The sequence below is a fragment of the Ziziphus jujuba genome, chromosome 4, assembly GCF_031755915.1.
Source record: "Ziziphus jujuba cultivar Dongzao chromosome 4, ASM3175591v1".
NCBI lineage: Eukaryota > Viridiplantae > Streptophyta > Magnoliopsida > Rosales > Rhamnaceae > Ziziphus > Ziziphus jujuba.
Genome location: NC_083382.1, coordinates 4,300,175 through 4,413,322, shown reverse-complemented (window position 1 = coordinate 4,413,322; position 113,148 = coordinate 4,300,175). Strand labels below are relative to the sequence as shown.

Below are 113,148 nucleotides of genomic sequence, written 5' to 3'. Positions count from 1 at the left end.
AAAATATGTTATTGATATATGGCGACGCATAAATACTATTATGCGTCGCCTATTATTGTGAATTTTTTTTTTGGTTTTTTTCTAAGTATTAAACAGTTGATTTCTTTCAACTTTAAATAACAAGTGAAAATGTATAGATATGTCAGAAAATATTTTATTGATATAAGGTGACGTATACACACTGTTATGCGTCGCCTATTAGGGTAATAAATTTTTTTTTTTGTTGCGTTTTTTGTAAGTATGTAACAGTTGATTAAATAACAAGTGAAAATGTGAAAGCAGCATCATAGTGCTTTTTTTTTTTTGTTTTTTCAAAAAATTTGTTGGAAAACATTATAATGATATAAGGCGACCCATAAACACAGTCATACACAATATTATGCGTCGCCTATTAAGGTAATAATTTTTTTTTTTTTTGCATTTTTTGTAAGTATGTAACAGTTGATTTTCTTTCAACTTTAAATAACAAGTGAAAATGTTTAAATATTTCGGAAAATATTTTATTGATTTAAGGCGACGTAAACATACTATTATGCGTAGCCTATTAGGGTAATAAAATTTATTTTTTGGTCTTTTTTGTAAGTATCAAACTGTTGATTTTCTTTAAACTTTAAATAACAAGTGAAAATGTTTAAGCATCATCACAGTGCTTTTTTTATTGTTTTTTTCCAACAAAATTTTGGAAGACATATTAATGATATCAGGCGACACAGAAGAATTATGCGTCGCCTATTAGTGTATTATTTTATTTTTTTTGGGATTTTTAGTAAGTATTAAACAATTGATTTCTTTCAAATTTAAATAACAAGTGAAAATGTTTAAGCTGCTCAAAGTGCTTTTTTTTTTGTTTTTTGAAATAAATTGTTTGGATAATATTTTATTGATATAAGGCGACTCATACACACGTTTATGCGTCGCCTATTAGTGTAATATTTTTTTTTTGGTATTTTTTTCTAAGTATTAAACAGTTGATGTTCTTTCAACTTTAAATAACAAGTGAAAATGTTTAAGCAGCATCATAGTTCTTTTATTTATTATTTTTTTTTTTTACAAAAAAATTTTTTAGATGACGTATTATTTATATCAGGCGACACAGAAGAATTATGCGTCGCCTATTAGTGTAATATTATATTTTTTTTTGGAATTTTTAGTAAGTATTAAACAGTTGATTTCTTTTAACTTTAAATAACAAGTGAAAATGTTTAAGCTGCTTCACAGTAATTTTTTTGTTTTTGTTTTTTCAAATAAAATTTTTGGAAAATATTTGTCAGGACCCGTCCAGAATTCCTTCCCCGGAACCCTAGACAAGCCCTGATCCCAGGGAAACCCTACCAGACCCTCCAATGGAAAATCCGGCAGAGCCTCCCCTAAGGGATTTACTTACCACAAATTACCTGCACTGAAAACACACTTCTAAAAACATCCCCTTATTCCTCCCACAATACTACAAATTGTTCTATAAATTTCAGCACTTCTCAAAAGCAACAACAGTCTAGTGCATAATTAAACAGAAGTATCCCAATAGTATACAGAGCTTTAAGAAGTGCTAAACAACAGAAATACAACAAGGCTGAAAGAAATAATACACTGAAATGAAAGAGTACAGAAGTACTTCTCGAAACACAACAGCAGCGGAAAACTTGGTTCGCTCCGGAAGAACGTCTACCACCACTTGCACCTAAGGGAACGGAATTTAAGAGTGTGAGATGCTAATCATCTCAGTGAGTGACCCTAACTACTGAACACTTTTAATAATAAAAATAATAATAATAGCAATTAAGGAGTAGAACAAATACCAACAATTAATAAATAAATAATAATAACTGTTGGAAAATAATAATTTCCCTCAAAACTCTCACCAATCGCTCCGTTTGAAATGTTCCCTTTTTAAAACCTTTTCGCAAAACCCAATGTACATACCTCCCAAAAACCAAGGGATTAAACCATTTGATACACAATAAATAAATGAAAACATACCCCAATATATATAATAAAAATATAATAAATTATAGTAAATAATTTTGAACACCTTTGGGGTTTAAACCATTATTTGCAATTTACACCGACGGACCACACCATATACCGGTGATGCCCTCCGATACCCAGCGTCCCGAGCACCGACTGGCGGGGGGGTTAAAGAGAGAAACCTGCAACGGTCACTTCGGCGTCCCGACAGTACCGCTGCTAAAACCATCAACCCGGCCAAGGAGGGGGGGCGGCTGTGCGCAACAATAACCTTGCCTGCCCACGGTCCAATGGCAACTAACGGGTGAAGTAATAACCGCACGCTAAACCACATAATAACCGCGTGCTACCACGTGTCCATACACCATACACCAGAACACCAATACTGTATGAGTGCGTCTAAAAATAAACATTAATAACCAACCGTACCGTTTTTCCAAAAACCACCGTGGGAAGTATACCAAATTTTCACAAAACACCATCCCACATATTTTTATTCAACAACCCGGTACGAAATAGCGATAATCAACAAACCACAATTTTCTCGAAGTACGAGATGCAACCATAAAAATACAGCGGGCATAATTTATAAAATTCAAACCAATATTTTTGTAAAATATTTAACCCAATTATGCCCGGAAAATCAAATTTAAAACCACGTACAAATACTACCAAAATACACCTTGCTCATGCATAATAAATTAAACCACAATATAATTCATAAATAAATCACACCACATGAGCATAATTTAAATACCAAATTAAATACCAATTAAATATAATTAATTGCCCAAAATAATTTTTGAAGTGGGTCACTCACCTTGAGCACACAAATCAACTAAGATCCTCCTCGGGATCATCTCCGCCACTCGTACACGCACCTAAACAACCACAGTGCACAAACCAAAAATATTAATATTTTATTCGGGTAATTCCCAAATAGGTACCCGGGGAGCGAACACCAAACGATATCTAAGGGTTACGAGTTATATACCGAATCGAAGCTCGCGTGATGAGGATCACGGATTCGGTCTTACTTTCCGGTGATCGGACCCGACGGGGTCGGAATCTCGCCGGAAAGCTTTTCGAGTTTCGGCTCCGCAATTCTCCCAAACCGTCGCGAATTGGCGGAAACGGAAGCCGGATTCGGGTTCAAGAGGTTGAACACAGCGGACTGGAGCTGGCCGGAAAACTGGGTACTCGCCGGAACAGTACTTTCCGGCGAGCCGCCGCAGTCACCTGCAACTGTCACCGGCGGCGGCGCGTGCGGTGGCCGTTGGTCGTGAAATTTTGCAGACTTGTAGATCGTGAGGAGAGCAATCCAACGGGACCGGCGGTGAGCAAAACGGAGGCCGGACGGCAAAGAAATCACCGTTTGAAGTTTTCCGGCTCCTCGCCGGAAAACGCTCCGATCCTGGTGCGTCGGTGGTCCGATGGCCGTGATTTTTGGTGGGTCGGCCGGATTTGAGGAGAGGATCAAGGGTGTATGGTGCGTGTGGCCGGAAAATGGCCGGAAGTGGGTCGATTTGCGGTGGCCGGCGGTGGAGGGGAAAAAATCACCGCCGATCTTCGGACGTCCGATCCGGGCGCGTCCGGCGGCCGTTCGCCGTGAAATTTGGAGGTTTTGCCGGAAATGGGGAGGGGAAACTTTCTGGCCGGCGTGTGTACTGTAGATCAGCCGGAACAGTGGAAAAAATTCCGGCGGCTGGCGGACTCTCTCTCTCTTTCTCTCTCCTCTCTCTCTTTCTCTCTCTTCCCCGAGAATTTTATCAAATAAAAACCCCTGTGTGGCACTGTTCATGCCACGTGGACCAATAAGAAGCTGACACGTGGTGTTTCACTGTTCACCAACCCAAAAATATTAAAATATTACGGTATCCGGTAAACTTCAAATGTCCATAACTTTTTAACCGGATGTCCGTTTTGAGCGTGCCGCTAGTCTGTGAACTCGTATCGACGAGCACTTCACAACCATGCATGAGTCAAAGCTCATTTTCCCATAAATAAAAAGTCAACTCCGGCACCCCTTGGACAGTTTGGATCGCAACTTGTTTTACTCATAACTTCCAAACCGTAGCTCCGTTTTCGACGTGCTACCAGTCTACGAACTCGGGGCATCGTGCACTTCGCCACGGTACCCTGGTCAACTCGAAATATCCACCGAGTCAAAAAGTCAACTTTTGACCCCCTTCGGTCAATGGTCAACGGTCAACCTCGGTCAACATGCACGGATTCCGGTGCGATTTGGAACGGGGTGTTACAATATTTTATTGATATACGGCGATGCATAAATACTATGATGCGTCACCTAGTAGTGTGAATTTTTTTTTTTTTTTGTTTTTTTCTAAGTATTAAACAGTTGATTTTTTTTCAACTTGAAATAACAAGTAAAAATGTTTAATCAAAATCATAGTGCTTGTTTTTTTTTGTTTTTTTGCAAAAAATTTTTTGGAAGACATATTATTCTTATAAAGCGACCCATAATCATTATACGTCGCCTATTAGTGTATTATTATTTTTGTTTTTGGCATTTATTAAGTATTAAACAGTTGATTTTCTTTCAACTTTAAATAACAAGTGAAAATGTTTAAACTGCTTCACAGTGATTTTTTTTTTGTTTTTTCAAATAAATTTTTTGGAAAACATTTTATTTATATAAGGCGACTCAGAAACTCTATTATGCGTCACCTATTAGTTTAACGATATTTTTTTTTTGTTTTTTTCTAAGTATTAAACAGGTGATTTTCTTTCAACTTTAAATAACAAGTGAAAATGTTTAAGCAGCATCACAGAGCTTTTTTTTTGTTTTTTTTTTTCTTATTTCCCTCAGGCAACCCTCAAGCTTTTTGTGCATCGCCTATTTACTTTTTATTTAAATATTTTTTTCCTTTGGTTTTGTGAAAATATTTATCAATCTGTTTTACTTTTGGCATCAAATAATCTATTAAAATATTGAAGCACATAACTGTGATGGTTTTTTTTTTTTTTGCATTATTTGTATCAGGCGACTCTGAAGCATATTGTGCGTCGCCTGTTCATCGTTTATTTTAATTATTTTTAATATTGTTTGAAATTTTGTAAAATTGGTATGTTTGAAACCAAAGTTCATGCAAAACAAATACTACCTTATGAGCGATTTTCACAAATTTGTCTATGATATTTTATATGTACAAACAAAAGCTATTAACAAAAGCTAGCTATTTCACTACCATGCATATATATTCATTGGTTTGAGATACTTGTGATCATCGCTGTTGCCCATTCATCTCTAAATTCATTGACATTTTCAGCTTGTAACCAAGTGACACCTTCGTACTGAACATGAGAAACTTATGTTAATACATATAAAAATAATCATAAATATTAATTATTACATAATAGAAATATGATGAAATCATTAAATTAATAATAATTTACCATTCCTCTTAAGTCCTGGAGAGGAACTTTGCGCCTAATGATATCTCGCATTATCATCATCACATAGTAACCGCATTCCATATTCCCGGGCTGCATCGGTGTCTAAATTTGCAAACAGTAAATTATGTGTAATATTAGATACGAATATATACAAGTATTTAAATTAACTAACAACTAATAATGCTAAGTTTTTATATATAATAATTACCTTAGTATTTTGCCACCGAAGTTTCTTTTCAAATGTCTTTCCTTAGTTCCATGCAACGAAGGAACTATATAGAAATATAAATATTGTATAAGATTATACAATAGCTTCAAAAGTACAAATCCAATATAAGAACAATTAAGTAAAAATATTAGAGTTATTAATTAACTTACTCGTCGATCAAAGATTTTAGATCCTTATCAATTATATTCTTATGAGTCTTCAAAGAATCAAAAAATCATGCTACTGCTTTGTATAAATCAACAACACATAGCATCCAATGATTCCTAAAAACACCAATAAATATTTTAGTTAATATGATGTTTCTCGAAATGAATATTTTCATAACATAATTCAATAAAACTAACACAATATTACCTTGCACAGTAGGGAAATAACCATAGTTGATTATTTCTTGCATCTTGCCATCTACTCAATATATTTAATATCCGTTCATGAGGGTTTTGATGACCAACCGAAGCAATAATATCCGGATGAACAAAGCAATATTTCCCTTCGAAGGAGCCCGTCAATCCCTCACACAAATGCCTACATAATCCGATTACAAATAATTATAGTGTTTAATTAATTAAATTAAAGAATTAGTTATAAAGACATCCAAATTTAGTTTACCTTATGTAGAATGAGATGCATTCGGAAGATAATTCTTGCATGTAACAAAAGTCGTTTATATTGCTACTCGCTATGCCCAACTGTTGTTCTTCCCCAAAGATCTCTTTTTTCATATTAAAAAACCATAAATGATCGCTATCGACGTCCTTGATCCGACGTAGCAACTCTCGGATCGTTGGGGTAACGATTAAGGGATCAACATTATCATCTTCATCATTCTCAACATTTGACCTGTTCGAGCTTCCCTACAAAATATCAACAAACAAATTTAAAATAGAACAAAAATGAAATTATTTTAAACTTCATTAATATATATAGCTGCATCGAACAATACCTCCTCAGATGGCAAGATAACAAGATCTCTTGGCCATGCAACAAATGCACCTTCAACATCACCGACACGTATGATGTCAAATGACGGAATAGGCAAAGGTGCAAATCCATCAGTAACGTCATCAACAGTTACCTTATAATTTGTTGCACCTAGCTTCACACCATGGCACATATCCGTTGGCAGCGAAGGTACCAAAGTGCCACGTGCTACTATATGGCCAACATTGCCTTGTGCAAGATTGCATTTTACACCCTGCAAAGTTTAAAAAAAAAAAAAAAGATTAATATATGTTCACATGACAATATTCCTTCAACTTAAAGACTCGATCCCATGACCTCATGGCGGTAGGTAAGACCCTTCAACCATGGGAGCTATATAGATAGTAATAACCCACTTAAACATACATACATACATATATATATATATATATATATAAATAAAAATATGAAATAAGCACCTCAGGATAGATCCGAGGAGCATCAATCCAAGATGTAGATTGGGTCCCATGAGCAGCAACATCATCAAATTGGGTGCCCGAAGCATCAACATCATCGGCTGGGGGGGTCCCATGAGCAGCAACATCATCGACTTGGGTCCCACGAGCATTAACATCATTGGCTGGAGGGGTCCCTAGACCAGCAACATCATCGACTTGGGTCCCAGGAGCAGCAACAGTATCGGCTAGATGAGCGAGTGACGGAATCTGAATACCACATGCCGATATGAGTGCATCAACTTGGGCAGCGCTACTGCTGCTTGAATTTCTGACGATTGCCATCAAACCTTTGAGCAGCGTCTCATAGATTGAATTGTTTCCACTTCCCTCCGACTTGGTCTTTTTTTGTGAACTCGGCTTAGGAGTATGGAAAAAGTTATTCACTGTGTATCCTTTGCCTCGACCCCTAAGCCTACCTCCATACTCCTCTTTTCCCAAAGCTTGTGTTAGGATATCCACAGGAGGTGAAGGCCGAATTTCTCCTTCTGTTGCCTTCTTCTTAAGTCATTCTACAATATATTGTTTAAATGATTGAATATATCAGTTTATATAATAATGAACTAAATAATAATATATGCAACAAATATTCATATAAAATACAATACTCACAATTTTTTCCGCTACATGTTCAGTTTCTTCATTTGCATATTTTCCATCCTTCCCCATACGTGCCCGTATCCACAGGTCATCTCGGTCTACATAATCTTCAGTGCCTCTTTCAAGTTGCTTCAAAATTACAAATAAATTAATTTTAATAATGCATGCAACTGATCAAGTAACAATGACAAAATTAATATGGTTAAATGTAAATAAAAATAAATTGCATACAATGGCTCTTTCTAATCTCGCGTAGCCCATTGCACCCATCCTATGCGGATACTTGTTTAATTGCCGTTTTTCCGAATATTTTTGACTTAATGCCTACAAAAGTTATAAACAAAAATATTAGAAAACCCAAATAACATAAGTCACCATAACAAATTTTAATTTTTATATAAATAATGGCAGCGCAATTTAATACAACAGTACCGTGCGTTAAATAAAACTATACCTGGAATTTATCCGACAACCTTTGTTGTACAAAATCATCCCACACCTCTTGGCTTATGAATTCATAAATTGAGGGTCGATGCTTCAACTTTTCGGGTGTGTCAATATATGGTCGAACAAAAGATCTATACAAGTAATTCTTGAATTTTCTCCATTTGTCACAACAATCTTTTAAAGTTGCCTTCCTAAAACTATCATCCTTACCCGTATATTTCTGCAAAATTAAAATATATATATATATATATATAGTAACATTGATTGACAAGTAAATGCGGTAAGTTAGAAATGCAAGTAAAATGCATATATACAAGCTGCAAATGCAAAAAAAGAATTATAAAATCTCCATCAATTAAATATTATTTATAATAAACAATATCTAACAATAATGCACTCCGTACCTTTATTGATGCCCATAGGTTATCTTTTAACCTATCGGACACATCTCTCCAATTAGGTATATTAATTGGTATTGTGCTCCTAGCCAACGAGCCCTCCAAATTGTTTAGTCGAACGGCCTCAGAGTTAATAGCAACTCCAACCTCATTATATTGAGGTTCCAAGCTTTTGTTTCCCGCCAAATGCTTCCTAAGGCCTTTCATTGTTGTGGCCCCTCGTTTTCTACGCCTTGGGGATGATGTATTCGGCCTTTCCATATCACTGGATGGTGATCCAGCGCCATCCCCATCCGAGAGGACATGTTCATTAAAAGGATCCATAATTCTACATACAAAAAACATAAACACAAATTAATATTACTAACAATATGAACATAGGGTGTAGTATAATGAATAAACCATTAATAACAATAATAAACGATAAATTCATGTAATTTATTTACCAAGTGATGCAGTAATAGTATCTTCTCTTAACATCTATCCTCTTTAACAGTCATTAACATTTTCAAACTTTGCATCCGGCGACTAAATCACTAATGGATTTTGAGTCGCACAAATGACGTCGTTTTAAGACCCAAAACAAAGCACCACCTCTGACATTTCCCACGCAAATTTAACCATATAAACACATAATACAAATAATAGCATATAATTTTGCTTTACATACAATCGAACCCCACTTAATAAATATAGCTATTTTTCCAACCAAAATTTAGCTAACCCATTGTCGACAACAAGCCATGATTTTGACAGCATAAAACCCCACCAAAATTACAGTAACGAACAAATATTTAAAAAAAAAAACAAAAACACCAGCAAACAGAATTTTTTTTCCAGCAAACACATACACCACCGAACCCCAAAAGGGATGAAAAACAGCACACAAAAACAGCACACCTTTACAAATCTAGCAATCAAGAGGAACTTCAAGCTACCACAGCAGCGACGGCGACGACACGGCAGAAACCCAGCAACCAAATCCCGGCGACGAGACGGCAAAAACCCCAGCCACCCAGTGCGACGGCGACGGCGACGGCAAGAAGGTGAAGTTCTTCCAACCCAACCACCGGCAAGAAGGAAGAAGCAGAGGAAGAAGGAACTTTGGGTATTTAGGAAAGAAACCCACAAAATCCTTCAAACCCTTGAAAGAAACAAGAATGCATAATGAGAGTGATCCTTCAAAATCTTCTCATACCCCCTAGATTGCTTCCAACTCTCAAGTTTCCGTACTAATGGTTAATGGTTGAAAAGAAAGCCCATAGATTAACATGCCATTTTATTTATAATATTTCATGAATATTGGGGAATAAAAAATGGTTATTAAAAACATTTTAGGGGCAAATAAAAATATTTAAAGACACTTACAAACGAAAAAATGGAAATACAAAAAAAAAAAAAGAAATAAGAAAAAGCGACGTATAAAGAATAAAATACGTCGCCTATAAAAATTAAAAAGCATATAAATTTTAAGTGTTTTGAAACGTTAAATAAAAAATAAATATACTTGAAAGAAAATCAGACTGATTAAAAAATATAAAAAAAAACTCATTCACGTTGTTAAAATATTTTAACTAGTTATTTGATGCTGAGATAAATTCAGATTGATTAAAAAAATAAAAAAACAAAACTCATTTATGTTGTTTAAATATTTTCACTGGTTATTTGATGCTGGAAGAAAATCAAATTGTTAAAAAGCATGGTTTTTTTGAAAAAAAAAATGGGGTATTAGACGACGCATAATACTGCTTATGCGTCGCCTATTACTATAATTAAAAAAAAAAAAACTCTCTTTATATTGTTTAAATATTTTCACTGGTTATTTGATGCTCCTAGAAAATCAAATTCTTAAAAAAGATGGTTTTTTTTGGGGGGCAAAAAAAAAATGGGTATTAGGCGACGCATAAGCATCCTTATGCGTCGCCTATTACTATAATTAACAAAAAAAAAAACTCTTTTTATATTGTTTAAATATTTTCACTGTTTATTTGATGCTCCTAGAAAATCAAATTCTTAAAAAAGATGGTTTTTTTTTGGGGGGGGGGGGGGGGAAATGGGTATTAGGCGACGCATAAGGATGCTTATGCGTCGACTATTACTATAATTTAAAAAAAAAAAAAACTCTCTTTATCTTGTTTAAATATCTTCACTGGTTATTTCATGCTGGAAGAAAATCAATTGTTAAAAATGAAGCTTTAAAAAAAAAAAAAACTTTGGGTTATAGGCGACGCATAAGACTGCTTATGCGTCGCCTATTACTACAATTTAAAAACAAAAAAAAAAAAAAAAAACCTTCTTAACTTGTTTAAATATTTTCACTGGTTATTTGATGCTCCAACAAAATCAAATTGTTAAAAAGGAAGGTTTTAAAAAAATATAAAAAAAAAAATGGGTATTAGGCGACGCATAAAATAGTTTATGCGTCGCCTATTACTGTAATTTAAAAAAAAAAATCCTGTTTATCATCTTTAAATATTTTCACTAGTCATTTGATGCTGGAAGAAAATCAAATTGTTAAACAGGAAGATTTGAAAAAAAAAAAAACCTTCTCTAACTAGTTTAAATATTTTAACTGGTTATTTGATGCTCCAAGAAAATCAAATTGTTAAAAAAGATGGTTTTTTTTGGGGGGGGGAAAAAAAAAGGTATTAGGCGACGCATAAGGATGCTTATGCGTCGCCTATTACTATAATTTAAAAAAAAAAAAAAAAATCTCTTTATCTTGTTTAAATATCTTCACTGGTTATTTCATGCTGGAAGAAAATCAATTGTTAAAATGAAGCTTAAAAAAAAAAAAAAAACTTTGGGTTATAGGCGACGCATAAGACTGCTTTTGCGTCGCCTATTACTACAATTTAAAAACAAAAAAAAAAAACCTTCTTAACTTGTGTAAATATTTTTACTGGTTATTTGATGCTCCAAGAAAATCAAATTGTTAAAAATGATGGTTTTTTTTTGAAAACAAAAAAAGAGGGATATGAGGCGACGCATAAGGCTGTTTATGCGTCGCCTATTACTATAATTTAAAAAAAAATAAAAAAACTTCTTTAACTTGTTTAAATATTTTCACTGGTTATTTGATGCTCCAAGAAAATCAAATTGTTAAAAAGGATGGTTTTTTTTTAAATAAAAAAAAAATTGGGTATTAGGCGACGCTAATACTGATTATGCGTCGCCTATTACTGCAATTTAAAAAAAAAACAAAACTCTCTTTATATTATTTAAATATTTTTACTGGTTATTTGATGCTCAACTAAAATCAAATTGTTAAAAATGAAGGTTTTTTTTTTTTAAAAAAAAAACTTTGGTTTATAGGCGACGCATGGACTTTTTATGCGTCGCCTATTACTATAATTTAAAAAAAGCAAAAAAAACTCTCTTTATATTGTTTAAATATTTTCACTGGTTATTTGATGCTCCAAGAAAATCAAATTGTTAAAAAGGATGGTTTTGTTTTTGGGAAAAAAAAAAACTTGGTTAATAGGCGACGCATAAACAGCCTTATGCGTCGCCTAATACCATAATTTAAAAAAAAAAAAACTCTCTTTATCTTATTTAAATATTTTTACTGGTTATTTAATGCTGGAAGAAAATCAAATTGTTAAACAGGAAGATTTGAAAAAAAAAAAAAAAAAAACCTTCTCTGACTAGTTTAATTATTTTCACTTTTTATTTGATGCTCCAAGAAAATCAAATTGTTAAAAAGGATGGTTTTTTTGAAAAAAAATAAAAATGGGGTATTAGGCGACGCATAAGGCTGTTTATGCGTCGCCTATTACTATAATTTAAAAAAAAAAAAACTTTCTTTATCTTGTTTAAATATTTTCACTGGTTATTTGATGCTCAAAGAAAATCAAATTGTTAAAAAGGAAGGTTTTTTTTTTATAAAAAATAACTTTTGGTATTAGGCGACTCATAATTTTGTTTATGCGTCGCCGATTACTATGATTAAAAAAAATAATAATAACTTTCTTTATGTTATTTTAATATTTTCATTGGTTATTTGATGCTGAAATAATATCAGATTGATTAAACAGAAAGATCATAAACCCAAAAAAACAAATTATTTGCTCATAAGCGACTCATAAATATTTTAATGCGTCGTTTTTTATTTGAAATGTCCTTCCCAAATGTAATCTATTAGTTTATTTGGATTCATATAAACTATTACTGATAGCCGAAAACATGAAAGTGCAACTCGTTGAACATACTTACTTCGAGCAATTGGACTATGGGTCCTTGCTTTAGACCAATTTACAATTGTTATATCCTATCTCAAATTATGTCGTGAGATGTGTTTTTGTGTTTGTGTATACTCATCATATATGAGAATAATTGAAAAGAGCATTGATAGAACTGTTTTATATTTTTAGATTAATTGACTTGGTGTTCATTGGAATGCTATGTGAAAATTTTTTTTGAATGTAATTTTAAAAAAAGTGACACAAATTAAAAAATAAATTTTAATTACTATTGGATAAGGCGACCCTTTTATACGTAAATGCGTCGCCTGTTTCTATCAATGAGTCGCTAGATCATCTACCTTTTTAAATGTAAAATTACCATTTTAGAATTATTGCCAAAAGTTTAAGAAGGAAATAAACAGTACTTGGAGAAACTTATTTGTTTTAAAAGAATTAAAAAAAGAGCGTCTATGAAACTGTTTATCCTTTAGCGACACAGTTTATCTGAATACGTCGCCTGTTTATCCAATTTCTTAAAATTTTTGGCGCGTTTTCAAAATTTACGCGGGATTTTGAATACCATTTCTTTTCACAAAATATGTGTTAGTACACTTCATAATAGGTGTTAGAATTGGAAGCAATCTAAAAGAGACTTGAAGAGTGGGATATTTCGTGTTTAATTTTCCATTTGCTTGCATTGCTATCTGGAAGTTGGATTTCTTTCTTCGTGGATTCTTCTTTCTTCATCAACCTCGTGGTTAGCTTGGATTCTTCTTTCTTCGTCTCCCTCGTGGTTAGCTTGGATTCTTCTTTCTTCGTCTCCATGGTTTCGGTGAGTTTCTTTTCGCTTTATGATTGGCAGTGATATGTGATGGATTGGGTTATTTTTTATTTATTTATTCATTATACCCGAAGGTTAGGTTTGCTGGGTTTTCTTAATCTTGTTTTTGTGGATAATTTGTTTTCGATGGGTTTTCTTAATCTTGCTTTTGTCGATAATTTGTTTGCGATGGGTTTTCTTAATCTCGCTTTTGTGGATAATTTGTTTGCGATGGGTTTTCTTAATCTTGCTTCGATGGGTTTCTTAATCTTGCTTTTGTCGATAATTTGTTTGAGATGGGTTTTCTTAATCTTGCTTTTGTCGATAATTTGTTTGCAATGGGTTTTCTTAATCTTGCTTCGATGGGTTTCTTAATCTTGCTTTTGTCGATAATTTGTTTGCGATGGGTTTTCTTAATCTTGCTTTTGTCTCAAATTTTTTTTATGATATTGTTTGATATTGTTCTATTTAAATTGGTAGGGAAATGGATAAATCGTGGATAACGAAGGATAGAACCTTAAGCGATTTTGCTAAGGGGGTGAGTGAATTTTTGAAATTTAGCATGGAGAATGCCAATGATTGTAATGCCATACGGTGTCCTTGCATGCAATGCGGGAATATGAAAATCCATACTATTAGGGATATTAAAGGCCATATATATTGGAATGGGTTTGATGTCAACTATCGGCGATGGATTTGGCATGGTGAGTCATGTGCTGATGGTATTAGACCATCTTCTCATTTTGGGAATATTAATGTAGAATATAATGAAAATGATAGTAGTAGTAAGGAAGATGTGGCTTTCAATAGCTTAGACATGACCCGTGCTGCATTAAAAACTTTTGATAATGATCCTAATGAATTTGCTACCTTATTGGAGGATGCGGATAAACCTTTGTACCTAGGTTGTACCAAATTTACCAAGTTGTCGGCTTTGGTTAAATTATACAACTTAAAGGTAAGATATGGATATTCTGATAAGAGCTTTGATGTACTGTTGCAATTGTTATCCCAGATGTTGCCAAATGACAATGTGTTGCCAACCTCCATGTACAATGTTAAGAATACTTTGAGTGCTTTAGGAATGGAGTACATCAAGATTCATGCATGTCCTAAAAAGTTGTATTCTGTTTAGGAAGGAATATGTGGACCTTAATGAATGTCCTAAATGTGGATCTGCTAGATGGAAAATTGATAAGAATGGAGTTGCTAGTAATATTCCAAATAAAGTTTTATGGTACTTTCCTATTATTCCGCGTTTTAAACGAATGTTTCGTAGTGTTGAAACAGCTAAGAATTTGACATGGCATGCCAATGGGAGAAAGGTTAAGACAGGGAAAATGCAACACCCTGCGGATTCTCCATCTTGGAAGTTGGTTGATCGTTTATGGCCAAACTTTGCATCCGAAGATAGGAATTTGAGACTTGGGATCGCAGCCGATGGAGTTAATCCACATAATATGTTGAGTAGTAGGTATAGTTGTTGGCCTGTGATGACGGTTATGTATAATCTTCCTCCTTGGTTGTGTATGAAGCGGAAATTTATGATGTTAAGTCTTCTAATTTCTGGACCGAAGCAACCAGGAAATCAAATTGATGTATACATGGAGCCGTTAGTTGAAGACCTGCAGCGGTTGTGGAATGAGGATGTTACGGTCTTCGATGCTTACCGTCAGGAGAAATTCACGTTGAAGGCAGTATTGCTATGGACAATAAATGATTTCCCAGCTTATGGTAACTTGTCCGGTCATGCGGTGAAGGGATATTATGCTTGTCCAATTTGCAGTGAAAATACTTTTGCTACAAGGCTAAAGCATGGAAAAAAAATGAGTTTTACCGGGCATAGAATATTTCTTCCTCCAAATCATCAATATAGAAGGCAAAAGAAGGCTTTCAATGGATTTCAAGAATTTAGAGTGCCTCCAAAACCGTTGACTGGAGAAGAAATCTTAGATAAGCTTAATGCAATGAGATTTGATAACTCACTCAAGAGGAAAAGGACTGTTGATTCTGAAGAATGTTGGAAGAGGAAGTCCATTTTTTTTGAATTGGAATATTGGAAATTTCTCCATGTGCGACATAATTTAGATGTCATGCATATTGAGAAAAATGTTTGTGAGAGCATATATGGTACATTGCTCAATATTCCCGGTAAGACAAAGGACGGAGTTAATGCTCGGTTAGATTTACAAGAAATGGGTTTGCGGAAAGACTTGGCCCCTAAGCCTCAAGGAAATCGAACTTTCCTACCACCAGCCTGCTATACATTATCAAAGCATGAGAAGAAATTGTTTTGTAAGTGTTTAGCGGACTTAAAGGTTCCAGATGGTTATTCTTCAAACTTTAGGAATCTTGTTTCAATGGAGGACTTAAAAATGGTAGGATTGAAATCTCATGATTGTCATACATTGATGCAACAACTCTTGCCTCTTGCAATTCGTGCAATCCTTCCTAAACATGTGAGACATGCAATTGCAAGACTTTGTTTTTTCTTCAATGCAATTTGCAAGAAGTCTATCATTGTTGCTAAATTGGAAAATATTCAAAATGATCTTGTCACAACTTTTTGCCTTTTAGAGAAATTCTTTCCACCATCATTTTTTGATGTAATGGTTCATCTAACTGTACATTTGGTTCGAGAGGTAAGATTGTGTGGACCAGTACATTTCAGGTGGATGTACCCGTTTGAGAGGTACATGAAAGTATTAAAAAGTTATGTTCGAAACAAAAATCGGCCAAAAGGTTGTATTGCCGAGGGTTACATATATGAAGAAGTGATTGAGTTTTGTAGTGAATTTCAGAGAGGATTAGATGCAGTTGGAAACCCAATTGGTAGATATCAAAAGTTAAATGATAAGGATGATGTTGGTGCCCCATTTAAAGGTGGAAAAAATCAATCAATTGATCAACAACTTTGGGAGCAAGTTCATAGATATATACTTTTGAATACACCAGAAGTGGAACCGTATGTCAGGTGCGTATATACATGTTAATGTATAAATTATTTTTAATATATATATATATATATATATATATCAACATGTATAATTTAGTTGATATTTTGAATATATTAATAGGCATCGATAAGTTGATATGTTGGATATTTTTATTAATTACAACAACTTTTATTTGTTTTAGTATTCATTTTGAAGTCTTGAAGTCAAGCAAAAAAAATCGAGGAAAAAAAGCAAAATGGTTTCAAGACGAACACAAACGTACATTTACGTACTGGTTACGTGATAAGGTATGGGAAAGTTAAATATTCAATATATAATATCATTGTTTTAGCTTTAATTTTTCATATTTTTCTATTGACTAGATTGCACAAGAGCGAAGTCAACCTAATCACACAGTGTCTGAAACATTACGATGGTTAGCCCATGGTCCGCAATGGGTGGTAACGAAACATGAAGGATATGTCATTAGAGGGGTTAGATTCAACACTATAAATATGAATAATAAGAGGGTCAACCAGAATAGTGGTGTCAAAGTTATTGCCAAAAGTGAGCATTTTGGTAGTGCTAAGGATAATAACCCAATTTTAGCCGAGATGACATACTATGGGATCATAAGAGAGATTTAGGACGTCGATTACACTATGTTTCGAATTCCAGTGTTCAAGTGTGATTGGGTTGACAGCAGTGGTGTGAAAGTTGATGAGATGGGGTTTACATGTGTTAACTTTAGTAAAATTGGATATAAATCTAACCCATTCATCATGGCTTCACAAGTTCAACAAATATTTTATGTTGAAGATCAACTTGACTCGAGATGGTCTGTTGTTTTAACTCCACCACGACATTATACTTTGGTTGAAGAAGAATTGGTTGAAGAAGATATTCTTGGCGATACTACAATGGCTCACAATCCATTTGCCATACAATTGCCAAGTGTTGATGAAAATGATAATGAGGATGAATGTGAGAGTGGCTATGTTCGTAATGACTGTGAGGGGATATGGATAAACAATATCTTCTAAATAAATTGGTACGTATATTTATTAACTTATAATTGTATTTTAAGTAATATTTATTTATTCATTGTGTGTTTTTTTCTTATGTGTTTTCCACTTTAATTAGGAGAATATGTGCCACGCCAAACCTTAAGAAGGTAAATATTCATTAAATTTTCATTTGCCAAATTACAATTTAATTTATTAATTATGATTAAGTTTTTATTAATTTATTTTGCGTCAGTGCTAACAAATTTTTTTATTTTTCCATATGCAGTATGAGGGCGTAATATCGTCAACACGAGTACATCAACTTCCATCTCAATAAGTATGCATATGTAAAAATATATCAATGAGATGATATTTAATTATATTGATTATTATTTTGTTATGAACAAGTATTTATTTTAAATTTTTATATTCTAATTATTTTGGACGAAGTTAGTTTGGGTTTTTTGCTATTATAATTAATTTTATATTTTAATAAATTTTTATGAAGATAAATCTAAAAAAATATAAAAGAAATGACAGTTTATGAAGATAACTAAAAGTCGCCTAAAATATATAACGACATATAATAAGATCAATTTCGCGACTCTACACAAAACGTCGCTTAAAGAATTATTCAATTTTTAGCGACATAAATATATTGTTGTATATGTCGCTAAATAGGTAAAAGAGTCGCTAAAAATTCATAAATATGCGACTCTCATAATTTGTCGCTAAAACATGAACGGTCGCTGATATGGCGACACTAAAAACTCCTCGCTAATTGTTACGGGTCGTTAAAAAACCGATCCACACAAATTGTCGCTAAAAATAATACGTCGCTAAAAATTCATGAGATGCTAATTTAGAGACACTAAAAAATAGTCGCTAAAAATATATGGTCGTTAAAAGAGAGACACACATAATTCGTCGCAAAAAATAACGCGTCGCTAAATAGACGACAAAAAAATGTGTCGCTAAAAATGAATGAGTCGCTATTCAGGAAGCATTTTTAGCGACATAATTATTTGGCGACGAATCACGTAAGTGTCGCTAAAAATTTATTAGCGACTTTATTATAAAGAGTCGCTATTTTATAAGTCTCTATAAGTACATCACTGTATGAGTCGCTAAAAATTAAATGTGCGTCGCTAAAATTTTTTATTAGGCGACTGTTATTATACGTCGCCTGTTATCTTATATATTTCGCGACAAGACATTTGGCGACTCCGTCAAATGCGTCGCTGTTTATTTAGTGCGACGCAGTACTTGCGTCGTGTATCAGCTCGATTCTAGTAGTGAAGCTAAGTTGATATGAGAAAGACGAAAATTCAATTAGACACAAACAATGATAATTTCAATACGTGTCGATTCACTTACGAATGTCAAGAATTGGAAGAGAAAAGAATAATCTCTGAAATTTTTATTCATCAAAAGCTATCTTTTACAATCTTAGAACAAAACTTATACAGTAGAGACTAAAATGAAACCCTAAAATATTTGCCCAAAATTACATTAAATATGAAATATGCTAAAAAAATGAAAATTTCATGAATTTACGATCATAGAACCTAAATCATCAATCCCCCAATTAAAAAGTTGTTGGCCGAGATATCAACGGTTCAAAAATTCCATGGAACCCTATATTTGTCAAAAGCATCAAATTAAGTTAAGAAATTGCGAAAATTTGACACATTTTAAGAAAGCCCTCAAATGTAATGATGTATGAATTATGCTAAATACATTGTACCATAAATGTTATATCATTCAGCAAGCACCATGTGGCAATGTGGCTTGTACTGCCATGTGGCAGCTGCTCTATGGTGTCAGCTTAACCTTGAATTTCACAAGTTGGGTTTTAAAGAACCTTTTCCTTTTCTTTTAATTATTGTGTGTTGTTGTATTAATCCTTAACCTGACCTTTTTACAAAATTTATATCAAACTTGTAAATGTAAAATACATGCTTGCAGGCAATTAAGGCAAGGAAAAGGATATTTCAAAAGAGATCCTCAGAAAACATTGAATCAAATTGACTTGGTGAATTAAGATCACATCTCCTGTAATTGGATTGTCTTGAAATTGGAGGAATATTAGAGCTCTTAAGATTAAATTGTTGAAAAAAAATATAAATTAAATATGAATAAGTGAGCTATATATTAAATGAATAACTAAAACCACATACAAATCAATAAAATGTTATCATATAATTTGCAACATCAATGGATAAAGAAAGTTGGTACTTTAGAATCGTTTTGTAAAATCTTATGGAAGAAGAGATTTAGAAATTCATATTCATATATTGTGCATTTAGAAACAATCTAAATAAATAAATAAAAATGTAAATGAATAATAGAAAAAAATAAGGTTGAAATGCTTCAGTATCTTGTAGACATATATATATATATATATAGTTGCTGCCACGTAGCTGTTAGTTGTATTCCCTTTCTCTGAAATTAAAAAATAGGACAAAAAAATTAATAGGTTCTTATTGGAAAAAGTACATTCTTAGATAACAAAGAATCAATTTGAACTCATAAATCTTTTTAACAACCATGGCTTCAAATAGAAAACTAATCATATAAGCCTCCAGACAAATGAGAAAAGAAATCGTTTCTCATGGATCAAGGAAAAATTGCAAATTAAGTACTTGAGAGAAACAGAGTAAGGTAGAACGTACGGTTGTTAGAGATATTTTTAACGTCAAAATTAAGATATTTTTACAAATTAAGTTATTACTAATTATTCTCATAAAGAATAAGAATAATATAATTTTAGAAACTCAACAAACAGAATAAGAATAATATGATTTTAGAAACTCAATAAAATTTAGTGGTATCCCATTTTTTTTCACAATTAAATTTTACTCTTGTGGACAAAAAATTATATTTATCCACAGGTGTCCCTCAATTGACAACCCTTTTATGTATGAAAATCTTGGTCCAACTAAAATGTAAAATAATTACTTTTTCTAAAAAATAAAAATAAAATAAAACCACAAAAAGATCATTAGCCAAAAAGCTTTAACAATAAGTATCTTTTAATTTTTAATTTTGGAAGTGGTCACGAAAGTAGGTAAAAATTATGAGGATTATAGGTATAGAAACTATGAATTTTTTTATCCACAAAAGGATATGAAAGTTTTGACTTGAAAAGAAAGGAGGTTTTGACACCACTCTAAAAGTTGCTCTAACAAGTGGTCCTATTTAAAGAATAAAAATATTGATATACAAGTACCCCTTCTACTTACTCTAAACAATTAAATATCCATTTTCCTTTTTCTTTGGTAATAAAATATCCATTTTCATTTCTATTTATACTCACCTTTACACCTTATGTGATCAAAATACTCTCAAGAAATACTACTTCTTCAGCTTCATCAATAATTTACATACATTCTCCATAATCGATCAGAAAGCCCAAGACAGAAAACAAATGGGTGCTTTTCATCTCTTTTCTGCGACAACATTTTGCAGAGTCTTTCTCTTCTCTTTCATATCAATTTTTCTCACTTCTCAGCCTGCTTTTGCTGCCACAGTGAGGCACTACAAGTTTGATGTATGTGCCATATAGTATATACCCCCTTGAATCAAATTCTCTGACTGCTTTCTCTGTTTCTTCTAATTTAAATTTTATATATATATATATATATATATATATAGATCAAACTGCCAAAATGTGACCAGATCACTTTGTCAGACAAAGTGAGCATTGTGACAGTAAAATGGACAGTTTCACGGGCCTCGCATTGTAGCAAGAGAAGGCAATAGTTTGCTTATTAAAGTGGTTAACCATGTACCAAAGAACATCTCCATCCATTGGTAATTTCTTTTTTTCTTTTTTTTGTTTTTTTTTAATTTAATAGATTATAAATCATTTTAATCTTATAATCAATATATTTGATAATTCATTTTTTCAATTGAAAAACAGGCATAGAATTTGACTGCTTCAAACAGGGTAGGTTGATGGACCTGCATATGTGACCCAATGCCCCACAAGCTGGTTACAATTATGGCCCAAAGATCAGGATCCTTTCTGGCATATGCCCATATCTCATGGCTAATAATTTTGTGGGATGCCATCAATTCTTCGTTCGTTTTGAGCTTTGGTTTTCGAAAATTATTTTAGTTACAAATTTTTTTTTTCTTTTTTTGTTTTGTTGATATGCAGATGAGAAAATTAAGGAAAAGATTTAAGAATTTTTTGGTATACTCAAATATACATGATTGTCAGGACTCAGGAGAGCGCAATGATATTGTCAAAAGTCCATATATGTTCTTGTACTCAATTTCGCGGTTGCAAGCACGTGTGTATGTATAATGTGTGTTTGTGTACACAAAATTTAAAGGAATTATTTCTTATTCATGCTAATTTTATGCATCGTTTTAGTGTGCTTTACAATTACAATTTTTGGTTAATTGCATTTTAATACTATATCTTAGAGAATGGTATATTGAATCTTTGAGTTAAAATGTTTTATATTGGATCCTTAATTTATAATCGTTGAATCTATATTATTCTAATTTCTATATTGATTTCCAAATTAACTAACAGAAACTTTAAAAGTTTAAAAATTGATTACTTTTCTTATTAATTTATTAATCATTTTTTTTTCTGTCATCTTATTTGTAAACTAAAAAAGACTAATTAATTTATTTATAATTTTTGTACTTCTTAATTAATTTAGAAATTGAACTAATGTGAAATAAATTATAAATTAAAAGTTTAATATTGTAGAATGTAATGTAATCCAACTGTAAACTACTAAAATGCAATTAATCCTACATCTTTCCCTAAAAATATCCTCTTTTAATTTGGAATTGAATGTTAATTCCATGTACTCTAAGTTTTCCTCAAAACTATTTCTCAAAAGCTAGAGTTTGTATATATGAGAGAGACAGGCTAAAAATAGAACATGTACAATATGCTTTTTGATCAGTTTGCAAGTTGCACGAAACATAGAATAATGATTTATATGGCAATTGAGAGAGAATCAAAGCTTCAGACATGGTATATATTCTTGAATAAATCAGATGTGTTTAATTATAAAAATCCTAATTAATTTATATATAAATATTGGCTAATATATTATTCTAGAATCAGTTAATTATAACCTTCATAAAGCTGATAAACTCAAGCAACAAAAGCTTAATATAATCGCACGTTTATAATTAAATTTTATATAGATGGAAAAAACACATGGTCTAAATAATTAATTAGTTTTTGCTTATAATTATTTAATAAGGTGCATAGACATCTCTGACAAATTAATTAAACCACCAAAACGACAGCTGATCGGCCATATCTTCAACATGATTTGATCCGATAGGGTGTGTCCATTGCATATGTATCTTAATTTGAAAACGATATCGATTCGGTTCCCTTTTTTTTTTTTTTTTTTTTGGGGGGGGGGAATAAATTCATTTCCTTCTACAGCATTACAAGTAATGCAATAATATTATTTAGGGTAAGTTAAATAAAACCTCTCTCACCATGTGACACTTACAAATAATCTCTTGATATTACAGAAAGCCATCAAATTATTAACAAGTTAAAAAAATAATAAAAAAAGTATAAATCAAAATAAAATTTGCTCTGCAGAAAAATATAAAATTTAAAATTACCTAAATGCTCATAATGAATAAATTCATTTGATTAAATTAATATATATATTTTTAATATTCTATTGAACAAGATATTATTTTTGAAGATAATATTGTCTTCATTTTTTTATTTTTTTTGAAGATAATGTTATTTTTAATATTTTTTTGAAGAGGATATTATTTTTGATATTTATTGAACAAAATATTATTTTCAATATTGTTTTGAAGAAATTATTATTTTAATAGTTTTGATGAAGATTTTACTTTGATAGTTTTTGAAGAAAGAAAATATTATTTTTCATATTTAGATAATAAAAAAAATTCAAATTAAATTATTTTAAAAATGATATAATGGATGTTGACAAATAATTTTTAGTATTTTATTGGTTTGAATGGGATAATATATTATACATAAGCATAATTTTTTGAACATATATATATATATATTTTAATAAACATAATTTTATACGTAGTTTTAATAAATAGATTATACATAATTTTTATGATTTGAATGGGATAATATTAAACATAATTTTTTTAACATTTTTTTAATAAACTAAGGTGGCCAATTTTCCAACCCACAAACATATAATAATTACCTAGTTCATGCTTTGGTAAATTGTGAGCAACCACATTTGAGTTTCGTGGGGCATATTATACACGCACCTTTGTAAAAAATAACAACAATTGCTTGATGTCATATGTATGGTGGCCATTCATCATCCAACTATTTTCGTTATTTATAAATAATTGCACAGCTTTGTTAACAATTACATAATCATAATTAAGGGCTTATTTGTTATTTTAATGGTTTAATTATAACTGTCAAATAATTTAGGAGGTTTTTGTGTAATTTACCCTTAATTAATTAATTTATTAATTAACTAGATGTACTTATATTGTCCAATTTAATAATATCAATTTTTGAACATCAAAGAAACTTCTAAATAAAGGGTCTTGATTCTTCTAATAATTAGAAATCAAGCATGCATGGGAAAGCAAAACAAATATTTGGATATATAATTTGACTGCTAATTGGGCCCTAAAAAAGGATTTTCTAGTTGATTTGTCATTTATTTGTTGGCTTATGAGATCTTACTAATTGACATTCAATCACATATAATACTAAATAAGAAAATAGCATGAAAATAAATTTTATATATATATATATATATATATTTATTTATTTATATAAATATATATTCCCATATCCTAGAGCTACTTCTCCAAAAGCATTTCAACTGTTTGGCCTTTAATTTATACAATAATTAATTGTAACCAATAGCTAGCACATAGAACCAAAAAAACGAATATATATAATAATGCAAGGCATCAAGAAACGAATATATATAAATATCTATATATATATATATATATATATATAGATATAAGAGGATCGTGAAAGGGTCACTAAACAGAAATAACAAAATAAAGAAATGGAAGAGATGGGTGAAGAGAGGAAATGGGTGATAAGAAAGAGTGAATTTGTAGGAGAGATGAAGAAGGAGGGTTTGATAGCTGCTCCAATGGTGGCAGTTGGGGTTTTACAGTACTTGTTACAAGTGGTTTCAGTGATAATGGTTGGTCATCTTCATGACCTCTCCCTTTCTAGTGTTGCCATTGCCACCTCTCTCACCAACGTCACTGGTTTTAGTCTTCTTGTAAGTACTTTTTATATCAATTCCTTTCATTAGTTGCTATCCCTCTCTTCTCCTAAACTATATCTTTTCGAATTTTAAAAGGTTAATCTTTCATCTTCAATACTTCAAAGTCTATTCGATAAAATTAATTACGGTGATACGTACGCTAGGCCTGTAATCATATATAGAACATGTAAGATAACAATATTTTTATTTATTTATTATTATTTTTTTTTTTTTACGATATTAATCATGAAAACCACCATATTGTAAATTGTGATCGGCAGTGAACTCAATATGCAAATAAATAAATAAATAAATGATTAAATATCATAAGTGGATTTATATAAAAATAAATGCTAAAAGTACATACAATAGCTTCTCTTCTTTTTTACCTAGCAAAAATGTCTTTGTATCTCTAGAAGTTACAGAAACCAACCCCTTTGATTTTGCATTTTGTTACAATGTCATCCATTTTGTTACATATTTCTTGAAATTTTCACATGTGTAAATTGTGTATATGAAAATGTGAAAGTACTTTTTACAGTTTCATGATTACTTTTACTTCAAAGTATGATAGTAAAAAGATGGAAAAATATATATATGTGGTCCAACGATTGTAGTCAAGGTTTCTCCGATAAATGTGCGTGTTTGGTCTAGTTGACGACTTGTATGTATTTCGTTTCTGGATATGCTTATCAAATTGGTTTTGGGGTTCACGTCATTGATGTTAGTCACCAAATTACGAGGAAATATATACAAATTTGTAGTAAAATATGTGTGTTGGAAAATATGTTAAAGTCGAATTTTGTTTCAAAAATAAATAAACAAACTTTGAACTAGGGGTCAATTCTAGGCTCTACTCAGTGATATGTTAATGATGGTTGTTTTTGGTTTTAATTCACTATTTTAATAAACGGATTGTCGTCAAGTGGGATTTCTTGGGGTCCATGTCCCTCTTGTCTCTTGTGAGTTGTGACTTGTCAACAAGTCCCCATACAAACATTTTTCTTATCTCTTTCCTCTTATTACTTGATCATATCTAAACTATTAACTCTTCTCTCAAAGCATCTTGGATTTTTATGTATACTCAATCTATTAATCAATATATAGATGCTTTTAATATATACGTTATCTTCATAATTAGCAATATCATGTGATGGGAAAACATATAGTATTTGGGGTAACTACATTTTAACCCTTTGAGCTATTTTACCTTTGATTTTAATATTTTGTTACAATGTCATCCATTTTGTTACTTATTTTTTGAAATTTTTACTTGTGTAAATTTAGTGTATATGAAAATATAGTTGTATTTACATGAAAATGTGAAAATACTTTTTACAATTTCATTGATTGTTTTTACTTCAAAGAATGATAGTAAAAGATGGAAAAATATATGTATAATATTTGTATATATATATATATATATATATATTTATGTATAAAAACTGAAAAATATACATACATATATATATATATATATATATATGGACCAACGATTGCAGTCAAGATTTCTGCGAATAAATGTGTATGTTTGGTCAAGTTGACGACTTGTATATATTTCCTTTCTGCATATCTTATCAAATTGGTTTTGGGTTGACGTCATTGACCTGAGTCACCAAATTACGAGAAATCTATAAAATTTTGTAGTAAAATATGTGTGTTGTTCTAAGCCAATATCAGTTATATATTAATAATGGTTATGTTTGGTAAAAATTCACTATTTTAATAGACGGATTGAGCTCAAGTGAGCTTTCTTGGGGTCCATGTCCCTCTTGTCTCCTGTAAGTTGTGACTTGTCAAAAGGTCCCCATACAAACATTTTTCGTATCTCTTTCCTCTTATTACTTGATCAAATTTAAACTAATTAATTCTTCTCTCAAAGCATCTTGGATCTTTATGTAAACTCACTGTATTAATTAATATACAAATGCTTTTTATATATACTTTATCTTCATAATAAGCAATACTATGTGATGGGAAAATATTTAGTACTTGGGTAGCCACATTTTAACCTTTGAGCTAATTTACCTTTTACACTTTGCCTTGCAAACTATAAAATCTCTTACATTACCCTTTGAACTATGATGTTTCAGCAAACTTAATACAATCTATGCAATTTCTCCTTGTAACTTGACAAATTTAGTTATGCATACTATCCAAAAGTAAAACTGAATAAAATAAAACAGTTTAATTTTATCAAATTTATTTATTAAAAAAATTTATTATTAAATATATTTATCAAAATGAACGATTGGGCTCAGTTGACAAAAAAGTAATAGTTCAGAAGGTAAATATTCGTAGTTCAAGGGGTAAAATCCAAAAAGTTGAAAAGTTTAGGAATAAAATTTTTAGGAATAAAATTTAATTAAGTGTAGTATTTTTGTATGGTAGATATTGAACTATAAAAGGAATTACACATAAAAGAAATTTCCATTGATAATGATATCAGGACAAAAAAATATTTAAGTTTATATAAGTTCAATTATTGATAATGTTAAAACAATAGGAAAAATTTAAAAGGCAAAAAGCATGCATGTTGATTAGACTAAAACGATTAATAAAACTTTCTCAATTAAAAAAGTTTTAATAACATGAATCATGACAAAAACTATCAAAAGGATTTGAGTTCATCATGCAAAGACTAAATATCTTTCTTTTTCTTTTTGGTATTCTTGCTGACCTTGAGAAAATGGTGGGTACAGTAACCTTTTTTTTTTTTTTTGGTTGATCTTGGGACGATTGAAGTGGTAATTTGAACTCATTGTGACTTATTATTATTATTATTATTATTATTATTCAGTTTGAATTATTATGTATGGTTATGAATAATAAACAAGTAAAAAACAAAAAAGTAACATTTCTGTTTGTAAATGTGGGGCAGTCAGGAATGGCTGGTGGATTGGAAACTCTATGTGGGCAAGCTTTTGGAGCAGAGCAATATCAAAAACTTGGAACATATACTTACACTGCAATAATCTCTCTCATTTTGATTTGTCCCCCACTATGTGTCCTCTGGATTTTCATGGACAAATTCTTGATCCTAGTAGGCCAAGACCCTCTAATCTCATCCCAAGCCAAAAGCTACTCAATGTGGCTAATTCCTGCTCTCTTTGCTTCTGCAATCCTTAAACCATTAACTCGCTATTGCCAGACACAGAGTTCAATAATTCCAATGCTCTTAACCTCCTTCACCATCTTACTTTTCCACATACCCACATGCTGGACTCTAATATATAGACTGGAATTAGGGAATCATGGAGCGGCTATAGCATTTAGTTTATCAACTTGGTTGAATGTGATTTTGCTGGGATTCTATGTGAGTTTCTCTAAAGCTTTTGAGAAAACCAGGATTGCATTTTCTAAAGATGTTTTTCTTGGTATTGGGGAGTTCTTTCGTTTTGGTGTCCCATCTGCTGTGATGGTTTGGTAATTTTTCATTTATTTTCTCGATTTATAAATATGATTTTTGCCATTTTGTCCTTTTCTCTATTTTTTCCCAACTACTTAAATATATATAATACAACTTCTATGAATAGTCTTAAATGGTGGTCATGTGAGCTGCTTACTCTGCTTTCTGGTCTTTTGCCCAACCCAAAGCTGGAGACTTCTGTGCTTTCAATATGGTATGCTTTGGATTTCATTACCTATTATTTTGATATAATATATTTTGTTTACCAGCAAATTTTTTATACCAAATTGTGTGATGGTTAAAAAAATTGACTAGAACAATAGAAAAGTGACACAATTAATTAGTCTGTGTATAAAATTTGATAAACTAATTTGATGGCTGTAATTTTAATCTATTAGGACTGGTTCTAAACCTTTATCTGATGTGCTTTTACTTCTTTTATCATCAGCCTTACAATATCCACTTTGCACTTTACCGTACCATATGGATTTGGAGCTGCTGCAAGGTCTCCCTTATACCCTTTTTTTTTTTTTGGGGGTTATTTTTCCTTTTTAACTAATTGATGAATGAATGACAACTTTGTTATTTCTATATCCACTTATAATGAACTAAACATTGTAGCACTCGGGTTTCGAACGAACTAGGAGCTGGTAATCCACGGGCAGCTCGGATGGCTGTTTTGGTAGCCATGTGTCTTGCAATTACAGAGGCAGTAATTGTGAGCACCACCCTATTCTGCTGCCGCTATATTTTAGGATATGCTTACAGCAATGACAAGCAGGTGGTGGAGTATATTGCAGCCATGGCTCCTCTGCTTTGTCTCTCTGTTTTTTTGGACAGCTTACAAGCAGTTCTTTCAGGTCCCATTTTCAAATTTTTCATACTCTAATTTGAGACAATGACTTAGTTTGTCATCCAGCATTTTATATTTATAATCTTTTCAACACTGATTTCAAGGTAAATTTATTATTATTATTATTTGACACTATATAGGAGTTGCTAGAGGAAGTGGGTGGCAGCACATAGGGGCGTATATAAATCTTGGGGCATTTTATATGGTTGGACTTCCAGTTGGTGCTGTACTAGGTTTTATTGTGCATTTAAGGGGAAAAGGACTTTGGATTGGAATAGTGATTGGTTCTGCTGTTCAGTCAATTCTTCTTTCTATTGTCACTGCTTTCACCAGTTGGCACAAGCAGGTAACCTGTGCAAATTATGACTACAAAGGTTAATGATATATTCTGCCTAAACTTTGAAAATTCTTGGGTAGTCACATTATTCAGCAACCATCCACATGGATATGTAGGTTGGTCCCTGCATTGCCACTTCGATGGTGCTCAATGTTGTCAGTTGAGCATTTTCCTTTTCAAAAGGATTAATAGATTTGATTTGAATATAATTTAATGATTTCAAAAATATAACACTAACCTCTTATCAAGTTTTTAAAAGTTGTCATATTTTCTCTCCTATTGTTTGGTTCACATTTTTTGGATTAATTACATCCCCATTCCCTATGAGATTGCTAGTTGTAATTTTTAAAAAGGGATTAAATTGTAACTGATACAAATTTAATGATCCATATGAATTATATTGTTTTTTAAAGCTCCGAAAGCAGCTATCACTATTGTCATGATACTGTATTCCTTAAGTTGACATTGTTACAAAATTTATCAAACTTATACATGTAAAGACGTACTTGCAGGCAGTTAAGGCAAAGGAAAGGATATTTCTGAAGAGATCCTCAGAAGACATTGAAACAAATTGAATGGTTAAATTAAAGGCCACAACTCTTGTAAAGTAGTACGATGGCATATCAATCTTGAATCTTATTCAGTAGAGTAGAATCCTCAGCTAGTACAGAGTATTTGAAGATGGGAAGGACTATGCTTTTTATGTTACACAGTCCTTACGACAGATTTGTATTCACGTTTCTAATTAATATGTATATATATTAGTCAGTCTTTCTTTAAGGATAAAAATTTAAGGATGTCTTTGTTAGAGACAATGATGCAGTTTAATAAGTTTTGTCACTCTATTTATACTTTGGATACATGTTGTATTATCTGGTTGTTAGCGACAGTCTTTCTATCTTTCATTGTTATCTAAAGTCTTAGCATATCTAGAGTAGTTATCACTAAGTGTACTTATCATGTAAACTCTAAAAAGGTTGTATCTGAAGCATTGATCAATATATGAGAATTTACTTCTAGTCATAAACTTAACTTGGTAACAAAGCAGAGTCATAAACTTCTTGGTAACACAGCAGTTCTTTTTTTTTTTCTTTTTAACCATGTCTTCCAGTTCCACATCTTCGCCATCTCAGGGTGTTACACAGATTCCTGCTGCAACTTCCAGTCTTCTTGAAGTTCAAATTATTGGAATGTTCGCCATCTCAGTCTGCTGATGCTTGTTGCCATGAGCGTAATTCTGTTTTGCTGTCGCTCTGTTCTTGGTTATGCTTATAAGCAGTGAAAAGGAAATTGTGGATTATTTGGAAAAACTAACTCCACTGCTTTCTCTCTCCTTTATAATGGAAAGCTTACTGGAATATTCAACGTAATTTCTGGTCTATTTCAATTCCATGTTTGGATCAGCTCAATTTGAGCCTACTATTCAGCTTTCTTTTTGTTTGAGATAAGTTTAATTAATTTAATAGTTAATTGTCGTTTGATCAAGGGTTGCTAGAGGATGTGGATGGCAACATTTAGGAGTATATGCCAATCTGGGTGGGTTTTATTTATTGGAATTCCTGTTGCTGCAGTATTGAGTTTCCTTGTAAATCTAAAAGTGGTTGGCCTGTAGATAGGAATTCTTACAGGGTCTGCTGCACAAGCATTGTTGCATGCCCTTATAATTTCCTTCACAAATTGGCAAGAAGAGGTACGTAGACTAAAAGCCTTTTCTGTTACTTTTGACCATTTTGATGATTGAAAATGTGGATAAACAATTAATTTGTTTCCAAGTACTGAATGATTTTTTTATATGTGGATGATGTTGCTGGCAGTCAAGGCAAGGGAGCGGATATTTAAGTAGACAGACTAATTTATAAGCAAACCGGTCATTGCCAAAAGACAAAAAGTAAAATAAAAAAAACAAAAATAAATAAATAATAATAATAATAATAATACATTATATTGATGTTATGACTTTCGAGACCGTGTTTTATATTTGTACAAATGCACCCCCAAAAAAGAAAAAAAAGAAAAAAGTTTTGAATAGAAACATATAAATTTAATAAAGCTTTTAGCACAATATAAAATGATAAATAAAAGATGTCCTTAATTTGGTATGGATACTAAAGGGTCTGTTGAAACGTAATATTGGATTGAACTATTTAAAGATCTCTTCAATCAAATTTGGCTTAGATTTAAAATAATCCAATTTGATTTGGTTGGATTTAAAATAGTTTGTCCCAATCCAGTTTAATAAAAACCAATTTTGCATCTCAAACAAGAGGGCATTTTAACTTTACTATTGTCCTTAATGAGAATTAGTGATGTTCTAGGTTATTTATTTATTTATGTTTGGGGCCCTTTGTGGACTTTTTTGGGCTTTGTTTATTTTTAGGGTTTTATTGTAATAGGTTATTTTAGTTTTCTAATCCTATATAAATAGGAAACTTTACTATTTGATTTTTATACAAACTTTTTTATTTTAATAATACAACTTTTATTAAACTTTTCCTATAATTTTCTAGTTTTTTTAATTTTCTATTGTCTTTAAAGTTTAACCTAACTTTAGAATTTTATTTTTATTTTTATTTTACTGTTTCAACTCTATTTTCAACAAACATGAAACATGATAGGCTACCGAGTCCATCTTACAAAAACTATACATCTTACTTTTTATTTTTTCATTTTGATTTGTCAATGATGAGAGTGCAACCAGCCAACTCTCTTTCCAAGGCTCAAAGAACCCATTTGTAACAGCACAGATCACCCGCATGCGATATTGTCCGCTTTGGGCCCAGCCCGTACGATTTTGCTCTGCGACCCCTATTACACGGTGGGTCCACAAAAAGCCTCGTAAGGGAAAAGTATCCATACCCATTTATATGGCATGCTTCATTCCCCTTTCCAACCGATGTGGGATGTTGCAATCCACCCTCCTTAGGGCCCAGCGTCCTCGCTGGCACACCGATCCGGGTCCGGCTCTGATATCACTGTAACAGCCTAGACCACCTGCCTCAAGATATTGTCCTCTTTGGGCCTGGCCCGCACGGTTTTGCTCTTCCTGACCCCAGTACAACGGTGGGCCCGCATGGTTTTGCTCTTCCCGACCCCACTTATATGGCATGCTTCGTTCCCCTTTCCAACCGATATGGGATGTTACAATCCACCCTCCTTAGGGCCCAGCATCCTCGCTGCCACACCGATCTGGATCCGGCTCTGATACCACTGTAACAGCCCAGACCACCCGCCTCAAGATATTGTCCTCTTTGGGTCCGGCCCGCACGGTTTTGCTCTTCCCGAACCCAGTACAACGGTGGATCACAGGAAAAAGCCTCTTGAAGGGAAAGGTATCCACACGCTTATAAGTCATGCTTCGTTCCCCTTTCCAACCAATGTGGGATGTTACAATCCACCCTACTTAGGGCCCAGCGTCCTCGCTGGCACACCAATCCGAGTCCGGCTCTGATACCACTGTAACAGCCCGCCCAGCGTCCTCGCTGGCACACCAATCCGAGTCCGGCTCTGATACCACTGTAACAGCCCGCCCAGCGTCCTCGCTGGCACACCAATCCGGATCCGGCTCTGATACCACTGTAACAGCCCAGACTACCCGCATGCGATATTGTCTGTTTTGGGCCCAGCCCGCACGGTTTTGCTCTGTGACCTCTGTTACACAGTGGGTCCACAAAAGGCCTCGCAAGGGCAAGGTATCCACACCCATTTATATGGTATGCTTCGTTCCTCTTTCCAACCGATGTGGGATATTACACCCTTGGTTATAGGTATGCTTTTTGAATTTCTTACCACTTGGCAATGCCTTTGTCCCTTTTTTGTGTTTTTTTTTTTTTTTTTTCAAATCATTTGGCATTGTCCCACCACCTTAACACGAAATTCCATCATATTTAGTTTTTCAACAGCCCACAACTAAGGGGACCATCATTGTTCGATTCACTGCTGCAATCTTTTCTAGCTCTGTACCACTTTGTGAGAGTGCAACATGCCCACTTTCTATGCACTTCCAATCCAACTTTTTTTCTTGGTAATTATACCTTTATTTTCTCTTTCTATAAATATGGTTTTCCCATTTTGTCCTTTCTCATTTTTCCCAACTTTTTATTTATTTATTTATTTATTTTTGGTGAATTCTCTTCTTTCCCAACTACTAAAGTATATGTAATACACTGCTCACTCTGCTTTCTGGTCTGCTACCCAACCCAAAGCTGGAGACTTCTGTGCTTTCAATATGGTATGCTTTGGATTTCACTACCTATTGTTTTGATATAATATACTTTGTTTACTAGCAAATTTTTTATACCAAATTATGTGACAGTTAAAAAAATTGACTCGAAGAATAGAACAGTGGCACAATTAATTATTAGTCTATGTATAAACTAATTTGATTCCTATAATTTTAATCTAGTATTAGGACTGGTTCGAAACATTAATTTGATGTGCTTTTACTTCTATTATTAGCCTTATAATCTCCACTTTGCACTTCCCCGTACCATATGGATTTGGAGCTGCTGCAAGGTCATGTAATTCCTTATAATCTCCACTCTCCACATTTTTTTTCTTTTTTTCATGTAATTCCTTTTTTAAAAAATTGATGAATGAAGCACAACTTTATGATTTCTATATCACAGCTGGGATGGCTGTTTTGGTAGCAAAGTGTCTTGCAATCACCGAGGCAGTATTTGTGGGCACGACCCTATTCTGCTGCCCAACATTTTGGGATATGCTTAATTACAACAATGACAAACAGGTGGTGGATTGTATTGCAGCCTTGGCTCCTCTGCTCTGTCTCTTTGTTTTTATGGACAGCTTACAAGCAGTTCCTTCAGGTCCTTTTTTTTTCAATTTTTTCATCCTCTAATTTGAGACAATGACTTTGTTTCTTATCCAATACTGTATATTTTTATCTTTTCAACATCTACTTCAAAGTTGATTTATTTATTTATTTTGACATTATATGGGAATTGCTAGAGGAAGTTTTCGGGCATATATAAATCTTGGGGCATTTTATGTGATTGAGCACTGTACATTGAAGGTGAAAAGGACTTTAGATTGGTGGAGTGATAGGTTCCTCTGTTCAGTCATTTTTTCTTTCTATTGTCACTGCTTTTCACCAGTTGGCACAAGCAGGTAACATGTGCAATATATGATTGCAAAAATAAATGCTATTGAGCCTAAACCTTGAAAATTCTAGGCACATCATTCAGCAACTACCACATTGAAATGTAGGTTGGTCCCTGCACGGCCACTTCGCGGTGCTCGATGGTCTCAGTTTAACCTTGGATAAGTTAAGGAGTACTTTCTTTTCAAAATTGGCATCGCCGAATACTTAATTTTAACTACAATCTCATTTTCTTCTGATTTTAAAAATATCATCAACCAGTTATCAATTTTCAAAAAATTTATCATCTTTCTTTTTTATAATTAGTTTCATTTACATTTTTTAGACTAATATCATCCACACCTTCTATAAGAGTACTAATTGTTATTTTAAAATTTAAAAAATTAAATTGTAAGAAATGCAAACTTCAAAGAATCGGGATGAAATATATCCTTTTTTTTTTTTTTTTTTTGGGTGAAAAATAAGCTCCAAAGTAGCTTTCATTATTGATCACGCGATATTATACTTTTTAAGTTGACCCTCCAAAGTAGCTTTCATTATTGATCACGTGATATTATACTTTTTGCCTTTTTTGTGAAAATTGATCAAACCTGTACATGTAAATACATATAGCAGGCCATTAAAGGCAAGGGAAAAGATATTTCTAAAGAGATGTTCCTCAGAAGACATTGAAACGAATTGAATGGTTAAAATTAAGACCACAAATGTTGTAAAGTAGTACCCTGGATCAGTCTTCAATCTTAATGATCCATAGAGTAGAATCCTCAACTAATAGAGTTTTTAATTTTTTTAATTTTTTTTTCTTTTTTTAGCTGAAAATTAGTACGAAGTATTTGAAGATGGGAAGAACTAACCGTTTTGGGCTTCTTTGGTATGACTGTATTTTAATGCATTATTTTAGTTGTATTTGATTAAATTGTAATATATTGTATTAATATTGTTGGCTGTAGGATTGCCTTATTAATACTATTTTTTATTTTTTTTAAGAAATTAAACTAAGCAAATTATTATTATTATTATTTAAATCAAAAAATATATTTTTTCTTTTCTATTACTATATTAATTGAATAATCCAAAACTAAATTATATGAAAGGTAACAAAAAATAAATAGTATTTAATCAAATATCTATTTTGAAATTTTAGTACTACAAAAAAAAAAATATATATATATATATATATATAAATATATATATAACAACAAATAATATTTATAGCATAAATCATTTTAAAATTTTGTTAAAATATTAAAAAAAATTCATGTTAGTTCTCATGTTAAAAATCTTATATGAGCATTTATATATATTATAACTTGAGAAAAACATTGTTGCTCACCATATGTACATAAAAAGAGCCAGGTAAGCCAACCAGCCACATTTGTAAGTAAAACTTCAGTGTAAGAAATGGCCTTGGAAGAAGAACTTTTGGGAAACAAGGATGAAACCAAGACATGGAAGAGTGGGTTAAAGGAGGAGGTAAAGAAGCTGAGCTCCTTGGCAGCTCCAATGGTGGTGGTGAGTGTGTCTCAGTACCTCGTGCAGTTTGCGTCACTAACATTGGCTGGACATATTGATGAACTCTCTCTCTCTGGTGTTGCAATTGCCTCCTCTTTCACTAATGTCACTGGCTTCAGTCTTGTTGTAAACTCCTCTGTTTCTCTCTCTTTCAATTCATTATCACTTTCTTCTACTATTTCTTTCATTAATACTTTTATATACCATTAAGCCTCCTGTTTCAGAATTTTTTTTATTTTTATTTTTTTTATTTATTTTTGGGGTCAAAACAGGCTTTGATTGGAGTGAAGCCTGTTTGTGGGAGTAGGATCGAGTACAGAAAACATACTAAATTTGGAACCAAGTCGGATGCTTTACAACTTTAATAGCATAAAGCATCATTATTCCTTTCAGCATGGCATTTTTTTTTTTTAAATAGCGGTCTCTGTGCTGTAGCACATAAGGCATATTATTGGAGACAATGATTATGCTAGTGTTGGTTATGGTGACTGTTGATTGTTTTATTGTACGGTTGTTATATTTAACAATCACCATAGCCAACACCAGTATAATCATATGTCCATAAGCAATAAAATTTATAGGAAGTAGATTCAACAGAGAAATAATGGTGACTTGACTAATTGTTAACAAACTTATAACAGTAAACCAATTATTTCAGTTTTGTCATCATTTGAGTGCATATCAGATGATGTGGATGCTGACTTGTCTTTGATAAGCTCAACAAACTCCTATATTTATGTGTTATGTATGTGTATAAGATTTGTTTTATGTAATATATCTGTTTCTATAGTGGTTCCAAAATCCCATTATTTGATTTTTTTTTTTTTTTCCTACTAAGTCTATACAATTTATAGATATAAGCCTTATTTGGTTCAATCTTTTTGCCACAATAATTTACTGAACTGGGATATATATACCAAGCAGCTTGGAATGGCTGGTGCATTGGAAACTTTATGTGGACAAGCTTATGGAGCAAACCAATATCAGAAGCTTGGAATGTACACTTATTGTGCTTCAATTTGTCTTAGTCTAGTTTGTTTACCAATATCTATCCTTTGGATGATCATGGACAAAGTGCTTATATTGGTAGGCCAAGACCCTTTAATCTCCCAAGAAGCCACCAAATATGCAAGCTTACTCATCCCTGCATTATTTGCATATGCTATTCAACAATCACTGGTTTGCTATTTCCAGTCTCAGGGATTGACTTTTCCAGTGCTTATAAGCTCATGTACCATTCTCTGTTTCCACATACCAGTTTGTTGGGCTCTAGTGTATAAGCTGGAATTAGGAAGCAGAGGAGCAGCAATGTCCATAGGTTTATCATATTGGTTGAATGTGATATTCCTTGTGTTATACATGCAGTATTCTTCAGATTGTGAGAAAACCCGCGTCACATTTTCGATTGACGTTTTGTTAAGCATTAGAGAATTTCTTTCATATGCTATCCCTTCGGGAGTTATGGTTTGGTAATCTTCACATCCCTATATAAAAAATTCCAGTTCACTTTTTTGTTTTGGTTTTTTGTTTTTTTTTTTTTTTTTTTTTTTTTAATTTTTATTTTTTAATTTTTCATGCATGCCAATGATAATATCATGTATATAGTCTTGAATGGTGGTCATTTGAGATACTCACTTTACTATCTGGGCTTCTACCAAATCCGGAACTTGAAACTTCAGTCCTTTCGACTTGGTACGTTCTTTGTTCTTCAACTATAAGAATAAAGATAGAAGGACTAATTTATATTTGCTTCTAATTCTTCAAAGATATTTGAGCAGCCTTACAACAACTACATTGCACTATTTCATACCTTATGGTATTGGTACCGCTGCAAGGTACGCTATAAAACCAACTAGTATAGCCAAAAAAAAGCTTTTAATTCTTCCATTTTTTATTTTTATTTTTAAAAGAACAAGTTAATTGATAAACTTGCATTTAACATCAATTTCACAGCACTCGAATTTCCAACGAATTAGGAGGTGGGAATTCAAATGCGGCTCGAATGGCTTTTTATGTAGCTCTGATGCTTGCTGTCATAGAGGCAGTTGTTATGAGCACAATTCTCTTTTGCTGTCGTTCAGTTCTTGGTTATGTTTATAGCAGTGAAAAGGAAATTGTGGATTATGTGGAAAAACTAACTCCCCTGCTTTCTCTCTCCTTTATCATGGATAGCCTACAACTTGTGTTTTGTGGTATGTTTAATTAATTTGTTGTTTATTTATATTCCGTGTTTGGATCAGCTAAATGTGTCTCTATTAATAAATTTTCTTTTTGTAGGAGCAAAGTTTAATTAATAGTAAATTGTTGTTTCATCAGGGTTTGCTAGAGGATGTGGCTGGCAACATTTGGGAGCATATGCTAATATGGGTGCATATTATTTAGTTGGAATTCCTGTAGCTGCTATATTGGGTTTCCTTGTAAAACTAAGAGGAATTGGCCTTTGGATTGGAATTCTTACAGGATCTTCTCTACAAGCATTTCTGCTTGCCCTTATAACATCCTTCACAAATTGGCAGAAAGAGGTTTGGATTGGAGGACTAAAATGCTTTCTCTTTTTTTTTTCTTTTCTTTTTTTCTTTTTTTTCACTATTTTGATGATTAAAAATGTAGAAATTGAATTAGCTTTTTTTATCGGCTTCTTACCTAGCAATGATTTTTCATAATCTGGATGTTGCAGGCAGTCAAGGCAAAGGAGAGGATATTTAAGGAGACGGCTAACATATAAGCAAACCAACAATTGCCAAACAGACTCCATGGTCATTGGTCACCAATGCTCTAATACCATATTGAAGCACCATCTATTTTAAAGTCTTAATTTGATAGAAAGTGCATAACTATTTATATCAAGCTATCGCACAATTTATTATCAATTATTTATGACAAATACTTTTATCATTAATCAGAACTGAAGAAGCGGAATAACCTTGATATAGGTTAAGTCTCAAATAGTCAAATATATTAAAATGGAAGGGACTTCATTAAGGGACTTCATTAACATTACCAATGCTAATTTCTTTCTTATTTAAAAAAATAAATAAATAAAAATGGGATTTTTTATTTAGTAATTTTTTTCCATTGTCATCCTAGGATCTAATACATGTAATGTAGTATACTTCCAAGTTTTATTGTTGGTTCCTTCTTCATTTATTAATTAATACTCGTCGATTAGCAGGAAAATTAAAAGGAGGTTTTGAGTAGCGGATCAAATTGTTTCTACTAGCTAATAGGTTTTCTTATCGAGCACATATGCATGGCCGATTAATGAGAATCGATTATATTATGATATAAAATTTGTTCGGACCAAATTATTGATATTAAGAATCAGCAGCCTGTGCTTCTCTATAGAATTGGATACTAGTTTATATTATTCATTTCTATTAGGATAACATCCATTTTGGACAAAATAGGTTAAAATAACCTTATTTATTTTTTTGACATTTGGCAAACTCGAAAGCCAAGTTATCTTAATTAATTACTGTTATATTGATAAGTAATGTCACTTTGCAAGTTATATTGATATATAATATCACTTTCCATTTATGGGGTGTTTGGTAAAAAGAAAAGTAGTTGAAGGAAATTGATTACTGGAAATCAGTTTTCTGGGTTCAATTTCCCTGAGAATCATTTTTCTGGTATTTTTTTTATAGTGTTTGGTTAGTTATGGAAATTCTAATACAATCCTTATCTTTTTCCTTTAACATTGTTTGGATAATACGAGGAAAACAAGAAGGAAAATAATGTAAATTATTAAAATACCCTCAAAGTTATATATGTATAAATCATATTATTCTTTTTTATTGTAATTATATTTTAAAGTATATAATTTCTTTCAACTAAAGTATATAAATAATATTTCTTATAATTAATCTTAATTACAACCCATAATATGACACCTCATAAATTATATTTCAAAATAAAAAATAATAACAAATACCCTAATATCAAAAAATAATAAATAAAAAAATATATTGCTGTAAATTATATAATGGCAACAATATGAATAATTAAAATGAAGTAAAAATTATAAAATAATATGTATCAATGATTAAATCATTAAAGCATATATGAGTTTGACACACACACACACACACACACACAAAAAAAAAAAAAAATCCATATATGAGTCAACTTAATAAATCCTATAACTTAAAATTGCCCAAGCTATTGAATTTTAAAAATAAGAAGAAAAAAAAACAGAAAACATAAGACATTAATAGCCTGTGGAGTTGCCAATATTTGGGCAATCATATTGAGACGCAACTTTTCTGGACAAGTTAAGAACATGTTGACATAAAATGGATCCTTCATAATAACTCATGCTGCATCCAATTTCTGTTGAAGAGTTAATTCTTCCATATTATGTACAATTGTAGCCACCTTTGCTAAAGGATCTAAATTTTGGTTGAGAAACACAGTAACAACTTTCATATAATCTTTTGAAATTTCAACAAGAGAAGAAATTGAAGAGGCCATTTCACTTACACTTGAAGATATCTCTTGAGAAGATTTTTTCCTCTTGTGTGATCTTTGAATATTTGTGGATGTTGAAGGATTCTGAGTAGGCATAGTTGGATTTAAAGAATCTTGTTGTGCATTAAAATTATATTGCATATGTTTAAATATAAGATCTTCCATTGTATCTTCTAGACCATCATTAACCTCCATTGCCGATGTAGTTTCAATTTGTTTCTCTGCATCTGCTAATGAATAAGATTCTACTCCTATTGCTCAGTCTTTTGCATATACATCAGCTAATGAATCATGGTGTACAAAAGGTTTCATAAGCAAACATTTTACTACCAGATGAGACTACAATGCATAAATAAAAAGAAAATAAAAAATTAATATATAAAATTTTGAACTATTAAATAAATAAAAATAATAATGAAATTAATTTTTACCATTTGCCATTGATCAAATACAGCTTTCTCACAAACTACCCATTTGAAGTACTATTAAATATTTTACTAAAGAAACATACGATGTGGGACTCTTAACCCATTTCTCCTAGTAATTGCATCTCTAAGTATCTTAGAATCTGCAGCGGAACCTTCCCAGCCTGATTGTATATATATGAATTGCATGTTGTGAGAGCACACTCCAAGGACATTTGTAGCAATTTCACTTTTCCTAGTACGGTACCTAGCTTTGTCGACATCAAGCACATGTAATTTGATATATGTTCCATCTAGGGCCCCTAAGCAATTCTACAAGTAAAAAAACAAAATAGTTTAAATATTTTTTTCTTCATATTTTAATAAATAATAAAAATAAAAAAAAGTTAATGAATCTATACCCTAAACCACTTCCATTTGTTATCAGTTGAGTTTTCAGTCACTTCTTTAGGTTTTTTGAGCAATTGTTTGTGTAGTCGTATGACACCATCTAATATATTATTAAAGTGTTTACTAATTGTCTCACCCGAACACATAAATCTATTTTTTATTCCCCTATTTTTGGCATGATTAGCAAGTATATATAAAAACATTGCAACCATCTCATCTACACTTACATTTTTAGTGTCATGAACATTTCCAATTGTTCTAAGCATATAACATAATTTTTGAAAAGTACGTCTATCCATGCAGAGTTGTTCTTTACATGACAAATCATCCTCATACACCATTTTATACATATTGTTAATATGAGAAGGAGGATGCCATAATGAGGATGATTTCCTAAAATGCTTAATATTATAGGTTTCAAGTAGTACAATCATAATATTACAAAGTAATATAATAAGATCAAATAAAAATCTAAGACCCTCTACCATTAAAATTATTTTTTTTCTTCGATACCATCAATCTTGTCATGTTTAAAATGTACTGTCATAACACAAAAAATATGTTTAATTACACATATAATTCTAGCAAAGGTAAGAAAATAAAAATAAAACAAATAAAAAAAAAACACAAAAGAAGAAACATAAGAACCAGACGTAAAAGAAACCAGATTGACATACACGCCGTTCAATAAACAATAAAAAATTATTCTTTATTTTTCATTATTATTATTATTATTATTTTGGAGAGTGGAAAGGAAAAGGGATGGAGGAGATCACGTTGGAGACTTCTTCTGCTCCATTTAATGATGGATAAAAAAATCTTTTTTTCTTTTTCTTTCATTTTGTGGAGAGATTGGGGAAAAAGAAGGGGTGAAAGAGTGGGGACAAGGAGGGGCTTTTTTTGATAAGCTGATTGTGCTGTAGCCATGTCATAGTCAGCAGCCATGTCATCGCATAGCCATGTCATCACACAATCTGGATCAACAAGAGTCTGCTTCAAACAAATCACCTCCAAGTGATAAAAACAAAACTGGTGCAAGATAAATGTTATCAGCAATAAAGCTGGTGTAGATGGTGTAGTTATCTGTCATTAGTAATCCTTATTTTGCCTTTTCTTGTAACTAACGTATGGTGAAATATTTGTATAAATAATGCTGTAAAAGTAAATATTAAAGTAAGAAAAAAGTGCAGTAAACAGTTAAGTAATACAATATACACAAGCACATTTTTTGTTCCTTTCTTGTTTTTTATCATGGTATCAGAGCTTGGAAAATCTCCAAAGCTTAATCTGAATGTAGCTTTGGAAATTGAACCAAGATTAACCATCCAATCTTTTCATCAATGTTCCAGTTTGATATCTTTAAAACTTGATTTTTCAAATTATCTACTATGGAGATCACAAATGCTTCCCTTGGTTCGAAGTTTAGGAATTTTATGTCACATTACTAATGCTGAACGTCCATTAGAAGAACTTCAGATAGAAACTAGTGGAGGCAGTGGAAGCAGTAAAGTTTGTAATCCAAATTATCAACTATGGATCAACAATGATGGCTTGTTTATAACTTGGTTGCTCGGGACAATGATAGTAGATGTACTCAGCTTCACCTTCGGCCTGGAGACAGCTTTCAGTGTTTGGCATGCCATTGAAGAGCAACTGCTGCCAGCTACGAAGGAGAAGAAGTTGTGAAACAGGAAGAGGACGTGGTGGCAGATTCAATTCCCATGGACGTGGTTTTGGACCCGTAAGTTTCTCTGTGCCAAATCGTGGAAGTTTCAGTCCTACAAACTTTTCTGTCCATAATCGTGGAGGAAGTCACTTTTCAACACAAGACCGTGGCAGCTATTTTTCCCGTAATATAGCTCCTACACCAGTTTCTAATAGCACTCAGACCCTGAAATCCTCTCAAAAAGAAGCAGTCATATGTCAAATATGTGGTAGACCCTATCATACTGCTTCCAATTATTGGAACAAATATGATCCTATAAATGAACCCGGTGAACACCATGAAGCTAATGTTTCCCATAAAGTTTAAGAAGAACCCACATTCTTTGCAAATTCTGAAGCTACACCCCACATGACTAATTACCCAGGTACCTTATCAATTTCTAAACCTTACAAGGGATCAGATGTTATCTATGTGGGTAACGGGAAAGCTTTATCAATTTCCCATATTGGAAACACTACACTTAAATCTCGTCAGAAAAATATTTCTTTAAAAAATGTCTTGGTAGTTCCAGGATTGACAAAAAATCTACTTTCAGTTAGTAAATTGACTGATGATAATGCTTGTAGTGTGGAATTCACCTCTTCTGTTTTTTTGATTAAGGACCTCAACAATCAAATAATAACCAAAGGGCGTAGACAAGGTGGACTGTATGCTTTGAATGATGACAGCTACAATCAAGCGTTGGCAGCAATAAAATGTAGAGGTGGTTCATCTGAAATATGGCATCTCAGATTGGGTCATCCAAACACTCGGTTCTTACAAACTTTGGATAAAAATAAAAATATTTCTGTTTCAAGTTGGATAACAAATTCCTCTATGTGTGAAAGTTGTCAGTTAGGGAAGCAATGTAAACTTCCTTTTGGTACTTCCAATAATATTTCTATTGCTCCTTTAAATAAGATACATTGTGACCTATGGGGACCCACTCCTGTTTTATCTACTCAAGGTTTTAATTATTACGTTATTTTTATTGATGATTACAGTAGATTCACTTGGTTTTATCCTTTAAAAAGGAAATCAGATTTCTATGATACTTTTCTCAAATTTCAAAAGATGGTTGAAGATCAATTTGATAAAAAAAATTAAAATCTTTCAAAGTGATGGTGGGGATGAATTTCAATCACAGATATTTATATCTCATTTGGATTATTGTGGTATTATTCATCAAATTTCTTGTCCAAGAACACCACAACAAAATGGTGTAGCTGAACGAAAGCATCGTCACCTTGTTGAAACAAGTTTGACTATGATGTTTCATGCTGAGATACCACCTAAATATTGGGTAGATATTTTTTTGACTGCTACATATTTGATAAATAGACTGCCAGCTTCTTCTTTAAAAATGGAAATTCCATATCAAAAATTATATGGACAATTGCCACATTATATGGGTCTTCGAGTTCTGGGTTGCAGATGTTATCCATATCTTAGACAATCAGGAAATAATAAGTTTATGAAGAAAACTTATCCGTGTATTTTTATTGGCTACAGTCCTTCTCACAAAGGGTACAGATGCTTGGATCCAAAGATGAATCGAGTATTTATTTTAAGGCACGTTGTATTTGATGAAACATTATTTCCTTTCAAAACTAATATTTCTTCTATTGCGCAGGAACCTCTTGAACTGACTACTTTCTTTCATGCTGATGAGTGGTATGCCACACCCAAGGACCAAAGCTCACACGACACTCAAATCCAAAATTGGTCACCCAACCCCTTACCCAATAGTTCATACAGCAAGAACCAGTCCACAGCACCTATATTACCCACCAGCTGTTGTGATGAGACAACCCACTTACAACCAGTCTTCCCTCCATCCCAACTGATCCCCACTCAAACACACACCCCCATGTCACCTACGTCCTCACCTACCCCCTGCTGCACTACATCGAAACCGGTCCCCACTCACTCACAATCATTTTTTGATCAGGTACCACCCTCTCCTACAACCATCACAGTTCCTCCTAATCCCACTCAAGACATCTCCTCTCAATTATTTCTGGACTTAGATTTCCCACCTTACCATCTCCTTCCCCTCAACCTCCCATTCAACCTCATCATCCCATGCTCACACACCATCAGCTCAAACAAAACCCCCACCGTATCATTGAGCTTCATCCTCATAATACCACCAATACTGCTCTTCTCCTTGAAACAACCCCTGTTCCCATTCCTAAATCAGTCAAGACAACCCTTACTCTCCCTGAATGGCGCAATGCCATGCTTGAAGAATTATCTACTCTTCACGCCAATGCCACTTGGGTCTTAGTACCTCGGCCAGTGAATGTTAATGTGGTCGGTTCCAAATGGGTCTATCATGTGAAATACAAAGAATATGGTTCTTTGGATCGTTATAAAGCACGCTTGGTGGCCAAAGGTTATACGCAAATTGAAGGCCTCGACTATGATGAGACTTTCAGCCCGGTGGTGAAATCCACTTCTATTCGGTTAATCATATCCATTGCTCTTTCCTATGGGTGGCTGGTTAAGCAACTTGATGTAAAAAATGCCTTTTTGGATGGGTATCTTAAAGAACAGGTTTTTATGGAGCAACCTCCTGAATTTGTTGATTGTACCAACCCAGATTATGTGTGCCTTCTCAAATGATCTCTTTATGGCCTCAAACAAGCTCCTAGAGCTTGGTTTGATCGCCTCTCACAATACTAACTCGGCTTGGGTTTCCAGTGTAGTAAAGCTGACTCTTCTTTGTTTATTTTTAAACATACCACTGACATCGTTCTTCTCCTCGTCTATGTCGATGATGTTCTCTTGACAGGTTCTAATACTTCTTTACTTGCTGCTTTGGTCACCCGCTTAAACACTGAATTTGCTCTAAAGGATCTTGGTTCTCTTCGTTATTTTTTGGGTATTGAAGCTCAGCCTTTTTTTGGTGGTTTGTTTTTATCTCAAACCAAATATGCTCATGATCTTTTGTAGCGGACCAATTTGTTAGGCATTGCACCCATGGCCACCCCGATTTCTGTCAAACAAACCTTTCACAGCCAAGATCATCTTCCTGTAAATGCAACCGAATATCGAAGCCTGGTGGGAGCACTTCAATATCTCACATTTACATGGCCGGATATTTAGCAAGCTGTTAATCATGTGTGTCAGCATTTTCAAACTCCCCAACAGCAGCATCTTCGAGCCGTTAAGCGTATCCTTCGATATGTTTGTGGTACCATGGACTATGGTTTACGTTTCTTAAAACAAAGCTCCAATCGTCTTCAAGGCTACTCTGATGCAGACTGGGCTGGCTGCCCTTTAACTAGATGCAGCACTACAGGTTTTTGCATTTACTTTGGTGCCAACTTGATCTCTTGGTCCTCCAAAAAACAACCTACTGTTGCTCGTTCAAGTACGGAAGCTGAATATCGAGCCATGGCCTCCACTACCGCCGAACTCACTTGGATCTGTCACTTGCTACAAGAAATCGGTATCTCGTATGACAGGCCATTGAAGCTGTATTGTGATAATCTTATTGATATTAAGAATTAGCAACCTTTGCTTCTCTATAGAATTGGATCTAAGTTTATATCATTCATTTCTATTATAATAACTTTCTTTAGTAAAATTTGAAATCCAAGTTGTATATTGATTAATTTTTGTCTATTTTCAAATAATTAAGACCATGCAAAGACCCATCAACTCCTTGAAATTAATTACTTGGATATCAATTGGATCGATCATTAATCCAAATTTATTTTTATTAGTCTTGAAGTTAGCATATGCATGTGATAATACTCTATTCCCTATGGACTAACCACCGACAAATCCATGGATAGCAGCAAGTAAATCTCTATTCTAGACTGACATATAACATATGTACCTTTTTTTTCTTGTTAATTCGATAGACTATACATATATTCTCAATTTGTTTAAAATTTAATATTCAATTAATGAGTCTTGGTGGGTTCTTTTCTAGTATACCTGTTATTTGGGTACTACTGTCGGGTTTGCATGAAAAATCCATTTTTCTTTTTTCTTTTTTTTTCTTTTTTGTGGGGAACAACCTACTTACATAGTACATAATTATTAGCATGTATATGTGTATATATATATATATATATAAATATCGAGAGAGAGAGAGAGAGAGAGCATAGACATCTATGGCACATTTTTTTAACTAGAGCCTTAATTATTCAGAGGTATGGAAATGGAAGAGGAACTTTTGGCAAAGAAGTGCGAATTCGAAGAGAAAAAATGGACCATGACAGTGGAGTTGAAGAAGCTAGCTGATATTCATGGCGGCTCCAATGGTGGTGGCCAAATGCATACTATATATATATTGCTTTATGTTCTATGTGTCTCTTGCCCTCACAAGTAACTATTTATGTGGTGGCCAATCTAGAATGCGATTGAGGAATAATAATTAAACAAGTAGTGAAGTAGTCAATATTAAGCCAAAAAAGCTAATCCCCAAATTCATTAAGATAATTCCCAAAATATTGTAACACCTCGCGCACTGACTTCCTAGAGGTCACCATATTAAGATTGCTTAGTAACATTCTTTCGAACCCATTAAAAGACCAACCATTTTCAAAAGTCATTAGTTGTTAAAATAGTGACTATCTTTACATTTAAACTATTACTGGTCCATATCCGGGTAATATAAGAATGCTAACTGATTTTATTTTTTTTATCTCATATCCTTTAGGGTTTACAGGTCTTACAATCTATCCATCAATTGCTCACTAATATTGTCCCATCTTTTCTTTTACGTTCAGGGTATTAACACCCATCTCAAAATCATAAACTATTAGGATGTAGGTTTATTTTGTATACCAAGCTACATTTAATATTTCCCTACAAGTGTAATTTCTTTAAGTGGATGGTACTGTGATATAGTGGGAATTAAACCTAAAGTTTTTAGAATTTTGAACTCTGATATCATATTAAATTAATACTAATCTCAAAAGCTTAAACAGTTAGGGTTTAGGTTTATTATGTATATCAAGCTATGTCCAACACAAGATTCATAGCGCCTAATATATACTAAGTCTTTAAATTATCATGTATCTAGTTTAAGTTTGCTTCCATGATATATATATATATATATATATATATATGAATGACTGAATTTAGAAATTCAAGCAGCTCGGAATGGCTGGTGCATTGGAAACTCTATGTGGACAAGCTTATGGAGCAGGACAATATGAGAAGCTGGGAATGTATACTTACTCTGCTATGATTTCTCTGCTTTTGGTCTGTTTAGTGCTTAGCTGTATCTATCCTTTGGATATTCGTTGAGAAATTGCTTATATTCATAGGCCAAGACCCTTTAATCTCCCACGAAGCTGGAAAATACTCGATCTTACTCATCCCTGCACTATTTGCAAGTGCTATTCTCCAATCACTCATTCGCTACTTCCACTGCCAGGGACTAATTCTTCCAATGCTCCTAAGCTCATTTTCCATTCTATGTTTCCACATTCCTGTTTGTTGGGCTCTAGTTCATAAAATGGAACTAGGAAGCACTGAAGCAGCAATTTCCATTTGTTTATCATACTAGTTGAGTGTGGTCTTCCTTGGGTTATACACAAAAGTTTTCGTCGAATTTCGAGAAAACCGATTTAGCCTTTTCAATTGATGTGTTCTTTAACATAAAAGAATTTGTTTCCTTTGCTGTCCCTTTTGCTCTTATGACTTGGTAATTTCTTGTAACATCCCACATCGGTTGGAGAGGGGCACACCTCTCCCTTCAAGACGCGTTTTGACAAAACTTTGAGGCCAGGGGGGTGAGAGGGGGTGAACCTTGGGCCAAAAAGGACAATATCTTGATGCGGGTGGTACTGGGCTGTTACAGTGGTATCAGAGCCGGACCCGGATCGGTGTGCCAGCGAGGACGCTGGGCCCCAAAGGAGGAGGATTGTAACATCCCACATCGGTTGGAGAGGGGTACACCTCTCCCTTCAAGACGCATTTTGACAAAACCTTGAGGTCAGGGGGGTGAGAGGGGGTGAACCTTGGGCCAAAAAGGACAATATCTTGATGCGGGTGGTACTGGGCTGTTACATTTCTCCTCCCTGCTTGGACATAAAAGGGTGAAATAATTATCGTTGATCCATTGAGTTTAATATTGATTTTTATGTTAACATCTCAATATTTTTTGTGCCAATGATCATATACAGTCTTGAATGGTGGTCATTAATTGGGATACTTATTTACTATCTGGACTTCTACCGAATCCAGAGCTCGAAACTTCAGTCCTTTCGGTTTGGTATGTATGCTTCTTTATCTTCAAGAATATGAGTTAAAAATTAAAAAGTACCATGAATTCAGATTATGCTTCTAATTGACCTCACACATTCTTATAAGCATGCAGCCTTACAACAACTTCATTGCACTATTTCATACCTTATGGGGTTGGTGCTATTGCAAGGTATGCCTATACACATTAAAAAAAAAAAGAAAAAAAAAAGAAAAAAACGCTATATCTCTGTTTGGAGAAAAAGAAAGTTCTTTGTTTCCATGGTTTTTATTAAATGTGTTTGACATTAATTTTGTAGCACTCGAGTTTCGAATGAATTAGTTTCGAATGAATTAGAAGCCGGAAATCCACAGGCAGCTCGAATTGCTGGTTATACAGTTGTAATGCTTATTGCCATTTCTGTTATGTTGTCGATCTGTTGTTGGATAGGAAGTTGTGGATTATGTGAAAAAACTAGCTCCATTGCTTTCTCTCGCATTTATCATGGATAGCCTACAAGCTGTATTATCTGGTATGTTTCCTAGTTTAATTTTCAACCATGCAGCATTATTATCCATGGAAAGACATATAAAATAGGTTTAATTAGTCTCAAGATTTACAAAATGGTATGGTTGCATTAATATAAATTATGTGCCCACCACTTATTACAATATAATAAACAATTTCTCCAAGTCTCATTATGTTTGTGATCACAAACTTAGAGGAAATCGATGAGATTCCATTGAAAACTATTTTCCAGAACAGAAGAATCCCTTTTCAAGCAAAACTGATTCCTTTCAAACTTTACCACAAGCCAAATGGACATTAGACAATTTTTAGTAATTATTTATTCCTTAATTATATACCTTGTGTATATATATATATATATATATAGTCTCTTTGAAGCAATATTCCAATAATTGTAGCAAAAAGAAAGAATCAATATTTCAATAATGGTTTCTAAGATGTTGATTGGTAAAATGATTGGTTTTTAGTTTTTGAATTTTTATTTCTTTTTATATATGATTGCGTATAATTTGCTTATTTTAAATGCTAATTGGTGTAAATTAATAATAGCTAGAGTTTAGCCGACATTTAAAATAACTTATAAACTTTTGAAGAGAAAGAAAAAAAAAAAAAACAATTTGAAATTATGTTCAATTTAAAATCCAAGTATCACTAACACGTACTAAAAAAATATATAAGATAAGCAAATTATACATAACTAAGTAGGAAAAATATTTACTTCTTCATTTGAGCATCATCCAGATGTGGTTGGCAAGGTATAGGGCCTATGCCGATCTGGGTTCTTTTTACTTAGTTGGAATTCCCGTAGCCGTTGCTTTGGGCTTTCTTCCAAATCTTAAAGGAATGAGCCTATGTATTGGAATGTTGACAGGGTCCACTGTCAAGTCATTTTAATTGGGCTTAGAACATCCTTCACAGATTGGCAAAAGCAAGTCCAGTCTAAGCTTTCCCTTTATCTTCTTGTTATTACTTTTGGAATGCTATATTAGCCATATCTACAAACAACTCTAATGTATGTTAATTAATGTGAATCTGGTTTAAATACTTTAAATATTCTTCTTCTTTTCTTTTCTTTTCTTTTTTTTTTCTTTTTTTTGGATGCTGCAGGCAATCAAGGCAAGGGAAATAATATTTAAGGAGACAACAAGTGAGAGTGCCTTGGCTTAAACAAACGAATTACAAATGTAATTTGTGTTGTGTTAGATTTAGGGTATCATAAACAAAGTTTTGTTAGTTTGCTTTAATATATATAAATCTTCATGGTGTATCTAATTAATTACCATCTAATCATGATCATGATCAACTATAATGAGCGACATCTACCACCATATTGTGCCAAACAGAGCTAGATTCTTCGTCCCTTCTTGTGTGTCCCCAAGTCTATCTCATCAACCAATTAATGCCATATTATTAAATTGATTCCCATCTTTTGTCTTATCTTTGAATGTCCCCGTAAGTCCTTCATCCGATCAACTATAGTTAGAAGAGAAAATATTATGAAAGTGGAATTTATTTGCTAGGTGTCCTGGTTTGGATTTCTTCAATTTAAACAAGCTTTTAATGGTTTTAAAACTTGGCATGATAGGATTAAGAGTAAAAAAAGCGTAAAACTACAAGTGTTACCAAGCGACTCTCAATTTGGATTGAATTTTGTCATTCAAAGACATCCAATGGTTCAAATAAATATACTGACTGATCATATAATATATATATATGTATATATTAGGTGGAAGTAGTGGTGCTTTTGGTTTTTTAATAGAATATGCAGTCTAAAAAAGGAAGAGCACCAATTTTTTTTTTTTTTCAAGATATAAATGCCCAAGAGATTTGATATATTCATAATAAAATGCAAACTAGATTTTACTCGAGTTCGGCAATATATTTTGAAAGCAAATTGAGAAAAGAGGTGGAAATTTTTAGTGCTCCCGGAGCACAATAAATTTTTTCAGAAAAGCGAAAACAGAATGGAAGCTAAAAATATTTCCAATTACAATGTGAATTGTGAAAATTAACATATTACAAAAGTAATATAGGTATTATCTAAAAGGAAAACAAATTGATGTCCAATGGCAATGTTTAGAATGAATGTAAAACAGATATGACTTAAATATTATTAAAATGAATATATATTTCAAGGATCTATTAAATATTGTGAGCTTTCTTTAAAAGTATTTTTTTTTTAATGTCAATTTTTTTTCTAAAATTTAAAACATATTAGTAAAACATGTGATTAATTAATAACCTTGTTGCATACTATTATTAGAGAATAATTTTTAAATTTTATATATATTTTTGCCACTTAAATATTAATATTATTAATTTTTATATCATATACATAGCAATCTACATTCATTTTAAAAAAAAAATTTAAATTAGTTTCTTCTATAAATTTTGAGTGATACGTCAAAATTTTATTAGAGAGACAGCGAATGGAACAGGATAATAGGACTCACCATCAAAATTTTGACAGATCGATCACTCAAGAAATTTATGAATGAATATTCCAATCTTGGTTCATATTAATTAATTAGAGTTCCCACATGGCCTTGTATTGGGTTTTCTTCTAAAACTAAGAGGAATAGGCTTCTGGATAATTTATCTTTGAAAAAAAAGGGCTTCTGGATAGGAATATTGACGAGGCCTAATTAACTGTACAAGCACTATTGCTCGACCTGTTAACGTCCTTCACCAATTGTCAAAAAAGCAGGTCGAAGAGACTATTGAGCATTTTTCGTTGTCGTATTATCTTTTTTCGTTTAAGTTTGTTAGGATATTTGAAAATTATAATGTTGAAGTGATACATGCCTAAGTCAAATAGTCATGTATCTTAAAATGGAAGGACTTCATAACATTACCAATGCTAATTTCTTTTTTATTAAAAAAATATGGGATTTTTTATTTTATTAATTTTTTTCCACTTTCATCCTAAGATCTAATACACATGTAATGTAGTAAATTTCCGAAGCTTTATCATTGGTTCCTTCTTCATTTATTAATTAATACTCGTCAATCAGAAATAATTAATGAGAATAAATTACATAATGATATAAAATATGCTGGGACCAGATTATTGATTTTAGAAATCACAGCCTGTGCTTCTCTGTAGAATTGGATCCTAGTTTATATTATCCATTTCTATCAAAATAACTTTCTTTTTGGACAAAATATGTTAGAATAACTCTATTTATTTTTTGACCATTGGCAGACACGAAATCCAAGTTACATTATATATATTACTATTTGCCTTTTTTTTTTAATAATTAAGATGCGAAGACCTATCATTTTTCCTCCTTCCAAGTAATTACTTGGAAATCATTCGGATCAATCAATTGGATTTTGCTTTTATGATAAAGTCTTAATACTGTATTCCCTGTCCTGTGGGTTAGCAACCGACAAAAGCATGGATAGATCCACAAAAAAAAAAAAAAAAAAAAAAAAAAAAAAAAAGACAAAAGCATGGACAGCAAGTAAGTCCTCTCGATATTCTAAACTAACATTAACATATATGCTTTTTCATTTTTATTTTTACTTTTGGATTATATTTTATATATTTATATATACACTTATTTGTTTAGGAGTAAGTGCCAAATTTTGATTAAAAATTAATTAAGTTCACCGTAATATTAAGCAACTAATTCCTCTTTTTTGTTTTATATAGAAATATTGGGTATTCGCTTTTTGTTTTTGGGGGTAATTTAAACGGTGGGTATTCTTCGTTTCTTGAAATATATGAAGTGTTTTCTTTTCCATCTGGCATCTATGTCTAAGTACTAGCTTCTTACTACTTTGACGTTGAGGTCATTAATTTTCTCCACGTGGGCCATCCCTTATGATCTTGCAGGGTTATTTAATGCCAATTGTTAGTATGACTGCGTCGCATTAAATTATGCTGTGCGGTATTAGTGTGAAATTAAATTAATTTAATTATAATTTATTAAATTGTTGTGTAAAAATAAATAAATTTAAATTTATTTAATAAATTATTGTATAATTCGTGTTAATTCATTAACAATAATATAAATTTAAAAATTTAAATTTTATTTAATTTTGAAATAATAAATTAATATTTTTTAAAAAATTATAAAAAATTTTATTTGCTTTTAAATTTTTTATAAATTAAACTAAAAAATAACAATTTAATATATATTTAATAAAAAATTAAATAATTTTAATATAAAATTTATATAATTATCAAAATATTTATTTTTAATAGGCTTAATAAATTTATCGTATTTATCATGTTTTATCCGTTAAAATCTATTAATTTATTGAATCTTATTGGATAATACTGATACAGATCTGATACAATATCATTAATTCAAATTTATAAATTATTATATAGATTTGTATCGTATGAGATTTTGCTTACGATTGGGTGCATTGCATGGGAAAAACCATTTGTAATTTTCCTTTTAAATTTCTTGAACCAGAGAAATAAAGTTAATTTTATTTGAATAAAATAAATTTCATTATTGATAATTGTTAAATTTTTATTAAAAAATAAAATTTAATCTATTGAAAAAATTATTAAAGATGAATTTTACTTAAACGAAATAAAAATAAATAAATAAATTATTTGAAACTGACAGTAAAGACATATATATTCCCTTACATACAACTAGCACTAAAATTATAGTGTACTGTTTAATCATGGAGGTGGTCATGATGAAAAGTATATTCAGTAACAAACATTTGATTTTTCATGTTTAGTTACGGAGTTTTGTATATTTAGTTACAAATTTCTTAGTCCCTAAAAGTTTATTTTCTTGTGGTGAATTTGGACAATGATATATGAATGACTAAATTTAAAAATTCAAGCAGTTGCGGATGGTTGGTGCATTTGAAACTTTATGTGGACAAGCTTATGGAGCAGGAAAATATGAGAAGCTAGTAATGTACACTTGTTTTCAGCAATGAAAAGGAAGTTGTGGATTATGTAAAAAAACTAGCTCCATTGCCCTCACTGTCATTTATCATGGATAGCCTACAATATGTATTGTCTGGTATGTTTCCTTGTTTAATTTTCAATCATCATTGAATTGTTATTATCCATGTAAAGACATATAAAATAGGCCAAATTAGTCTCAAGATTTACAAAATGGAAGGATTGCAATGCAAATTATGTGAGCACTACTTATTACAACATAATAAAAAATTTCTTTAACTTAGTCTCATTATATTTGTGATTTTTTTAACTTAGTTTCATTATATTTGTGATTGCAAACTTAGTGGCAATCTTTGAAATTCCATTAAAAAATATTTTATAGGATAGAGGAATACATTGTTAGGCAAAACAGATTCTCTTCAAACTTTACCACAAGCCAAATGGGCATTAGACAACTTTTAGTAATTGACATTATTCTTTAATTATATATCTGGACACTTTTTTTTTTTTAACTTATATATATATATATATATATAGTCTCTTTGAATCAATATTCCAATAACTAGCTAAGATGTTGTTTGGTAAAATGATCAGTTTTTGGTTTTAGATTTTTGTTTTTTTATATTTAATTGTGTGTAATTTGTTTATTTTAAATATTTGTTAGTGTTCACTAATAATAGTTAGAGTTTATTACACATCTAAAATAACTCATAACTCGAAGGGGAAAAAAATAGATATTCGATTTGATATTTATGTTTTTTTTTTTTTCCCCCTTTAACATTATAGCTAATTGAAATTCCTAATTAACTTTAGATACCACCAACAAACGGTAACAAACAAATAAAGTAAGGAAATAACTTATAGTTAGGTAGGAAAAGAATTAAAAATAAATATAAAAAATAAACCATATTAACAAGCGGCAACTAATTTTTTTTTTTTTTTGTGGGTTTTTGAACAGGACCATAATTTAGTTGTATGTATCTTCATCTTCATTTAAGCATCATCCAATTTTTGAATATTAATATTGACAGGGTTTATTGTACAAGCAATATCGCTTGTCCTAGTAACATCCTTCACCAATCGGCAAAAGCAGGGTCCAGACTAATGAGTTTTTTTCATTGTACAAACTCTATTTTCTTTTTTTCTTTTTCCTTTTTTGGATATTTGAAAATTATAATGTTGAAGTGATGATCAAAAATGTTTTAAGTTGTAATTATGGTAAGTTTGATTGAAAACACTAGCAATACTAAAAACAGTTTCTTTGTGTGGATGGTGCAGGCAATCAAGGCAAGGGAGAGGATATGGAACAATTAAAAATGGAAATGCCTTAGCTTAAATCGACAACAAACAATTGTTTAGGTAAACAGTTGTTTCATGTTTTGAATTATTCGATTCTAATAACAATTGTACAATGTGTTTGATTTGCATATGCGATCTGTTTTCTAATGATTTAAGGAATTCAATTTTCTTTTCTTTTTTCTTTTCTGGTTAATTAACAACGATGGCAAAGCCCAAAGGAAAAAAAAAACAAAAAAAAAAACAAAAACAAAAACCATCCTTTCAAATACTATGGAATCTATTTAACATGGAGTTTTAAATATTTTTACTTGAAGAATATACTCCCCATGCAATGACTCAATGACATATTCTTTATTTTAAAGTGATAATAAAGGAATTCGTAAGCTATTTAAACTTTAATCAAGAAGGATATATAGACTTAATTATATTTTTAAAGCTATAAACATAAATGTATTTAAATTATTTGGTCAATGCAAAACATTTCTGAGACACAGTCTCTCTCCATGTCTATTGCTGGTGGGTGACGAAATTAGCCTAGTCTGCCAACCTCTATGTAATTCGAGCTTTACCAATGGGTTACTTCATTTTTATTTTTTTATTTTTTCTTTTATTTTCAAGTTTTTTAATTATGATAATTCTTTGAATGAAATCTTTTATATTTAATATTTGAATTTACCAAATCTTTTTAATGATGGCAACTTCTGACTAGATCCAAATTGGGTGTGAATGTTGTCAGGTTATGGCTCTGTTCTTTTTTCTCTTTTTTTTTCTTTTTTGTTTTTTTGTTTTTAAGTTTTTGAAAGAACTACTCTATTTGAATTTTCAATCAGATTTTTAATTTGACAAACAATATTTTTTTTGGGAAACAAAATCTGCTTAAATTATGCTATTATGTCAAATTGCTTATTTTTTAGAACTATTATTATTATCATTATTATTATTATTTTTTATCATTGGAATTGTTTACAATTTGACAAAATTGAACTGGTAAGCTATATAAAATTGATGACCCAAAAAATAAAAAAAAGAACTAAAACAATTTAATTATTTTTTTTATCAACATTTTAATTATCATTGGTGTTGCATATGCGTTATAACTTATCAATATTCACATGCAACTTTGATTTAGATATAATTATTTTCCATTAAAAAAAGATTAATATATTATTTTTAAAATTAATAGGACAAATTCAAACATTTTTTGTGAAAAGGACAAAATCAAGCATGGGAAAAAGTTTAAAGGGGTTGCCAGTTCATGAAAAGGACAATCCAGAGATCAGAAACCCAATCACGGAGCATTACTTCTAGAACTGAACAAGAAACGCACCCATTTAATTAAAGGTAGCATTTCTGTCCAAACTAAAAAAAAGTAAAAATAAAAAATAAAAAAAGGGTATCTAAACAAGATAATATAAAAACAAATAACAACTGAAAAGTTGTGTAACGTGTTCAACCTATAAATTCATGTGTTTGAAATTTGAATGTATGAAGCTTCCAGTATCTTACAGAGTACTTTGTATACTAACATTTTTTTTTTATATTAATTTTATGTGATAACATTAAAAAATTCATGCATTTGCTTTTTCTCTTTATTATATAAACTTGTACCCATGTGACACTCCCTTCCCTATGAATTAGCCAAACCGACAAAACCCATCAAAGGCTCATAATAGACATACCTTTTTCGGATTTTCGGGAACATATATAATATCATTTATATAGAAATCTGAATCATCCTTAGAATTTTAAGCAACCATTCGGTTTGTCCATCTTGGTGGAAATAAAATAAAATAAAAATAAATAAAAATAGGTGTAGATATTATTAAGCTTTTTCTTTTCTTTTCTTTTCTTTTTTGGGCCACTTTACTGCCTAGCTATTAATCCCTTTGCTTTTATACTGAGGATATTTCTTTTTCTTGATTTAAAATGTGTACATCTAGATGTAAACCCTTAGAAAATGTATTGGTTTGACTACGGCGTCCATTATTTCCACGAGTGCATATAATAATAAGTTTTTGGCTTGGTGCTTTTTCAATGGTAAAAAACAATTGCTTTTTTGCCACATAACTTATGCATGAAAGCTCCAGTTCTGTTATATTTTCATTTCTTTGTTATATAAATTACACTCTGATTCAAACACATTATCTGTGTAAAACTATTATTTCATTGTGAGAGGTATGGCCATGGAAGAGGCACTATTGGGAAAGAATAGCGAAGAGAAGACATGGCCGACGAGGAATGGTTTAAAGGAGGAGTTGAAGAAGCTGACTTCCATGGCTGCTCCGATGGTGGTGGTGAGTGTGTGTCAATACCTCTTGCAGGTTGTTTCGGTCATGATGGCCGGCCATATCGATGAACTCTCACTCTCCGGTGTTGCTCTGGCCAACTCTTTCACCAATGTCACCGGCTTCAGTCTTCTTGTAAAGTTTCGATTTCTCAATCTCTTAATAATTGTTTTTCATCTCTCATTTTGATTAACTTAGCCTTATGTTTTTGAATAAAACTTCTAATGGGATTCTCTATTTTTCACCCAAAAATAAAATAAAACAAAATAAAATTCCAATCTCAAAAAACGAAGTAAAATTCGAATGATTAAATGTCTGAATTAACTTTGGAGTTGGGATCTCTAACTTAAGCAGTCAGGAAGTGAACATGTTATTTGTAAAATTAGATTTGTTATATGATCTTGTATTTAGTAGTTCTAACTTCGTAACGTAGTGTGATAAAAAATTCCCAAGCAGATAGGAATGGCTGGTGCGATGGAAACTTTATGTGGGCAAGCTTATGGAGCAGGGCAATATGAGAAGCTGGGAACGTACACTTACTCTGCTATGATTTCTCTGCTTTTGATCTGTTTACCGGTTTCTCTCCTTTGGATATTCGTTGAAAAACTGCTGGTATTCATAGGCCAAGACCCTTTAATCTCTCATGAAGCTGGAAAATACTCAATCTTACTCATCCCTGCACTATTTGCAAGTGCTATTCTGCAATCACTCATTCGCTACTTCCAGTGCCAGGGACTAATCCTTCCAATGCTCCTTAGCTCGGTTTCGACTTTATGTTTCCACATACCTATTTGCTGGACTCTAGTTCATAAATTGGAGCTAGGAAGTACAGGAGCAGCAATTTCCATTTGTATAGCATACTGGTTGAGTGTTACATTCCTTGCCTTGTACATGAAGTATTCTTCATATTGTGAGAAAACCCTTGTTGCATTTTCGACGGACGCTTTCTTAAGAATCAAAGAATTTCTCTGCTTTGCTGTTCCTTCAGCTCTTATGGTCTGGTAACTATATTTCTTATCCCTGCTATAATTACAATGTTGGGTTAGTACTTTGAGATAATAACATTTATATTTCTGATCCCTGCCATAATTATAACATTTGGTGCCAATGTAATATTTACAGTCTTGAATGGTGGTCATTTGAGCTGATTATTTTTCTGTCTGGACTTCTACCAAACCCAAAACTTGAAACTTCAGTCCTTACCATTTGGTATGCTTCTTTAACTTGATTAAGATTTTAGCACCAGCAACATTGGTTTTGGTCTAATTAGTACATAAAATGTGGAGCAGCCTCACAACAACTTCATTGCACTATTTCATTCCATATGGTGTTGGTGCTGCTGCAAGGTATATGCCTAAACAATATGCATGACAAAACAATTTTTCTTGCTTGTTACATATTTTTTTATTTATTATGAAACTGTTTTTTGAAACTTTGTAGCATTCGAGTCTCGAATGAATTAGGAGCCGGAAATTCACAGGCAGCTCAGATAGCTGTTTATGTGGCTGTAGTGGTTGTGGTCATAGAGGCAGCGGTTTTGAGCATGATTCTCTTCTGCTGTCGTTCTGTTTTAGGATACGCTTACAGTAACGAAATGGAAGTTGTGGCTTATGTGCAAAGAGTAACTCCATTGCTTTCTCTTTCCTTTATCATGGACAGCCTCTTAGCTGTACTTTCTGGTATGTTTTCCTGATTGAATCAATTATGTATGGAACATTGCTTGAAAGAAATATAGGAGCAGTGTAGTTATTGTTTTGAGTCTCAAAACTTACAAATTGATGCATCTTGTTCTAATATACCACCTGAATGAGTTCAGTTTCTCTTTGAATCAGGGATTGCTAGAGGATGTGGGTGGCAGGATTTAGGGGCTTATTCCAACCTTGGTTCATATTACTTAATTGGAATTCCAATAGCTACTATATTGGGTTTTCTTCTAAAACTAAGAGCATCTGGACTCTGGATGGGAATATTGACAGGGTCTACAGTGCAAGTTGTATTGCTTGTCCTAATAACATCCTTCACCAATTGGCAAAAACAGGTCCTCACCAATGAGCTTTTCCATAATCTTTCTTATTTATTTGGAAATTCTGGTTCAAACATTGAAAATTCTAATGTCATTATAATGATTGAAAATGTTAAAAGTTGTAATTGTGGTAAATTTGGTTAGACACTTTCAAACTGAATACTGTTGATGTGTATATGGTGCAGGCAATAAAAGCAAGGGAGAGGATCTTTAAGGAGACAACGAATGATAAGAGTTTCTTAGCTTAGACAACAAACTAATGTATTTTTGTTTTTCTTTTTGATTGGTGATTTTGAACACAGTTTTTTGATGGTTTGAAAATTTTGAATGTATGTGGAAGGAATCTCCTGATATTTTTCAAAAGTATGAAAATTTATAATAAAACGAAAGAAACATATTAAATATTTTATGTGTACTAATTATAATCATGTAACTTATTTATAAGATTTGTGTGTACCAATAATGTAACTAATTTGTTTCCATAAAACTCTTGGACACAATCTCTGTAATGTTTCAATTAATTTATTGGACTGAAATATTTGTTTTTTCTAAAAGTTCAATTATTTTATTTCCTATTTATTATTATTATTATTACTATTATTATTTATTAATTATTAATTATTTTGTGTATATATATAGATAAATTAGAGAATAAATTACAAGAGCATTAGTAAAATACATTCGATAGAGAAAATTAGAGCTTGAAACATCTATAGAAGCCTTTCAAATGAAAACCCAAGGAAGAAATGTGAAGAAATGTTACATAGGAGTGTATTCATTAGCCACTCCTTGTGGTTTTTTATTATTTGTTTTGCAGATTATATAATTTTATGTATATTAAAGGTTAGTAATTCTATTAAATATAGCTTTATAATTATGTGTATAGATTTTAAAAATACAATGCTGTAATAAATGCATGTTTAATTGTTCATTATGGTAGCACTAACAAAACATTCACCAATGCAATTAGTCACCGAACAACACTACTCTGCTTTCAACAAAAACAGAGTCTAACAAATGAAAATCCAAATTCCTGCTTATGATTGAAAACAAAACAAGAAATTTGCTATAAGCTCTAGGTATGAGATAAAGTTAAATAGCCCAACTTGTATTGGGGGAGCTTCGCATTTGCAGAAGATTAAGCAAGTAAAAGGCTGGCATTCATTTATCTCTTCTTTCAACCACAAACCACAAGCTTAGAATCATAGTAGTGGGGTTTTCGTGGTTTGAAGACCCCTTGGCATATGGGATTCATTATTATTATTATTATTACTATTTTGAAGGGAAAGGTAAGAAAAAAAAGCCTTTCTCTTTTATGTCCAAAAAAACCATATATAATGGAATACTTTCACCATATGTATGAATTGACTAAAGACTCATTGCTTTCCTTATTGGAGGCATCATGCACGTTGTTGTCAGTGCGAAAAAATAATAAACCGACAATTTTACGACTTTATTACCGTTGTCCTTTTTCCCATTAACTTTCTTTTCTTGATAATTAAAGTTCTTTTAACTTTTTTATCTATTTTCAGAATTTTGTTGCTTTATTTCTCTTTCTAAGAAAAAAAACTTTGTATTCTGTGTTGTGCATACAGAACTCGTATTTCAATTTTGTCTTGGCTCTTATTGTTCGGTAAATAAAAAAGGTTGAAAAGGTCGAAATTCGCATACCTCTACCATCCCAAGTGGTGGGCTTACCTAAATTGACGAGGTAATATGGTAAATCTATATATCAATGTTTATAGTTTGGTAAATATGATAAATGATAATGAAACTTGGACTTTTACTATGATAACAAATGATAATGAAGCTTGAACCTATATTACGACAAATGATTGTGAAATTTGAACCTCTTATCTTTTATCAAAATCCAAATTACTTACCAACCCATCGTTCCCATTTCTGATACTCCCATGCAAGCATAAGGGTCGACAAAAGTCGTACTCGTGGGAATACCATGGATTTTTCCAGCCCATCTATTCAGCTGGATTTCAATTTGTTTCAGCTGGTAATTCAGCTATTTTTGACTTCAAGGGCATTTATTTCCACTACTCCAAAATAAAGTAACTTTTGGTTTTTTGGTAATAAATGAACTTTTGGTTAAGGTACAAATACAATTATTATCCGCGTCATGTGATCTCTTTTTTTTTTTTGGGTGAATCCGCGTCATGTGATCCGAAAATATAACAAAAAGCTGCATTTACATTAATCTCTTTTTATATACTTTCGGTCACCCCCAGTCCCACTCCAAATTAGCTATCTCACCAAATAGTAGTATGGCCACGGAAGAGCCACTTTTGGCCAAAACCTTGGAAGAAAGAAAATGGAGGAGTGCTATAACAGAGGAGCTGAAAAAGCTTATATCCATGGCAGCTCCGATGATGGTGGTGAGTGTGTCTCAGTACCTGTTGCAGGTGGTTTCGGTGATGATGGCCGGTCATATCGATGAACTCTCGCTCTCCGGTGTTGCCATCGCCTCCTCTTTCACCAACGTTACTGGCTTCAGTCTTCTTGTAAACTTCTTTCTCTCTCTCTCAAACTCAAATATCACTTCTAATTCTTTTACCATTTCTTCATCCACCTTTTATACATAACCATATAATGTGTGTTTCCATCTTTACATGTCTAGTTTACAATAAATTTTCTTTCATCATTTTAGGCAATTGTTTCTGAAGCATGTTGAACAACTGAATCTGTTATCTGTTTAGTTATATATTTGAGTTTTGCTGTTAATTGTCATATTACAAGCAGGATCCATTTTTGACATGATAAATTGTTAATTGATTGCACTTTTCTTATTTTTATTTTTTAAAATTTTTAGTACTAAAATTCTAATATAGAAAGGTAAAATTAACCAATTAAACTATCAAATAAATACGATGGTCTTTTTTCTCTTAGACAGTAAAGAAAATGACTAAATGTATTGGATACTATTTTGAGTTTGACTTTTATGCAAAAAAGTCGATGCATATTTAGCTGGCCAAAAGCTATATATTTACACATTTGTTGCTTAGTAATTGGACGATTGTTATAATCAGATTACTAAAGCTTGTTAAAGAAATTGTTAATTAGGGAAGCACGAGCGATTAAACAAACTCATTATAAAAAGCTATAATAAAACCCTGTTCCTTCACAATTTACTAGAACATTGTACCTTTTTCTTTTTTTGGTGAATTACTAGAACATTGTACCTAAGAAAAGGAACCAGTAGCTTTTTGTATTGGGGTTTTCTTGGTAATAGATTTAGTATTCGTGTCTGCTCTATGATTATTTTTACCGGCCTAACATTTGGGCCCTAGTACTACAAGTCTACCACAACCACAAATTTAAATATCATATTCTTGACCGCTGATTGTTTTCGTGTTTGGTCAGCTGAAAATTTAAGCACTCTTATACGACGTCTGCTGTAGTATGAAATTACTTAAATTACAATTACTAGAACATTGTACCTAAGAAAAGGGACCAGTAGCTTTTTGTATTGGGGTTTTCTTGGTAATAGACTCAGTATTCGTGTCTGCTGTATGATTATTTTGACCGGCCTAACATTTGGGCCCTAGAACTACAAGTCTACCACAACCACAAATTTAAATATCATATTCTTGACCGCTGATTGTATTCGTGGCACTCTTATTTTAAATAATTTCAAACTACGGCCAAATTCTTCTATTTGAACCCAATCAAATAAGCGATTCACGCAAGTCCAATCCAGATAAGAAAAGTGTAAGGAAAAACCAACCCAGATCAAGCCGAGAAGACAAAGATTGAGACTTTTTCCATCTAAAGAATTCAGTCAATTCGGATTATCATTAAAACTTAAAACTTTGTTTTTATACTAATTACGTTGACAATACTTGATAATTACCAGTTTTGCTAATATAGTAAGAAGACACTATCACCAATTTTGCTAACAAAACAAAAGCTCACTAGAAGACAAAACCAGCTCAGCATTATGCAGCCGATGACGTGGTTTTGGCTTACATAGTTTCTTAAGCAGTTAATTAACCAAATAGTTAAGACCTGTAAAAACAAAAACAAAAACAAAAACAAAAAAAAAAAAAAACAAAAAAACAAATAAATTAACTATAAAGGAGAAGAAGTAAAAACATAAACACCAAATTGAATAATTGAGTTGGATTTTGTTTTTATTTTATTTTTTTCCCTTTCAAGTTTATAATTATTTAAAATGTTTAACAAACTTTAATAATGCAAACTAACACTAATAAACATTTAAGTTAAGTAAATTTCACACAATTAAGTAGAAAAAAAAAATTAATAACCAATAAGTTACCAAACAGCATCTTATTTTATTTTATTAGTTTCTTTGTTATAATCTTTTATTTACTTAAACATTTTTACCATTAAGACCAAAAATGAGAGAGAGAGAGAGAGAGAGAGAGAGAGAGAGAGAGAATGTTATTCATTTATTTGTTTTTTATAATCTTTAACATTATTTACCACGATAATAAGACCTTGAAATTCAAAGCTGTACAGGTTGGAATGGCTGGTGCATTGGAAACTTTATGTGGGCAAGCTTATGGAGCAGGACAATATCACAAATTTGGAATGTACGCTTATTGTGCTGTAATTTCTCTTATGTTGGTCTGTTTACCAATATCCCTCCTTTGGGTATTCATAGAGGATTTGCTTATATTGATTGGCCAAGACCCCTTAATCTCCCATCAAGCTGGAAAATATGCAATCTTACTCATCCCTGCACTTTTCGCACACTCTATTCTGCAATCACTGATCCGCTACTTCCTATCTCAGGGTTTGATCCTTCCAATGCTAATAAGCTCATGTTCCACTCTATGTTTCCATATACCGGTTTGTTGGGTTTTAGTTTATAAATTGGAACTGGGAAGCACTGGAGCAGCAATGTCCATATGTTTATCATATTGGTTGAGTGTGATTTTCCTCTCTTTATACATGAAGTATTCTTCAAAATGTAACAAAACTCGTGTCGCATTTTCGACTGAAGTATTCTCGAGCATTAAGGAGTTTATATGCTTTGCTGTTCCTTCTGCTGTTATGGTTTGGTAAATATTATGTTTCTACTCCCTAGTTAGGATGCTTAAATTTCTATTAGATTTAACATTTTGTTTCTCTATATATGCTAATCAAAGATCATGTAACAGTCTTGAATGGTGGTCATTTGAGCTGCTCATTTTGCTGTCTGGACTCTTACCAAATCCGAAACTCGAAACTTCAGTCCTTTCAATTTGGTAATACTTCTTTAACTATATGTTATATGATTATGAAGACTAATGTATATGCAATGTCATCTACTATAGATTGCTTTTTAATGCCTCAAAATGTATGAGCAGCCTTACTACAACTTCATTGCACTATTTCGTACCATATGGGGTTGGTGCTGCTGCAAGGTATACATGTTATATCTATATCCCTTCACATTTCGTAATTAAAATTAGAAAAAAAAAAATAATAATAAAACTTGATTCTTGGTTCTTTGATTTTCTTACTATGAACTTTCAAACTTTGCAGCACAAGAGTGTCCAATGAATTAGGAGCTGGTAATTCGCGTGGAGCTCAGATTGCAGTTCATTCAGTGATGATGCTTGCAGTGATAGAGGCAGTTGTTCTAAGCACAATTGTGTTCTGCTGTCGCTCTGTTGTGGGATATGCTTACAGCAATGTTAAGGAAGTTGTGGATTATGTGGAAACAATAACTCCTCTGCTTTCTCTTTCCTTTATCATGGACAGCCTAATGGCTGTACTTTCTGGTTTGTTCATTTCCTTATATATAGTTTAACTATCTAAGTCTTATGGTGCAACAAATTTGATTATGCTAATTTACTTTTTACTTTCTTGCCAACTAATTTGTTCTTTGAATCAATTCCCTTTGAGAATCAGCAAAATTTGTGTATGTTTGATTGATTTTTTTTTTTTTTATGTGCTGGTCCAATTAAATTCTAACTAATGGTGTCTTATACCAGGGATTGCAAGAGGATGTGGGTGGCAAAATTTAGGGGCTTATGCTAATCTGAGTGCATATTATTTAGTTGGAATTCCAGTAGCAATTATATTGGGATTTCTTGTAGGTCTTAGAGGAATTGGCCTCTGGATAGGAATATTAACTGGGTCTACCGTACAAGTAGTGTTGCTTGCCCTTTTAACTTTCTCCACAAATTGGCAAAAACAGGTAGTTTACGCTATAATTGATCTTTTCCAACACACACTCTTTGTTATTATTTTTTGTTGTGATGATTGAAAATTTTGATGTTGTAATTGTGTTTAAGGTTGATTAATTAAATGTTTCCAAGACTAAAACTGTTTTAAATGTGAATGGTGCAGGCAATCAAGGCAAGGGAAAGGATATTTAAGGAGACATCAAATGGGAGTTTAGCTTAATTAAGGAAACAAACATATTACATATTATATCGTTCATACAGTCCATGTCAAAATAATAACATATTTTTTATGGTTTGTATATTTGTTGAAATACCTATAGGAATTTTTCTTCATTTTTTTTTTTTTTTTTTTTTTAAATTCTCCATCATAACAACCTCATGTGAAACCATTTTGTCCTTTAACAAAGGTTCTAGTGTTCAATCCAATATATATATATACACACACACACACACACATGCATTTCTCACATGATAGTTGAGGTTGCGCACCACTTGATAATATGCGACCAACGCTTTAAAAGGATAGGCATGAAACAAGGAAATTTTCTCCATTATTCATCTATTTGTCAAGGATAGACGTTGATGGCTTACCACTTAGTGGGCCTCCTTGCCCACTTTATAAAGTCAATGTTTCTGCTTCCATGGTTTTACATACTTTCCACTTTTGTGTATATATCTTGAAAAAAGAAAGTTGATCGATGTTTTCATTATTTTTAGTGTATTTTTCTGGATCTTTGTTATATATTTTCATACGAATATGCTCTTCTAATCATATATATAACCATGTTGATGATTATGTACTCTTAAATGGGCATCATTTGAGCTAATTACATTGCTATCTGGGCTTTTACCAAATTCATCAAATGCATCCCAATTTTCACAACCTCAAAATCAGGCTCTGTGGTGTAATTAATTTATTAACTATTCCATGAAGCATTTCTACACCTTTTTTTACTTCTTTTCTGTTTTTATTCTTTTACTGATAAAGCATTTCTACACTTGATAAGCATTAATCTGCATTTTGTACCATTTTTGTACCACCTAGGTTTTGAATGAATTGAGGGCAGGGGAATCAAAAGGGAGCTCAGTTTGCTATGATTTGTGGCAATAGTTCTTGCAATTGAGGAGGCTCTTGTTGTCAGCACCATTCTCTTCAGGTGCCTGCCAATGTTTGCACATATGCTGTTAGAGATGATGATCCAAATTCTAATTGGGCCAACTTGAAAAGCTTCCTGTGTGACCATTTGATGAAATTTATTTTGTAAAAAATTTTTTAAGATTCTGTGATGATAATGGAAGTCGAGGGAGGATAGCTGTGCTATAAGTTTTCAAAGGCCAGTTTGGAATGCGAGAATGAATGGACTTCAATCCTGCCACTTTGAATGGCTCAATATTTATTTCCTTATTATTTTCATAAACTATGTAGGCTTTCAAATTATGCTTATTGGAAATCACTTGACCTAATGAATTTTGTTGGGCATCATATATTCTTGCAGCATTCATGCCCCTCGGTAACTCTTGGAGCATATTGTGGTGTTGGAATTCCATTATCTGCCTTGTTGGAACCATTTTTCTTTTTTCTTTTTTTCCCTCCCCATTTTGGAGTTTTGACAGGCTCATGTACAAGCTATATTGCTCTTACTTTTTACTAAATTCACATTGGCAAAGGCAGGGTCTTTGCTGCTACTCTGGCCTCTCCCATATATATTATGTTTATGTAATTTTTTATTTTTGGAGATAACTAAATTTTACCCTTCAACTATTCTACATTTGGCATTTTGCCCTTTTATTAGAAAACCCCTCACATTGTTCTTAAGATTATAAGCTTGGTTCAAAGAATACTCATATCCTAAATTCGGTCAAAACTAAGGGAAATCCCCTGTTACTTTCCTAGTAGTTTTGTTCAATGAATGCATTTTGCCACACTTTTTAAGAATAATTGCATGGTTGGGTATAGGGGAATAATAATTCACAAGGCAATATGAAAACTTTTATAATTGGAGAGCAAATAGCTAAATATAATATAGTTGAAGAGGTTAAAGTATAATTTTTCTTTTTATTTTAGGAATAGATATCAAATGAGAAAATTAGAGACACCAAACACTAATGATCGTGATATCAAACAGAACCTTATATATATATATATATATATTAAAGACAATATGACATTTTCCTTTTCTTGGGCTAAATAAAGTCAATATGTCTTTTCTTGGTGAATATAAAGACAGCACGACTTCTTTTTTTTTTTTTTTTTTTTTTTTGGGTGAAATTAAAGACAATACGACTTGAGCTGTCTAGAAGGACCTCATATCATACGTATATAGTTTAGTGTATAAAATGTTAATGGTGGTCAATTATTATATGTCTTATCTTTTGCAAAGCAACTGCAAGATAAGAAAGGGATCAATCATTATGTTGCAAAAAAACAATTAAAAATTAAAAAAAAAAATAGGGGATAAGAAAGTTGGTTCTGCCAAACGGAAAAGTTAGAGCGGCAGATTTTATATTGTGGTTTTTCCATGGCATAATAATGCAGGCAGACAAGGCAAGGAAGAGAATATTCCAGGGACCCTGAGCAGATAACACTAAAGCGACTATCATGATAATACAACCTGGAAAGATATATAACCCAAAATAATAAAGTCTGATTAATAATTAATAAGTAACATTTACAGCTGAGTTTAATGAGTTGGGATCTTTACTTAGCAGTTTGCTTAAAAAACTCTTTGTCTTTGCATTAGTAACGCTGAAAGTGTGAAATCCATAAAAGAAAAGAAAAGTAATAATATATAAGATTTAAATTTTTATTAGTTGGTTGAAATATTCAGGAAACTCTCTCAATCAACCATTTTGGGCAATCAATATATTAGTCAATTAATCCCTTCCGTTTTCCCCTTATATATTATCAGGCTACACTGCTTTTTTTGTTCCTTTCTGTAAGCATGCTTATTATAAATGTGTATAAAACATTGCAAGTTGCAAGAAATATTTAGTCCAATCTGTGTGGTTGGTATTATCAGCCCTGTAATACAAAAGCCGCCCCCCACCCCCAATATAATATATATCCAAAGCTAAAAAAATGAAGAAAAATACAATCATCACATGGAAGGAAAAACCTACGTAAAATGGCAGCACTGAATTATCCATAACACTTTTAACTATTATATGCCCAAAAAAACAAAAAAACACATATTATATATATAAACAAAATTATCAATAACTTATTAAGGTGTCAAGATGAAGTATATAAATCCTGTAAAATATTTATTTAGTATTTGATTATAGAAGGGTTAATGAGCCATATCATCTATAAAATATTTACGTTTCATTCTTTATATATATATATATATACACTTATTTTTCACGTGTTTTCTTCAATCAATATTGTTAAAATCATTGTTGTTGTTATTGTTTTTTTTTTTTTTCTCTTAAAGTTGTGAATATCATGAATTGTATATACAACCTAGTAACTTGGTGGAGATTAACCGAAAACCTAGTGACTTGGAGAACTAAACGGTAAAAATAAAACCAAACTTGAGAGTGTACTATGTATCCGACTCAATTAACATAACCCAAGTTACAGGACACATTCATGGAGTAAAAGTTTTTCTGCAAAAAAACAAAAAAAATTAATGGAGTAAATGTTTCTCTCCTATTTGTCATTTTATAGTACGGAGATGATCTTCTTTTTCATGAATGAATTACGGAGATGATCTTCTTTTTTGGGGGTAAGTTAGGCAGTTTGTATCCAAGTATCATGAATGGTTTGGACACAATCTAACAAATATGAGAAAAATCAGTTTTGTTTTTGTCCAACATGGTCCTCCGATGAACAAAGGCTACAATCAAGACTATATAAAGAACAAAGAAAAATTGTCACTTCAAAATTATTGTACTATAAAATGGCAAATGGGACAGGTTGGGCGGGGTCGAGCTTTCAATTCTCATCTTTAGTCTCCCTAGGGAATGATATTATCGTTCCTGTCCCAATCTTTTTATAATTAAGAAACAAAGCACATAGGAAATGAGACTATCGTTCCTGTCCCAATCTTTCTATAATTTAGAAAAAAAAAAAACACATTATTTATTTTAATATCTGTAATTTATTTTTATCGTTTTAAGAAAATCATATAATTTCGTGTAAATTTTATAATAGCTCCTTTCATTTAAGCTGTATTTAATGAAATAATTCAACTGACATAAGCATAAATTTGTTGCATTTGTCAAATTTATTGTTATTCAAAATTTTACCAAACCGAACCCTTTAATTAAAAATCTAAGGTTAAAATCGTCAACAAAAAAAAATGTACATATTTAGTTATTACATGGCTCGAGCTATAATGAATAAAATAATAATAAATAAAAAAAAGAGACGGCACTAATTAGCTCGCTTGGTTGAGCGCTGCTACCCAAGCCAAGGCGTGCTGGGTTCGAGTCATGGAGTGGGGTGGGCATAGGATACAGCAAAAAAAAAAAATATATATATATATATATATACTTAGAGGACAGTTTATATTTTGGACAACCGATTAGTTCGAATGTTGCAAACCCAACAATTTTATTATTTCACTTTTTCTTTTTATAATTAAAGAATTGTTCCTACTAGGTAATTTTGGAAGCACATGTGGTTGCTTTTTTTCTCCTGTCTGTGGTAGGGTAGGGTAGGTAGGTAGGTGCATAAAAAAAATAATAATATAAAATAAAAAAAGGAGCAAAACAACCATTAATTGTAAATGGATAGTAACAAAAAAACAAAATAGTCATATTTCATACAGGGAGGTTCATGCATTCTAAACACCTTGCAAGTGTTTTTTTTTAATTACAGTAAGTTATCTTTATGAGTTATAAAAATATAATAAGGAGGATATTTGTTTGTAATAAAAAAAATTTAAAAATATACAGTATAATATATTTTCCTAAACATCTTATGCATGTTATATAAAAAAATATTTTTTTTTGGGACATTTTTCGATTTATTCAATGTAATAATCCATTTGCAAAGTTATTCTTCACTATAACATTGATTCGGAATTCAAATGTGGTGCTTTTAGTTTGTAGTCATGAATTCGTTTGGATACCATTACACCAACTTGTAGGTGGTGATATATTATTTGGGCCGTTGAAGGAAATAAAGGTTTAAATGGTAATTTTCTTTCAAAACTAATTGTGTTACTAAATGACACATAAAATTTGATTTTTTAATTGTTTTACAATTTCATTTTTAATGGTGAATATATATATATATATATATATATCAAATGTAGTTATGAATTCATTTGGATACCATTACTAAATGTAGCGGTCAATATTATTTAGGCCACGGGAGAAAACATTAGAGTAAATAAAGGCTTAAATGGCATTTTCTTGAAAACTAACTGTGTCATGGAAAGGACATGTGTCATTAAAACATAGGGGTATTGATGTAAATTTACTTTGAATTGAAATATAAAAAGGATATTCATGCAAAATAGATTAAAAAACAGGGGTATTGATGTAAAAGGAATTAAAAATAAAAATAAAAATAAAAAAGAAAAGAAAAAGCAGGTGTGTCACGTTTTTTAAGCTTGAGTTGTCAGAATCATTATTACTACACCATTTCACACTCTCAACCAATGAGTCATAATCCACGGATACATATGTCTTTTTTTCTCTCTCTATAAATAGACCCACATTTCTCGAACGTTTCTCCGCGTGTAGGTTCAAGTGTAGTTAAGCTTTAATACAATCACCATTAGAGAGTATAAGAAAAAAAAAAAAAAAAAAAAACAAAAGAAAATGGAAGAGGCTCTATTGCAAAGCAAGAAATTAACATCACCACCATCGTCACCATCAGCATCAGCATCATCATCATCATCGTCGTCATCGTCATCGTCATGGTCTGTAATTACAAAGAAAGCCATGGTAGAAGAGCTGAGGAAGCTCTGCCAGATGGGGGTTCCGATGGTGGTGGTTACAGTGAGTCAGTTCCTTTTGCAAGTCGTTTCCTTGATGATGGCCGGACATCTCGGCGAAATCTCTCTATCCGGCGTCGCAATCGCTACGTCTTTCGCTGACGTCACCGGATTCAGTGTTCTTGTAAGCTTGCCTTTTTTTCTCTCTAATCTCTCGTTTATTTTATTTTTATTTTTATTTTTATTTTTGTTCTGGTTTTAGTTAGTTTTTGCACTTATTTTTTTTATATAATTACTTTTGGTTCTAAAAAGATTAAAAAATTAACTTGTTTTTTTAAATGTGAAAATCAAAATGATGGTAATAAAAAATAAAAAAAATTATGAACATGTGACAAACCCGTGAATGGAAAAAAATATATATATATATATGAACCGGACATGAGGCGGCACTTGGTTCAAGAAAAAATTGTTAACTAATAAGAAAATAAAAATTAAAAAAATTTCAAAGCTAAAATTAGAAATGTTATACTTAAACGGGGCGAACAATTTTTTGTTTTTTTTTTTTTTCGGGTCTTTTTGGGGGAAAAAAGAAAATAAAAAACAATAATAAGAAGCTAAAATTGGAAATGATGTGGTTAAAGGAGATTTTCACATTTTAGAAGATAAGGACTTTATGAATGGTAGAAGCTTTCTACCAACTTTTGCTTCTTTTGCTTTTGGATTTTTGTTAATTAATTTCTAAGTGAACGTATGCTATAAAATAATATTAATAGTAACACACAATAATTTATAAGGTAAGTAAGCTTTTTATGTCGCTTATATATAACCCAAAAAAAAAAAAAAAAAACACTATGATGAAAAGTTTTTATTTATTTTTTTAGGTTTGATGATAGATAATTTTATTTTTCAAGTGAAGAGTTTTTGTTTGTTTTTTGAAGGAATTGAGTTCGTAATTTTTTTATTTTTATTTTTAATGAATAATTGGAGTTGAGTTGGTAGTAGCTAGCTATCGAAAAGCATATGCTCGAACATTCGATGTTCAATTTATATACCCCTATTGTGGGACCGCATACTATTTCAGCTTTTTCTGGTACTAAGCAATTAAGATACTGTGATTTTTTAGTCCCAAACAATTGCATGTCTTTTTTCACTCTTTTTTTTTTTTTTTTTTTTTTTTTTTTTGCTAAACAGACAATTGCATGTCATGATGTCGGTAAATGGGGTAAAATAGATAAAGATTGGATATAATATAAGAATAGTCCAAATACGATTAACCATGAAATAGATAAAGATTGGATATGATATAAGAATAGTCAAAATACGGTTAACCATGCTATCAAACAGTAGTTGCCATTCATTATTGTACCATTGGGATGCTCATTTTTGTTGCTTTAACCCGGGGTATCAACAACTCTCTCTTTAAATTGCCATTTGCTCAAAATTTTCTATTTTTATTTTTCAAAAAATAATAAAAAATGTTTTATATTTCATTCCACACAACCCTCTTATTTCACCTACCCTCTTACAACAATTTTTGTTTTTGTTTTTTGGTAATAAAAAAAACTTAATACACCATGCATATATCTCTAACAACCCAATTTGATACCCACCTTTTCACATGTGTGGATTCCATATAAGATGTGAGACAGAGGATACACACACACACACACACACACACACACATGTGAAGCTTCTCCCTATTCCGACTGTTTCGTTTATACTTGAGAGATTTAAAACAAAGCTCAAATCCGGGAGTATAAAAAGATTATATAAATTTTCATATCATTCTTTGAAAAATAAAATCAAATATTTAAAACAATTTATGTGAACGTCGGTGAAGTTTGTAAAGCTTGTTTACTTTTCAAAAGATAGAAATAGGTGGACCATGAATTAGGTGGATATTTTATTCCAACAGTAGTGTAATATGGATAAGAAAGTGCATGCATTATCTTGTCTTTTTTGTATCTTGATAAGAAAATTTGCAATTTCTTTTTTGTTTAATAACATGTCAATGATGTTGATATGTATACATACATATATATATATATATATATATATCTATATAACTAATTTAATGGAATATTTTAGGATTTTATATTAAAGAAAGAATTGCTTTAGGCTCATAATGTAAATATCGAAAATTAAATTCTATAAAGCTGGAAGTATGAACAATTGATTAATTATTAAGGAAACGGAGAAACAAGTTTTATTATTTAAGTTGTTATACTTAAAAGAAAAGACGAAAAGAAGATGAGAAATATAAAAGAAAATAATTTAAGGTCTTTTAGATAATTAAAAGAAAGAGTTTTAAGTTGTGGTAGGAAATTAGAATTTCTGCAATAAAAGATTGGACTGGACTGGAATATAAAATTGAATAATTAAAATGTAATTCAATATTAAATGACAATTTAAATGGAATTTAAAATAATCCAATCTACTCTTAACATAGTCAAATCTAGTCAGTCATGTAACACAAATTACCCTTAACGTGGGCCAATAATGTTGGTTTAGAGGTGGAGCGTGTGTGACGTGTCCTTCGTCTAAGGGTGTGTTTGGTCTTACCTTAAAATTGCTGAAAAATTCCCACGTGGCTACTGTGAGCTGGCTGAATTGGACTCTCTTTATTACTTCGATAAATGGTCCATCATCAATGCTTTGGCAGGTTGACCGTTATGATCGACACCTTCTAGTGCTAATATATATATATATATATATATATATATTTTGTCATAATTAAAAATAATGCATTCAGAGTAATTTTTTATTATTATTTATAATTGATATCTAATCCCATTGAATAATAGTCAAAATTGTTTGAATTTGATAGTTTTCTTTCTTTTTTTTTTTTTTTTTGGCTAAAAAGTATACTATTTGCCAATAGATTTGTATGAAAACCTCTTAATATATTTCAGGATTAAAAATAATGAATTTTATAAAAAAATGTGGTGTTTTAAATTGTTAATTATACCGTACAAACATAATATTCGATTGATCTGGGTAAAGATGTTTTCTTAAAGCTACATCTGGCAATTGAGTAAAACAATTGAGAAAATCGAGAGCCAAATCTTATACCGATCCAATTGGAATATATATGATTAGGATCGAATGATTGAATTATGAATTTACAACTTTTTTTTTTTTTTCTATATGTTGAATAATAAAATAATAGAAATTAAAATAAAATAAAAATCGTCACCATAAACAAAATTCTAAAATCATAGATCTGGATTTAGGAATTTCTATATGATTAGAAAAGATAGGCTCTTAGCCTCGAGTTTTCGCAGTTGATTGACCCTACACTGCATTTTGATGACAGCCCCATCTCTGAAAAACTTTCCCGAGTTTGTGCATTTTATTTTTTCTTTTTTAAGCGTGTAGATAATTACCATTTTGGATCCCAACATTCATTGAAGTCGCATCAAAGTAGGGTTTTTGTTTTTCTTGGCCTTATAAGGCTGACCAGAAGAAAACAAAGCTGGGTCTTTATCTCAAATGCCACGTAAATGGGAATATATATGTATATATATATAAAATAAATAAATAAAGACAGTCCAAAACTCAGTACCACACAATTCCTTCTACAGTGCCAAAGTACACCATTATCAAGTTGTCCCCTCTATGTCCACAATTCATTATCGGTGTTTTAAATGCTTAGTAATACGTGTGTGGTCAATATTGCAACTGTTAATATCTTTTTTTTTCCTTTAAAAAAAAAAAAAAAAAGAATTGCGATTTTGACCCATTCTTCTTGCTGGTGTTTAATTACAATTTTGCAATGCCAAGCTATAAAGTACATTTTCGTATTTTTATGTATTCAATTTATAAAATTTCAGAAAAATAAACGATAAAATACGAAAAGGTGAAATTAGAGGAAAAATGAAAATTTAATAGGTTTTCATGTAGTTTATGAATATACAAAATAATTACGCAATAAACGCCAAAACTAAAGGTGTTAAAATAATATACCATGATGTATATATGTATATGAAAATGAGTAGTTTTAGTAGGATATACTGCTTGTTATTTTAGATTAATTTTCTTTTAAGAAATCGACTGAACTGTTGAGTTGTCAAAGGATGATGGTATTCTGTTGTAGGAAATCAGACTGAAGATTGCTTTTGCCCAGCCCAAAATGTTATTATTTTGTTGTTTCTGTTTGGCCTAGTTCAAAAACTAGATTTTTTAATGAAGAAAATGAAAAACAAGATTTTTTAAAGAAGAAAATGAATTAGACATTTTGCTAAGCTTAAAACAAAAGTTTTAGACCCATAAATGCTATAACAATAAGAATTCTCCCAAATATTTCTTAGCTAAACGTGTTTTTTGGTTTTTGAAGCCAAAAAAAATTGTTTATGGAAGGTGTAAAATAAGTATGAACATTGCATTTTCCAAGTATTCTGATTATTTCTCCATGTACTGTATAAATTATTGACTGATTGTGATTCTCATGCAGTTAGGAATGGCTGGTGCATTGGAAACTTTATGTGGGCAAACATTTGGAGCTGAACAATATGATAAGCTAGGAAACTACACTTTCTGTTCAATCATCACTCTTCTTTTTGTTTGTCTACCTGTCTCTCTGCTTTGGATTTTCATGGAGAAAATTCTTGTATTGTTTGGCCAAGACCCTTCAATCTCACATATTGGTGGAAAATATTGCATTTTCCTCATCCCTGCACTATTTGGCTACGCCATTCTTCAGTCTCTGGTTCGATACTTCCAATCTCAGAGCTTGATTTTTCCTATGGTTGCCACTTCCTGTGCAGTCTTAGTTTTGCATGTTCCTCTTTGTTGGGTTATGGTTTTTAAGTTGGGTTTAGGAATTACTGGAGCAGCATTATCGATTGGCATCTCGTATTGGGTGAGTGTTGTTGGACTTGGACTTTATGTCAAGTATTCTTCAGCTTGTGAGAAAACCCGTGTCCACGTTACTATGGACGCCCTTAGACACGTTGGGGAGTTTGTCCGCTTTGCAATCCCATCTGCTGTCATGGTTTGGTAAGTTTTTCGTTTGAATATATTGGAACGAAATTGGTATTTTTAAAGTTGTTTTCTCATGATACGTAATACTTGTCACTAACAATGATATGTTCTGATGATCATGTAGTCTTGAATGGGCATCATTTGAGCTGCTCGTATTGCTTTCTGGGTTTCTACCAAATGCAGAACTTGAAACTTCAGTTCTTTCCGTATGGTATGCTTTTTTTCCAATCAAGATTAAAGCAATCCAAGGAGATCAAATTAACTCATCAAAATTTCTCACTGATCTCGTAACTTTTTTATGTGCAGCCTTAACACCACTACATTGCATTTCTACATTCCTTATGGAATTGGTGCTGCTGCAAGGTTAGCTCTAAATCTACATCTTAAACAAATGCAATTTTGTAGACACACGCGCACAAAAATTCTGTCTCTCCATGAAGTATGTTTACATTAGAAGAACTAAAATCTCTCTCATTTTTGTAGCACCCGGGTTTCGAATGAATTGGGAGCAGGGAATTCAAAGGGAGCTCAAGTGGCTATGATTGTGGTGATGATTGTTGCAGTTGGGGAGGCTGCTGTTGTGAGCACCATTCTCTACTGCTGTAGATATGTTCTGGGATATGGTTTTAGCAATGAGAAAGAAGTTGTAGATTATGTAGCAGAAATGGTCCCTCTGCTTTGTCTCTCAATTACTTCTGACAGCTTATTAGCAGTACTTTCTGGTTAGTAACCCTTTAGCGCTAATTACTTAAAAAGGGAGGGTACCATTTGGGATACTAGACTTTCAGTCTAATCCAGTAGAGTCTAGCATATCAAACGGACACTAAGAGACAACTTTCTCATCTTAGAACAAATCAAATTAAATTTGATGGTTTAATTGCATGGATGATTCAGGGATTGTTAGAGGAAGCGGGTGGCAGGACATAGCGGCTTATGTGAATCTTGGAGCATATTATGGTGTTGGAGTTCCATTATCTACCTTGTTGGCTTTTGTTTTTCATTTAAGAGGGAAAGGACTTTGGTTTGGAGTATTGACAGGCTCTGTTTTGCAAGCTATAGTGCTCTCGCTTATCACCTTTTTCACAAATTGGCAAAAACAGGTTCATATTTTAGCATTTGGTTTCTAACATATAACTTCATGCTATATATATATATATATATATGGATATTAGAAATGTTTACTTATATATTGTTGTTTTTATGTGAATAATAATGCAGGCGGACAAAGCCAGGGAGAGAATATTTCAGGAGACACTCCCAGCTGACTTTAAGGCACTGCCATAACTATGCAAGCTCGGAAAATAAATAAGATTGTGAGAACTAATAAATTAATCAGTTACTTGGCTATATATCTAGCTAGGTGCAAGTTTTGCAATGTGTATAAATTATGTCTTAATTTTTCCACTATATATATTTATTCGTCTAATAGTTATTTTCCTAATTGAATGTTGTTCCTTAATTTCCACCCCCCTACATATCTATTTAATGTGATAGGGGATTCCAATGAATGAAAATAGCTGTGAATTTTGTTCTCGTTACTTTTTCGTTTGGTTGAATACCTTAATAATCATATAATTCGGCACATTTTTTTTTTTTCCAAAAAAATAACCCAAAAAAAAAAAAATACATGAAAAAGAAAATACAACGCAACAAACTTCAAATGTAATTCCATTGCTGCCAACTACAGACCTAAAAAGAAAGGCAATAATAAAAATAGCATAACGATTAAAATAAAATCCGAAATTATAAAATGTTAATACACCCAAATAATTCCCTCTTTTTAACATAACGATATATAGCAGCACTGAATAGCAAAAGCAGAAGTACAACATCTCTCATGCGGGAAATTACACTTACATATACATAAGGCTGACTAAAACGGCGTCGCATGAACCAAACCCAATAAAAGGCATAAACGGGGTTTGTTGGTGCACATGTGACTTGGACTGACTAGTAAGGTGGAGGAGGAGGGGGAGGCCAGTTAGGTGGAGGTGGTCTGTAGGGATCGTAGAACGGCGGCGGAGGTCCCGGCGGACCGGGAGGCGGCGGTGGAGGAGGTCCCGGCGGACCTGGAGGTGGAGGCGCGTAGAACGGAGGTGGTGGTGGAGGGGGGCCAGGAGGAGGAGGATGATGATGGTAGTGATGAGGTGGCGGTGGCGGTGGTGGGCCTGGAGGCGGTGGCGGCGGTGGCGGTGCGAAAGGGTCCGGGGGCGGTGGTGGAGGAGGATGATGGGGGTGATGGTGGTGCCTATTATACGCCATCGTTTTAGGGTGGTTTTTCAAGTGGAAGTGGGATGGAGAAGAGATGATGAAGATGAGGAAAAGTAGGATTTGTTTATATGGCGGTGGGTTTTTGAGGAAAGATGGAAATGGAAATTTCTAGATGGTGTGTATCTATATATATATATATATGTGTGTGTGTGTGTGTGTGTGAAGGTTTTAATTTCTGAGAGAGACTGTTAGTTGGAGTTGGACCTTTGGATCACAACCTGTTTTTCTCTTCCTTTTCCATTAAGAAACTCTTTTCATTTTGCTCTTAAAGTTTTACACTTTTGGACATATTATTTGCTTATTTATTTCAATTTCCGATCACGTCATTTTCTTTCTCAAATGCATGTGATCCACGCAGATTGATATTCAACAGAATTCCCCCTTTTTTTTTCTTTTTTTTATATAATTATTGATAATTTGATTTCGATTGGAATTGGATTATCTATTTGGGCTTTATATCCAAAATAATCTCTCTTTTGGGTTCTTGTCTAAGATATATCCGTCGGAATCTTTTACTTTATACACTCAAAATAAATTTTAGAAACTGCATACCGTATTAGTATTTTAAAAATTGCACATTTTGAGTGCATTCACCTTCTATATCTCAATATTCCAATTTTATCATCCATTATCCATAAAAATCAAATGCTTTCATATGATATCATCAATAAGCACAAAATTTGTAGGGGACAAAATAGCATTAATATATTAGTTTGCCTAATAATTAATTTACATGTCAAATATCAACATGCTCTAAAAGTACATATGGGTTTGATGTACCAAATGACTTGCTCTAGGAAATTAATAGAAAGATAAAATAAAAAATTTGATAGCACATAATTTATTTCCTTCTGCATAAGATAATATTAGTTTTATGTACATAAAGAGGTATATCTCTATCATTGATAAGGTGGTGGCCGAGGGTGAGGGTGAAGCTTATGGGGTGGAGGAGGCCCAGCTGGTACCCAGCCAGAATCTTTGTCATCTCTCTGCCGGTGGGCACATTACAGCATGGGGTGGCAATAGTCCCCAGTCTTTTTTCATCTTCTTTGTTTTTTTTTATAAAAAGATTTTTAGTTGGAATACAATAAAACTTTACACAGTTTCTAAAAATTTATATTATTATAATATCCTTGTTTTTTTTTTTAATTTTTAAAATAAACCACCATGTTGAAAGCTTTGAAACTTCCTAACGTTATGGTTATCAATTTTTCTTTTCCAATCACTATCTTAGATGATAATATTGGACCTGAAGTGGGACATTCTCTGTCTCCCATACTTTCGTTTAAGAACAAATTAAAAAGTAATTATTAGAACAAAAATGGTATACAAAGAGCAAACTGATTATTTAGGATTAACAATATGGAAAAGTTTCAGGAAAGGCAAATAAGCTATTTGATTCTGAGATTTTTTCTTCTTCTTCTGGTACTGATGTCAGCTGCCTTTATCAGATTGCTGGAATTTTTTTTTTGAAAAAACTACAAAAACTGTAAAACTTTACATATATATACATATATATATATATATATATATATATATATATATATAAAATAAAAAAAGAAAGAGTGGCATCAGAGAATCACTGAAATCCCGCTGAAGATTCGATGGCAATGTCCAATATATTGCCAGAGTGCTGGTTACTCATTTTTTTTTTTTTTTTTTTTTTTGGACAATGGATGGATGCTTTTTTTCTTTCTCTTTTTTTAAAGAAAAAAGAAAATATTAAGGAAAAAAATGGAAAATTGGATGGATAATTTGATACGTTATATGTCTGTGAGATCGTATATAGATTTTTTTTACATTGCAAAAAGACTACTCTTTCACAAAATAGATATGGTATTTTTAAGAAAGATGATCTGTAATTAAATATTTGGCCCCCTTAATTAAGACATTATCTCTTAGAAAAAAAAAAACTAATTAAGTATTATCTTATTGCCTTATCTTATTTTATGCAGGCATTTATTATTCAAAATTTTAAACTTTATTTATTAATATATATATATATATATAAATATATAAAGATATTATTAAAATTATAAAACTATTAATTTAGGTATATTTAGTATATTTATCGATTAAGTGCTAAATATTCCTCTTTTTAATTTATCACTTAATATTTAATCTGGTTAGTACTTGTTCAAACTCGCTATTTCATTTTATTTTGTTTTCTAACTTATTACTTAATGACTTCTTTTCATTAATTAGTGTACTTTTTTATAATTTTAAAATACTTTCGAGGGAATTTCGGTAAATAAAAAAAATTCTCTAAGATTGTTATTTGTATGACCCAAAAAAAAAAAAAAAAACATTGTTTCTTGTATTTTAATAATAAAAAAATAGAACTCATGCTGTAAGAAAAACAAATCATGTAATTTTTTTTTTTAAAAGTCAAAATTATTCTAAATCCTACGAATGACTATTTTAAGTTATTAAATATTTACATTAACCCATAATTTGACCCTATTTACAATACGGCTCCCCTGAATCGCATTCCGTGCTCCGGGACAACCCCCCTCTCTTCTCTCTTCCTTCATTATTTATTATTTATTTATTTATTTTTTGGGGAGCTCTGACCCTACATGAGAAGCTGGCTTCTTTTATTTATTTATTTTTATTTTTTCTTTTCCGTTGTGTTATCCCCTCTTCTGTGTTTTCTCGGCTGGTGGATCATGCAATGAGTTTATTGGATTAAATAAAATCAAACATGCCGGGATATATATTTTATCATTGTTTGGCTGTGATTGCCCTATTCCAATTCATCTCCAGGTGATTTGATATTGGCATGATTGTTTCTGTGTGCGTTAAGGGATGAAATGGTTTTTCAAATCGTTTATTTTCATTTAGTAGGGTGTAAAAGTTTGGCTTTATTTGCTTCGATAACCTAGGGATTAATTACGAAGGTCCTTAGTTGATTATTTTCTTTTGCTTTTTGTTCCATTATTTCGGGAAAAGTAGGTTTGGAGACAAGGTATTAATTGAGAAAGGCATTCCTTTGTTCATCACATTCACGTTCTCTAAATCCTAAATGGTTTTATTTAATGCTTACTTTGCATCAGTGCAAAAGGATGAAATTTCCAACATGAACAACTTTTTTTTTTTTTTTGGGTTTTAAGATGTTTTATTGGAGTTAAAGAATTGGTTAATGTAACTTTGCAAAAATTATTTATCATGAATTTCCATTCCATTATATATGTAGCCTTTTTATTTAATGTTTTAATGATTTTTTTTTTAAGATGTTTTGATTGATTTATGTATCGAATATTGCATTTAGACGTCCAATTGATCAATACATTTTTGTATTATTTTTAAAAGAATGGATAAAAAATAAAGGTTAAAATCCTACATAAATAAAATAGTATCAATTTATTTAGTTTTGTTTAATTTTTTTTTTTTTAAAAGTAATACAATACAATGTGCATCAAACACCATACAATTATAAAACAGTACAGCTTAATGCAGCACAAATAATACAATACAACACCACTAATACAATGCAGACTGTTACAATTCGGCATACCGAACGGATACTAACAGACACTTACATATATAGCTCCCTAAACAGAACGACGTGGCGTAAATCCAAACCCACCTTAAACCGGGTTTATTAGTGCTCATGTAACTACTGACTAGTAAGGTGGAGGAGGGGGAGGCCCGTTAGGTGGAGGTGGTTCGTGAGGATCAAAGAACGGCGGAGGCGGGGGTCCCGGCGGACCAGGAGGCGGCGGTGCGTCAAACGGAGGTGGTGGCGACGGCTGGCCAGGAGGAGGAGGATGGTGGTGATGGGGTGGCGGTGGTGACGGTGGCCCAGGAGGAGGAGGATGGTGGTGATGAGGTGGCGGTGGTGACGGCGGGCCAGGAGGAGGAGGATGGTGGTGATGAGGTGGCGGTGGTGCTAAAGGGTCCGGAGGTGGTGGTCCTAAGGGGTCCGGTGGCGGTGGCGGTGGAGGATGATGGTGGTGGTGGCCATGAAACGCCATTGTTTTAGATCAGATTTGTTTTTTTTTTTTTTTTTTAAGTTTGGGTGGTAGTGAAAAATGTATGAAGATAGGGGAAGTGGTATTTGTTTATATAGTGGTAGTGGGTTTTAATATAAGTTGGTGGCGACTGTTAGTTGGAGGAGTTGGACTTTCGGATCGGAGTGTGCTTTTTGCCTTCCTTTTCCATTAAGTAACTCTTTCATTTTGCTCTTCAACTTCCAGTTTTGGACATCTTTATTTGCTTTCCATTCCAATTTCCATTTACATCATTTTCTTTAGCAAATGCATATGATCCACGTGTTCGAGTCGGTTTGATATTCAACAGAATTGAAGCAGGTGTACGAGACTAATAAATTCGGCTTGTAATTCCAAATTAAAATTTTTTTATATAGTTTCATTATAAATTTATATTTTTATTTTTATTTAAAATTATTATTAAAGATATTAATTAATAAAATATATTTGTATTTAGAAATATAGTATTTAATATTTTAAATGTATTCGATATATAAAATTGAACATTTTAAATATATTTAGAAGTATGTGATCAAATATTTTTAAATATAAATATCTTAAATATGTTTGGAAGTATTAAATGCATTCAGAAATATGCGATTGAATGTTTTCAAACATAAACATCTCAAATATATTCAAAAATATATAATTGATTATTTCAAATATGTTCTTAACATTAATTTTAAACTGAAAACTCTAACGAATATATCTTTCTGTTGCTTAAAAGTGCTCTAACTGGAAAAAAAAAAAAGTTATGAAATTTTTATAATTATCAGTTTCATCCAAAAGTATTATGGAAAATTTTCATAGAGTAGTGTTTGATTTTTAAGCGATTTATGAAAAAAAAAAAGAAAAAAAAAAAACGTATTCTTTTGGCTTAGTTAAAACTATATGAAATATGCATATTTTAGGTATTAGAAATTAGAAATATTATATAAAATTATTTTATATTTTTTATATATTTAAATAGTAATGTATAAAAAATGATATATTATAAAGATTTTTTATAATTGTAAAAACAACTTTTTTTAATCTATTCTATTGAGTGATACTTTTGATTGTGATTGGATAATCATCTATGATCAAAATATGTCTCTTCATTTTTGGGTTGTTATATGAAAATATGTCCATAACAACAATCATTTACTTTATACTATGATCAAAATATGTCTCTTCGTTTTTGGGTTGTTATCTGAAAATATGTCCATAACAACAATCATCTACTTTATGCACTTGAATAAATTTTAGTAACTACATACAAAATTGCACATTCTGCGTGCATTAACTCTATCCATGATTTTTACACAAAAAAATATTAAAAAATTGATTGCTAATTAATTAACATTAAAATTTTGATTTCTAATTAATTAACAGTCAAATTATGACAAATCCATACAAAATAGAAGTTATGTACAACTTGATAAAACACAATTCAAATATTGGTTTTGTTAATCTAGTAAGCTTTTCTTTATTAAGTGTTACATTTTGTACATCTTAATACTCCAACTTCTTTATATCCATTTTTCATAAAAATCTAATACTCATATGATATCATAATAAGTCCGTAGGAGAGAAGATAGCATTATTATATTAGTGTGCCAAATAATATATTTACATGTCAAATATCATCATGCTCTAAAAATCCATATGGGTTTGATGTACCAAATGACTTATAACTACTAGAAAGAAACAACAACTGCCCAAAAAAAAAAAAAAAAAAAAAAAAAAAGGGAAATTCATCGTACACAATTTATTTCCTTCTGCGTAAGATGATCATGGTGTGTAGTGGAAGATTTCCACCTATCCCCTTTTTAGCAATCCAATCAACAGCCCTGATTTAAAGATTTAAAGATCAAGACACCTAGTGGAAAGAACAAGAGTGCAAAGAATTACAGAAAATAAAAAATGCCATCGAGCAAAGCACCAATGCGCCAAAAGCTAATAAACCAGATTCCAATCCTTTAAACAGCCCTGCACGATCTATCTCAACTTGAAGGTTAGCTAAAACCCATTCGCCTGGCAGTAAGATGAAACACTGCCCGACCTTCAATAGTTAAGGCATCACTACCCCATAACAGCACAAACCGACAACACACACAGGAGAACCTCGCCAATCTCTAAGAATAAAACCAGCTGCTTCTTTCTTGGTTCTTAGATGAAAAGCACCATCACAATTAATCTTAATTAATAACTCCCTGTGCAGGGCAAAGCCAACTATCAGAGCCCACAAACTTATATATATATATATATATATATATTCCAACTGGAATAATAAATTTTGAAACCAACATAAGAAGGAACCAAGATCCATTGTCTTAAGCAAAGGGGGAGAGCCAAACCAAACTACTTAAGATCCATTTATACCCCTTTAGTTATGTCATTATTTCACTAAAATCCTATGTTTTTGAAAAATAATCATTTATCTTTTCTTAGTTTTTTAAATTTATCAAAAAAGACTAGTCTATCAATTTTTACCAGCTTTTTAAAAATAAAAATTGTACTTTTATAATGTTATTCATTCAATTATAAAATAGTCATTTTAATGTCGTTTAGCTTTTAATTGTAAAATTAATTAGTCAAAATTGACTCTATTTTGTTAGATATGAAAAATTTAAAAAGATTAATGATAGATTTTTTAAAAATATAAAGTTTAAGTAGATTTTTAAAACATATAAAGTTTAAATAAAATAATAACAAAACTAGCATTCATTCCCGTATGATGCACGTTATGTGTAACCATAATAAATAAATTTTAATAATTATTTATAATAATTAATTATATTTGAAAATCTACTTAAAAGTTTTATTATTAATAAATATATTTAGAATTTTTTTAATTTATACTATAAAAATTTGTTAATAACTATAAATTTGACAGTTATATATAATATTATTCAATTATATAATTCAAATTAAAAAATTAGTACCTATTTAATTTTTTCCATTTATGAAATTTTTCTATCCCATTTTTTTTATATGTGGAATTTATATTCAAATTCTAATATATTTATATAATTTAATTTAAACTCAATGTTTTTTATCGATAGAATTTAAATTCAAATATATTTTTTGATTTCTTGAAAATTATTAATTTTCATATATTAAATACTAATAATGAAATTTATTTATTTATTTATTTATTATTATTATTATTATTTATTCTATAAAAGCATTTTTACCTTATAAGATAAATTATTTATGAAATTCAAATTATAAAATATTTTCCTATTTAATGTTTTCTATCTATAAAATTTAAATTTAAATTTAAATGTATATATATAATTTAATTCAAATTCAAATATATTTATATAATATTTTCCATCTATGGAATTCAAATGTATTTTTTAATTTTTTGCAAATAATTAATTTTTCTATGTTAAATCCTTATAATACAATTTAATTATATTTTATTATTATTATTATTATTATTATTATTATTATGACTTAATTAACAATAATTTAGATTTAAAAAGAGATGTATAGATATTCTTTTTATTCTTTTTATTTAGATTTAACAATAATGTATGGACGCGCTGGGATCGGCGCCCAACACCGATGACCCGTGTCCTCCCTGTTGGCCAGTTTTTTGGCGGTTATCGGCCACGTGACGGGTCCTGACATATATATATATATAAGAGTACATCTTAAACATTTTTTGTAATATATTAAAAAAAACGCATTATTTACCATAAATTTTTTGATAAAAAAATAAATCTCGTTATTTATTACCACATTTTAACTTTATTATTTTATAATAAAATTCCATTTATTATTGACCATATATATATATATATAATCATAATTTGATATTATCTTTTAAATGCAATTTAAAATATCTATATATATATATATATAAATACATCTATATAAGTACATCTTAAACATATATATATATATATATATATATATATATATATATATCTTTTGTTTACGTATACATATCTATATATATAAGTATATCTTAAATAGTTTTTAAAAAATATTAAAAAAATACATTATTCATAGTAAAAAAATAAATCTTATTATTAATTACTGTATTTTATTTTTATTATTTTATAATAAAATTATATTTATTATATATCCATATAATAAAATCATTTATTACATATATATTTTTCCTGATCTTTTAAAATTTGAAAAAGAAACCAAATAAGGAGTTCAATCTCATTATTAATTTATTTATTGTTACAGTTATTTTCTATTTATAGAATTCAAATTGAAATGCAAATGTATTATTTGATTCCTTGAAATTTAAATATATTATTTAATTCCTTGCAAATAAATTCAAATATTATTTACCATACATGTATATTATCATAATCTTAAAATTATCTTTTAAAAATAAATATATATATATATATAGTAGTTTTATGGTGCGGGCTAGTCGGTATGCGGACCATACTTAAGCCAAACATCGGATTTTACTGTGTATGTGTACAAGCTAATACTTTTTTGTGGTCCACATGCGAACCAGTCCGCACCATAGAATTTTACTTATATATATATATGTCATTTTAAGCATTTATTTTCTTTGTTAATATATATCTATATATATATATATATATTTATATGTCATTTTAAACTTTTTTGGAATATATTTTTAAAAATGCATAATTTATCTTAAATTCCTTAGTAAGGATATCAATATCATTACTAGTTATTCTATTTTAATTTTATTATCTTATAATATAATTCTATTTATCAATATACATATATGAATATGTATTAGTATATGGAAATTTTAGAAAAAATATATTTAGTAATAATAAGAAAATTATTTATTATATTCATTTTTTTTTTCCAAATAAATAGATCAATCCCATTACTAATTTATTCATGTTTACATATATATTGAAGAAGATCAAATAAGGAGATCAATCTTATAATTAAATTCTATTTGACTTATTTCATAAATAAACTAAAATCAAATATTTTATTTATTTTAAAATTATTACCATATGTAGTTATTGGATGCAATAAATGTTGCAATTCCGTTATTATAATAATATATCATTTTTAAATTAAAATATATAATTTAAAAGGATAATAGCTGCGTTCTTAGGTAATGATCTTCATATTTTTCCCATTGGCTCGAATATATTTGATTGAAATCTAGTCTTCCTAAATCGTACATCTAATATAATAATAAAAATATATATTAATTGGTAATAAAATAAGATCAAATAATTTGTTTTAAAAATATATCTTATTTTGCTATGTTTAACAATTATTATTTATGATATTATATTTTTATATACAAATAAAAAGATATCTTTATTAATTTCCATGTAACTATATTTGTATATGTAAAAATATTTAAAATATATTTAATTAAGAAAACTATATATATGTAAATATATAAAATATTTAATTAAGGAGACTATATTTATGCATATATATATTTTGTGTATTTGACTTGTTTGGTAAATAAAGTAAAATTAAATATTTTATTTATTTTAAATTTATTTCAAAATTATATTTTATACATATTTGATTATAACCATAAAAAATAAAATAATAAATAAATAAATAATACATAAAATAAAAATATAACATGTGTTTTTTGAGGAAATTTAAAAAAATAATATACAAACACATGGTTCTTACGTTTTTTTATTTATATATTATATAGATTAAACGAGTATAAATGAAATTTGTGCTATTTTAAGAGATACCAGAGACACTCTAACTGCACTGTTCTAATTGTCATAATTATATAGCCGGGAAAATAAATAAGATTATGAAAACTAATAGATTCATCAGTACACTTGGCTTTGTTGGGTATATATTAGCTAGGTGCAAGTTTTGCAATGTGTAGAAATTATTTCTTTATTTTTCCATAATATATATATATATATATTTTTATTTATTTATTTTGGGTGATAGGGATTTCAGTTAATGAAAATAGATTGAATTTTGTTCTTGTTACTTTTTCGTTTGGTTGAATACCTTAATGATCATATGTTAGTCAGTAGACTCCGTACAATTGATTTTTTCCAATTTCTTAAATTTTTTTTTTTCCTTTTGCCAAAAAAATAATACAGGAAAAAAATGCAACACAACAAACTTCAAATTTCATTCCATTGCAACAAAATACAGATAAAAAAGATAAAAAGAAAAAAGCAATAATATATAGAAATTGCACAAATATTTACATTATTATATTATAAAATATTATACGCCAAATTATTCCCTCCTTTAACATATAGCACTGAATTATTTATTTATTTATCTATTTGGGAAGTAAACATATCTGAATTTTTTTTTGGCGTAATAATAGAGCACTGAATTGTAATGGTATAAGTACAAGACCTTTATACGGGAAATTAAACTTACGGACTCCCTAACAAGAACGACGTCGTATAAAACCAAACCCCCGTAAGTTTCTTAGTGTGAATGCGACTACTGACTAGTGAGGTGGAGGAGGGCGGGGCTTGTCAGGTGGAGGTGGTATGAAAGGATCGAAGAACGGCGGCGGCGGTGGTCCCGGGGGACCAGGATGAGGCGGCGACGGTGGCCTAGGAGGAGGAGGAGGAGGAGGAGGATGGTGGTGAAGAAATGGCAGTGATAGAGGCGCATCGTAGAACTCAGGCCCGGGCGGAGGCGGCGGTGGTCCATGAACATGTGGCGTATGACGATGGGGAAGTAGGATTTGTTAGTTTATATAGTGGTGGTGGTGGCCGGTGGGTTTTAATTTTCTGTGAGAAACTGTGTTGGTCGGAGTTGGACTTTTTGGTCAGAACCTGTTTTCTCTTCCTCTTCCATTAGAACACGACTCCTAAAAAAGGGGGTATAGTATTAAATAATTCGAAACCGGTGGTACGCGAAAAATAGAAAGAACTAAAACTCTTGAACTCAAACGCGAATAAAGTAATGCTGTGCCCACTGTAGATTTAAAATATTAAAATAAAAAAATAAAATTATTATAAATGATAACAACGACAATAAAAATAAATAAATAAATAGAGTTAACCCAACCCTTGGTTTCGGCTACATTAGTTACTTTTTTTTTTCTTTTGTTTTTTTAAAAAAAGAAATCATTGTTGATCAATTTTTCTTTTTTTCCTTGTTAGGTCCCCATGGGTTTGGACTCTCTCTCTCTCTCTCTCTCTCTCTCTCTCTTTATTTATTTAAAACAATTCACTTTTTATTTTTTTTTATTTTTTCAATGCTATTTTTTGTTTAAACACTCTTTTAATATCATAAAATTTTAGATCATATCATTATTATCATGAATAGTAATCAAAATTCAGTCTAATATATTAACAATAATGTAATTATTTAAAAAATCTAATTATAACAATATAATGATACCTTGGGTAAATCATATGTTTTTATTGGGTTTTTATAATAAGATTCAATAACTTTAAGAAAAATCAAATATTATTAATTTTTATTTTTTATTTCTTTTGTACTATTTTATTATTATAGTAAAAGAATCAATCACAAACTATTTCCATTGTGTCAGAAATTAAGTCATTTTACTAAACTTTTACCAAACTTATAAAATAGTTTATATTATAACTATTGCATTCGCAAATATTATTTGTTAATTTTTTGCAGTACAAAAATTTTAAAATAGAATATTTAGTTAAATGTTATTTATTGTTTTTATATAAATTAATTTTTGATAATTTATCGTAAAATACATATATATTATGGATTTATTGTAAAGTTCTGTACCAAATATCATACAGTGACAATTCAATACAAGTGTCTTGCGTACCAAAACTACCCTAAGAAACTCATTCATTTTGCTCTTCAACTTACACCTTCGGATTATATTATTTGCTTATTTATTACAATTTCCAATAACATCATTTTCTTTAGCAAATGCATATAATCCACGTGTTTAAGTCGGTTATATTGAATAGAGTTACATACCTCTTAAACTAACTGAATCAGATTATTCTAATATAATAATTGATGCTTTTGATTTTCATTGGATAATCATCGATTTGGGCCTATGCCCAAAATAATCTCTTCCTTTTGGGTTGCAATCTACAAATGTTTTCACAAAGAATGAATTACTTTATACACTCCCATAGATTTTAGAAACTACATACAAATCATTCATATTTCAAAAATTGCACATTCTGCATGCATTCAATCTTTTCCACATTTTTTACACACAAAAATACACAATTTGATAACTGAGTAATTAAAAGTTAAATTATGACAAATGGATACAAATAGAAGCTAGGTAGAACATGATGAAACATGTACAATTCAAATATTGGATATGTTATCTAGTAAGCATGCATCTTCATGATTAAGGGTTACATCTTGTATATCTCGACACTCCCAACTTCTTTATATCCATTATCCATAAAAATCGAATACTCATATGATATCATATTAAGTATCTACGTAGGGGATAAGATAGCATTATTGTATTAGTTTGCCAAATATATAATTAATTTCAAAGAAGAAAAAGTCGTCGAGAACTTTGAAATTTCGGCGACCGGTGACACCAACAGAGGGGGAAAGAAATATCTGTTCGTGATGCTAGATAAATGTCGTTGTTCCCACAAAATATTACTAATATCATCTGAAATCGGTAGAAATCTTGAGTTTTCAGTGGATAATGATGGGAACCTAGTGAAGATGTCGGTTGTCGATTGGAAAATTTTGGAAATCTCGGCTGTCTCTCTTTTTCATCTCTTTCGATGGAAGATAGAAGGGGACCTGCTTACTTGATTAGAGAAGAGAAAAAAGAAAAAAGAGCACAGAAGGAGAAGTCCGTTGGAGTAGTGGTCTTTGAGCTCCCAAAGAGAGAGAGCTTCTGTTCTCTATGGGTTTTTCTTTTCGCTTTTGCTTGGCTTTCTCTGTGTCTGCCAAATAAAAATAAGAAATTTTTTTTTTTTTTTTCTCCTTTCTTCCTTTGACCTCAAAACCAACTTTAAATTTTGTTTAATTTACTTCCACTGTGCTAAAAAGCTTCAATGTTTCTTTTACCATTATGGAATTCTTCATGATTAGTGATAGGAGATGGGTGATTCATGATTCGTGATTCATGCTAAAAAGCTTCCATTCTATGGTGATAATTTCCACGTTTAAATTTATATTTTTTCATAAATCTAAATTTAATTTGTTCATGATTTATCAAAACTACTTTTACACTGAATTTAAATAAAAAACAATAATATGTAATAAATCACCTGTGAAAAAGTAAAAGTTTAAATAAATAAATAAATTTACAGATAAGGATTTAAAAAACAATAATAATAAGGGAATGAAAATAATGTAAATTGTATTTGAAAATTTCATGTATTTTGATATTATTTATTAAATTTTTTATATTTTGGTGTTATAAATATTATATTTTTTTATTTATAATAATTTTTAATATTTATGAACTATTTTATCATCATTATATTTTTATATTATTTTGTTATATTCATTATCTTATATGTAAAAATTTGTATTTTTAATTAAATATTTACAGTTTTTATAATTTTATTGACATTTCTATCGATATCGAATTTTTTATAAAATCATATCTTCGATATCGATATTTTTATTACTGATTAATTTACATGTCAAATATCGATCACCGTGCTCTGAAAACACCATCGGAGTTTGATAAACCAAATGACTTCCCCTACCAAATAACTACTAGAAAGAAACAAAAAAGAAATTGATAAGCACATAATTTATTTTCTTTACATAAGATGATCATGAGGTAATAGTACATAAAGAGGTCTATCATTAATAAGGTGGTGGGGGAGGGTGATGGTGAAGCTAAGGGGGTGGGGGAGGAGGACCAGGTGGTTCTGGTGGTGGTCCATGTGGACTTGATGGTGGCAGGATAGGCGGCCAAGGCGGTGGAGGCTCTATTGGTCCTGGCGGAGGCGAAGGCGGAGGCAGAGGTGGAGGAGCAGTGAAAGGATTAGGCGGTGGTGGGCCTGGAGGTGGAGGATGCTTGTGGTGAGTCATTGATATTGCAAGTGGAAGCTAAACTATGCATGTGTTTGCTTATAATAAGGAGAGATTAGAAGGATGTAGAACTTAGAAGAAGTTAATGAGTGCACGACCCGTAGTTGGAGCCCAAGACTGGCAGTTAATTCAAAACTATATGCCAAGAAATTAGTTTCCAAATACTTGCACACGCTTCCTCGTGACAAATCGTATCCATGTATTTCTGAACCAAGAATATGGATTTCTATTACCAAAAATAAAAACAAAATTTTGGGAATAGCCACTTGTAATACTATGAATGATGCCGTGCCAACAATATTTAAAACGAATAGGAAATGAAAATCATACAAATTCAATAATATTATATTAATATTACCAGCTTCCTTGGGGCTTCTTCCTCATGAAAGCTTCCCTCTTTCTAATCCAATCAACACGAAATTCTCCTTGTTCATACTGGTTTCTTCAGTTTTCTAATTGTTATTATTCGTTAATTTTTAATTTTGTATTCTTAAATGTTTTTGCCATTTTCTTTATTCATAAATCCTTCACCGTTTCATGCCTTAGGATGGGCTGCAGGGAAATGAAATCTACCAGTACCAGTAGTTGGATATGGACCTAACAATCCAAATGTTATAACAGGGCCGAAGCCTATATACATATTTGTTGGCAGAGCCCATATATAATAAATGGAAGGGAAAGTGGCTTTTATTTTTAGCTGTTAAGAGAATAGAGACTCATGAAAATTACATGTATTTTTTTTTTTTTTTTTGCTAAGACCCATGGAATTACATTTATTTTTCAAATCATAAGATCAATTTGTTTTCATTTCATAAAATGAGCCCAATCTTGCCCTTTATATGCAAAAATACTTGCCTCTCCTAATGATTTTTTGCTGTTTACTGTTGGGGAATATAACTGCGCACCATTTGCACTTTTTATGTAAGTTCATGAGATTTTTCTTAGAGTAAAAATGAAAAAATGAAGACAAAAAATGTAAAATATGCCAAATACTGAGTTTAATGACAGGGTATACTTTGTTAATGGTTTTGACCGGATATTTGGAAAGAAAGATGCAACTTCTAACCCAAGATTTTCCGAAAGGCATAGAAAAAAGATATAAGTTTAGAAGAATCAACACCATGACCATATACCAACATATATACTACAGTAGATCCAACTATGAAAACAATTATTAAAGCAAAAACAGTTAAATACTATTGGGATAGAGATGTGGAAGAATGTAATCTTTGACACTTGAAATGTACATTTCAAAAAATCCTGACGCTCAAAGTATATACCAATACCTAAATGTGCGATCATGATTTTGCTTTCTGGCATCTAACATTAATCTGGAAAACTATTCAGATGATTACTTTTTATGATTACAAAATCTGTAAGGTCTCTTTACGCAATCAATTGCTTAAGAATACATGATTTCAGATTTGAGTTCATATAGTAGTTTAGACCAAAACATACCTGGTTAGCTCATTGGAGATGTTCTTTCATAAGCGCCATTTTCGTAAAACAAAAAATTAGCAAGACCATGAACATTAGAAGAGTACTACAGCCATATTAAGATAGTATAGATGTAATAATGATTCACCTACCAATTGCTTAAGCTTTTGGTAATAGTATAAATATAATAGCAATTCACCGTTAAATTGCTTAAGCTTTTGGAAATACAGAAAATTAAACATAGTATAAGAGACAAAAGTCCATCAGATTTTGTTTTCAAAACTTGATGTCTCACACCAAACCACATGCAAAGACCTAATTGAGCTGAAAAAATGGTCCCCAGCCTAGACATGAGGAGAGAATATAATACAATTATGTTAACCCTTCTCCTAAAAACTTTAGATTCGTATTTAAGCACTAATAGATTTATCTATCCAATTTCTTGATTGACGATCAAGTATATATATATATATATATATATAGAGAGAGAGAGAGAGAGATTTTTGGTGCCATATTCTGTGCTTGAATTCAACAAGTTGCTCCAAGTGGAGTTTCAATATGAATGCCTAGACATAATGACAACATGCAACAATACTTTTAACTCTGGTAATATGATCAATAAATTTATTGACAAAATAATGTGCATTAAGTTTAAAGATAAACTAAGAAATAAAAAAAAAATCCCGGCAAGTTAATATATGCTTAATTACTAACAAAGGCATGCTACTGATATGTATGTGTGGTATGTGTGTGTTAAGCAATGAGTGAGGGGGCTGCAGATGCTGACAGAAGGATAGAGAGCACAAAGGAGTGAGGGGGCTGCAGATGCTGACAGAAGGATAGAGAGCACAAAGGAGTGAGATGCTTATTAGCTTCCTTTGCATTTCATCATCTGTGCTCTCTATCTTCTGTCAACAACTCCACATGTGTGCCTCCTCTCTAATTTATAAATTCAAAACAAACTTAACAAGGAAAAACATGAGCTTCAAGTTCTTTCTTGACTTGCTCCTCAACCCAATTCTTGCAGATGAAAAGCAATGTAGAGAAAGAAAAAAGCTTGAGAGAAAGAGGGAGAGAGAGCTAGAGAGAAAAAGAGAAGAATGTGAGAATTCTTGATGGTCTAAAGGATTTCCCAAGATCTGTATTTATAGGACAAGTTGTGCATGTTGCCTGTCATGTACCTGTTATTCCATGAGATATACTTACGGTGCACGGTTGAAAATATGCCACATTGAAAATTCAACACATCTAGCAAGGTCGTCGTACTTTATATAATGGACTATATGCTTTAGAGCTTCATAATTAGTCTCTATCTACCTTACAAGCGAATTAATCAATCTACCCATATGAAAAAGCCAGTTCCATGTAAATTATTTAAAATTAATTTTTATTAAAATTCCCTAGGTTTAATTAGGTTTTGCCTATTATTATTATTATTATTATTTGAGAATTTTGGCTGCTGTTATTATACATCGATTGGTGCATATATAAATAACTATATATTGTTAAAGTGACACTTATTTTAAAACCTCAAGCTTGTTTGAGTGGATTCTAATGGTTTATATATACTTTAATTATATATATATATAATGATACACTAAAACTTGAATTCTAAACTATTGAAAATATAAAATAGGAACATTCCTTATGTTCCTTAAATTAACATGTGTTTATATATCAAGTGCTAAATGTATCACATTAATTAATAACTTAAACTGAATACATTTTCTTTTCTATATATTACCTTCAAATTAGATGTTTATACAAAATGAGTCTCTATAATTAGCTGCTCTTATTAGCTTGTGGAACATGTATCATTTGTGGTTAGAAAAATAAACGTATATGCTCTTGTACAAGCCATGATCAAGTTGACGAAGTCATTGGATAAATATCTGGGGAAAAAAGGAAGCTGCCGACCAGGATAAGGCATTCATATTGCAACTTGGCCAGGAAGCATGGAGAGGGAAGCAAAGAGTTGGACAATCCCTCACCGCAAAACCCTTATCTTTTCGAGTCACGATCCTCCATCTCTGTTTTTCTATTTCCATCCCCATCCACCAACAATATATTAAACCATTTTATTTTGAAATATAAACAAAGCAATAAAATAAATCAACTAAAAAAAAATAATAACTAAGATTCTACTACTAATCAAACACGAATCCTATCTAAGGGTGGGTATGGATTGGGTTTGTTTGATTTTGAACCAAAATACAACCCAATCCATATTTTTCAGTTTATTTTATATAGAATCTAATATAAAATATTGAAGTGTTAAATCCACATTAAACCAAACCATTTATGATCGATGTGGTTCAGATTTGTTAATTGATTTAAAACTTACTAATCTATAAATATACAATACAAATTAAAAGTTTTCCAAATATAAAATATAAATAATAAATTATAGTTATCCAAATATAAAATACAATTAGAGTATTTCAACATAGAATAAAATATAAGATTGTAATCTATAAGTATCCAATCTATAATATCCAGCAATACTTATCAATATTAAAATTTAAAAAAAAAAACACTCTTCAATGGAAAATAAAGAAAAGATAACAACTGATACACATCATGCATTTTATCAAGTAGCAAGCATTAATAGTCATCATCTCAATCATAAAAAATCAAATTAAAATTGTTATAATAAATAATATAAAATAATACATTCATTAAAATTCAAATACCTAAGAGTAAATACATTATTATTATTATTTTTTTACTTTAAACTTTTGGTAAATTATAAATCAATCAACTTTGACAAATTCATTAATTTTAATTGATTTTGTAAGCTTTACGAATATCAAAACAATAAAATTAGCAATAAATTATATTTAAACATACATATATATATATATATATATATAACAATTGGATACAATATATATAGATATATAAAAATATATTAAAAATTAATATATAAAAATAAAAAAATATAGAAAATATATAATTTTTTAATTATATAATATATAATTTGTGTCGAAGTGAATTGGATTGGATTTATCCTGTCCTATCTCTTCTGTTTAATTGGGTCTAACATTTTTCCAAGACACCATATATTCATAAAATAATTATATATGCCATACGTATCACTTCCAACCGATCATGTCCATATGTCACTACCCCATAGCTTCACTCTTATTCTGCTTGTCTCCCTCTGCTTCCATTCCTTTCAGTGCGCATTTCAAGTCTTGTCATTTCAGCATCAAACCCAACATTTTCTGGAAAATTTTCATCATAAATACTATATACCAAATGATTTGCTATTATATTCTTTCAAGATAGATTTTCCTCCTCTTTGAAGATATAGTACTAACTAGGATGCACCATTCACCCAAAAAAAAAAAAACAAAACAAAAAGGAATTAGGATGCGTGAGACTATTTTATTCCATTCAACGGATGATTTGAGAAAAAAAAAGCCGAATTTGATTGGGTTACTGTGGTTGATTATGGAGTCCAGGCAAATAAAATGGCAGAATAAGATAAGAAACATGAATATATATAGTGATAGAAAAAGGATTTGATGAAGTGGTGAAGAGCAATCACTAAAAATATACCAAAAACGCTTAAGAAGGGTTAGGAAAAAGAGACTAGGAAGAATCATGATGATAGTGGGCTATTATTGGTATTGTCTCATTAGTTTGGCCCCAATGAGTATGGGTAACCAATTTCCTAGACTTATCCTCTTTTGGAGCATCACCTTTCTTTGTTGAGAGGTTATGCTTTCCCCATTTGGCTCAACTCTATCAATCAGAAGCTACTCTTATTGGACCAGTCTAGATGACTTTACATTATTAATTATGTTATAAAATCTAAAGCTTGAGGGTGGGAATGAAAATGTACAGAGATATTCTTTGGAAATTGATGCCTCCTCCTCTAGATTGTTGATGCGACTAGTTGTTGGCATCTTATTGGGTGTCACTTGACCTTTACCCATCATTAGGATACAGCACATGTTGTTGAATTTGCACCCACAAAAAAAAAAAAAAAAAAAAACTTGTTTCTAATTGAGTTTATGACATTTTTCGATGGAGTTCACATGGATCATTAATTATGCCATATATATTTGTACATTTTACAACTCTTTAAATTGGGGATTAAGAATATTACCCAATTTATAAAAAAATGTTATCAATTTAAGAAGAGATAATGTTTTGCATTTTATGGAACATGCTACACAATCTATGAACAATATTATCACTTATTCATTTTATAGATAGTGTTAACTTTTTGTGGAGCATATTATCAAATTAATTATTTCAATCCAACCTGTTAGATTTTGTGAAACTAAATTTTGGAGAAAAATTTGGGGCTCTGGTGGAAGCGGAGGTCTCGGGCCGATAGGCCCGAGACCGTAGCCCACCACTGAGCCCGATGGGGGTGCGGGGGCAGCGCCCCCGCGGTATGGACCTGTTCAATTTTAGGGTTTCTTCTGTACTATATATATATCTATATTTTTGTTCGGCCGTTATTGGGGTTTTTAGGGTATTTCGAAATTTGGCTCACCTTATACAAATCTTTCGATATTGGATTTGCTTCTCCCTGCCCGTGGTTTTTCCCGTCAAGGGTTTTCACGTAAACTGTGTGTTTGTTCTTCGCTTTCTTTGTTTCCGTTGCTATTTGTTTTTCTCCCAATTCCGTAACACAACTCTTTTAAGGGTTAAATTGTAGAAATTCTTTTTCATGGCCTCAAAACATCAAAAGCAAATTAGCTAGCATTTTTAAGATGAGTTTTTTTTTTTTTTTTTTGGTAATTATTTTTAGAATGATTTTTTTGGATATAATTTTTAGAATGAGTTTCGTAATCCTAAAAATGGCTCACTGAATTAATGGTTAGACCGGAATAAATTTATGAGGCCGAACTATATATATGTAAGGTTCCACTTGAAGGGCCCGATGGGGATATAGTACTGTAAATTTTTAAAGTGCTGTACCTCTAAAAGTAAGGAATAATGTAATACTGTAGATTTTTAAAGTGCTGTACCTCTAAAAGTAAGGAATAATGTAAAATAAAAAGATGCATACAGTATACATCTTTGTAAGTTACAACAAAAAAAGAAAGGTCAAACTTTATCAAGACCGATTAAAAAATTGAAATAAATGATCAAACCAGGCAGTGTTGAGAGCGAGCTTCAATTTCAACCTGGGAATAGATTTTTTGAGACTGAAATGTGACTAGCAAATGCTTTAAGATATCAAGTTGAAGTTTCACAGTTTTTCAAAAGCCCAATTTACCTTCCGTTTTGATGATTGGTTTATCTCCAAATGACGAGCACTTCCATTAATTGGCGACCGCTTCATGGTTCTTGTGCTCTTGGATTCTTTGGGATTCCTTGGTTGTATTAAACCAACTTGGCCAGAATGAATCCTTGCCCATAGACTTATATCGACCGCACAGTGACCACGTCCTTCTTTGCCATACAAGGCCCAATTAAATTGGTCTACATGCACTTCGTTAACTTCAACCTCAAATTTTCAAAAACTTGTCCCAACAGCCATTAAAAATTGATTAAGATTTGACATATTTCGTACCCTTTACATATAAATGTCCTTATTTCAACCAGACTCCAATTCTTACAAAAATGTCAATTTATATCGATATAGAAAATGAACCATAGAAAATGCAACAAAAAATTACTTATAACAACAGAGGAGGTAGATGATGACCTCGCATGCAACCCCTGTCCTTAAAAGAGTTTTCTTGCTCCTTTTTCGTTTAAAACATGAATTGATCTTGGAAGGACTTCCTGATCCAGTGCAAATTAAAGTTTAATATCACTTCCAATGAGTCTCAAGACCAGCTGTTTGGTTATTATTGTTGATCCATTACATTAATGGCATTTACAATAGCCATTTCTTGATGAAGCAGAATCAATTCCTATGGTTCAATTCCTACATGAATAATCCAGTCAATCCTAAAAATTATGTTCCTTTGGATAATGATTTAAGTATAAAACTCTTCCTCTAATATTAAAAAAAAAATAAAAAAAAATCCTGTGGTTCATACATTTATGCGGTAAATACAAAACATCAAGGCTATTTATTTTGACATGGTTAATTGTACCTAAACATATGGAGTGCTAGGCCAAATGGTGTCATTTTCCTTTTCAGGGCATCAAATTACACGCCCGGCCATTTTTGCTTAACACTGTCTTTTTTTTTTTTTTTTTTTTTTTTTTAATATGAAGTTGCTAAAATATCCCCTATCTAAGAAATATGTTCACTGATACAGTACTAAAAATTGTTTGAATGTTTGATAGCCTCCATCTGAGCAACAGTAAAATGTTTAGCACGCATGAATGGAACAATTTGCACATATTCAACAAACCTTCAACGTTAAAATCCTTTTCAAGCATCGTTATTGAAAAAGAATATACAGGAAAAACCACAACTTGACCTTCGATATCTTCCAAGACGAATATATATATATATATATATATATTGGTGAATTTGATGAAGACAAATGATGCTTGTAAAGTTTAAAATAAATCAGAACAATATTAAAAAAAGTAATTTAAAAATTTTTGTAAAAAGAAAAAGGAAAAAAAAAAAAGAAAGAAAGAAAAAGTATAGGTATAAAAAAAGGTTTAGTGCAAGTATAGGCCCTTTTCATTTTCGGCTAGGGAATCAATCTTCTTTTTCTCTTACTGATTGTGGTTGACCCAAAGCATTGACCAGTCTACATGTTGTAAAAGTTGAAATCAATATGAAATTCTATTGAGAAAATTTAGTTACCGTGGTGTGTTCTTGTTGGTTGCAGATCATGTAAATTTGGTTGTATACCGGAACTGCAAATTATTTATTTTTACAACAAATACACGTTATCCTTTTTTAATAAATATCTTCCTTATTCCTCATCTCTTTTCCTCTCCGTTCTAGTTTCCCAATTTTTATGTCATAGCCTTTCATGGCTAAATTATAGAATTTCCACAACCTCATAACATTTTCGTTTTTCTACTGTATATATATATATATATGCATGCATAGCTGAGGTAAAATGTAACACCCTGTCTCGAAGTATATCGGAAATTTCTCAAATTTGACCGAGGTTGATCAAGTTTGACCATCATTGACTGAGAAGGGGTCAAATATTGACTTTTTTACTCCTGATAGAATTTCACATTGACCAAGGTACTGTTAAAAAGTACACGTTGTCACGAGTCCATAGACTAGTAGAACGTTGGAAAAGGGAGCTACAGATTGAAAGTTATGAGCAAAACAAGTCGAGGTCCAAACTGTCCAAGGGGTACCGGAGTTGACTTTTTGGTCATGCAAAGTTGAGCTTTGACTCATGCATGTTTTGTCAAGTACTCGTCGATACGAATTCATAGAGTAGTGGTACGTCCGATTTGGACATATGGTTTGAAAGTTATGGACATGTAAAATTTTCTGAATATCATAATATTTTAATATATTTTGACTTGAGTGAACAGTGTGTGCCAAATGTGGTATTTTCAGCCAATCCCGTGAGTGAACAGTGTCACCCACAGGTAGCTTTTATTTTGGCAAAAACACGTGAGAAGGGGGAAAGAGAGAGAAAGAGGGGAGGAGAGAGAGAGAGAGAGAGGGGGAGAGAAGCCACCACCACCGGCCACCACTGTTGACCGCCGTCCGATCACTTTTAAGCCACACGCGCCACCCTAGCTTGAAGCCCACCTGAAAACCTGCCGGCCAGACAAAAATCACGGTCAGATCGCCTGCGATGCGCTCGGATCAGGGCATTTTCCGGCGGTGGTTGATTTCCTTCTCTCACCGATATCTCCCAAACCAAACCTCTGTTTGCCTCACCACCGGTCCCGTTAAGTTACCCATCACCAGGTCTATCACTTCACCAAGTTTCACAGCCAGTAGCCACCGGATGCGCTGCCGACGGTGGCGGATTTTGGTGACCATGGCGGCTCAGCGGAAAACCCAATTCCGGTGAGTTTCCGATCACCCCACCCATCCTTTCCCACTAATTCCGACCCCTTGAACCTAAATTCGGTGTCCACTTTCCTCAATTCTTAACAGATTGTGAGAATCAAGGATATGAAATCCGAGAGCTTTCCGACGAGATTCCGACCATCTTGGGTCCGATCTGCGGGAAGTAAGACTAGATTCATAATCCTCATTTCACAAGCTTCGATTCGATATATTACTCGTAAATTTTGGTTGTCGTTTGTGTTAAACCCACCAGGTACCGGGATTATTTATCCGAATAAAATATTAATTTATTTAATCATGTGTAATATTGTTGTTTTAGGAGCACGTGTGAGCTGTAGAATTGATCCTATGGAGGATCTTGGTTGGATTGCGTGCTTGAGGTGAGTGACTCACCTTCAAAATTATTTTGGGTTGGTAAATTGTATATATTTTGTGTTGATTATATATTTGGAAATTTTATTTCATGTGTTAATTGTTTAGTAAATTTCTAATTGAAATTTTATGCCAAAATTGAAGGAAATTAAATTATTTGTGTATTATAAATATTTTGGGTTTTAAGAATTTTCTTGAATTTGAAGTTTAATTTAATAATTATTGGATTTTGTTATTGGAATATTTTATAATTATATATTTGAAAAATATGTTTTATGTATTTAATATTAAGAGAATTTCCATCTAAATTATATTGCCAATGCATGTTGTTTTAATATATGTTTGGGCACCAAAAATATATTTGGGAATTAAAAGAAATTGCGATTTCAATTTCCTTTTATAATTGTTATGTTTATCATGTGATTTAATTATATTTTGAAGTTTGAGGAATTGAAGGAATATTTATTTTAAATTATTGTTGATTTCATTGAGGATTTGAAATTGATAATTTATATCGATGGATTTATGTTGCTGATATTAAATAAAAATATGGGAATGTGAATTTGAAAAATGGTATAATTTCCACGGTGAATTTTGGAAAAATTTGGTATTTTAATAATAAACTTGGTTATTTGTTTTAGACGCACTCATACAGTATTGGTGTTCTGTACTGTATATGTGAATGAGCACGCAAGTTATAATGTTTCCCGTGAGTTGCCATCGGACCGAAGGCAGACAAGTTTGATATTAGCCATAAGTCGCCCCCCCTTCATAGCCGGGATGACGGTTTAAACAGCAGCGCTGTCGGGACGCCGAAGAGACCGTATGCAAGTTTCTCTTTTTAACCTTCCGTCGGACGGTACTCGGGATGCTGGGTATCGTAGGGTATCACTGGTATATAGTGTGGTGCGTCAAGTATTATTTGTCAGATATAAATTTCAAATCTTAAGTTTTAAAGCAACATTTAAATTAAATGTATTTAATTTATTTTATCACCTATTTCCAATTAATATTTTCTAAAATGTATTTATTCATATTTTATATCATTTATTTTAAATTAATGTTTTTAAAATGCATCTGTCATAAAAATATTATATAGATTGGTTGAATATTTCAAAATGAATATTATAGTATTTTTCTACCACTTATTTTACATGATTGTTTGTAATTATTTAAATTATATTTTTGACACTGTTTATTTTAATTTATTAAATCAAATTTTATGAATTATATATTGAATTTCACTTTTATGTTATACTTCTTTAATGCAAGTATTCTAAATTTATTTTATTAATTTTATTCGTATTTAGATTATTTAAATTTTATTAAATTAATTATTACTTGATTTTTGGGACATAAAAGATTGGGTTATGCAAAAATATTTTAAAAAGGAAATTTTTCCAACTGAGTGAATCGTGAGGGTTTTAAGGGAAAATATTATTTTTAACTACCTATTATTTAGTTACTTATTTGTTATTAATCAATTAACTAAGTGATTTACCTTCTTCTTATTATTATTATTGTATAGTAGATTGGGTTATTCACTGAGATGATTAGCATATCATGTTTTTAAATTCCGTTCTTCTAGGCCCAGGTTGGGAGACGTTGATCGTCCGGGGTGAGCCCGATGTCTCAGTTCATTGTTGAAAGTCCAAGAAACATTTCCTCCCTTTTTCCTCTCCATCTTGTATTGCTTCATCTGTCATTGTATTAATTTCATAATTATTTGTATAATGTTTTGTATACTGATTGGACACATATTTATTGAATCATATATTGATTTCCTGTCATTTACTTGGAGTACTGCAAATCTGTAGAAATATATTGTAGTAAGGTGGGAGGAATAAAGGGTGTATATAGAAGTATATTTTCAATGCAGGAAAATTGTGGTAAGTCCAATCCTTAGGGAAGGTTCTGCCGGATTTTCCATTGGAAGGTCCGGTAGGATTTTTCTAGGATCAGGGCTTGTCTAGGATTCCGATGAAGAATTTTAAATGGATCCTGACATAAAAATTAAGGAACAATTTATATTCAACCCAAAAAATTAAAAAAAAAATGAAACAATATATTTTCTTCTTGTAGAAATTACAAAACTGTTTGTAACATTAATTAATTATACTATTCGTAAGAGTTAAAAAGGTTTTAAATAGATCAAATTATTTGGATATTCCCTAATCCAATGAATGAAGTACTTTAGTATCTGTGATAAAATATTACTTTTTCTCAAAGTTTAACCTACCTATCATATCACCTTCATATGTAGGCTCAATTTTTTTTTGGCTTTTACTTCTTGTTTTTTATGAAATTGTCAAGAACTAGAATTTTAAAAATGTTTTACTCTAATATCATATTAAAATATTATTTATTTTAAAAACTTTACAAGATAAATTATCATAAATTTTATTTTTTATAATTCATATAAGCTTTTAATCAATTTGGTAAATTATTTGACTACTTTTCTTGCTTTTACCTCCATAATTTTGGTGCAGAAAAATACAATATACTGGTATATGCATGGCGCCCAACCCATTTTTCTCAAAAGAACTTTTGTTTTCTTAAATGACTTTAAGAAGTTGAACCCTCGAAAACTAAATGTACGATGTTTCAATTAAAAATATATTTTACAGTTTTACATTTTGTTGGATAGAAATCTTTTGTCTTCTCAACATATCTCATTTTTATTATTATTTTATTCTATATATTTGGGGCAGAAAAAATTGAAATTCAAATATTTGACTTTTGAATAGTTATTTTCATAATTTTAAAATACATTAATATAATTTAACTCTTTACATATTATCGTTTAAATATTAAAAAATATATAAAATAGCTTTATATAAAAATTTTAATATGTAAAATATTTATAATTCATACAATCTTAACTAAATCAAAAAAATAAGTTGTTTTTATCCATAATTCATTTATTAATCAAACACCATTTCATAAAAGTTTTTTATAATGCTTTTGGATAAAATTAATAGTCATGAAAATTTCACAATTTTTTTTGATCTATTAATTTTTAGACAATGAAAAGATTTATTTGTTGGAATGTTTGATTTCAAAATTATAAATGTTTCCAAAGCATTTCGATAGTATACGTTTAAATATATTTGAGATATTTAGTCACATATTTATGAACATATTTGATATATTCATCTTTAAAAATGTACAATGACATATTTTAAATGCATTTGAAATATTCAATTGTAAACTTTTAAACACATCTAAAATATTTATATCTAAAAATTTTAAATCCCACACTTCTAAATATATTTAAAGTAGTTAATCACATACTTTTAAATATATTTAAAATATTCAATCTTATATTTCTAAATGTATAATTAATAAATATAATTTGTAGTAATATTAAATAGAATAAAAATATAAATTTATAATGATACTGTATAGAATTCATTTAACAGTATAAGTCAAAATTTTTCTTAAGAAAATAGGTTTTGTTCTTGTGTATCCCAATTCATGCCGGTTTCCAATAAGTTTATGACGCGTATACCATGTCTCTTTCAATGATTAAACGTTAATAGACATATTATTGTCAGTTTGTCACCATATCCTTCTATTGGCGATTTATGGTGCATATAGAACTGTATTAGACTATTTATGTCATACTGTAGTCAAAATTGATTGATTTGGAATATAATGTCCTATTTTGGAACTTTTTTGTATGAGCAACAGTGAACCGTTTGCTACTGTGTATTGCACCCAAAAAGTGTACTGTCGTCCTTATATATGCAGGATCCTCTACTCATGCAACATCTTAATTTTTTTTTTTATCAAAATTTAAATTTTATTAATCAGAATGGTTAATAACAATATAACAAAATAATTTTTTTAAACAAAATTATAATATAACAATTTCATATATAATTGAAATTGTATATATCATATATATATTTTCACTTTTGTACATAAAACAATTTTAAATTTATTTCTAAAATGGTGCCCCAACTTCCTATAATTCCAAATTTATTCTTAGTAAAATTACACTGAAATGCTGGTAGCACAAGGCTACAAGCATATATACAATTAATAGCAAAAGCACCACGAACAGACTATTGGTGTGAACAACTTTTTTGTCACTTAAAATTATAACTTCGGTCGTGCAAATGGGATTTAGTAATGAAATTGTGTTTGTGGTTAAATTGTCAATGGCCCCATCACAAAAGGTTCGTACAACTTCCGATAAATAAATAAATAAATAAATAAATAACAAAAACAATAGGTTTACAGCCACAAACTTGCAACATTTGTTGGCTAAAAGTGACAGTAGTGATAAATATTTTTCTTAAGCCACAACTCCAAATTATAACATGACCATGTGTCCAAACATGCATGGTGTATATTTAATTAGCGATGGTTTTCATTTTCGACAAGGAACTTTTTCACACTTTTAAATTTTTCTATAGTGACAGAGGTATAGGAAGGGAGAAAGAAAAAAAAAAAACATTCCTAAAAAGAGATAATAGGAAGAAAGATAAATAAATGTAAACTAAGTCTATGAAAGAGATAATAAGAAAGAAAAGATAAATAAATAATATCCAAGTCAATAAAAGAGATAATAATAAAAAAAGAAGCCACACCAAATTATAACATGACCGCTTTTCACAACATGCATGGTGTATATTAAGCGATGGTTTTCAATTTTGACTAGGAACTTTTTCAGAGTTTTTAATTTTTCTGTAGTGACAGGTTTGGGGAAGGGACAGGACCGTCTCAACCATTTTTTAGGCTCTAGGCAGAAAAAAATAGTTGGGTCCTAATTTTTTTTAAATATTAATTTTTAGAAATGTATTTTGAAATGTAAAATTAATAATAAATTTTATATTGAAGATTCAATAATAAATATTTTTTAATTGATAAAATTATTAAATTATTTAATTTTTTTTGAGTTGTTGAAGACAAATAAAAATAATATTTAAGAAAATAATTTAATTTTTTTTATATGATTTAGTATCTAAAGTACCATTTTTAATTTTAGATTCATTATTTCTTTTAAAACTTTTCATTATGAAAATAAATATAAACTATCAATATTTTAAAGTTTTTTCAAAATTTAAACATTTTTCTTTTAGAAAATCATCATTAAACAATTTTAATTTTGTTATATTATATAAAATATCAAAATTATCTTCATATATCGTAAACTGTTCAAATTTATTTTGAAGTGAAAAAATAACACAATCAATTATATAATTGAAATAATTAATTTAAAAAATTATTCAGCTATAAATCTCACCTAATTAATTTTATTCTCGACAAATTGTTTCTTTCTAATGACATTTTTTTAATAAAATTTTGGTTCTACATTCATTTCGCAATATCTTAAACAGAAATCATACATTACAAAGTGAACCAATATCAAAGATAAAAATAATAAAATTAATAATTATATTTTATTTAATAAATATATATGTATATATTAATTTATCTTTTATTAATAAATATATATGTGTGTATATATATATATATATAGATATATGTATATATATAATTTATAGGAAAAATATGTTTTGGGGCCCCTAATCAAATGGGATCCTAGTGGCCTATGCCTTAAGCCGGGCTAGGAAGGAAGAAAAATTCCTAGAAAGAGATTATAGGAAAAAAGATAAATAAATGCAAACTAAGTCTATGAAAGAGATGATAGGGAAAAAAAAAAAAAATGTAAACAAAGTCTGTAAAACAGATAATAAGAAAAAAAGCAAAAAAGATAAAGAAATGAAAACCAAGTCTATGAAAGAGATAATAAGAAAAGAAAGATAAATATATAAAAACTATGCCTATGAAGCAGACGTAGACAAATGGAAATTTGTGTCTATGAAATTTAACATATTACCAGAAGGCGTACCGAGTAAGATTTTAAGTTCTAAGCTAAAAGGTTAATATAATAGAATGAGTACCTCAAACTTTTTATATATATCCTTTACAATCGTATGTTTAATCGATATCGGATTTTGTTCTACACCGGATTTTGTTCTACACTAGTAGTTCCTAACAAAATAGCTCTATATAAATTTACCTCAAATTACAGATAAATATATTGAGTGTCGATCCCTACCATATATATCATAGCAAAATTATATATATATATATATATATATATATAGAGCAATAATATTATGCATATATATTGCTAGAATAATGATATGCATAGAGTATGAATCTATTGAATACATGTTTTCAACATAAGATATTGTATTATTTTCAAGATTATCTTGGCATATCAAATGTTAAATATATTATCTTTTAAAATTAAAATTCTAATAAGACAAATATCAATCCTAAAACTAAAATTCTAATCAGACAAATATCAATACATGTTTTCAACATAAGATATACTGTATTATTTTCAAAATTATCTTGGCATATCAAATATTATTAAAAATATTATCTTTTAAAACTAAAATTCTAATCAGACAAATATCAATCCTTAATAATTACTAAATACTAAGTTAATAGATATTTTACATAATATTTATAGTTAATTAAAACTATATATATGTGATTAATAATTTGTTGCATGAACATATTTTTAATATGAAATACAAGTATATATTAACCTATCAAATATTAAAAATGACTTGTCAATTAATAATTTAAAATTAAATTTTGCAATACTCTTAAAATTGTTATAAATGCTTAGCACAAAATAAGAACTCTATTTCTAACAGAGTGTATGACGATTTAGAGCTTTTACAAGAATACCGAGTAGAGAAACAAAGAAAGAATGTTTATGTGGAAAATAAAACATTGTATATATCTATATATATATATATATATATATATAATATAATATAGGTAACATCTACATATATGCCAGCTGCTTGGGAAGGAGATGACTAAAAGATTTTGTAGGTAGAGATGGAAGGGAAAGGGAGGAACCGCCGGAAATCATCGGAATGGGCGGCCTTGGGAAGAATATATGCAATAAGAATTCTTCTTGCTCTTTTCTTATTCATTTTCATCCCAAACAGCCCATTCCTACAATTTCCAGTAGCTCCAATCTCCCTTTCCCTCTTCTCATATCTTCGTCTTCTTCACGTCTTTCTTTCAACAACGACTTCAAGTCTATATGTGACACAGAGGCCTTTACCTCTACTTATACACACAATGACTCACGTTTACACCTCACCGCTAGATGTATATTTTGCATTTTGATCCATCAACTACGGTTATTTTACAATATAGGCTTTTGGTTTAGAATTTTGCTATATTGGATTATGTTTTTTGTTACAAGTTCTTTTTTTATTAATTTTTTTGGGAATATGTTCCCTCTGCATACGGCATAGGCAACATACAATCCATCAATTTTCATGAACATGCACATTCTGCCGTATTAATTTTGTATTATATTTTATAAATATTGACGGTGGATGATGTGTGTTGCTTATCATCGAAGAATTTAAAACTGCGTATGTTATAAAGTATTTTAACTCATTAATTAATATCAAAATTTTCAAGGACCTTATAGAAAATTGAAGATCATGTTGAAATTTGATCACAAAGTATTTAATATAAAAGAAAAAGAAAAGAGAAAAAGTGACGTGAAAAGATGCTTGCCTAGAAAAAAAAGAGTGAGACAGATGCCTAACCCAGGCTTTCCACGAGGTTCCACTTAAACTTTCTAGATTTTTCTCGATTTTGGATTATCTTATTAGATATTCTTCATATTCTTCTCAATTTTGTAGGACAAGAAACAATTAATCTATAAAACGAAACAAGAAAACAAAATGGCAAGGTGCATTATGGAAGTTGAAAAATATGGCTTGCACTTTAAGCTTTTTATAATCTTCCTTTTATATAATAAGGTGAGCGTGATCAATACTCAAAATTTTAATCACAAAAAAAGCTGTCACCATGTTCCATAATGGGGTCTACGTTTTTCATAGAAAATGATTCCACACGCTCAGTTTTCAACATCGTGCTTTACCAAAAAAACAAACTTTTCACATTGTGGACTCCATTTTTTTAAAAAAAGATTGATTCCACCTTTTGCAAGTCCAAATTTTAAATTTGTTTAATTTAAGGGGCCATTTTGCAATTTAATTTGTTATCAGATTGAAATATCTTGAGATAAAGATCGCTTATTTTGCAGCAAAAAAAATGTTTCTTTGTACCAAATAATAATACGGATAATAATAAATAATAAATAAAAACTGTCGGTATGATGTTCTCGAAAAACTGTCGGTATGATGTTCTCTTTCCTTAAAACTTAGATGATTGTTTTTATATGAGCTGTCCCTAAAAAGACAAAGACTTGAATAACTTAATGATTAAGTATATAAAATTTATATATACAAGAATTTTTTAGGAAGAAATCTCTTCCTTTATTAAATCGATAAATTGGAAGTGGCTAATTCTAAATGTTATCATATTCTATTTAAAATTTCATATTAAAATTTAAATATTAATTATCAATTTATTTAATTATCAATGTATTAAAAAAACAAATATTTTGATAAAAGATTTACTACATATTTATACACACGTATGTGTATTATTTCTTATAGAAATGAAATATCCAAGAAAAATTAATAATGGAATCTGTCATCCGAACTATCCCTTCACAAATTTCGGTCCAATTTGATTTACAGAAACTCTCCTTCTGTTTCAGCGCTTTTTTTTTTTTTTTTTTTTCACATCCTCCCCTTTCTTTGATTAAACTTTAAAATTTGGTGGTCAAACAAGCATAATTTTTTAAATAACAAAAACACTTTCAATATAAAATGTCGAAGCAAAATATTCAATGGTTTTTTAAAAATTTTCCTTTGAATTAACATATTCAAATATTATAATATCAAATTCAAATATTTTATATATATACATATATATATATTTATCGAAAGGTGGCATTTTGTAATTTGTTTTAATTTTTTGACAAATAAAGTTATTAATAAAATAATTTCTAGAGATGGAATAATTATTTCTTATTTTTCATTTTTTTTAATTAAAAGTATTTTTGTCACCATGACGGAAGGAGTATCTGGGAAAGAAAATTGAAACTATAAAAAAATATATAAAATTTTGAAAAAGTGGGGATGTATCTAAAAGAATTTGAAAGGGGAATTTGGCCAATGCCCCCGTAGGGATGAGCTTTACGATTTTTACTCCTTTATTTGGTATTTTTTTTTCTACCCTTTTAATTTTTAATAATTTCAAAATACCTTTATATCCAATTAAATATTTTTACTTTTTTGTATTTTATGTTATTTCTTTCTTTTCTTGATCCGACTGTTCTCTTCTCGTTCATCACCCTTCCTTAAAGCTGGCTCATCTCTTTTCATTCATCAAGCTCATCTCTTCTCATTCATCAAGCTTTCTTCACTTAGTTGCCCTTATACCAAACAACCCCATTTCGTCTCTCCAGTCACCAAAATTCCATACAAAGAAATTGATGGTTTGAAATTCGAAATTAGGGTATTGTGAAGAAGGACATGGATTTATATACGTAGCTCAAGGGTGGTACTGCATGGCGGAAGCAGATGCCCAAGCTTGCTGTTTCACTTGGCCTCTCTGATAAAATACTTGGTCTGTTTGCTTCTTTTTTCTTTTGACTTTTCGATTTGAGTAGTTTCTAGGGTTTTTTTTAAAACATTTGTGGGGTGTTTTTCTTTTTTGTTTTTTTTTTTTGTTTTTTTTTTGTTTTTGTTTTTTTTTTCTGGTTGCTTTTGGGATAAGTTGGAATCGAAATTAGGGTTATGTGTTTTTTTTTTTTTTTACTATTTCTGTAATTTTTTTTCTTATGCTTTTGTAATTTTTATTTTAGGTAGTGTTCGGTGTACGATTTGACGAACCGATAATGGAAATCGGCAAGGATTCGGGAATGGAGGACGGGGATTTTGTGGTGGAGACTTGCATTACACGTACTCTACCCCCGGCATTGACGCTTGAGAAGGGATTAGAGAGTATCAAAGATGATGTGGGGAAGTTGAAGCTGAATCCTCCTTCTACCTCTAATGGGTTCTTTCAGTTTCAGGTACTGGAAAATTTTGTAAGACTTTGCTGTTTTGATACTATGTCATTTTGTTTGGTTTTCAT

The 113,148-nt window shown here is 31.0% G+C and overlaps 5 protein-coding genes, 1 long non-coding RNA gene and 1 pseudogene across 11 annotated transcripts; 6 read left to right on the top strand and 1 right to left on the bottom strand.

Moving 5' to 3' along the window:
- Positions 1 to 24,440: 24,440 nt before the first annotated feature.
- On the top strand, positions 24,441 to 30,185 carry LOC107406711 (protein DETOXIFICATION 3). The gene is made up of 7 exons (XM_048471254.2): positions 24,441 to 24,698; positions 27,565 to 28,109; positions 28,220 to 28,306; positions 28,541 to 28,597; positions 28,714 to 28,952; positions 29,086 to 29,291; positions 29,795 to 30,185. Exons 1-7 carry the CDS (start codon positions 24,474 to 24,476, stop codon positions 29,855 to 29,857), a joined length of 1,422 nt encoding a protein of 473 aa, XP_048327211.2. The 5' UTR covers positions 24,441 to 24,473; the 3' UTR covers positions 29,858 to 30,185.
- A 5,451-nt stretch (positions 30,186 to 35,636) lies between these two features.
- Positions 35,637 to 38,805, top strand: LOC107409849 (protein DETOXIFICATION 8). 2 transcript variants are annotated; one of them, XM_048471329.2, is made up of 7 exons: positions 35,637 to 35,910; positions 36,835 to 37,379; positions 37,516 to 37,602; positions 37,689 to 37,745; positions 37,864 to 38,102; positions 38,227 to 38,432; positions 38,588 to 38,805. In XM_048471329.2, the coding sequence occupies exons 1-7, from the start codon at positions 35,800 to 35,802 to the stop codon at positions 38,633 to 38,635; spliced, it is 1,293 nt and encodes a 430-aa protein (XP_048327286.2). In that variant the 5' UTR covers positions 35,637 to 35,799; the 3' UTR covers positions 38,636 to 38,805. The 2 variants fall into 2 exon arrangements, with proteins under 2 accessions (XP_048327286.2, XP_048327285.2); XM_048471328.2 differs by having other exon boundaries at positions 35,639 to 36,036.
- An 8,272-nt stretch (positions 38,806 to 47,077) lies between these two features.
- Positions 47,078 to 50,628, top strand: LOC125422121 (protein DETOXIFICATION 12-like; annotated as a pseudogene).
- Positions 50,629 to 57,736: 7,108 nt separating this feature from the next.
- On the top strand, positions 57,737 to 60,535 carry LOC107416097 (protein DETOXIFICATION 14). 2 transcript variants are annotated; one of them, XM_016024549.4, is made up of 7 exons: positions 57,737 to 58,243; positions 58,565 to 59,109; positions 59,231 to 59,317; positions 59,398 to 59,454; positions 59,549 to 59,787; positions 59,941 to 60,146; positions 60,317 to 60,535. In XM_016024549.4, the coding sequence occupies exons 1-7, from the start codon at positions 58,001 to 58,003 to the stop codon at positions 60,377 to 60,379; spliced, it is 1,440 nt and encodes a 479-aa protein (XP_015880035.3). In that variant the 5' UTR covers positions 57,737 to 58,000; the 3' UTR covers positions 60,380 to 60,535. The 2 variants fall into 2 exon arrangements, with proteins under 2 accessions (XP_015880035.3, XP_024928189.3); XM_025072421.3 differs by having other exon boundaries at positions 58,103 to 58,243; positions 58,542 to 59,109.
- A 1,734-nt stretch (positions 60,536 to 62,269) lies between these two features.
- LOC107416084 (protein DETOXIFICATION 3) lies at positions 62,270 to 67,765 on the top strand. Of its 4 annotated transcripts, XR_009638831.1 has the most exons (8): positions 62,277 to 62,644; positions 64,623 to 65,167; positions 65,267 to 65,353; positions 65,456 to 65,512; positions 65,634 to 65,872; positions 66,086 to 66,291; positions 66,444 to 66,572; positions 67,326 to 67,765. XR_009638831.1 is itself a non-coding variant. In XM_048472833.2 (7 exons), the coding sequence occupies exons 1-7, from the start codon at positions 62,408 to 62,410 to the stop codon at positions 66,498 to 66,500; spliced, it is 1,428 nt and encodes a 475-aa protein (XP_048328790.2). In that variant the 5' UTR covers positions 62,277 to 62,407; the 3' UTR covers positions 66,501 to 67,765. The 4 variants fall into 4 exon arrangements, 2 of the variants coding, with proteins under 2 accessions (XP_060672869.1, XP_048328790.2); XR_009638832.1 differs by lacking the exon at positions 66,086 to 66,291 and having other exon boundaries at positions 62,270 to 62,644; XM_048472833.2 differs by having other exon boundaries at positions 66,444 to 67,765.
- Positions 67,766 to 71,968: 4,203 nt separating this feature from the next.
- LOC107416100 (protein DETOXIFICATION 9) lies at positions 71,969 to 78,692 on the top strand. The gene is made up of 7 exons (XM_016024554.4): positions 71,969 to 72,355; positions 76,625 to 77,169; positions 77,279 to 77,365; positions 77,461 to 77,517; positions 77,638 to 77,876; positions 78,049 to 78,254; positions 78,373 to 78,692. The coding sequence occupies exons 1-7, from the start codon at positions 72,056 to 72,058 to the stop codon at positions 78,436 to 78,438; spliced, it is 1,500 nt and encodes a 499-aa protein (XP_015880040.2). The 5' UTR covers positions 71,969 to 72,055; the 3' UTR covers positions 78,439 to 78,692.
- Positions 78,693 to 91,765: 13,073 nt separating this feature from the next.
- Positions 91,766 to 95,994, bottom strand: LOC125421715 (uncharacterized). Its single transcript, XR_007240024.2, has 2 exons — positions 93,715 to 95,994; positions 91,766 to 93,561 (listed from the first exon to the last, which is right to left on the bottom strand). It is a non-coding gene; the product is annotated as an uncharacterized LOC125421715 (long non-coding RNA).
- Between the last annotated feature and the right edge of the window lie 17,154 nt (positions 95,995 to 113,148).

Bases quoted from the DNA above. Each gene is read 5' to 3' on its own strand.
- LOC107409849 (XM_048471328.2), top strand. From the start codon at position 35,800: ATGGCCTTGGAAGAAGAACTTTTGGGAAACAAGGATGAAACCAAGACA. The intron at 37,603-37,688 runs GTACGTTCTTTG...ATATTTGAGCAG, and splicing joins ACTTCAGTCCTTTCGACTTG to CCTTACAACAACTACATTGC. The intron at 38,103-38,226 runs GTATGTTTAATT...TTGTTTCATCAG, and splicing joins CCTACAACTTGTGTTTTGTG to GGTTTGCTAGAGGATGTGGC.
- LOC107406711 (XM_048471254.2), top strand. From the start codon at position 24,474: ATGGAAGAGATGGGTGAAGAGAGGAAATGGGTGATAAGAAAGAGTGAA. The intron at 24,699-27,564 runs GTAAGTACTTTT...AATGTGGGGCAG, and splicing joins TCACTGGTTTTAGTCTTCTT to TCAGGAATGGCTGGTGGATT. The intron at 28,110-28,219 runs GTAATTTTTCAT...TTCTATGAATAG, and splicing joins CCATCTGCTGTGATGGTTTG to TCTTAAATGGTGGTCATGTG.
- LOC107416100 (XM_016024554.4), top strand. From the start codon at position 72,056: ATGGAAGAGGCTCTATTGCAAAGCAAGAAATTAACATCACCACCATCG. The intron at 72,356-76,624 runs GTAAGCTTGCCT...ATTCTCATGCAG, and splicing joins TCACCGGATTCAGTGTTCTT to TTAGGAATGGCTGGTGCATT. The intron at 77,170-77,278 runs GTAAGTTTTTCG...ATGATCATGTAG, and splicing joins CCATCTGCTGTCATGGTTTG to TCTTGAATGGGCATCATTTG.
- LOC107416084 (XM_048472833.2), top strand. From the start codon at position 62,408: ATGGCCACGGAAGAGCCACTTTTGGCCAAAACCTTGGAAGAAAGAAAA. The intron at 62,645-64,622 runs GTAAACTTCTTT...AAAGCTGTACAG, and splicing joins TTACTGGCTTCAGTCTTCTT to GTTGGAATGGCTGGTGCATT. The intron at 66,292-66,443 runs GTAGTTTACGCT...TGAATGGTGCAG, and splicing joins CCACAAATTGGCAAAAACAG to GCAATCAAGGCAAGGGAAAG.
- LOC107416097 (XM_016024549.4), top strand. From the start codon at position 58,001: ATGGCCATGGAAGAGGCACTATTGGGAAAGAATAGCGAAGAGAAGACA. The intron at 59,318-59,397 runs GTATGCTTCTTT...AATGTGGAGCAG, and splicing joins ACTTCAGTCCTTACCATTTG to CCTCACAACAACTTCATTGC. The intron at 59,455-59,548 runs GTATATGCCTAA...GAAACTTTGTAG, and splicing joins GGTGTTGGTGCTGCTGCAAG to CATTCGAGTCTCGAATGAAT.